The sequence below is a fragment of the Carcharodon carcharias genome, chromosome 20, assembly GCF_017639515.1.
Source record: "Carcharodon carcharias isolate sCarCar2 chromosome 20, sCarCar2.pri, whole genome shotgun sequence".
Classification (NCBI taxonomy): Eukaryota; Metazoa; Chordata; class Chondrichthyes; order Lamniformes; family Lamnidae; genus Carcharodon; species Carcharodon carcharias.
Window position 1 is genome coordinate 478545 of NC_054486.1, and position 144179 is coordinate 622723.

The following is a 144179-nucleotide window of genomic DNA, read 5'->3' on the forward strand; positions in this document are numbered from 1 at the left end:
GCCTCGTTTATTCCACAAGCGTTTTGTTTTTTCTTTTCTCTTTTCTTTCACAAATTTATCGTCAGTGTCTCACTAAGATTTGTAAAACTGCAGAATGGAACATTTTCAGGAAGGCAGTAGGCCTGCGTTCAGCTACTGCTCCTTTACTGCAACATTACATACAACTCTAACAATGTCAATATTGTCTTCACCGACATACAGTGAAATAAATCAGACCATACTATGTTAAACTGAATGCATTTAAGATTCAATATTGAAATGCACAAATTATGAATACGCTTCTCAAATGTATGCTGCAGCTTGAAGAAGGATTTTCTAAATTCAAATTATACCTGCTTCAGTTAAGCCTACGATAAATTTCAGCTGCTACCGACTTTGATATAATTTGCTTTTTTTATCCTTGAAAAATGCCGTGAGAGGATATTAACAAATTGTCGATCATTTAAAAGATGTACGAGTAAAACCAAACAATAAAACGTGCAGAGTACCTCATTGCTAAGCACTTGTATGCGACACACAATTTGCCTGGCTGGGTAGCAAAATATTTCGCCACATAAATGTCTTGAATGCAATCTATCTCGCTCACATTTGTTACAGATAACACTCAGCATGAGTAAGTACTATGGAAAAAGTCTATCAGCATTGTCGCCTTTGTTCTGTCGAGCGGTGCTGAATCAAAAACTTCACTGAGATAAACGCATTCTTCAGGACTTGAATGGAATCTTCTCACCAAATCCGACAGAATTAAGATCCCGAGGCTTACAATTAATCAGGACCCTAACTCGACCACACATGTAAATACTGCTATGTCAAGAGCAGGCTTGGCTTTCTTTGGATAATAACTGATGTGACGTCCCAAAGTCATCACCGACAAGGAGAAAATCAAGTAGAAAACTATCCACTTGCCCGGATGATTGCCGATCTGACAGCATTCAAGGAGTTCGACACCATCCAGCTCAAACAGCCGGCCTGAGCGTCTCCCCATCGACAACCATACCTCCATCACTGGCAGAGCAAAATACATACATGATGTAATGAATTGCGAAGGCTCTTTGAACAACATGATCCAAATTCACGAACTAAAGCAAAGAGAAGGAATCTCAGCAAAAACATGGGAGCACCACCAACATCCAGGTCAAATCCAAGCCACATATAATCCTGACTTGGATGAAAATCTTTATTCCATCATTGTAGCTGAGGGAAAACATGGAGCAAACTTCCCAATTGCATTCGCTCCGGACACTGGGAGGACTACAGCAAAACAACTTCAGGAGACCATCTTCTCAATGGAAATAAGGAAGGGGAAGATTCCTCCTCTTTGCAACGGCACCCAAATTCCACGAATGAATAATAATCAAAAATAAATTCCCACTCACGGGTTGACAATTGTAGTGAAGCTTGCACAAATTAACATCCAACGCCTTGCCTCTGCCTCAGCTAACCTGATTTGTCACAGCCGAGTGTGACACTGAACAACACGCAATCTCTCTCCATTCCCAGATGAATGTAGAGAAATTGAGATTCCACTCCGTTGAGCGTATTACTGAGGCCACATGTAGCATGCACTCGACAGACTTGTGCTCAACTGGTCAATTGCTTCACCTCCCGAGTCTTGAACTGAGGTAATCTGACTAGCACTCAATCTTGAAGCTACATAGCATATGTTTAAGATAAGTGCGATGGCAGGTTTAGAAGAAGAAACATTGGAGGGGATCCGAGTCCAGCATGAAGACTAGCATGGACTTGTTAGGCCTGGAGAGCTCTTTCTGTGCCTTTTACCTAAAGAAATACTATCCAATGTAATCGCTCCTCAGCTTAGTGCTGATTATTTCTGTTCATACCGCACCGAAGGTGGAATTACATCCACTACCAGACACTCATCTCCTCCCCATACAGGCATGCAAGATCCGCAGGCCAGTGGTGCTTTTGTCGGATCCCTCACCACTGACGGTAAAGCCGAGGACCATGGAGACACGCCAGCTCTCGAAACACGTGCTCAACTTTTCAAATCCCTCACGTGCCGACTCTACCACTGAGATGCACAAGCTAACACAGTTCTCTGTCTTGAACCATGGCAACATTAAGCTTTGGAATGGAATAGATGTCACAATGATGCCATGCTGTCAGAATAATAGGGAGGAGGTTCCAAAGGAACATAAACAATAACATGGACTGTTTGGGCCTAATTAAATGTTTCTGTGCCAAATGGGAGCTGCATTTCTGTCTTGAAACCAGTTCTAGCTTCGTGCTTAACTCATCTGATCCCACTCCCACGGGTGGGGTTTTAACCGCCACAAACTCTCACTAAAGCCACCATCTGATTTATATGGTCTGATGCTTTACACCGGACAATGACCCTGAGGCCTATATCCTCACACTGAATTCTGCATCTGCGTTCAGCGAGTCAGTTGTGACAATGGGGACCACACATTCAGGCTCAACCCTCAGTGTAGTGCATATCCCCCTCATGCAATTCGCTGCTCCCGATACCCCAAATGTGCTACTGGCACCAACAACGTTCCATTCAGTGTACAGCTTAGTGCTGGTTAACATTACCCCTCACCCTCTGTTGTGGCACTAAGTCTCAGAAGCTTACACATTTCGTAACCTGTAACTGGTGAGTTTAATCCCTCATCACTGATTGTGTTCCATATACCTGCACGCTAACACTCTGGGTTGAACCCTGACAGTCGTATGGGTGAGAATGGAAATCATAGTCGGGATGGTACATTGTGATGAGGAAAGGGATGAGAGGCTAGGGTCGTCCATGCTTGAGGTGAACGGCCTATCTCTGCCTCATGTGTTCTGAGTCATCATAGGCAATGCAATAAATTGTATCTTGTTTCTGAAATATCATTATCCTCCACCCCCAGCCAATGTAAACTAAGTAAACTAAATTCTGAGCATCGTGTGGAACTGATCTAACATCTCAATTATGAGTGTTGTACTTATTGGAGGTTTTATGAGAATATAACCGACAGGGCGGCTGAAGGGGAAACCGGGGATGCAGCGAATTTCAACTTTGCAATGGTTGCCGATAATTTGCCACAAAATAGTTTGCAGCAAAGAAATACAAGCCTGGTTGTGTGGGTCGAGGTTTATGGGAGGGGGTGGTGTGGGCGGGGATGGTGGGTGGAGGGAGGCGGTGGGGACAGGGTTTGTGGCACGGTAATGTGGCAATGTATATGGAATGTGAAGTCTTATAGAACAATGGTTAAATAATATGAAACAGAAAATTGTGTTGAATGTGTCTTTTTCATGTCAGCAAATTGTAACTAGTGGAATCCCATATGGCCTCAATTATTCATCATCTTTTGTAATGACTTGCAGAATAAACTAATGTTTTGTAGTCAACTGGATTATGATACATAGAGGATCCAGAGTTTGGAAATGAATATGGATACCTCAAACTGAGTAGGAGCATTAGAAGATGTAGTATTATGTAAGCTGTCCACTTTAGTTTGAAGAACAAAAAACAAGCATAATTTAAATGAGGGAGACTGAGGAATGTGACTGTGCAAATGTACAGTAGTGACAGCAGAGTTAGCATGCAGGTGCAGCAATAGCATAAGGAGGAAAACAACATGTTGGTTTTATCGCAACAGTGTTGGAGCATAAATGTAGGGAAGCCCTGCCACAACAAGACAGGCCATTTGTGACACTACTCCTAAATCATTGTGGACTGCTTTGGTCTCCTTACTTACGCAGGGGTACACTTTCTTTGGAGGCAGTTCATAGAAGGCTCATTTGCGCTGAATACAGGGATGAATTGTTTGCCTGATGAGAAAAGATTATGCAGCTTTGGACTATACTCATTAGAGTTTTCAAGAAAGAGAGCGATCTCATTGAAACATATAAGATGCTGCAGTGACAGACAGAGCAGGTGCTGAGAGACTGTTTCTCTTCATGGGGTAATCTGGAACTAACGTACGCAAATTAAAACTGAGGGAGCCCCCATTTGTTATGGAGATGGGGGAGGATTTTCTACTCTCAGAGGGTCATTAATCGTTGAGATTCTCTTCCTCAGAGAGCAGTGGAGACTGGGATATTGAAAATATTTAAGGCTGTGGTAGGCAGATTATTTCGTCGACAAGAGTCAAACGTTACTTGGGACATTCAGGAAAGTGCCGCCAAGGGCTTAGTCAGATCAACCATGATTTCCTTGAATGCCAAAAATGGTTTGAGGGGCCGAATGGTCTTATCGTCGAATAATGGAAAATTATTGACCTTTAGGAATTATCCAAAGTCCTATGATATTAGGAACTCATGTAATGACGTCCACATATGCTCTCTCAATTGTCAGCACGGTAATGATCTGGTTTGGTCCCTCATCCAGCACTGAAGCACTAAAACACATTCCAACCCCAGTCTGATGCTGTATAATTAACGTCCCTTCCCCCCGAGTGTGGGACTGAGACAGATACACTCACGTTCAATTTCACAATAAATGTTGATCTATTTTGAAAACTCAGCCCCGGTTGTGCTGCTAATGTCCACACATTCACACTGAATCCCCAGGACAGTCCTGATTAAGTTTGATAACTGACTGACGAATATGGTCCTGAGGTCCAAACACTCAGACTCACTCCCCTGAATTGCTGTTTTTTTTGCTGGCCCCGCTTTAGATGTGGGATTGAGCACCACGCATGCAAACTGAATCCTGATATTTAGAAGAGTAGAATAATAGAGTTCCTTCTGCTCTCCATCTCTGCATCAGTGCTATTGTCTCCATTGTTCTGGCCTCTCAGCCCCTTATGGATCCGACCAGCCACTAAAGTATGCCTGACTTTCAGAACGTTGAGCAACAGCATTAAAGCAAACGGGATTATTGGAGTTAAAATCTTTTCACATTTTCTAAATCCAATCCATACAGGGTGAGAAAAGCCGCTTCGCTTATTAGAGCAACACCATGGTACATTGTCGATTACTCTTCTCTGTTTAAATCTAAAGTAGAGGGGAACATTTTTTAGACCGAACAAAATGCCGGTTGTTACTAAAACCACAGCCTCAGTTTCCTTGGTGCAATATTCAGTTTTGAATTTCTGGCAACAAATAGCTACAAGTCGATCAAAAGTAAAAGTGACAATGAACCAAACAGAGCAGTCAATGGCTGCACGGAAGAGGGCAAAATGGACGCAGCACACAGGGGTGATGTCCAGAAAGGATCGTCGGAAATAATAACCATTGAGCCGCCTCAGTATGTCCTCAGTGATAATGAGCAGTAGATCCGCCGTTGCCATGGCCAGCAGGTGGAGAGGCCGCACTTTCCACGAGAGAGGATTATAATCGCCAGTGAATTGACTGTAAGAGAGAGAAGGGAAAAGGCATTGGAAATTCGTGATTAAATATTATCTGCGCCTGAGATCAAAATTTAAAAGCTGGGTTTTATCAGTAAACACGAGAGGGTAAGAAACTCAACTGTGGTCTGCCGCAATCTTTACCCTGCCGACTTTCAGGTTTCAGAAAGGAAGGAGAGGGGAAAAGCAGCAGATCACGACCAGAAGGCTCGTTGATTGTTTTAGTATCTTAATGCCGATGGTAACCAATTATATAACATCCATTACAGTTTCTCATGATGTCCAGCTTTCCCCAAATAGCCAAAACCTCGATATAAAGGGGCCCGGGGTCCATGATCGAACCACACCCAGAATCCCAGATTTCCAGAGGATATTGTAATTGCAGATGTGCTGGGCTTGTGGCTTGTACATACAGAGTTTGAGTCACCCCACCGTGTCCAGGATTGGACCACTCCGAAATCTGTATCACTACAGGGTCCGTGACTGGCCCGTCCCAAGCTGCTCTCACAAAGTGGATCAGCAACTAGACGCCACCCGGGAACCAGAATACAATCCGCGATAGGAGGATCTTTGCGACCCGGACCAATCCACAAGATTGAAGATGCAGGCAGAATTGAATTTTTTAGGAAATAAAGGTAAACGCCATAATCGGACCACTTCCCTGGATAAGAGAACTCGCAGGTCTTGCACCAGGCCCCAGAAAAGGAGACACCCGGATCTGGATTACTCTCCGGGTCAGGAGAACCTCCTGGATTCTGAAATCTCATATGGAAAGGAGACAGCCCCTTTTCAGTTAAGGGTGCAGCAGCCAATTATTTCGACTCACTACTCGGTTTGGGTTTCAGACACCCCTAGAGCCGTATGGAGCGTGCCGTCCTCACGGGGTTTTGAGGCGCTATTGCAATCTACATGGTTCCGACACACATTTTCCAGCCCCGACCTCACCGGGAAAGGCCGTAAAATTCCGCACGAGAATGCTCTAGGCTGCCCGGAGGCCATGCTTGATAATCATGCTGACTTCCTGCGGGGGGCCTGTCAGGGTAAAACGAGGAACTACTTGGAGCTAAAAATCCAGAGGATGTGGGTAATTCTACTTCTCGGTTTGCTCCTCAAACCCCTGGCACCTGATTACGTAACACACACCCATTCATATCCACGTCTAAGTATTGGACCAAAAACACAACGCTGAGCCACAATCAAACTATTAAGGACAGAGCACTTTGAAGGTTTTCATCAGGTCAATCAGCATCTGTAAAGATATAAGCAAATTCAACCTTTCCGCTCAAGACCCAATCATTTATCTGTAAACTTATAGTGATAATATGCCATTATGAAGCCTATTTGAATGCAGTAATAATATTGTCCTGCTGCTAGACTTCCAATACATAGCTAACATCAATTTACTTTCAACTGTTCAATGAGCAATATCAATGCATTTCACTTGACCCACTTATTTCAAAAGCTCTTCAGCATCCCTTTCTCATTGATTTCATGTATAAATCATGAAGGCCGAGAGATTGATTAGACTGATAAGATTCCCGAAACAACTATTTCCAACTGGAACGGAATTTCCAACTCCACTTACTGACCCACACTCAGCATACATCTTCAGTAACAGACAATCCCAAAAATACATGTCTCTGTTGCCATACTTACCACACAATATCCACACACTCAGTGTATTTCTGCAGTGACAAGTATTCCCATAGACTCAGTTGCGCCAATAACAATTGTCACCTGCACGCATACAATTCTTCAATGACAGAAAGTCGCAGAATTCCCTTCCCTCAGAAATTTGCTTGCAGCGAGGTCTGAACGAACAGCAAACGCGATTCCACTGTCAGGAATAATTTGTTAATTGAGCGAAATTGCAAGTTATAATACTTAATTTCAGTTGACACAACTGAAGGAAACGGCAGAGTTAATTCAGATCGTGTGAAGTAGTACATTTATATCGTTGATCTGGGGTCTTTACACAAGATCAGGATTTTACATGATTAGTCACAGAGTAAAAACAGGTGGTGCAGTGGCCGACGCTGCTGCTTATTTGGGCCACAGACTGGAGTGCAATCCTTCCTCGTCTGTCCGTCTTTGGATTTATGCACGTTTTTCCCGCGTCTGCGTGGGATTCCTCCCATTGCCCAAACACGTGCTGATTAGGTTCTGTGCTCTGGGTGCACCCCTTAGAAATGGGGGGTGGGGGGGGGGGGGGGTTGCTGATAGTTGCTATCCGGATTTGGGTATGTCAAAGTAATGAAGGGAGCATTATGCAAATGGATACTCTAAAAAGATTAGTGGCACATAATGGTAAGATTATTATGAAAGGTCCACTTAAGAAAAATCAGAGACCATGCATCCAGGGATGACAAATGGTCTCATATTGATCAATCAATATACAGTTTTGTAGGAAAATGTGCACCATTAGTTGCGTTCCATAGCCTTGAACATATCCGTTGTTGCCCTGCCGCAGCAGTGCTCAACCCATACCCAAACACTCTATACGGCTCTGAGGAGCCAGTTGGTGACTGAAGCAATTCAGTGTAATGATGGGATGCGATCAGGTCAGGAAGAAAGCCGAAATATGCTGACCCTGATGAATGACGCTGCCACCATATTCAAAGCATGGTAATCAATGGTTATTTCCATCTACCTAACAACTGTTGATCAGATGACCCGTGCACTGAGCTTTAAGCTTAAAGAGATTTTAGAGAAGAGACAGGGAATTCATAACGCCCAATTAAAAACAGCCCAGGACATGACACAGTTAATCCAAAGCCTAGCTACCATGCTCGAATGTCATGTGGGGAGTATCAAAAAACTGATCGGGATTGGGAAAAATATTTCTGATGAAGTGAGCAGAAATGATGCTTGCAGCATTTATGGACCCTAGGCACTGGAACAAGCCCGAGAGAATTTAAGACAGATTCATGATGGGGTAGTTCCTTTATGGGTACCTAATGAACATTTATTTAATCTTTTATGACACAAGGAACAGGGCTTGACTGGTTGCCACCTCAGAGGTTCAACACGCGTATATAGAATGAATTTTGAATATATAGTAAGGATTAATATGCTAATAGGCATTGTATTAGTAACACCTGTCATACCTATGGCAACAGCCGGCAGGACATTATATAGAACAGAAAATGTTGGTGTTATGCGGGGGGATTACTATATTAAGCAGCACAATATTCCACCATATGCAGTAGACGTAGAAGGAAATATAGTTAGCAAGACATTAGAAAGGTGTCGTGTAGAGACCACCACAGTAATATGTACACATCCAATAGATGAGACGGAAGAAGAGATGTTCGGACTTAAAGTAGCAGCAAAACGTACAATGGAAACTACATGGGCTGCAAAAGAACCTACCCATGTTGCATATGAAGGAAACGGACGACATTGTATCACCACGTAGCAGCAAAAGGCCCAATACAGGAACAACCGGCCATGCCCCATCTATAAACATTCGGTGTGCCAACACCCACAGGTGCCAGCAACGGTGGGGAATGTGGAACTGGTCGAAATATAAAAGTGAGGAACGCCTACTCTTCAAGTCATGGAAAGCCTTAGGGTTAACCTGAAACAGTATTTGAACCAGTTCTCCTATGAAATTCCCTTATTACCCGATCACCTAACAGCGATCCGTACAGGCTCAGCAGATATACAGAACTTACTATACACTGCAGCAACAGGATGGAGCCTTAAAGGTGGATATCAAGCAAATAGATTCTTCCACATGGTGGGAGGAACTGTGGAATTGCTGCTCAAACTTACAGATACACTCCTGGATTCGGATTATCTCTCTGCCTGACATATACTTCAACTGATATTGATTATATTTCTAACATACTTGATTCATCGCGCCCAGAAGGCAGACCAAATGTGGCGCTGGGGGAGTTTTAACAGGTGGGGAAGGAATTTGGCAAGTAAGTGGTTTGAACTAAAGGACCACATGAAACAATTGGTCTGACCAGTATTTTTACGTGCCAAAGATGGATACCTGGCCAGTATCTATGGGTGGAGGTACGTAAAGGTTATAAACAGCACCACTGTCGTTGGCTACCTTGGGCTAGGTCGAGGGCTAAAAGGGGGGACTTTTGAAGGCACATGTAAGGGCACAGTAAGAATTCATTGTAAGGAATGATACTGTTGGAATCTCCAAGCAGCCAGTGCCTGCAAGTGCATAAACAATTAAAAAGCACCATGAACGTTGTACCTGCTCAGTGCCTGTGATCATCAGCAAGGTCCTGGGAACCAGGACCTACACACAATGGAATGCAAGTGCGATAAATTAGATTTCCTAGGAGTCAGACTGAAGACTTGGGTTGACACAACTAATCGGACTGAGCTTTTTTAAGGCCATTAGGGAAATTAAAAGTGATCCTAGTTTAGGTAAGAGGGAAGGTCTCTGCATGGGTGAAAATAGGGCCATACGTTGCATGCACCTGTTAAAAGAGATGTCTGTTCAATGTAAACCTATATGTTTACGAGAACGGAAACTGGAAAATGCTCTTGTGCGTGTATAAATATGCTGAAAACTTGTTTTTTTTTAGCAGATTGCTGTCTTGAGATGGTTCTCTCCTTACGGATGCTTGAACAAGTGATCATGACCTGTACCTGACCCTCCTGTGGCCCTTTTCTCAAAATTACCTCAACAGCCTCCCATGTGGGACCTTGTCAGTTGCACTACCCCCATCTACTCAGTTTGTCATCTCCTCAAAAAAATCATTCAACTATGTTAGGCATGACCTCCCTCAGACAAAGCCATGCTGGCTACCCCTGAACAAACATTGACTGTTCAAATGGAGGTAGGTTCTCTCCTTCAGAATTTTCTCTAATAGTTTCCCTACAACTGACGTGAGGCTCACTGGTCTGTAGTTCCCTGGATTATCTCTATAACCCATCTTGAAAAGCGTTAGCATGTTAGCTGTTCAACAGACATCTGGCACCTCCCCCGTGGCCAGATAGGAATTAAAAATTTGGTCAGAGCCCCTACGATCACTTCCCTTGTCCCCCTCGGCAGTTTGGGACACAAATCATTCGTACCTGGTGATTTGTCCACTTTTATGTCTGCCAACACTTCCAATATCTTGTCTCTCTCCCCGGGTTCCACACCTTCATCTTCATTCTCTTGGGTAAAGATGGATGTGATGTGTTCATTCAACATGCTAGCGATGTCCTCTGACTGCAACCATAGATTGCCTCCTTGATCCCTAATGGGCCCTACACTATCCCTTCCCTATTCCCTTCCCATTGAAATACTTATATATCTTGTGATTTCCCCTCATTTTACCAGCCAGAGCATTCACAAGTCCCCTCTTTACTCTCCTAATTGCTTTCTTCGGCTCCCTCATGCACTTTCTATACTCCACTAATCCCTCCATTGATTTGCTTCCATTGTTCCTGTTAAAAACCTTTATTTTCCTTCTCATCGTATGCTGAATATCTCTGATCAGCCATGGTTCTCTCGGCTTGTTAGTCCATCAGATCACTCTAGAGTGAAAATGTAGCGACTCTCCCTTCCGCATTTGATTTTTTAACGCCCCCACTGGTCTTCTGTAGATTTCCCTTAAATAGTTGTCCCCAGTCTACCTTGGCCTGATCCTGCCTTATTTTACTAAAATCCGCCCTTCCCCAATCCAAAGCATTTTTTTGCAACTTGACTATTTCTTTGTACATAATAAGCTTAGGTTGTAACATGTTTTGGTCGCCATCAATAAAAAGCTCCCCCATCACTGCGTCAGACTCTTGTCTGGATGTATTCCCCAGAATTATGTCTAGCACTGCGCCGTCCCTTTTTGGACCCTCCACATCTTGACCTAAAAAGTTCTCATGTACACATTTCAAGAAATGCACGCCATCGAAGAACGTAACACTATGTCTATCCAAATTAATGTTTGGAAAGTTAAAATCACCTAATATAATTATGCTGTTGTTATTGAATTTATACACCTCCGCAAATTGTTCCTCAATTTCCCGCTGACTCTCTGGGGGTCTATAATAAACACCTAACAATGTGGCTGCCCCTTTTTTTATTCCAAAACTCCACCACAAAGCTTCATTCGATGCCCCCTCCAAGGTATAATCTCTCCTTCCTGCAGTAACTGACTCCTTAACTAATAATCCAAGGCCTCCTCCGCTTTTGTCCCCTCCCCTGGGCCGCTTGAAGATACTATATTCTGGAACGTTGAGCTGCCAATGCTACCCTTCAGAAAGCCATGTCTCTGCGATGGCTACCATATCACAATTCTACGTGTCAGTCCTCTCCCTTAATTCATTCATTTTACCTTTAATACTTCTGGCAATAAAGTAGAGGCCAACCAGCCTTGCCTTACTCCCTTGAAACTTAATGCAGCTGTGCTTCCTCTGAGTTGCTGTTTTTTTCTGTATTATCAAGCTTCCCTATTCTGCTAAAATTCTGTGTCCCCTCCACTGTTGAATTAGTTTCAACTCCTCCCAACAGCACTAGCAAAACCACCCGCGAGGATGTTAGTCCCGATGTGGTTCAGATGTAGCCATCACGCTGGCACAGGTCTCACCTTCCCCAGAAACGATCATAGTGACCCAGGAATCTGAAACCCTCCCTCCTGCACCAACTCTTAAGCCATCTGTGATATTCGCTTCTTTCGGTGCTCACCGGAATGTGACACTGGGTGTAATCCAGAAATTACAACCCAAGAGGTCTTGCTTTTCGGTCCACTGCTTAAGTACCTGAATTAATGATGCAAGACAAAAACAGAATTACCTGGAAAAATTCAGCAGGTCTGGCAGCATCGGCGGAGAAGAAAAGAGTTGATGTTTCGAATCCTCATGACCCTTCGACAGAACTGAGTGAATCCAAGAAAGGTGTGAAATATAAGCTGGTTTAAGGTGTTGGGGGGGGGGAGGGTGTGGGGGGGGGGGGGGGGGGGGGGGGTGGGTTGGGTGGGAGGAGAGAAGTGGAGGGGGTTGGTGTGGTTGTAGGGAAAAACAAGCAGTGATAGAAGTAGATCATCAAAAGATGTCACAGACAACAGAACAAAAGAACACATAGGTGTTAAAGTTGGTGATATTATCTAAACGAATGTGCTAATTAAGAATGGGTGGTAGGGTACTCATGGTATAGCTCTAGTGGGGGTGGGGGGAGCATAACAGATTTAAAAATATTTAAAAATAATGGAAATAGGTGGGAAAAGGAAAATCTATATAATTTATTGGAAAAAAAACAAAAGGAAGGGGGAAGAAACAGAAAGGGGGTGGGGATGGAGGAAGGAGCTGAAGACCTAAAGTTGTTGAATTCAATATGCATTCGAGAAGGCTGTAAAGTGCCAAGTCTGAAGATGAGGTGTTGTTCCTCCAGTTTGCTTTGGGCTTCACTGGAACAAAAAGGCAGGCCAAGGACAGACATGTGGGCATGAGAGCAGGGTGGAGTGTTGAAACGGCAAGCGACAGGGAGGTCTGGTTCATTCTTGCGGACAGACCGCAAGTGTTCTGCAAATCGGTCGCCCAGTTTACGTTTGGTCTCTCCAATGTAGAGGAGACCACATTGGGAGCAACGAATGCAGTAGACTAAGTTGGGGGAAATGCAAGTGAAATGCTGCTTCACTTGAAAGGAATGTTTGGGCCCTTGGACGGTGAGGAGAGAGGAAGTGAAGGGGCTGGTGTTACATCTTTTGCGTGGGCATGGCGTGGTGCCATAGGAGGGGGTTGAGGAGTAGGGGGTGATGGAGGAATGGACCAGGGTGTCCCGGAGGGAACGATCCCTACGGAATGCCGATAGGTGGGAGTGAAGGGAAGATGTGTTTGGTGGTGGCATCATGCTGGAGCTGGCAGAAATGGTGGAGGATGATCCTTTGAATGCGGGGGCTGGTGGGGTGATAAGTGAGGACAAGGGGGACCCTATCATGCTTCTGGGAAGGAGGAGAAGGCATGAGGGTGGACGCGTGGGAGATGGGCTGGACACGATTGACGGCCCTGTCAATGACTGTGGGTGGAAAATCTCGGTTAAGAAAGAAGGAAGACACGTCAGAGGAACTGTTTTTGAAGGTAGCATCATCGGAACAGATGTGACGGAGGCGAAGGAACTGAGAGAATGGGATGGAGTGCTTACAGGAAGTGGGGTGTGAGGAGCTGTAGTCGAGGTAGCTGTTGGAGTCGGTAGGTTTGTAATGGATATTGGTGGACTGTCTTTCACCAGAGATTGAGACAGAGAGGTCAAGGAAGGGAAGGGACGTGTCAGAGATGGACCATGTGAATACGATGGAAGGGTGGAGATTGGAAGCAAAATTAATAAATTTTTCCAAGTCCCGACAAGATCATGAAGCAGCACCGAAGTAATCATCGATGTACTGGGGAAGGAGTTGTGGAAGGGGGCCGGAGTTGGACTGGAACAAGGAATGTTCCACATACCCCATAAAGAGACAGGCATAGCTGGGGCCCATGAGGGTACCCATTGCCATACCTTTTATTTGGAGGAAGTGAGAGGAGTTGAAGGAGAAATTGTTCAGTGTGAGAACAAGTTCAGCCAGACGGAGGAGAGTAGTGGTGGATGGGGATTGTTCGGGCCTCTGTTCGAGAAAGAAGCCCTTAGCCCTCAGACCTTCCTGGTGGGGGATGGAGGTGTAGAGGGATTGGACGTCCATGGTGAAGAGGAAGCAGTGGGGCCAGGGAACTGGAAATTGTTGATGTGACGTAAGGTGTCAGAGGAATCACGGATGTAGGTGGGAAGGGACTGGACAAGGGGAGAGAGAAGGGAGTCAAGATAACGAGAAATGAGTTCTGTGGGGCAGGAGAAAGCTGAGACGATCGGTCTACCGGGACTGTTCTGTTTGTGGATTTTGGATAGGAGGTAGAAGCGGACCATCCGAGGTTGGGCGACTATCAGGTTGGAAGCTGTGGGAGGAAGATCCCCAGAGGAGATGAGGTCAGTGACAGTCCTGGAAACAATGGCTTGAGTTTTTCCAGGTAATTCTGTTTTTGTTTTGGATTTCCAGCATCCGCAGTTTTTTTTGTTTTTAATGATGCAAGATCTCTTCCCTCTTTCTAACTATATCATTGGTACTAATTTGTACCATGACGTCGGCTCTCTTCACCCTCCCCCTTCAGGATGCCCTGCTGCCATTCATTGACATCCCGTACCCTGGCACCAGGGAGGCAACACAACATCCTGGAGTCTCTTTCATGGCCCCGGCAGGGCCTATCTGTCCCCCTGACAGTAGAATCGCTGATTACATTCTCTCTTCCTCTGTTCCTTTCCTCCTGGAGAGACAGGCTGCATGTGGTGCAAGAGGCTTGGTTCTGTCTGCTTACCATGGAGGAACCAGCCTCATCGGCCCCCAAAATAGAATACCGATTTGCGAGCGGGACCACAGGGTAATACTGAACTATCTGCCTGTTGTTCTTGGACTGCCTGGTGGTCACCCATCTCTTCCTTCCACAAGTTCCTTCATCTTCGTTGTGACCTCCTCTCTAAATGTGCTATCCACGATGATCTCGGACTCGTGGATGCTCCACAGGGTCCCCAGCCGTCGTTTCAGACCTAAAACCGAGCTTCCAGGAGCTGCAGCTGGACACATCTCCTGCACACATTCTGGTTCCGGGCACGGAAATGCTCCCAGGTTCCCACATGGAGCACGAGGAACTCACCATGGCTTTGAGCTCTCTGCCATGACTTACTCCTTTAAATTAAATCCTTTAAATCAATTACTCCAGGGCCCTTCTTTCTTGATTCACGTTGCTGCAGAAAATACAAACTGTAAACCACAAAAAGACCTTAAACTATAAGCGATTAAATAAATAATTACCTACCCCACCTTAGCCAATACCGACCAGTCATTTCTTTCCTTTATAGTCTCTATTGCTGCAGCAAGGCAAAGCTACTCTCAGTTCACTTCCCACTGTGCGCCAAACAGTCGGTACCCACACTCACTCTGGCTGTGTCTCTTTCAGGATGAAAGTCTCTCCCCTGCTCGTGTGCAAACATTCGTGCCACAACACTGCCAGGTAGTGACCATCTCCAACAATAGAGAATCTAACCATTGCTGCTTGAGTTCAATGACTTTACCATAGCTACATCTCTCACTCTCAAATTCCTAGGGGGTACCATTGACCTGAAACTGAACTGGAGTAGCCAGTAAATACAATAGCTGAAGAGCAGTCAGAGGTTAGGATTCCTGTGGTGAGAAAGTCATCTCATGACTCCCAAAAGCCTGCCAACAATCTACATGGGACAAGTCAGGAGTGTGATGCAATATTCTCCACCTGCCTGGATGAGTGCAGCAACAACTTTCCAGTTTCATGGCACCATCCAGGGTAAAGTTACCAGCTTAGCTGACACTCCATCCACCCAGCATCCGTCCACCAGCGGCGTAGAGTAGCAGCAGTGTGCATCACCCACAAGATGCACGGCAGGAACTCAACAAGGCTCCTCAGATGGCACCTTCCAAACCTACGAGCGCAACCCTCTAGTAGGACAAGAACAGCAGACGCACAAGAACATCGCTGCTTGTAAATTCCCCTACAAACCCCAAACAATCCTGAATTGGAAATACATCGCTGCTCCTTCACTGTCTCTAGACTAAAACCCTGGAACTTCCACTCCTCTACTCCCACCACTAAAAGCACTGTGGCTGTACCTACACCACTGGGAATGCACGAAGCAGCTCCACATCACATTCTCAAGAGAAATTAGGATGGGCAATAAATGCTGGCCTAGCTATCGATTCCCACATTCTATGCATGAATAAAAAAATCTAAGAATGTTCACTTTTCTTCATAAACTTGTTTTCTTTGAAACTTCCAGCGTTGCTCTCCATTTTTGTTTTTAGTTTGGTTTGATTCATTTCGAGCAAAGAGTGTGTTGAGATTTCAGGCAGAAATGTTGCCAAATGTCTAACGCAAAATAATGCCACAATATTTAAAAAAATTCCATGAGCGTTGAAAATCCAACCTAATTTCTCGAGTCTTCTTTTGTTTCACTATGAGATCATGTGAAACAATATAACAGACTGTACAGACATAAAATTTCTGCTTACATTGTACATTTTCCTGCTTCTGTAACACTGGCAGTAATTGTGAATTTGACCTACTCTGTTACAGTTCCCCTTTCCTGGCAATATATGTCCCCACACGCCGGGCTATAACTGTTTACAGATCAGAGAAGGATACAACACTTATATTGGAGAGGGGAAATTTGGGAATAATGAGAATCAGGCAAGCTTATGTTATATTTTGTTCAATGTTGTTAATATTGTAATATTATTTAAACTCTGCAGCATTTTTCTCACCTATATTTCACTGGTTTTCCACAACATAAATTGACTGATCCATTAGGATTTCGATCCTTGTTGAATTTTAATAGCGGTTCTCTCAGCTATGATAAGCGACTCATATTTAGACTATATTTGTCAATCCCCGGCACTATCAGGGAGAATTCATTCTGCATCTTTCATAGCCTTGTTCTGTATGTGAGCAAGAATCTTTCAATTTCTCCCCACCCCTCTTGCTGTCTGACTCTAATATTTTGGATTGCGGGATTTGCTCTGTTTCTGTCAGTCTCTCGTATTTTGATGACTGTCGAATTTATTGTCTAACTGACAAAAGCCCTAATAAGAATGGAGGAAGGGGGAGAATGGAAAACTACAGGCCTGTGGGTTTGACTTCAGCAGTAGGGAAATGTTACAAAGTATTATTAAGGAAGCTATAACTGGACATTTGGGAAGGAATGGTAAACTTAGACACAGGCAATATGAATTTATGAAAGGGAAAACATGTTTGACAAACCTTTTTGATGATGTTATTTGTAGAATAGGTAAAAGAGATTCAGTGGATGTGGTTTATTTAGATTTTCAGAGACTTTTGATAAGGTTAATAAATAACATTATTAAGCTAAATAATTATGAATAGTAGGTGAATAAATGAAATGACACGCATGGGATTTTTGGGAAATGTACTAGTATGGATTGAGAATTGGATATCAGAGAGAAGACAGAGAGTAGGAATAAACAGATGATTCTCAGGGTGGCAGGGTGTCACTGTCCACAATGATCCGAGGTAGGTCCTCAGCTGTTCACAATCTATACAAATGCTTCGGATGTGGAGATCAATTGTAATATCTCTATATTTGCGAATGACACCAAACTGCTTAGGATTGCGAGTTCTGAGGAGGATGCGATGAGGCTTTAAGTGTACTTCGATATTGTATGTTAATGGGCTAGAACATGGCAGATTGATTATAACGCGACTAAGTGTGAAGTTCTTCACTTTGGTAGGAAAGAGCACAACGGCAGGGTATTTTTTTAAATGGTGAGAGGTTGCGGAGTGCTGTGTCCAAAGGGACCACGGTTTGATTGTTCATTAGTCACTAACGCAAGCATGTAGGTGCAGAAAGCAATTAGGAAGGCAAATAGTCTGTTGACGTTTCTCGCAAGGTAGTTTGAGTGCAGGAATAATGATGTCTTGTTGCAGTTATATAGGCCCTTGTTGAGACCTCAGCCTGAGTGTTCCGTAGAATTTTCGCACCCTTATCTAGGGAAGGCTGTGCTTGCCATAGGGAGAGTGCAACAGAGGTTCACCAGGATGGCGGGATTGTTTTATGAGGAGTGAATGGGGAGGCTGGGTCTTTACTCCATAAAGTTTCAAAGAATGAGGGATGAACTCAGTGAATCTGAAAAAAATTCTTACAGAGCCTGACAGGGTGGATGTAGGTAAAATCATTCCTCGGCTGGTAAGTTTAAAACAAGATGATATAAACTCAGGGTTAGAGGTAGGCCATTTAAGACGGAGACGGACAGCAAGATAATAGTGAACATTTGAAATTCTGAAGTATCAGGAAGAGTTGTGGAAGCGCAATCATTGAGCATGTTCAAGACAGAAATCTTAAAATTTCTGGTGACCAATGACGTCAATGGATATGGAGGTAGTTTGGGCAATTGTTGCACTGAGGTAGATGATCAGTCATGATCAAACTGAATGTCGGAGCAGGATCGACTGGCCGAATTACCTACTCCTGTTCCTATGTTCCTTTGTTCCTATGCCTGTAAGTGTGGACTTGTGGATTTGTCAGTCTTTCGTATGGTGGATGACTGCTGGATTAGTTTTGCACCCAGGCATCTGGTTCTGTGTATGCATCATGTATTCCTTACCTTCCTTCAATTTGTATCTCCATTTGCAAGATGGTATTTCCAAATGTGTCTTTAATGTTGGAATATGCGATTAGATTTTCACCTAGTAAACAAATTGCTAATAGGGATAAACATGAATTCATGAGATGTGTATTTTAATCAGGTGACATCTGAACAAATGGTACATCTACATGGAACAAAAAGAGAAAATGCTAGAAAATCACATCAGAACACGTGCAATCCGTCCGAAAGTAAAGAAAGGGAAATAGGGAAAAAAGAACAAAATTTAAAAAAGCTAGACAAATAGTGGCCGAGATTACAATGGAAGTGACTGTCATGCTAATAGTCACTGTTTACAAGAGGCACTTTTACTGTCAGATTATGAATGAATTATGGCTCCTACCCAATTAATAAACCGAGTTTGGCCGGTTCCTCTCGGTTTTAAATGTTTTGTTTCTGCAAACTGTTCTAGGTTCAAGCTTTCAATTCACTGCCTGAATTAACCCTGACTCTGCCTCTCACTCCGCCCTCTCTTTTCCCTTTGTACTGGAAAACAACGTAAGTAGGGCTTACTGAAGGGCCAAAGCACAATCTTTGCACGTTCATATTAACTAAACTTAATAATGTAAAATCAGATCTATGTTAATCCGACCAGAGCTGTGATTGGTTTCCGCCCCTGAATCTGGGAAACAGACAGTGACAGAATGTTATCAGCTGTATAAACTGTACTTCCGCATCCTAAATATCACTCAGCTCCGATCCTGCCTTAGCTCCTCTGCTGCTGAAACCCTCATCAATACTTTTGTTCACTCTAGACTTGACTGTGTCTGTGTTCCTCTGGCCGGTCAATCATCTTCCACCCAAAATATACGTGTGCTCATCCAAAATTCAGCTGCCTGGAACTTCACCTGAACCAAGTCCAGTTCACCAATCACCCCAGTGTTTGCTGACCGGCACTGGCTCCTATACGTAAATGCCTCAATTTTAAAATCCTCATCCTTACTGTCAAATCCCTCCATGACTTCGCCCCTCCATTTCTCTAGATCTTCCTCCAGGCCAACAAAACTTCTGATCTTCTGCTGTGTTGGACATTCCCGCTTTTCATCTCTATTGCATTGATAACCGTAGGTTCAGCTGACCTGGTCTAAAATTCTGCACTCCCTCCCTAAAATTCGAACTGCCTCTGCTCCTTAAGATGTTCCTTAATATCTACCTATTTGAACGAGATTTTGTTACCTGACAGAATATCTCCTTCTCTGGCTCAGCATTAATTTGCTTTATTTGTAAAGATCACGCTCTTGTTTTGAGGCTTGAGAATCTTTGCCCAGTGCCGACTTCTGCAGTCAGTGATGATGGTATAGCGGTGAGCAAATCTGCCTTCCAAGCTGTTGACCCATGTTAGATTCCCGGCGTTCTCAGTTTGCTGGCTTTTAAACCTCTCAATCAGAAACCCCAGCTCGGCGCTGAATTTGATCCATTTCGGTGAGATCTTCCTCCGAAAGCACACGCGCCACTAATTCTAATAAAATGCTTCCAACCCCTATTTATCTTCCATTTAACATGTATGTCAGGTTTGTTCCTTGTTGCTGAAATTGAAGGTTTTCCCTAAGCTGTAGTGTGCAGCACAATCGAACTACTCGGATTTAGTAAAGTTCACCGATTACCTCAATATTTTTCCTCTGCTACTTCCAATTTCTTACTTGAATGTCGATTCCTGCACAGAGATTGCTTTATTCTTTAAATGCGAGATATTTCTCACGCAGGGAAAATGAAATAATAAAAGAAGGTGCTGGAAACACTCAGCAGGTCTGGCAGAATCTGTGGAGAGAGGAAGGAAGGATTCACATTTCAGCTCGATAGAAGATTTAACGAACTGACCCGCTGTCAAAGCTTCGAAAACGCCAGTTGAACCTCAGTTCTTTCAAGATTTTCCATTAGAATCATAGAATGGTTATCACATAGAAAAGGCGATTCGGCTTGTCTAATATGTGCTGGCCCTCTAAAGGAACAATTCACCCACGGCAATTCCCCATAACGCTGCAATGTTTTTCTATCCATGTTGGTGTGTGTTGATGTTGTAACTATCAGTCTCTAGTACTATCTGTGAGTGTAGGATTGATTCCGTCAATATCGATCTCTGATACTCTCCGTGAGTGTGGAATTGATTCTGTACGTATCAGTTTCTGGTAATCTCCTTGAGTATAGGATTGGTTATGTGCCTGTCAGTCTCTGACTCACGAACAAGCAGCGTTCAGGGTGGGACGAAATACCTCATGCAGGGATTTCTGCAGTGAACCGGCAAATAAAATCAAAGTTTTCTGCAATTCACTTCCATCAGTATCTGAGAAAAATAACTGGAGATGGAGGGAAGGACAGAGAACAATGAAACGTGGGAGCTTGTCCCTTTTAGAAGCTCGATTTGCAATCATACCCTGCAGTGTGTTTGCTGTTCAGAGGTCAAATTCACAAAGCAAACCTGCAGAAACATGGGAAGAGTGAGGGAGTTAGTGAGTTTACTTGGACCGTGCAATACTTAATATCTGACAGGGGGACTCTCAGATTCGTTTAATCAAAGTGAAACCCTCGGTTACTGAGGTCAATAACCGTCTACCCTAAGCTGCAATACCACAGGGATTACAATAGGGAAGAGGGGGTTGAATATGGTATCATTTTCGCTGGAACTGCCACTGAGTGTGAGATTGCATTGTATTTGCCTCTGGTGAGATATCAGTGAGAGATGAGACTGCATTTCTACCTCTTCAGCTGAAGCTTTCTAGGTAAAACTAGACAACAGGGTGTTCGGGAACCGATACTTTATCTGACTGTCTGTGTCTCACTGCTTGAACTCTCCCTGACTCTGTCTCTTACTCCGCCTTCTCTCCCTTTTCTATTTTGTACTGTAAAACAAGGTGGGATACACTGACTGAAGCGCCAGGGCACAAACGCTGTATTTGCATATTAATTAAACATATTAATGCATGCGAATAATTTAATAACGTGAAATTAGATCTGCGTTAATCTAATCAGATCTGATATTGGTTTCCGCTCCCAAATCTGGGGAGCAGACACTCTGAGTAGAGTTGGGAAAGTACAACTAACACCCGAGAATCCACAGCACAGTTCGAGTGGACAGGGAAGCCTATCTCGGGAAATGTCAATCTAGGGACAGTTTCTGCTGTGAAAGTGCAGATGTTAACATTGTGACAGAGAGACAGAGTGTGTGTGAATGGTGCTAGCGGGTGAAATAAAGTCCCGGTGTCTCTGTGTCCGCTCCCATCATCTGATTTATCTGTCCCCCTTCTGTAAACCAAAGTGATTTCCCTGTTACTGGATCAACCTGTTGCCTTACACAGCTCCGAAGTGAGAATGAAATGGAATATTTAGTTGATTTTAAAATTTAAGTAGGAAAGTAGAGAACATGTCAGCGAATGGGTGAGAGCGAACGATCAGTGCCACAACAAAGTACGTTCAAGTCGAAGCTGAAGCTTTTTCAGCGAATGAGGCCTTTTCAAAAGCAACCATTCTGCTCTCAGAGACAGGAACGGCATTTTCTGGCTCTCTAGCTGCCCAATTCTCAATGGTATTTGGGGAGTTTAACAGCAGAAAGAAACACAATGATTCATGCACTAGCACACCCAGATCCCTCCGCATCTCTGAGCTCTGCAGTCTCTCACCATTGACATTGCATGCCTCTTTTTTGTTCTTCCTGCCAAAATGGACAATCTTACATTTTCCTACTTTGTACTCCATTTGCCAGGCCTTTCCCCAATCACATAACCTATCCTTATGTCCTCTTCACAACTTACTTTTGGATCTATATTTGTGTCATACTTACTTTCCTGCCTGCCTTGACGGACGTCCAAGTCTCACTTGTCATTTTTATAAATACTGAACTAAAATGTTGTGAATGGGAAGTTTGCCCGCCCATTGAAGATTGAACGCTATAGCAGAAATAACCACTATACCGGATTTTAAAACATGTAAGTTTTGCTTCGTGCCATTCTCCTGCCTTCTCTCAGTAACCCTGCGCATTGTTTGCTTTCCAATCATCATCTTCTTTCTTCTTTCTCCGTGGCAGGAAATAGGAATACAGACTGTGCCTGGGAAGATGGGTATTAGAGGAGTGACCTCTGCAACTCCCAGGCATACCATATAGAAGGCCGCAGTGAAGTTGAGCCCATTTGACAGGGTGAAACTAAGTTATTGTATAGAACTGGGGAACTGACAAACAAGTTAAGAGTGTAAAACTGGCCAGAAAATTGCTTAAAAACTCACTCTACAAAAGTATTTCTTCAATCCGTTTGCATAGGCATGCGTGTCAAATATCTCAATGTCAACAATTTTATGCTGAACTCAGGTACATGATCTATGTTTGCCAAGCACAAGCAATGATCATTGCACTCTTAAAGAGGCAGATATAAAAGCTGCCATAAGCGTGGTTCAATTAATCCATTCAGTCAGTCCTATTCATTGTGAATTGACTTTTTTCTGAGACATACGAATGTTACATTTGCAGAGTTAAGGAAGGAGCTGAAGATGGCCCAGCAACCTGCTGATCTGCAGCTGAGCACACAAAAGGTGAAGAAAGTGAAAAACAAGGGCCGCTGGACCCGATGGCAATTGGGGTGGCCCTCCCCAGTAAAACGGAAACAATCTAATTAACAGGGGCCTCGTTTGGATATTAGCCGACTGCTGTGTTCAGGCATTATTGCCAAGCTGGAGAATGAGGACTGGGATGAATCATCTACCACCAGGACGGTGTCAGCATCCACCAGTGGCACCGAACAGTCACCATGGGTGAAACTGGACCATCTGTACAGTGACAGGGGAAAGGAGCCGAGTGAGCCAGCCAGAGGGAAGGAGGGCAGGCAGCATAAGGCTGAGGCTCAACGTTTAGCTACCATTCAGAATGAAAACAATCACGTCAGGCCAATCACTCATACAGCCCGTCACCAGCTGCATTCAGAGTCACATCACAATGAGTTTCAAATTGTAACAGTTGAAGCTAGATGGGTGGGAAATGGACAAGGATGGACCATTATCACATCTCCAACATTACTTTACCCATCTCCATATATACCGGGGTCTGCTACTGAGGTTTGGCAGGTGGACAAGCACATTCGGCCATACCCTACACCCTGGGTGAAATGGAAGACCTGGGGCAGAAGAATTGTATCCTGCCTGCAGAGGACGAGAGACTGTGGGCCCAACGTAACAGTTGGGGCAGGAAACGAACATCTCCTCTAAGTGACAAACTGGGTAATGGTTTTCTGTGCCAGGCTGCACTTCACGCTACAGGGGGTGATAGCTCTCTCCCTGCACATTATGATATATTGCTTGAGGCATCTGAAATCAGTGTTGTGTGAGCTTGGAATTGGCCACCCCTAACCCGGGAAGATAGTCTGCAATTGAATGTAATGTAACGTATGATGATCATCACCCTCTCCACCCCACCCACAGTCATCAATCTCGCCACCCCACACCCACCCTGTGCCTGCTGTACCTTTAACCCTTGGATTCCTCTTGGTAGCCAGAAAAAGTAAGCTGTGACTTTCCTCTTTCAATTGAAACTGTAAATCCTGGAAAGCTGCAGTTCATGCGGGATGTTGTTGAGGGCAATGGTGACACTGACAGTAGGCCTGAAGATGAAAAGTGGGTGAGCAGTCATGGAGCCCTCTCTCCATTATGTGAACACAGGTCTCATTGACAGGCCACATCATTTTCGCACCCATGACTTTCCCTTGAACATGTTCACAAGCAGTGGATCAGAGAGACCAGAATTTATGCCAGTTGGATGGCTTCTCTCTCTTGTAATGCTCCTGGCTTAGTAATCTAATCAGTAATTAGTAAATTAGTCATCTAATCCATTCTATCCAGACTGAAATTCTTACAAACAGTTTCTAGCACAAACATTGGACAGGATTGCACCAACAGCTGGCCATACAAATGTGTACTGTACACTCGTGCCGCAGGTGTTGAACACAGAATGAATCGCATCTGGAATACTGTAAGCAATATTCACCTGCATAATTATAATAATTAATAATCGTATTTATATTATATATAGTGTTCACACAAATCTGAGTCACTTAAATGTGAATAATCATCGTTTTGGGAAAAAACAATCAATTATATATAAAACAACAAATCACAATTGTTAAAATATGTGACAGAGAAGGGGAGGGAACATGAGAGATGTGGTGAGAGAGAGATAGAGTCACCCATTGGTGCCAGAGGACTGGAGGATTGAAAATGTTACTTCCATATTCTGAAATGGGGAGAAAGGTCAACATTCCTGTTACGGGCCAGTCAATCTAACATCAGTGGTGGGGAAAATTTCATAAAAACATAATCCCGAAATAAATAAATTGAAACAAATAAATGTCTGGGAGAAGTGCCCTGCAGTCAGTTCTTGTTGAAAAAAATTGACAGTTGTCTGTCAAGTCCATATTGAAATGACTGTAACATTCAACGATTGTATTGACGCACCTGTTGATCCATGTATAAAAGCTGAATATGATTGCACTTTTGGTAATGGCCATTGTGAAATGTTTTGTAATGTTCTTTCAGATAGTTTATGAATAAATGATATCTTCCAAAGGAAAACAAACAAGTGTGACATCACCAGACAGCGCGGGAGAGCGGCGGAGAGATCAGAACCAGCGCGAGTGCGGGAAAGCTACAAAAAGTGACGTCACCACAGAGGTGCGAGCTGATTGGTGAGTAGTGGGTAAGTGTTTAACTCCAGTTTAACATCGATGAACCGAAGGAAACGTAAGGTTTATAGTATTTCTTATTAAAACTACAGAAATAACGTAACTATTTTTTACTGCTTTTAACTTAAAGTAAGGGGCTTTATATTGAACTACAGTTATGGCAGTGCATCTCAGGTCCGTGTTATTTACCACCTGCCTAGACGCTCCTTGCGCTCTGACCAACCCCGTGTGCAGCAAGTTTTACCAGCTGAGAGGTAACTGAGTTTGAGTTTCGGGAAGTACGATGTCATTGCTTTCACAGCGACATGGTAGGCAGAGGGGGCAGGATCGGAAGCTTAATATTACAGGATATAGGGTCCTCAGGCGAGACAGGGAGGGAGGTAGAAGTGGAGGGTGTATTGCAAGGGTCAAGGAATCAATCACAGCAATAAGGCGGGATGACATCTTAGAAGACTCCTTAAATGAAGCCATTTCGGTAGAACTTAAAAATAAAAAAAAATGAACATTCACATTGTTTGGAGTGCAGTGTAGTTCCCCAAAGAGTCAGGGAGAAATAGAACAGAAGATATGCAAATTTCAGTTAGGGGTAAACTAATAGAATAGCAATAGTTGGGATTTGAAATTCCCCAATATTAATTGTGTTATTCATAGTGTGATTGGCTTTAGAGGGAGCGGAATTTTAAAATGTATCCAGGAGAACTTTTTAAAGCCAGTATGTAGAAGATCTTAAAAGAGGTCCTGGACTTAATGTAAGGAAGTGAAGCCGGGCCAGAAGTAGAGGTACCAGTGAGGGCACATTTTGCAGATAGTAATCATAATACCGTTAGATTCAAAGTTATTAGGGAAAAGGACAAGAATGGGCCAGAAATCAGAGTTCTAAATTGGGGGGAAGGCTAATTTTAATAAGACCAGATATGATTTGGCCAGAGTGGACTGGTGGCAGTTACGGTTTGGTGTTCTGCATCAGAGCAGTAGGACTCACTATAGAAGGAAATAAGGAAAGTACTGGAACAGCATATTCCAGTAAAGACAAAGGGTGGGATCAGCAACTCCAGGGTACCCTGGGTGTCGAGGGAAATACTCGATTGGATAAAAAGGAAAAGGGAGGCTTATGGCAGATACCCAGGGCAAAAAAACAGTTGAAGTTCTGGAGGAGAACAGAATGTGTCAGGGGGAACCTAAAAAGGAAATTAGGACACCAGAAAGGGGGGCATGGAAAAACATTGGCAGGTAACATAATGGAAAATCCAAAGTTTTTGTACAGGTACATTAAGAGTAAAAGGATAACAAGGGAAGAAGTGGGGCCCATTAAGGTCCATAGTGGTAAATTGTGTGTGGAGCGGGAAGAGGTGAGTAGGATACTAAATGAATACTTTGTGTCGGTGTTCACAAGTGAGAAGGACAATGTGAGTATGGATATCAGACAGAAGGACTGTGATATCATGAAGGCAATTAGCAAAGAAAGGAACGAAGTTCGAAGTGGTCTGGCAGGCTTAACGGTAGCTAAACCTCTGGGCTAGGATGAATGCATGTCGGCTGTTGAGTGAGGCAAGGGAGGAGGTAGCAGGGGCGCTGGCAATAATTTTCAATACCCCTCTGGCCACAGGAGAGGTGCCAGAGGACTGGAGGACAGCCAATATGGCACGGTTGTTCAAGAAATGAGTAAGGGATAAACTAGGTATCTAGGGGGCAAACAGTCTAACCTCAGTGGTGGGGAAACTATTTAATGCAATTCTGAGGGACAGAATTATTCTACATTTGGAGCAGAAGGGGTTAATTAAGGACAGTAAGCATGGCTTTGTTGAGACCAATTTGATTGAATTTTTCGAAGAGGTGACCAGGTGTGTAGATGAGGGCAATGCATTTGACGTAGCCTACTTGGATGTCAGCAAGGCTTTTGCTAAGATACTGCATGGGAGACTGTTAACAAAGGTAAGAGCCCATGGCATCCAAGGCAATTCAGAACTGACTGAGTTGCAGGAAGCCCGGGGGGTATTTTTGTGAATGGATACCTGTGTCCAGTGGAGTTCCACATGGATCGGTGCTGGGTCCCTTGCTGCTTGTGGTATATATGAATGATTTTGACTTGAATGGAGGAGGGTTGATCAGTAAGACAGCGGATGACATGAAAATTGGTGGGGTGGTAAATAGTGAGGAGGATAGCCTTAGATTACAGGAGGATACAGACGGGCTGGTCAGATGGGCTGATCAGTGGCAAATTGAATTTAATCTCAATAAGTGTGAGGTGATGCACTTTGGAAAGATAAATAGGGCATTAAAAAATACGATGAATGGTAGCACCGTGTGAAGTACCGAGGTACAGAGGGCCCATGGCGTGCATGTCCACTGTTCCGTTAAGGTAGCAGGACAATTAGGTAAGGTGGGTTAGAAGGCATATGTGATACTTGTCTTTATTAACCGAGGCATAGCATATAAGAGGTTGTGCTGAAAATATATAAAAAGCTAGTTAGGCCACAGCTAGAGTATTGCATGCAGTTCTGTAATCCACATTGTAGGAAGGATGTGATGGCACTGGAGAGAGTGCAGAGGAGGTTCCCAAGGATGTTGCCTTGGCTGGAGAGTTTTAGTAATGAGGAGAGTTTGTATAGACCAGGGTCATTTTCCCTGGAGCAGGGGCGATAGAGGGGGAGAAGGTTGAGATGTATAAAATTTTGAGTATCATAGATTGGGTAGACAGGAATGAATTTTTCCCATTGGTGAAGCGATGATTAACCAGGGTGCAAAGATTTATGGTAAGAGGCAGGTGGTTTAGAGAGGATGTCAGGAATGTTTTTTTCACCCAAAGGGTGGTGGGAATCTGAAAGTCACTGCCTGAAAGTATGTTGGAGACAGAAACCCTCATGAGAAGTATTTGGAGGAGTACGTGTGATGCCATGGCATACTAGGCTATGGGCCTAGTGCTGGAAAACGGGATTAGAGTAGTTAGTTACTTGTTTGACCGGCACAGACTCGATAGGCCGAAGGGAATTTTTCTCTTCTAAGGTCCTCAATGAATCTATGGCTCTATAAGAAATCAGAGGTCTGGCAATATTGACAACTTTCCTGAAGTTTAGCATGAGCATTACATGCACAGATCTCACTGTCGGCCACAATTTTTCATTGAGCAATGGAGCCACTATACTTGAAATGAATGCTTCATGATATAACTGAACTGACCATAGGACAATTAAATTTATATTGTTCAACAAATCTTTCAGTTTGTGGCTTATTAATCATCATAATTCCAGATTGGAATTGAGAAACAGTGAGTTCAGGAAGATAAGGTTTCCTGTCCTCCCAGTATCTGAGACCATTGAAGGAAGCCCACAGGCCCTGTGATTCCACATTGGACCAACTTTTCAATTTCATTTGTTAATGCTTGAAATAAAATGTAAGTTTCTCTACTTCAGCTGATCCTTTTGGAGAATTACTTATTAGTATAATGGCTAGTATCCCTGCTTGTCACGTGTGAGACTGTGGCTCAATCCCCTGACAGGCAGGCAATTTGTTACTGTTTAACAAAGAAAGCCCACGATTTTGGGGATAGAATTGGAAATTGGTTGACATAAAGGAGACAGTGAGTGCAGATAAAGGAAAAGCGGTTGCATTCAGGCATCCAGAGATGCGACAGTCCCTTAAGAGGAAGGGACATTTATAGAGCACAGGAACAGGCCTTTCAACACATCGTATCCATGCCAGCCTCAAGCGCCCATCTATTCGAATTCTGTTTTTCAGCACTTGGCCCGCAGCCGTCTAGGCTGTGGCGTTTAAAATGCTCATACAAATACTTCTTAAATGTTGTGCAGGTTCCTGCCTCTACCAGCCCCTCATGCAGATTTCAACCACCATCTGGGTGAAAGCATTTTTCCTGAAATTCCCTCTAAACCTCCTGCCCCTTCCCTTAAATCGATGACCCCTAGTTATTGACACATCCACTAAGGGGGAATATTTCTTCCTATCAACCCCATCCATGTCCCTAATAATATTGTATAACTCGATCATGTCCCCTCTCAGCCTTCTCTCCTCTAAGGAAAATAATTCTAACGTATCCAGTCTCTCTTAATTGCTGAAACACTCCAGCCCAGGTAATGTCCCCCGTTTAATCACTTCTGCACCCTCTCCATTGCGATCACATTCTTCCTATAATGTGGCAATCAGAACTTCATATAGTACACCGGATGTTGCCTGACAAAACAGCTCCAACATTAATCTAAGTGGTACTGTATTCAATGCCTCGGCTAATAAATGCAATTATCCCATATGCCTTCTCAACTACCTTAGCTGTTGCCTTCAAGGATCTATGGGCACGTACTCAAGGTCCCTCTGATCCTCTGTACTTCCTATTGTGCTATTGTTCATTGTCTATTCCCTTGCCGTGTTAGTACTCCCAAAAAGCATCACCTCACAGCTCCCTGACTAGAAGATGCATCAAATTTAATCCATTGGCTCAAAGCTTGTAAACACAAATAATTTATCCAGATCAATTAGACAATATTGATTTGTTAATAACTGAACAAACTGCAAAAACGGGTGATCAACAAACTCAGTCAAATGGGAATTTTAATTTCAAAAAATGATATGTTTTGGAAGAACACCCCATGAGCATTAACGGGGTTTAGCTGAATTGGATGTATCCACGGAAGCCATCACAACAGAACTCGCCTTGTAATCTTCAGATAGCATTACATGACAAACCAATGTCAGGCGCCTTCTGCATTTGGCCATGCGACCACCACATCACTGAGGCAGCAAATGTCAATAACGTTTTTCCGTTACATTCGGTCATCTGAATCAGAAGGTTGACAGCACACATTGCCCCTTGTCCTGATCCACGCCTGGAGCTGAATTCGGGCTGTTTTCTATGAATATTGTTTGTTATTGTGTTGTCTTAACAGGGGACCACGATGTTCACTGGAGGAAAGCAGCGGACACCGCATGGCAGGAAGTGGAGGAAATATTTTCAATTTCACAAGAACAAGGTATTTATGTCGTCTGTCTATATTTATAAGAAATAATCAAGGTGCATGATCCAGAGTCGGAACACACCTGAACATTTCCCAATATACTGTATTATTTACCTGTCTGTCGCTATTACTGACCTCATATCCCTCTTGCTTACCGCGAACCCATTGACAGTCAAGATCCTTGCAGAAGAAATTGAAACATTTCCAAATGTACTTCTGCCTATATGATGTCCATGACAACAGCAGATAACCTGGGCATGTTCTTCAACCAAGTGTTGAAATTAAACAACATGGAACATTGGCTAAATATCAATTAGCTTACTGTTTACAGTGCGTTCTCCAAATTACAAAAAAGATATCTACGTCCTGACGAAGCTGTTGTTATCTTATGAAGAAATGTTGCAGATTGGAGAGAACTGACAATTCGATTTCATCAACAGCAGCTCATTGATATTTTTAATTACTGCCCTTGTACTGAGCTCTGTATTATGAGAAGCAATTGTGCCTACTGCTGAGTTATAGGCATATCTCCTCATAGGGCACATCTGAATGAGCTAGGGACAAAAATTGCGACAGATGATATGTGTAAAAACCTGATGATTAAAAAAGCTTCTAAGTTACAGAAGTGGCCGATGAAGAAAGCTCTGTCGATTATTAATCCTGAGTGATAGCCTGATAAGAAAATTCTGCAATCGTGATCCAGAGACCAATATTATCATGTTCAGGAAACTGAAAAAAATCACAGGTAGAAAGTTTACACCACCTGTACATAGGCTAAGAATAAGTTATTTTACAGATGATTGCAACAATGTAAAAGTGTTGTTTGTTTTTTTTTAATATTCGCACTTAACTGTTTATGCTGGAACAGTTAAATAGAATTCTGAGACTTGTAGAGACATTTCATTTGATGCCCTTATTACCAAACGTCCTCAATCAGCAGTAAAACGTTTTCAGTTTCTCATCCATTACATTGGTAAAACAGGCATTTCACGGACTGGAGAAATCACTTACCAAAAAAGCTAGGTTTCAAAATAAGAGCTCCTTGTTCCATTCCAGTTAGTGACCTACACTCAGTACAATTCCACAATGACAGTCACTCCCTTTAAATACATGGTCGCTGTGGTTACTTATTCCACTCTGATTAGTGAACATCACAGAGTATAACTATGCAAAGGCAGATATCCCCCATAATACACAGTAACTCGCATGAGGTATATCACCCTGGCCACACTGCGTACAGTTTTACTGTGAAAGACAATTCCGGTAAGAGGTTGTCTCAAGAGTCAGGTATTCCACTCTGATTAGGGTAGTTTTACTGTGACTCCCACTAATACATTCCTTCACTTAGGTGTGACTTAACATTACTTGACATTCCACTCAATGCATTAACCTGATAATTCATAGAGCTCATGAGTTACAAACAAATTCTTACTGTCAGTTCAGGAAATAGAATAAAACCGCAAAGATATTTCAAAACATTTGACTTCAGACAATGCACTAACTGATCGGGTGTCTGCATAACGGTGATCCCTGGATCAGTATGTAAAATTATCAATTACACATTAAAATCAGAGAGAAGCACACACAAATACTTACACATCCTCAAATGTTATAGCGACTGACCAGGGACACCAATGACGGCAAGTATCACTTAGAATATTTTAATGATAATTTCAAATATTTCAAACGCTTTCAAGATCGGTCCCTTACCACTGCGGATAATCTCCCTGTACTAAACTCGGAGGTGATACATCCCCACAATCGTTATGTATGTCCTGTGCGAAGACCTCAGAGATATAGAGATTGCAACAGCGTTCAGGTTTGTTCATTAAATGCTTGGAAAAATAACTTCGAGCTAAGTCCCTGTAGCGAGAGAATAGATTTATTTTTACGATTCTGTAATCTAATATCGAATGTTATAGTTTTTTTCTTCAGGGCTGTTCCACTACACTCGTGAATGCATATACGAACACACGGACATACATTTTAGAAGCAGCATGAGTCCACTCGGCCTTTCCAGCTTGCTCCGCCATTAAGTGAGCTAATGGCTGATCTGATTGTTACCTCCCGCCTACTCAATAACTGTTCATCCCCTTGTTTATCAATAATTTACCTAACTCTGCCTTGAAAACATTCAAAGTCTCGCCTTTCACTACGTTTTGTGAAAGGAAATTCAAAAGGCTCACTACACTCTGGTAGAAAAAAAAATCTTCTCACCTCTGCCTTAACACGGCGACATCTTATTTTTAAACAGTGACCCCCGGCTATAGATTATCTCACAAGATGAAACGGCATCTCCATAGCCACCCTCTAAAGATCGTCTGTGATCACGTATGTTTCAATCAAGTCAGCTCTTACTCTTCTAACCCTCAGCTAATATAAGCCTACCCTGTCGAATCTTCCCTCATAAGACAATCTGTCCATTCCTGGCATTAGTTTGGTAAACCTCCTCTGAGTTGCATTTAATGCAATGTCAACCTTCATAAGAATAAGGAGACCAATACCGTACACAGTGCTCCAGATGTTTTCTTACCAATATCCTGTACAACTGAAGCACAATCCCTCTACTTTTGCATTCAATTCCCTTCGATATAACCAACAGCATTCTATCAGCTTTCCTAATTCCCTGCTGTACCTGGCCACTAGCCTTAAATGATTCATACGCTAGGCCAACCAGGTTCTTCTGAATCTCAGAGCTCAGCAATACCTCATCATTTATATCATGTCCTTCGTTTCTAGTTTTTCTGCCAAGATGGACATTTCACATTTACCCACGTTATACTCCATTCACTTGATACATTTATAGCCACCTGTAGCATCATTATGTTCTCTTCACAAAGTAATTTCCAGTATTTTTTTTCTTTCATCGGTAAATTGAGCAACAATGCGTCAAAATCCTTCATCAACGCCAATTATACAAATAGTAAAAAGTTGTGTCCCAGCACTGATCCCTGATCCCAAACAGAAAAAAACATACACATTAATGACCAATCTCAGCTTCCTGTTAGCTAGCAAATCTTCTATCCCCGCCAATATGCTATTCACTTCAAGACAAATTTCTTTTTTTCGACAATAACTTTTGATGTGACACTTAATCAAATGACTTCTGGAAATCTGAGTACAGTACATCAACTGGTTGTCTTTTATCAATAGCACATGCGGTTCCTTCAAAAAGCTCTCATAAATTGGTTAAACATGATTTCACCATCACCAAATCATGTTCACTCTGCCTGATTGCCTTGTTTTTTTCTAAGTGCCCTGGCATGACATCTTCAATAATAGCTTCTAACGTGTTCAGCATGAAATCTGTTAAGTTAATTGGCCTGTATCTCCCTGTTTTCTGTGTTCTTCCATTTTTGAATAAATAAGTTGCTTTGGCTATTTTCCAATGTACTTGCGTTTTCCCCGAATCCAGACAGTTTTGAAAAATAAAATCAACGCACCAAATATCTCATGAGCCAGTTCTTTCAAGAGACCAGGATGAAGATCATCATGACACGGGGAATAATCAGCCCACAGCTCAAACTTGCTTTGTAACAATTCCCAAGTGATTGTCATTCTTATGAGTTCCGCCCTCCCTCCAATTCCTGCCTTACAGCTACTTCTGGGATATTACTTATATCCTATAATGTAAATCGACGCAAAATATCCGCTTAATTCATCTGTCTTCTATTAATTGCCCAGATCCACATCCTGTAGGAGTAAAGCTCGCTTTGTTAAGTATTTACTTATTTAAGTCTCAACAGGAACTCTTATGATGGTTTTTATATCTATAGCCAGCATTCTCCAGTATTCTAATTGTTTTCCTCGTTATTGATAGTTTTCTCATTATTTGCTGATGTTAATGTTCTGTCCAACGTTCTGATCTGTCACCGGTCTTTGCACAATTCTACTATTTTTCCTCACATTTGACGCTGTTTTTATCCTTCTTACTCAATCACGGATGGTGAGTCCTTCCCTTGGATTTTTCCTTTCTTGTTGGAATGTATTCTATGAATTCTGAAATATCCAGTTAAATATCCGGCACTGCATCTCTATCGACTTATCATTTAGCCTCATTTGCTAGTTCGCTTCAACAAGCTCTGCATTCATTGCCATATAATTACCCTTATGTAATTTTTGGACCCATTCCTCCGTCCATACATCTGAATGTAAGACTCAATCATATTATGATCACTTCTACCCAGGGCTGCCTTCACTATGAAGTTATTACAAAATCTTACCTTGTTGCACGATACCAGGTTTAAAATATCCTGCTCTCTGGTCGGCTCCAAGCTCTAAGATGTAGCTGCTGCCTTTAAGTGTGGACATTTAGTTAAGTGATTAAAGTCGAATATGTATGTATACTTGCTGTTGATGACAGCTAATAAAGTGTCTGAAGAGCATGTAAACCCACATGCTGATACAAAAACACGATCCAATACAACACGCAAAACTAATACACTATTGGAAACCAATCTAGGGTAAACACACACTGTACTTGATACCGATCTTTCAACAAGTACGGACCCTCTAACAGATAAAGACTCACCAACTAGCACAACCACACCATTGATACAAACCCACCAACCAATACATGCCCAACAACCAATGCACAACGTGCAACTGATGAAGGCCCTCGATGCCATATCGACCAACCAACTGATGGAGACGCACCAATCAATCCACAGCTCCCTATTCGTTTCAGACACACAAGTTGTTGCAAACAATTCGAATGAAAAAGCATCTCAAATAGACACAACAAGATAAAATCATTGATCACCAGAAACGAACAGTGCCCTCAGGCTAGTCCTGGAATGAATCTAGACTCTGACACTGATAAAGTCACTCAAACTGACCTCCACAGACGGGATGCAGCGTTAAGGTTTCCTTATCAATTCTGAAATGTTGACTCCTCCAGATGAGTTTCTCTATTTCATTCCTTGTTTGATTTGTAAGTCATAGTAGCAGGAGGAAGGCACTCGGCCTCTCGAAACTGTTTAGCAATTAAAGAAGATCAGGACTAGTCCACTATCGGAAAACCATAATCCCGCTCAATACACGTATCCCCCAAATGTCTTTGTGTCCAAACTCTATTGATCTCAATGTGCAACCTGTTCAACGACTGACCATCCACAGCTTTCTAGAATACAAGATCCCAAAAGTTCGTAGCCATCTGAGTGAATGGCCCTCTGTTCTGGATTTTCCAGTCAGGGAGAAACAGCCTCACAACATTTACCCCATCAAACCCTTCAATAATTTGGTATGTTTCAACGAGATCGGCTCTCACAATTCTAACCTCCAACGTACATCGTCACATTTTAATCAATCTCTCCTCATAGGTGAGTATTCCCATTCCCGGGATCAATTCATGGCACCTTTGTTGCACATTGTTTAAGGGATCGATCTCTTTGCTTAGATATGGAGATAGAACGTGTACACAGTTGACCCTGAGATTCTAGGAAATCTGTGCAGAGAGATCTTCATCATGACTGACTCAAACAGGGTCCAGGTCGCAAAACTCAATCCACAGACTTCTTCCAAATGTAAACGCTTCCAACAGAAAGAAAAAAACTGCAAACTCGTCGCCCAACCCTCCGTTTTCCTAATTTGGACGACAGTAACGGGACATCCCTAGTAGGGATGGGCAGCCATGTGATGGGTGAGAGGGGGCAGATGTCTTCACGGGAACTGTCCATGATCTGGAAAGCCTGGAAGCCCGGTAATATCGCCGGCTCTCCCTGCTCCCCTTGGTGAGGCTCTCAGAGACCGTTTGCGATAGGGCGGAAGTCATTGACCTGGAAGGCACCATTACATTTGGAGCACTTGTGCTACCAGACGCCATCCCGGTGTCTTGATACACTCGAAACAGAAGGCATGGAACACCTTGATCAGCAAGGTGTCCTTCTTCCCCATGCTAAAACATAGGAAGGCTTGAGCCAATTTGTGAGAAACATGGGGTGAGATTTATCAGGCAGCTTTTTATCCCCTCGAAACGAAGTCACTCCTGTATAAAATGCCTCTGATGTGCCAGTAAAGGGCCAAACCTTGAAGAATGGATTGAGTCAGACTCATGTAACACTTGTGGAAATGACCTTGTCCCACCATCGAGTTAATCCCAAGAAAATAGACGAGTCAAAACTACCCAACTGAACGCTTTATAATATGGAGTACTTGCTCCCCGTCCTCTGGGAGTGTTTGAAACGACAGTGTAGATGGGGCTTCAGTCTGTAGCTACACCCCTGCTCCACCTGCACTGGAAGTGTTTGTGCCAGCAGTGTGCAGGGAGTTTTCGTTTGACGGGTCTTTGCATGACTCAATGTCGTTTAAAAGAGTGCCTAATTTTGAACTGCTGTATTATTGATTTGTTGTACCAATCGGTGAAGCTGAATGAGATGGGGGTACTTTATTAGTTGAATGCTGCCGTCAATGATCAAAAATGAGCTACTTTCATCTCTTAACTCAATGTCCACATTTAATGAGGGCAGGTACGTCCCAAAATACAGTGGAGCAGCCCTGAGAGAGAAATTCAAACATTGAAATTGAATTAATGAATAGTCACTGTCGAGTGAAGGTTAGCACTGAAACAATATCAGATCTACAGATCGTGCTCATTGTGCTTTGTTGGCCCATCATTCCTGGGGGAACGGTGCTTCTAATTATATTGATCAAATAATGTGATCAGAATTATTCTGGGAATGGACTTTCACTACTGAAATAAATATACTCTTCCACAAACGAGTACCAACCCATGTCGTCATCTGTTTGTTCATTTAATTTAAAATAAATGAAGTATCTTACAACCTCGTTATCTCCATGGTGATTCCACAGGGTATAAAATATAGGCTTCACGAATCTATCATCTCAGAGTGTAATACAAAGAGATTCCTGCAACACGAAGGAAATCACATCGTACTGAAAATGTATGAAGCATCAGCTAATATTGGGAAAAGATTCTACACAATCCTCGCCATCATTGGTGTTCCTGGTAAGTGGCTATGTCCATTGAATTTGTATAAATCTCTATGTGGGATGCTCTCAGGTTATACTCGGACGGATAATGTTACATGCTGATCTAATGTTTACTGTTATACAGACAACTGGTCAGTGATAACATTTGCCGAAGTCAAATGTCGTAAGTTATCTCCGTGGATTGATTTCATTGCCTAAACTGGAAAATTAACATTGTTTGTAATTTAAAATTTTAAATAATTATAAGCTTACTGCTTTATGAGGAATATGTTACACATTTCACGCAGCCCCCAACGCAGGCAATTCACTGCGGGAAGGCAATTCTGGTAGTATATGTCAGTGTGTAATTGTACTGAGTGTAGTTCACGACCCAGAGTGGAATACCTAGCCCCAGTGATCATTTATTACTTGGGCTCTCTGTCGGTTTAGAAATTAGCTGAGTGAGGGTCACTACCTGGAATAAACAACGTTAGATCTATTTTGGAAGCATGCTTTTTTCATGAGTGCTCTCTGGAGCAGCCTTTGTGGTTTACCGATATAACAGTTTGAAAATAGGAAGCGTTTTGCTGTTGGAGGAAGATGTTAATGAGTGCATAAAGGGAAATATCTCAACGTTTTTCTCTTTTCCAGTGAACTGCTCTTCCAGCGACAGATATCAAGTAGTTACTGATATTTAACCAGCCGACAGCACTGTTACAGTATTTCAATCCTCTGTATAAAGACTTATTGTTATTCTGTGTATACTTACTGTAAACACTCTACCTGTTTATGTATGAATTAGTCCCCCTCTCCTGACAGAGTCCGGAGAATCTATAGTTCATGAGTGATGAATTTCTTATACGTTTATGTATTCCTTCTTCAATGGTATGTGGGCATAGCTGCCTCGGCCAGCATTTATTGTCCATCACTAATTCTGCTTCGGATGTTGGAAATGATCTGCCTTCTTGAACAATTGCATTCCATCATGGTGCATGTACACCTACATTAAAGTCAATAAGATATTGCCAGAATTTTAAAGGACAGATAAATAAGGATGATATATTTCCAAGTCAGTTCACTGTTTGGCTTGGAGCAGAACGGTCAAGTAGCTCTGTCCCCATGGATCTGCTGCTCCTTTGCTTCGAGGTGGTAGTCACATGCATTTCAAAGTAACTGTCGATAGAAACTTGGCAGGTTGCTGCAATTCATCTTGTAGTTGGTAAACACTGCTGCAATTGTTTCAGTAATGGAGGGATTGAATCTTGAATATGGCAGATGGAGGGCAATTTAAGGCTAATATTTTTTTCCTGGAAGGTATTAAGATTGTTGAGTGTCATCGGAGCTGCACTCATCCAGGCAAGTGGATGGTGTTTCATCAGACACCTGACTTACAGATGGTACACAGGCTTTTGTGAGTCAGGAGGTAAGTTACTTGCCGCAGAGTACCCAGCCTCCGGTTTGATCTTTCAGAAACCGTTCTAATCTGGCTGGCCCAAATCAGTTTGAGGTCGACGGTAACCCCAGGATGTTGAAATTGGGGGTTTCAGAGGTAGTGATTCTATTGAATTGCAAGGGAATATCGCTGGATTTTCTCCTATTGGAGTTTGTCATTATCTGGCACTTGTGTTGCCTGACAATTGCTTTCTCCGTTTCAACCTATTCAAAAACCTTGTCCAGATCCTGCATGCATATGGACATGGACTTTTTCAGTGTCTGACGAGCTTCTAATGATGATAAGCACTGTGCAATCATTAGCTAACATCCGACTTCTGACCATACAGGTAGGGAAGGCCGTTGACGAAGTAACTGAAAATTGGTTGGGCCTAGGAAACTGAAACAACCGCGACTGATCTTATTCATGAGCAAGCTAGACCTCGGAATAAAGCCTGTCTCGGTGATCATATGATATTTTGTCGTGAAAGCGAGGAAGCACAGTTACTGACCTCAAAATGAAAGAACTCCAGGAACACGATTAAAATCAAAATAAATAAATAAATAAAGTAAAGATAAAACAAAAACATAAGCACATAAGCTAAAAGTTACACAGTTATATCAGCCTTACATAACAACTCTCAGAACATGCTTGGTCAAAAGCACACAAATAAACTGCCTTTTTTGTAACAATCCCTTATAGATTTTGGTCATAACAATTCAGTAAATATTACCCAAAAAATGGAATTGTCATTTAAATAAAGGTACACCTCACGGTTTGGCAATTATTTCCTCTCTGATGCGGATTCCAAGAGGAGGTTCATAAACAAGCTGTTTCCTAAAATTTAGACTCCTTCTTAGCAATTGGTGGCTGTCCTCAATTCAAATCTTTCACAGCTTTTCAGCACTCCAGCACGCAGAAGCTGTCTTCAGTCACGCCCCGCCCCACCCCCACCACCACAAACACACCTCCCCCATAGCATCTCCCAGAGTCAAAATTCCCTTTCATCTGAGAATCCATTGTCCTCCAACCTGTCTGAAACATCCATTCTCCATTAATAAATCTTTCATGTCTTCTGTCTTTCGGGTCAGTAAAATTCAATATGCCTTTCTCTGCTTACTCATGGAACCGCTGTAAAATGCAAATGTTCCTTGTTATCTCTGAACTCCCTTTTGAAATTCAACAGCTGATAAACCAATTTCGCTACTTATCCCAGAATTCAAATATTTGACCCAACCTATTTAGTGGTAATTCAGTTCTACCATAACCTCTCATTACAAACGCACAAGCCTAACACCTTTTACTTTCAATCTCTTAAACCTCACAGACAAACTGCACCAAATAACCTTCCCCCAGTTCAACGACCCCTACACACACACACACACACGCACACACACACTCACACCCACACACACACACACACTCACACCCACACACACACACACTCACACCCACCCACACACACACTCACACCCACACACACACACACACACTCACACCCACACACACAAACAACCTCCTTTACATAACAAGAATATAACCATACTCACAAAGTATTTAACAAATACATGCATCCCCCATGACATACACTCATGTGTTTCATTCAGGGTTAATATTGGGAGGAGTTTCCTTAATCACCCACTGCTGTAAGTCAGTTATTATCAACGTTTCACAGAGTTTATACATACATTTGTTTCAATCTCTGTTGTTAGCTTAGTGGGGTGTCTCACCAGCAGGAGTGATCTCCATAGCTCAGGAACAGACATAGCGAATCTGTGTAATAGAAAGGCCAAGAACACTATATAATAATTTTGTTAAACCGTTAATGATGAAATAAATAGTTCATTTCCCTCATTTTGGGAATCATCCTTGTTAATATAATTTCAGTTCCTCTGGTGTATCAATAGCATCTTTCTAATCTGGAGATGCACTGTAAGGTAGGCATAACCAAGGATCTATTTTGTTCAATTTATTTTCTGTCATTTATTCAAATCCATTCTTCAGGGACTTAATCCCAATACAATGATTCGATTTTTAGGTCTTGCCAATCGGGGCTCCTGCTTTAAATTTGTGAATTTGTTTCCCTGATCCGCCAACTGATAGACCACATTCAGATAATTCATTTTCCAAGGAATAATTGGGAAAGCTATTGTTCCGAGCGAAATGGAGCACCAGGCGGTTAGCTATGTTCAAACTAAATTGCCATTGAAGTGGGAAGAATACAATGTTATTAACTGTTATGCATGTATTCAGATATTCTGTTATATTCTTCCTCTGTATTCACTGTACTCTCAGTTTGGTTTTGTCTGACAATTTTGAAATTATCTATCTCCTTCCTAGCGCTGATCCCTGCGGAAAACCTGTTCCCATGTTCCACCAATCTGGGTATATTCCTTTTTACCCCCTACTTTCTGTTTCATGTTTGTGCAGCCAGCTTGTTCCCCATTGTTCTGCTTTCCCCTAACTCCACTTGCTCTGTGGTGAATAATGATTCTGTTATGCTGCAAATTTCCAAATGCATATAGAAAATCGAAAGGTCTTGCACCTATTGTGCCACTCTAATTTTTAATGCCTGATAGTTCCTCAAATAATTGAATAAAATTGGTCAATATGATCCTACATTCCTAGAATACGTGTTGCCTACACTTTTTTATATTCCAAGCTTCTAGATTTTTTTGATTATAATTTGCATTCAACTCATTGACGGTTTAACTGTTCGATATTGTCTTGGACTTGTGATATCTTCTGTTTTAAATACTGTGCAAAAAATACCTGCCTTTAGTTCCTGTGATAATGTTCTGATGATCATTAATGAACTGATCATAGTCCCCCTGCTCTCTCTCCCTCTCTCTCTCTCCCTATCTTCTTTTACCATGTTTTTGGATCTAACCCATCCAAAACAGATATTGGTGCTCTCTTTTATTACCTTATCCAATATCTGGATCAGTTGTGTTTAACTTTTTGGTTTGATATTATTCACAATTAACTGTAAATTTAGTTCCTGTCTTCAGTGGCCTCTCTCGCTTCTTGTGGCTCTGAATCTTAATCCACTGTTGCATTCCGCCACAACTGTCCTCCAAGGCGCGTGATTTCCTACTTTCTGAGCTCAGAGCTGTGCTCCAGAAGTCTATTTCGATTTCTGTCCATGGCAATAAGTTCGTCTCTGTTCCAATGTCCAGCCAAAGCTATTCCTAAATTCACAGTGGTTGGCATCTTGGCTGCTCGATTCCATGAGGCTGTATCCCGGTCAGCTTCCCTCCACCACGTCCTGCATTGAAATTCGGACTATCCCATTTGGAATTTCTTTTTGTTTCATTCACTAATGATTCACGCTCCAGCATCTGTGTTCCTTATGGGCTCCGGCCTGGGAACCTCACAGTTCCTGGTCATGTTTAATAAACAGGTGGCCCATTATAAAATGTACAAGTAGAGCAGCGGTGTAAACATTGCGATATTCCACATTCCGCTTGCATCACTTTGAGAGCTTTTGTGTGAGCTAGCTATGCTGCCTTTTTGTAGGATACATTAACAATTTTTTGTTCCAAACATGCTCAGGTCTCTGTCATCACATTTTTTCCCAATACTTCGATGACTGCATGTGATGCATTTCCTTCATTTGCTTTGATGTATAATATGTCATCAACTAAGTGATTAATTTCAACTACCCACCCTCTTCGCATGTTCCGCTCCTCACAATTTGCTTTCCTTCCTTGCGTTCTCTAACTGTTTTTCCGAGAACTGATCGTCTAACAATACGTACCATAAACTTAAAAATACCAACAGCTAAGTTGATGATACTTCCTTTTTCCCCTCTTCCTGTAATGACTCTGTTCCAATATCCCACAGTTTCTTCACCTCTGTTCCATCTGTTCTGATGATGCTGCATTCCACACCACTGTTTCTGAAATTTAAACAGTTCAATAACGAAACTGAATATCACATTCTCAATGGCAATTAAGCATAGACAATAAATGTTGGCCTAGCCTGCGACGTCCACATGCTGTGAATGAATAACAATAATATAAAAATCACCATGCCAGATTAACCTCCACTGTGATCAACAGTGCCTTTGACTGCGTCCATCCCATTTTCCATCTTGCACCCTTCATCCATTTCCCTCCCTGCCAGAATGATGATAAGGTTCACTTTGTCCTCACCTTCCAGCCCACGAGCATTAACTTTCAACGCATCATTCACCAGCATATCTGCCACAGCCAGCTATGTTCACCAACAGCGATTGTCCCACCCACAATCCTGCTGCCCCTGTCCACTCCTCAAACACTCCCAATTTCCGTTACTCCTCAAATTACCTGTGCACGTGCAGGAGAGGTGGAGATATAACACTTGGCATTTACCTCGTCAGTTCCATTTTCCAAAGTCCAAAACTCTCCTTCCAAGTGAAACAGTGATTTGTGTGAAATTCTTTCAATTCATTAACTGTATCCACTGCGCTTGGTGGAGAGCCCTGCACATTGGCAGAGGACAAAACGCAGATTGCATAATCAATTTGCTGAACTCCTCCATTCAGTCTGTAATTTTTACCTTGAGCTTTCAATCACTTTTCAGTTTAAATCTACATCAGTCTACCACATTCTGCTCAACCACAATTAGGATCCGCATTAAATTTTTCAATAGAACATGATATTGCCTGACGGGCTCAGCAATGAGGTTATGAAGTTGATTGATAACTACTGCTGCTATTTTCTGGGTTGACCTGTGCTGGGAATGGATGATCGCTGCACCAGGGAGTGGGAGGGTTCTGGGCCAATGTTTGTGGTGGCGGATCCCTCCTTTGTACAGAGCCTTCTTTGCTTTTCCATGACCTCATCTGGAGAGGGTGTCTGATTCTGAAACGAGAAAGGAGAATTCCCCGAATTTTGAGAAAATTCCAGGGCCTAAGATGAAATCAGGATGATGCTTGATCTAAGACCCGATGGGGCAGCGGGTACTTCCTGATCTCAGAGGTGTCAGTACCCGGGAAGGTGGTCAGATCCTGAGTTGGCCTGATACCAAGGAGGGGTGCTGGTTCTGAGACGTATCTATCCTGGAAAAGTGGGCCTGACATTCATGGTTGTTTGAACACGTGGGAAGTCTGATTGGGGGAGGGTTAAATTTCTATTTTGAGGATACAAAAGTTAGAAGTGGTTTGTCCCTGGGAGCGATCTGGTCTATTCGTCAAGCTGAATCATTGGCAATGTCCAATCGTGGCCTGGTTCTGATCCAGCGTGAGGACAGTTGTAGGACGCAAATCAATAGCAGCAAAAGTCAAAAGCTAAGATCTTGGGGCTGGTGATTTTGGGGGAAGGGATGTATGTATCAAAACTTGGGCAAGGTTTGATTCGGGAGAGGGAATAAACCTGAAGAGTTTCTATGACAGGTAAGAGTAGACGACGAGGAGGGTCCAGAAGTTTTATATTTCTTTCCTTATCATTGGGAGGGATCAGGTGGGGATGTGGCCGGCCCATTTAATGTCCAATCTCCGAGAATTTCAAATCCTAGTATTGTCTTATAATTGAGAAGTGGAGGGATGATTGTTCCAATCTCCAAACCCAAATGTTTGGGAGTATGTTTATAATGGGGAGACTCCACTGGTCAGATCTAAACGTGCAAAACAGTAGAAATTAGAAACTTCCAGTTCATTAATTTCTTTAAGCTGGCCTGAGGTCTAGCAACTGATTTTTAAAAAATGTTTAACCTTAAGCAATCTGTTTGGTGCTAAAATGCTGTCCTCACTTCCTGTATAATACAATCAAAATATTTGACCTGTTATTTCCAGTTTCCTTTCCCTTCTGTCTTACAGTTAATTTTTTGGCGATTGTGATCCTAGCCCGGGGGAAGTGTGGTCTCTCCAACTGCACAACCTGCTACCTGGTTTCCACGGCAACAGCGGATATACTGGTCATTATAACTCAGGTCATAATGATTTGGATCAATTATTATTATTTCCCAGTGAATTTCCTGGACATAGCCCCTGTGTGTGGTGTTCGCAATGACCTGATTAGTGCTGCCACAGATTGTTCTGTGTGGTTCACCGTCAGTTTCTCCTTTGATCGATTTGTGGCTATCTGTTGCCAGAAGTTGAAAACAAAATATTGCACCAGAGAAACTGCAGCTGGTGTTCTTGCAACAACCTGCATTCTGCTCTGTTTACAGAACATTCCCTTCTACTTTTCATATGAGCCTGGAGTGATAATCGACCATGTACCGTGGTACTGTGATATCAAGGCAAACTATGTTAGTGAACCCTTTTGTGTGGGATTAGACTGGTTGGATAGTCACAACTCCACTGGTCTCATTCGCTTTAATTTTGATGATCAACGCCCTGACAGTCAGGCATGTTTAAGTGGCTAGTCGAGTCCGTAATGGACTGAGGAATCAGAGCAAGGCAGGGATCACAGTGACCCAGAGATGGAGAGTAGAAAGAGGTCTGTTAATTTACTCTTCACCATATCTGGCAGCTTCATACTCCTGTGGTTGGTGAATGTTATAGAATTCTTCTATTATACAATTACAGGGAAGAATACCCAAGATTACAATGATTCTGAATCCATATTTCAACAAATCGGATTTATGCTGCTAAATTTAAACTGCTGCTCAAACACATTTATTTATGGGGTGACTCCGTCCAAGTTTAGAGAACAGGTAAAGAACGCGGTGAAATATCCGGTTGCATTAATTATTCAGTTAATGAATAAACAAATCAACTGAAAACAGCTTAGCGGCTGCTCCAATATTTGTAGTCCATGGAGAAAATCTTCATCTCGAAACTCTCAATCTACACACAGCAAACAGTAGTGCACCATCGGGGAAGAGGTGACGGCTGGAGAAACGGGCTGGAACCTTTAACTCCCCTTGCTCGATATTCAGCTCATTAGAGAGCCACGACCACTGACTGAAAGTGGCCTAAACCAATTAGGCAATTCCTGGCGGGATAGGAAGAGTGCTCAACCAATCAGGGAACTTCACCCAGTGACTGACATTCGTATCAGCCAAACTAGCTACTCGCACTGTGACTCGCAGCGGGACAACCAATCATGTTGCTCTGACTAACCACTCATAGCGACCTAAGCCAAACAGCGACTGGTGTTCTGTGGATTACAGTGGACTCAGCCACGAAGGCACGACATGACCTTTCATGTTATTTTAATACTGACACTCAATCCAACCAATGGAAACTTCAGAAATTGTGTGATATCTGGTGTATCCGTTTGGAGATTTGCTGTGTCTGGGTGACAGCAGCCTTATCCACTGAGAGACTTCTGACCGCCCTGGAATATTACGAAATCATGTAAAGGACACTACAGTTCAACCACTTGCAGAACGTTTTGCCCATCAGAACGAAGCCCGCAGACATTGTGATTGACATTCCCTTAAGGCAATCGGTGATCGCCCTGAAGTTCATTGGCAATGCTTAATGCGGTCTTTCTTTTCAATTCCTGCACTGTCACTTTCAGTTCAGCGTCATGACGCTCATCCGTGGAAGATTGCCATGCAACAATAATAAAAATGGAGCAGCTCTGGGCATCACGGCTCTACACCTATTTTTCACTGATATCAATTAAAGCAGCAGCTGGACGGCACAAATTCAGAGGGTGGGCGAATTTGAACCCAGGGAACAAAAAGGTGGAATAAAATGACAGAAGCATTGAAATGTCACGGTGCAGATATAGACTGTTCAGCACTCTCCGAATGAATGATGTACTTAGTGCCATTCTCGTGCCAGCTCCTGATAGCCCTGCAAATTATTCCTTTTCAGATAATAGTTTAATTCAATAATTAATGTTTCAACTGACGCTGCCCTCTCCACCCTCTCAGACAGTGCACATCACACTGTAGCCACTGGCTGCGTGAAAAACATTTTTCTTTATTATATCAATTTTGCCTCATTAATTAATTACTTTAAATTTGTGCCCTCTCATACTTAATACTTTCACGAAGGGGCAGAGTTCCTCCCTATCTATTATGTCCAGATCCCTCATGATTTTGAATGCCGCTATAAATTCAACTCCTCACTTCCTTTTCTCCAAAGAAAACAGCCCCAACTTTCCCAAACTATCTTCATAACTGAAGTTCCTCATTTCTGGAAGAATTCACGTGCCTCGTTTCTGCATCCTCTCCAGTGCATGTACAACTTTTCTAAAGTGTGGCTGCCAGAACTGGACACAGTATTTGAGCTGAGGCCGAGCTAGTGTTTTATATAAATTTACCGTAATTTCCCTCTTCGTGCAGTCTACGTCAAAATCAATAAAGCCAAGCATACTGTATGTATTATTTACTGCCCTGTCAACTGGTCCTGCCATCTTCACTAAATGATGCACATATACATCCAGGTCGTTTTGTTCACGTACCTTTTAGGGTTGTAACTTGGTTTACATATTACCTCTCCAAGTTCTTCCTACTAAAATGAATCATCTAAGATTTCTCCACCCTGGACTTCATATGCCACATGTCCTCCCATTCCACCAGCCGGTTTATGATCTTCTGAAGTTCTTCTCCTTAGAGTTCGCAATGCTTCCCTGTTACGTATCATTGATATTTCTTTTAAATGGTGCCCTGCAGACCAAGGATTAAGTCATTAGTAGATATCAGGGAATGTAAGGCCCCAGCATTCCAATTCAAACATTGTTCCATCATGAACAAACAACCATTGCCCCGTGTCACTCAGCCATTTTCAAAACCATACTTGTACTGTCACTTTTATTCCATGACCTCTAACATTGCTCACATGTTTATTGTGCATCAGTGTATAAAATGTCATTTGAATGTTCACGGACAGCACATCATCAGCATTGCAGTCATTAACCATCTCTGTTACCTCTCCGAAAATCTCCAGCAAGTGCTTAACACGATTTCCCCATTTTAAACTCATGATGATTTTCCAAAATTAACTCACGTTTTTCCATGCGACTATTAATTTTCCACAGAACTATTGTTCCTAGAAAGCTTTCCTTCCACCAAAGTTAAGCTTCCTGCCTATAATTTCTGGGTTATCTTTGCACTCTTTTTGAACAATGGTACAATGTTTGGAATGCTCCAGTTGTCTGGGGCCACCCCTTCGCCCAAACAAGGCCAGAAAATTATGGTCAGTGATCAGTAAATCCCACTCTCACTTGCCTCAATGTCATTGGATGCATCTCATTCTGCTCTCATGCTTATTGAACTTTAAGTACAGGCAGCCTCTCCAATACGCCCTGCTATTCAATGTTATAACCTTCTACTGTGTGAATCCCACCCCCTTTAACCCTGTCCAGAGTAGCATCTTCATCCTCGCTGAAGGAAGCTGAAGAGTATTAATTTAAAACTTCAGCACTGCCCTTTGTCTCCGTTTGGAAATGTCCGATTTGTCCCCGAAACAACGTTGCTACTAGCCTTTTACGATGTATAAGCCGATACAGGAGATTGAATTATTTTCTTACGTTGGCTATTCCAGTTTATTTTCACAATCCATCTTTGCATCTCTTCATTGCTTTTCACATCCCGTGTGAAACTTTAGAGAGAAACTTCAGACCTCACATCACAACATATAGTCTTCTTCATATTACTTTTTCTTTCTCCTCTCATCCAGAGAGCTCTGGATTTGTTTGCATTCCTTTCCCTTCCTAACAATTCCTTGACTGTGCTAGTTCACCGTTTCTTTGAAGGTAGCTGTTTGTTCAGCTATCGTTTATCCCAACAATCTTTCATGCCAACCTATTAGCCAAGGCTGGTTCCCACTGAAGTTGGCTTTTCCCCATTGAATTACTATTACTCTGGATTGATCCTTCTCCTTTTCCATATACCTTTCCAAAACCTTAAGTTGTAATTGTCACTGACCCCGAAATGCCCTCAAACTGACACATGGTACACTTGGCCACATCATTCCCATGAATGAAGTCTAGTGGTGCTACCTTTGTCTTCAATCTGAAAACATACTGCTGTAGCAATTTTTAATGAGCACATTCCAGGAACTCTTGATCCTTGCTACATTCTACAGTACTGCCATCTCAATCAATATTCGTGTAATTCATGTCTCACATTATAAGCAATTTATAATTCTTGCGGGTTTCTGCATGTTTTTTGAAAGATTGTCCATCTGCAACTGTCCCATGAGTTTGTCACCTACAGACAACACTGAGTAATATAATCACACTTTTTTTTCTTAACTCGAGGCAAAGAAATTTTGTCATTGACCTCTTTGTGTCATCTTCTTTCTCCAGTACTGCAATGCGCCCCTTTATTAATACACCTCCCAGCCAGCAGCCCTGCCATTATTTATGCCACGTCTCTGTTATAGGCTCAACATCATAACATAAGACAATGTGCTCCTGTAACTCAAAAGTCTTAATGACCACGCTCCTTGCATTCACATACATGCACTGTAACCCTGATTTAGACTTTATTACTTTCTCCCTTACTGTCAACCCATCTACGAACTGACTGTTCCTTATGCTTTTGCTCTCTATCTTTTCCAGTATACTGTGCAACTTGGCATTCCTCTCTGATAATATCTCCAGGCTCCCACACTCCTGTCGAATTCTATTAAACTCTGACAAATAGCAGCAGCAAAACGGCCCACAAGGAGGTCAGTCTGGGCTCTAATCATCCGTAGCCCATCAGATTGGTACAGGTCCGATTTCCACCAGGGCCACTCCCATTGTTCAAATATCTAAAGTCCTCTATTCAGCACTACGTTTCAAGCCAATAATTCATTTGCTCTACCCACCTATTTCTGTTATATCTAACCAGAGGTTACAACATTTGAAATCCTGCATGCTAAGTTCCGCTCTGGTACCCTAAAATTTAAGACAGCACGGCATCCTCTTTCTTCCTATGTGATCTATACAAATTTGAACAAGGAATGCTGGCTGTTCAAATTCCTCCCTCGTGGCAATTTCAGCTGCTCAGTGACATCATTGATCCTGGACCAGGGAGACAACACACCATCCTGGATTCCTCTCTGAGAACGCAGGAAAGCACATCTATTACCCCAATCATAGAATCACCTATCACCATTGCTCTTCCAGTTATCCTTGTACTCCTCTCACCCGTGCTGCATGGACTTGGCTTTGGCTGCGCTCCCCAGATGACCTATCAACGTCAGCAGTAATCATAGCTGAATACTTGTTGGGGAGTGGAATGATCTGAGCGTGCTCCTGTATCACTTGCCAGTTCCTTTTTGGGAGCCTCGTAGTCACCCGTTCTCACTCTCCCTGTAATCTCTTAAACTGCATCATAACCACATTTATAAAGTCCACGAATCTCTGAACCTCACAGATGCACGGCAGTGGCGCCAACTGTCGCTCAAGTTCCGAAAACGGAGCTCAATCTATTTCATCTGATGATACTTTTGACACAAATACTTCTGCAGGACAAGACAAGCGCCTTGGAGATCCCAAATAGCGCAGGATGTAAACTTTCCAGCCCGGAAATTACTCTACTTATTAGGTAAGATTGCTACTGTGAATACGCTTTAGAAAAAATAATCCACCTGATTAATGCAAATAAGCACTGTAGAATTTGTTAAGCCATGTTATTTATTAATAATCCTTCATATTACTGATAACTCCTATCAATGTTAAAAAGACACTGCCCGTAGCAAAAAAAAGTAAAATATAAGACTTGCCGACTAATCGCTAATTATTAAAAATACATGTTTTTTAATCATCTTAATGTTCCAGTTACATAGATTCAGCCAATACGTTGCAATACACAGCAGCCAATCAAGATACGATTCCCCTCTTGAGCCCTGCTGGGTTTTCGTTTCAGATAGCGGCTCTGAACGCACCGATTGTGAAAAGAAGGCAGCCTCAAACTCACGCTCCGTCTCTAAAACATGCTTACACACCGCCACACCGCTTTTGTAGACCCCAACTCTGGCTGGCCCTGACTGCTTTTAATGGCCCCGAACTCTGAGTGCATGTGTATCGGAGGTGCGTTGGGTGTGTGTGTGTGTGTGTGTGTGTGTGTGTGGGGGGGGGGGGGGGGGGTGGTTGGAGGAGGGGGGGGGGGGGGGGGGGGGGGGGAGAGAATTGGGGGTGGTGGTGGGGAAGGGGGAGCCCGGGGGCGGGTTGTGAATATGTGTTGGAAGTGAAACAAATGCCATTTTATTTCAGCAGAAAATCGCGTTTGCCAGATTATGATAGTCATTGCTGAACTTTAAGTAAACCAGAGCTAATTAATAATAGGCTTTTAAAACAATATCTGTTAATTAGCTATATTCTGCTTTGTGAACAGAGGAATGCTAGTTCAATGGCATTATCCTTGTTGAAGCCCCACTATCAACATCCTTGTGGTTACCATTGACAAGAAACTGAAGTGGACAAACCATATAAACACAGTGGCTATAAAAGCAGGTCAGAGGCGAAGACTCCTGCGCGGTCAATTAACCACCCGACTCCAAAGCCTGTCCACACTTTGCAAGGCATAAGTCTGGAGTGTGCTGAAATAATGTCCACTTGTCGGGGTGAGTGCAACTCCAACAACACTCAAGAAGCTTGACAGCATTCAGGACAAAGCAGGCTGCTTGACTGCCCCCTCCCCCATTCACTCCATACACCACCGACGCAGTGGCAGCAAAGAGGACTATCTGCAATATGTCCTGTAGGAAGTCACCATGGCTCATTCGAAAGCACCTTCGAAACTTGCGACCACTACCAAATAGCAGGAGAATGACAGCTGACACATGCGAACATCACCATCTGATGTTCTTTCACTGTCACTGGGTCAAAATCCTGGAAGTCCTTCTCTAACAGCAATGTGGATGTACCAATACCAGAAGGGCTGCAGGAGGTCAAGAAGGCAACTCAGAACCAACTTCTGAAGGTCAATTAGTGATCGGAAATAAATGCTGGCTTAGCCAGCGATGCCCACACCTCATGAACGAATAATAATAAAAAAATACACCTTTGAGTCAGGGGGAGAGGGTGAACACAGGATAACGTACTTGTGCAATTGAGTGTGGGGGAGAGGGTTGAGTGCGGGAAAATGTACCTATGCAAGTGAGTGAGGGGTTTAGCGGAATAACAGGGTAAGGTAACCGTATAGGTGAGTGACGGGACTGAGTGTGTAGAGGAGACTATAACGTTATAAGCAATTGACGGTGAAACATAAGTGGGACGGGGAAAGCAGTATTTGATAATTTACCTGTACAGGTGAGTTAGTGGGAAAGGAGGAGTACAGGGTAATTTGCATGTATAGATAAGTGGCCTCAGTGCAGCAGCAGTGCTTGTGTTTTTACTCAACATTTGTGCAGTTTCCCTCGCTACATCATCTGCTCTATCATTGAATGTTTCTTTTGATTCAAACAAAACCCAGGGAATGTTTTATATGAATTGAGAACTGTAAATCAAACAAAACTGTCAATGTAATGACCTACATCAGAGAGTCACATGTTGCATGAAAAGAGATATCACCCAGAGGGGGAGAAACATTTCACCAGAATGATTGAAACTGTTGCCAGTCGTTAACTGGGACCAGTTAACTACAGCTCTTCTGGACAATTTTTTTCTTCAGTTGTTAGCAGCTATCACTGATTGCTGAAAGTTCAAAGACACAATCACCATTTGTTGTTTTTTTCCTCTCTCGTTTTAGAGAAATATAAATGAAGTCACGGTTGACCTCATGCATCAGCATGAGAATTTGTTATTTTTTTTACAATCTAGTCACCAAACTGCAAACTGCATTAACTCTGTCTGCGTGACTCAAACATTCATTGAAAAATATAACTAAGCTTTAGAAAATAGTTAAATAAACGGTTAATTTTCAACATTTACATACACATAATTCATATCAAGGAAGAGTTATTTTTTGGTTAACATGTATTTTTTCAGTGATGTTGCTCTTTATCTTCTCATCCTCTTCTCTCACATGATCCTCACTGAACGCCTGGGTCTGGCGGTCATGGATGAAAAATGCAGATGGATAGTGAATAAAACACGATTATGCAGGGATTTATTTAAGCCTTTAGTGACAGCACAAAATGGGCACCCAATAAGAGGCAAAAGGGTGAGATGATGAACGTGTATCAGAGACAGGGCACAAAGAATGTAACAAAAATATACGTCAAGATCAGCATTTGACAACTTCAAACATTATTGGTGAAAGCGCAGGCTTTACAGCACCAAGGTGTTCGTGAACCATAGGCCTGCTTTGCCAAAAATCAATCTCTCTCAAAGCACTGCGTGCTAACAGCCAGAATACAATTAATTAAGAATTCATATTCTGTCCAAGGCGGGAAGAATTCCAGAGTCATCCCAGGATCACAATACCACAAAACGATTCCACCTGCAAATAAAACCTGAGCAGATCAGTCTCCCATATTTAAAGTAGTTACATATCACATATGACAATCAGTGAGTTGTTAAGGTTCAGTACCAATGAATTTGCATGAGATAAGTTTAACACTGCAGTCATTGCTGTAATATTGTTCTACTTGTACAAACAGCTTTCCCTATTATTTAAGTGCTGTGAAAATAATTTTAGACTGCCATCAATTGAGGTGTACATGTCACCGGATCTCTCTCCAAAGTTGGGAAGCATTTGGGGGCGACTCTGAAACTTTGAAACCAGTTGTGTCGAAGGGTCATGAGGACTCGAAACATCAACTCCTTTCTTCTCCGCCGATGCTGCCAGACCTGCTGAGTTTTTCCAGATTATTCTTTTTTTGTTCTCCTGCTAATACTGTCCACTGGGGAGGAGCCGAGTCTGTATAGGGTGAATTTCTAGGGAGAGTGAGTAATAGGGAGGGTGCAAACCTGTAGAGGGTCCATTCCTGGAATTAATTTTCCTCAGGGAGGAGCAGAGCCTGGATAGGATGAATCATTGGGAATAGTGTGCCCTAGAGAGGGCCCAGACCTGCAGATGGTTCTGATACTATTGTAACCTGGGGATTGGAAGTACCTGGGGAAGATCCATTCCATGGTATACTGTGCCCTGGTGAAGGCCAAAGCTGTTTTTATTTTCCTAACCTGGGGAAGGATCTGATCCTTGAATTGCCATCCAGATCCTGTTCAATTCCAATTATTGTGGAGTTGAGACGAACCTCATCAAGAATTCAATCCTGGAAGGAGTCCAATCAGATTGGCGTCTGATATTTGGGTTGGGGAATTATGAAGGTTTCGATGCAAATCCTTGGTGTCTTTCTTTAGGATGTGGGATCTGATAGGAAATGAAGGCCAGTAGGAGTTAAACCTGCACCTCAAATCGAATCAGCGGCTTCCAGCCTCATGAACATCTTTAAATTACCAGCACAACTCTGTAAACGGTAGTCAGTCCGAACCCTGTACCAATTCCGTTCAACATGGAAGTGGGCGAGTTGGAGGAGGGTTTGGATCCTGCTTGAGATTAAAAGAAAACCTCTGACCCACAACCAATAAACTAGTTTATGGTAGTAAAATTCTGTCCTAGCTGACATGAACAACCACAGGCAGTGTTTGAAGAGTGTTCAGTCTCTTCTTCAGTATCTCTCTTACACTTCATTAGCTGGTAATTCTGACCCTGTCTGGTGGACGGTGCGGCCTCTTCACCTGCACCACTTACTACCTGGTGGCCATGGTAACGGCGGAGCTACTGGTCATTGTTATTGTGATCATAATGAACGATATCATGTATTATTATTTCCCATGGTCTTTCCTGAATATCAGTCCTGTATGTAGGGTTGGCATTGTCCTGTGTCATGCAACCATAGAGTGTTTTGTCTGGTTCACTGTCACTTTCTCCTTTGATCAATTTTTGACCATTTGTTGTGACAAGGTGAAAAGAAATTATTGCACCTGGAAAACAGCAGCTGCCGTTCTAGCAACAACCAGCATTCTGGTTTGTTTGAGAAACATCCCCATCTATTTTATATATGAACCTAAACCGATAATCGAGAATGTACCATGGGACTGTGCTGAAAAGTCAAGCACTGTTGCTGATCCCGGATGGGTTGGATATGCTGGTTTAAACATGTTTGAACCTCATTGATCCCATTCTATTATCCAGTCGAGTCCATTAGTGACTAAGGGCTCAGAATAAGGGAGCAAATTGCAGTGACTCAGGGATGGAGAGCAGAAGGAAGTCTTTGATTTTACTCTTCACCTTATCAGGCAGTTTCTTACTCTTGTGGTTGATGAATGTTATGATATTCTTATATTATCACATTAGAGGAGAAACTTCCCTCTCCCATTCTGAATTAACATTTCAAAAATTCGCATATATGTTGGTAATTTTGAATTGCTGCACAAACAGATTTATTTATGGGCTGACTCAGTCCAAGTTCAGAGAACAGGTCAAGAAGGCATTGAATTAACCAGTTACACGAATTGTTAAATTAATGTATAAACAAAATAACTGAGAGGAGCCCAGAAGCGACTCCTAGTGTTTCCAGCTGATGAAAGGAATATTGGCCATAAACTCTGAATAGATGCAAGAAACAGGTCGTGAACGATCGGGGAAGAGGTGACGGCTGAAGTGGTGAGATTTCAAGTTATACCATCACCAGATCCATTTTCAGGCAGCCATGGAGGTCCATGTGTTTACTGACACAGATCTGACCCGACCTGGGAGCACCATCCGTTGACTGACAGCCTCCTGTGCCAATCATGGAGCTCTGGCCAGAGACTGAAAAGAAGTATCCTCAAGCCGCCTCCCCACAATACCCTTTCTCCCCGTCCAAACAGGAAGCAGCATGCAGTGACTCGCTGCTGCCTCAGCCATTCACAAAATTTCACGTGATGTCTCACAGCCATTTGAGTGAGTCATGAGCTCTATTGATTACTGACAGATGCTTTGGCCAATATGAGGGCACATTCTCTTGACTGACAGCTGCTTCAAGTCTTTACCAAGTGAGTCATGGAGGCCTCAGACAATCAGTGTGCTACCTCCGGGATTGACAGCCATTTGATTCAATTTGGTAGCTGCACCCTTTGAATGAGGACCTCATTAGCCAATCCAACAATTGCTGGACACCCACCTCAGCGAATTAGTGACAATCTACCGGTGACTCACAATCGCCTCTGCCAATCAGGGTGTCATGCCCTTTAAAAAAAGACTCATCAGACAATCAGTTAACTTTTGCCTGAGAGTAGCGGCAGCCAATCAATCCTAGGGAGCCGACTCCTGGCCGCTTTGCACGCTGTGTCGACCAATCAACAGAATCTCGCCTTGACCAACAGCTGATGAAGCCAATGGAGAGTGTTTAAAGTGTGAGTGGCAACCTCACTACCTCCTTCAATTTTGTCCAATGCATTAGCTGCTTCCATTGTGGCCTCATCTACATTGCAGAGGCCAAAAGCAGACAGAGTGACCACTTTGCGGAATACCTTCACTCTGTCCGCATACATGACACAGACCTTCCTGTCCCTTGCCATTTCAAAACACCATCCTGCTCTAATGCCCACATGCCAGTCATTGATGTGCTGCTTTGTTGCAGTGATACCCAACTCAAACTGGAGGAACAAAATCTCATCTTCCGATTAGGTATCTTACAATCTTCCAGATTAAATATTGAGTTCAACAACTTCAAATTACGAACTCTATCCTCTATCTTCACCCTTGTTATCAACTTTTTATTTTATTTTTCCAATGTTATGTTTAATTTTTTATTTACCTATTTTATTTTTATTCATTTGTTCATTTAATCCCTGTTTATCTCATTTTCTGCAACCAATTTCTCAGCCCCAACCACAAACCGTCTCATCACCCCACAGTGTCATCTTTCGCTTGTTTCTATGTTGTTCTTTCACAGAGTGCTGACCCTTGCTCTTATCTTTATGCCACTATCAACGCCTTGTTCAATCTTAAGTCTTCACCAATGCCATTGAGGCTCCATTTGTCTTGTGTCCATGACATATTTGTAAATCTGTCCTTATATATCAACATATCACTGATCTTCTATCCTGCTTCACCTAACCCACCACCGCCACCACAAACAGCCCTCCCACCCCCCGCCCACACTCCCCTCCCCCCTCCATCGCCAGCCATACAGTATAAATTGCAACGCATTTCTACTTCTCTTCAGCTCTAAACAAGAGCAATACGGAGTCGCAACGTTAACTGTTTCTCTCCAGGGATGCTGTTAGATCTGTTGAGATTTAACAGCAGTTTCTGTTTTTTTATTCGAAACTGTCCATATGGACCTTGCTGTTTCTGAATGTCAGCTCCCTCATCAGGTCCGCGCTGTGATGGATACTGCTTTAAGCCATTGCAGCTTATTGACCAAACACATTGCAGCCACGTTGATCGATTCCTCCAGCACCACTGAGAACAAGAGGGATGGGGGCAGAGGGTTTGCGCTGGGAGTGGGGACGTTGAGGATGAGTGAGAGAGAGAGAGAGAGTGAGACTTGGGGAAAGAGAGAGAGACTGGGAGAAAGCGAGAGAGACGTGGGTATGGGCGGAGAGAGAGACACTAGAGAGGAGGAGAGAAAAACTGGGTGACACATAGGCTGGGGAATAAAGTGTGTGTAAGAGAGAGAGAGATACTGAGGGGAGACAATGATAGAGAGAAAGAGACAGGGTAGAGAGAGGGACTGAAGAGTCAGAGGGAAATGTAGAGAAAGTGGGGGATAGAGAGTCTGTGGGCCAGACGGTTGTTGATTGCGATTGTGGAGGGGGCGTGGTAGGCATAGTCTGAAGCCATGGGAAGGAGAAAGAGAGACTGGGAGAGGGAGAGAGAAAGAGACAGAGAGAGAGTGAGACGGAGAGAGAGTGGAGGCTGGAATGGGGGACAGTGAAAAAAATAGAGTGAGAAAGAGAGAGAAAGGCTGTTCTATAATGTGGTGGGAGAGGGAGACAGAGAATCTTGAGAGTGAGTGGCTCAGGCACAGAGAGATGGAGAGGTACCGGGAGAGGGTGAGACGTGGGGAGAGAGAGAGAGGGAGACACAGAGAACTAGGGACTGAGGGTTGTGTTGGGGGAGGGGGGATCACGGGGGATTGGTATGATATAGAGCCAGGAAGAGGCATGAGGAGAGAAAGACGTGGAGAAAAAGATTGGGGGAAGGGTTTAACTACATGCAGAGGATGGGAAACTGGGGAGAGAGTTTGTTCAGGAGCTCAAATACATGAACGTATATATCCCATTTCTGTGGTGATTTATGTAAGAATTGCGTAATCCCCCCAGTAATAGCCCGTCGTGGCACAGTGGTAATGTCACTGCACTGATAATCCAGAGACCCAAGGTAATGCTTTGGGAACCCAGGTTCGACAGTTGGTGGAATGTGAATTGAACAGTGTGTATTCATACTGGAAGTGGAGACCTATCCCCCACATAAAGCATTATGTAGTAGACCCGTGAGTAATTTTCAAACTGAGGTGGCGATATTATTGTTGGCCAAGGGTGTCAATACATATGAAGCCAAGGCGGATGGATGATGTTCACTCCTAGCTCAGTCAATATCTGAGTGAATTGCTGGAACAAGCTGGAGGAGCTAAATGGCTCCTGTTCCTGCTGCCAGTGCTCACTTTCCGTAGGCGGCATCGTTCAGACTCCCGGGAGGACGGGAGGACAATAGCGGGGATTTGGCTACTGGTCCCATTCCAACCGCACAAGAAGTAAACTTCCTTCCAGTGTTGGTGTTTGGAGCTGGTGTAGCCATTCTTCTGGCTTTATATGGAACAGTCAGGATTTCAGATACTCTGTCCCTTGTCGAATTCCGGATGCCTTTTGATGCAGATTTTTTTTTTAAATTTGGGCTCACAAACAATGCTCATGTTTGGAGAGACTCGGCCCGGGACCACTTTACTGACTCAGTAATGTTGATGTGTTCATCTCACTCGCCACCGCCGCAGTCCCACGTCCAACTTGCACAGTAACGGGGCCCCAGAGTTTGGCAGCCTCCACAGTCACAACCTCTTTGCTCGTTCAACACTGGGAACAAGACGACACTCAGGGCTACACGGATGATCAACAGGGAAGACGACTCGAGACGAAAAGACTTAGGCTGATGGGTGATAGCGATCTTTCCATCAATAGGATTTAACACAGGACATCGGGTGCCCTCAAACCGCTCTCTGAATTGGTAAACTGAACCGGAATTAAAATATCTTTATAACTATGCGGACGCTCCATGAAGGCGTTCTGTCACTTCCAAACAACCACCCACCCATCACCATAACCCCCAAACTTAAAAAATCAAACCCCTGACTGACTGATCTCTACCCCAACACTGTAATATTCACAAAGTGTAAAGGTGCCATTCATCAATTGATGATTAGCTGGTGCTTGGATGCATATTTAAAATCATTTTGAATTCCCCGGGTTTGTATTGGTCAGATGACTGGCCAGTTTCCAAGTCCCTGCTTCTAACTGGAAAGAGCTAAGCGGCTCTGAATTTAAAATCCTGGGAATTGGTTTGCATTGTTGTTTCTGGGGAGAAGCCGAGCAGTGTCGGCGTCAGTGACTGTCAATTAGAATTAGGGGAATTCAAGGGAAGGCAAAACCTCCACACCTACAAAACAAAAATAAAAATACCTGGAAAACCTCAGCAGGTCTGACAGCATCTGCGGAGAGGAACACAGTTAGTGTTTCAAATGCGTCTGACTCTTCACCAGAACTAAGTAAAAATAAAAGAGAGGTGAAATATAAGCTGGTTTAAGTGGGGTGGGTGGGACAGGTAGAGCTGGATAAAGGGCCAGTGATAAGTGGAGAGAGCCAAAAGATGTCATAGACAAAAGGACAAGGAGGTGTTGAAGGTGGTGATGTTATCTAAGGATTGTGCTAATAGATGACGTTAAAGGTAGAAAGCAGGACGAGCAAGGTAGAGATAGTCCAAGTGGGGGTGGCGTTGTGGAAATGGATCGAAATAGGCTAAAAGGTACAGATGAAACAATGGATGGAAATAAATTTAAAAATAATGGAAATAGGTGGGAAAAGAAAACTCTATATAAATTATTGGAAAAAGGGGGGAGTGGAAATAGGGTGGGGATGGAGGAGGGAGTTCATGATCTAAAATTGTTGAGTTTTTCCAGTTATTTTTATTATTGTTCTGGTTTTCCAGCATCTGCAGTTTTTTGCTTTTATCTCCACACGTACAACATGTTTAAGGGAATTGCAGTCTTTTATGAATCGATTTGACACGGTATTGGAAAGGGTTAACTTGTTCATTATGTTCTACTTTACGTGTTAATATTGGATGATGTGTTTGTTGATGAATGGCTGCCTGGTATAATTATAACACCTGCCTGCTGCCAGTTCCTGCCTTAGGTACCGTTCCCCGTCTGATAACAGTTAAAACAAAATTAAGCTGTTGCATAGAAATAAAAGGAACTCATTACCTGTTCCCCCGGAACGTGACTGGCAGTGGGATTGCAAGACCTGCCTTCCACGGGATCCTGCAAGAATGTAGACTAAGGCTTTCTGCAAACCACACAATTAAGTGGAACATCAATGAGTGGCTGTAAAGGCATTCACAGTAAATAAATCAAGTTATCTGTCAACTGAAGTTCAAAGTTCATTGTATGTGTACGGTTTTGCAATATCTTTCTTGAACACTGAGGTGATGTGCCATAAGTTTATGAAGGATGCAACATTAAGCAAGCTCGAGGCTAAAATAATAATCACGCCTAACTATTGTTGATGGGAGTTCCAAACATTTCACGGAGTTCAGCTCAGTGTCTGAGGTCGAATGGTCAGTAAAACGTTCAGTCAGTACACAGTTTTACCCCTCCACTAGATAATCCGCCCAATATGCATTGCATCATTGTATTAAAGCTAAATAAATCTATGTAGAAGAAAAGCATTTGGCATACTTTATTGATAGTTTTATTCTTAATCAATATTCATAAATGAAACCTATAACAGCAACGTTGTTCTTTTTTATCTATCACATTAATTGAAAGACATGCATTTTGAGATGTTTCCTTTTCAGGGCAACACGGCACGTCTTAAAACATGGTTATCAGGTACTTAAGCGCCCTTAAAATAGTGAAATAGTAAGCAATGGATGGATCAAATAAAATCCCATATTTTTACACTCTGTAACTGACTGTTGCTCTAGGATAGGCTTGGGCCAGTCTAATAGTACTTTCCACAGGTTGTGCTTCTCTGATTAACAGGCAATACAATATGAAGATAGATATTAATACAATAGAAAGGAAAAACAATACACAATATCATGAACACATTTTCGGATCATCTGATCAATCCTTTTTTACAGTGCCCTGTTATTGAGATTAGAGTATTTCAGGTCAAAAGCTAAACCAAATCTCCTCAATATCATACAACTATCATGCCCTATTTCACGACTGCGAACTCCATCCGCTCTTTTTATGCATTACACTTTCCGGAACCAGCTTAATTATTTCATTCAGTAGTTTTGGCCTTGCCTTGGAATCATTCCTCCGAGAATCTTAATCACGCAAACCACATGCTTATTGCTTCGTGATCAATATTATAATTTTACCGACACAGAGATGCCCCAAGTTAATACAATAAAATCATTCAATTAATAAAAACCTCCTCTCCTAGCTAGCTATGAACATATAGACTTCTCTGGAGTCGTTTGCATTTTCTCCCTCTATTATCCTGATGTTAGTTTCCTTTATTCATTCATGGGATGTGGGATTGGCTGGCCGAGCTAACATTTATTGCCCATCCCTCGCTGAATTTGAGAAGGTGATTGTGAACTGCTTCCTTGAATCACTGAAGTACATGGGCTGTAGACGCACCCACATTGTTGTTAGGGAGGTGGTTGAAGGATTATGACCCATTGGCAGTGAAGGGACAGCGATATATTTCCAAGTCAGGATGGTGAGTGACTTGGAGGAGAATTTCCAGGTGATGGTGCTCCCGTCTATCTGTCACACTTGTCTTTTTAGTCAGGTGTGGTCGTGTGTTTGAAAGGTGATGTCTCAGGCACCTTAGTGAATTCAAATGATCAAAGGCAATATTCAGTATAAGCAACTAAACAACCACCTACAAGACAAAACTGTCAATGAACTGTTTTATCTCCACTTCCCTGACTTGCAGTAGCTTGGTTATTGATATCATGTTGACTTTATTTGTGAAAAAGTGCCCACCTGATTTACATTAAGGGCAACTGGATAGATAGGTGCAGAAAGCTTCCAATAGATGCCACAGATAACATATTAAATGTCAGAATGATTTAGAGTTAATTTTGAAGGATATTCTTTACTTGGAGAACTGGGTAATGCTGAAGCTCCCAGAGACTGAAATCATCCAAACATAAAAAGGAGAATAAATATCTGTATGAATGAAAATAGACCGCTGATGTTGATACAAGGCGGGTATAATTAATGGACTATTTACTTGGGTGAAGGGTAAAGGTCCACAAGATTTGGGTGGTTTGAATGACCTGATGCTGTTATTAAAATATCGAATTCTCGCGGCCAATTGAGTGTTTGTTAATTTCTGCAACAACGAAAAATGCAACCTCACATTGATGAGCCAAATTCCAGCTGCCTCCAGCATTAGATGCTGATCAAGAGACAGGACCCTCTTTTATTACCGCTGGAAACAATGAGGAGCAGAATTTGATGGGGAACCAGGGTTGGTTAGATTCACAACAAGATTACAGATAAACGAAAACAACCGCGATTTTAACGCCTGCTTCCTTGTTTCTGTTCTCAAGGAATCTATCAATTCGTTCAATGTATTATTCCAGCCGCTGACTTGTAAGGCAGGAAAGACTGATTTATACAATTCCATGGTTTAACCTCAGGTCTGACTGTTCCCCTTGAATCTCGGATGTGAAGTACAAGGTGTTAGCAGGAAATGGCTATTTTCAGTTTCGTAAAGTAATAGACATAAACCACATGGAATTAAATTAAGGAGATGCTTTGTATTTTTTCAAAACATCGAACCCCTTTGGTCCTAATGGAAAGGCTGTCATTCTAACATGGGATATCAGGGGGTTTGCGGGCTGTCTTGTTGTTCTAACTAGGGCAGGGAGTTTCGGTTCGATTTTTCATTTGTTTTTGTTAATGACAAAATAAATATCCAAGGAGATTTCAGGAACTTTACTAGCTCTTCCCTGAACTTCGCTTGTGTTGTTGCATAAATGCATGTATTTATACAAGACTTCAACTGGGTGAGCATATATCCGGTTTGAGCTGCAATATATGCAGCAGATGTGTCGTCAGATCGGCTATGTATGACCAGGCCGCTAGTCCAATGACACACCACTGACGTCAGACTCAACAACATAAAATTGGCTGTCACAGCGAAAAGTAAAATAATGGATTTCCTTCGGCTCTCCACATCTGGATCGCGTTGATTCCCAATCCTGGGATCCCGGAGTCTCCTGCAGGCAATATTGGTTGCTACAATGCGCTGGACTGTTAAACAATTAAACAGTAATAGCAAAACAAATGGAACCAATGGGAATAAAATACTTTGTAATTTGAAGTAGGCTGCACCTGCTGACGATCTGATGAAAGCCTCACTGGGGCGGAATCCCCAATAAATATTGTTAATTATTTGTTGATGTTGAAATGCAAACCAAAGAGGGATAGTCTCCAAATATATTAGGACAGAAACAATTATTATAATGAAGGACGCAGTCTCACTGTGCAATACTTTGTTTTTAGTTCCTGACAGCAAATAGCTACAAACCGGTCAAATGTAAACCCAACTGTATACCACACCGACAAAGCCACGTTGGTGCTAGTCAAATACATCATAAGCTTGCAAACGACAGTGTATGAAAACAATGAAAAGGGAAAGTGTTCCCTCAAAATTTGAAACACAATTCGTTGTTGAAATGTGGCCAGTAGATCTATCGCTGCCATAGCTACCATATAGATAGAGATACATTTGGACAGGCCGCAGTTTCCTCTGCAGAGGGTTCCTATTGTCAATAGGTTCACTGTAAAAAAGAGGGAGAAGGGTTATGTAAACGGGACATTGAGAAACACCTCCCCTCATATTGTAGGGAAATGTACAGTTGTGTTCCTACTTACAATTGGGAGCAAGGCTTTCTTTCAGAACATTATGCGACCATACATGACATTGTTTTCGAAGCAAATAAATCATTGAACACTGAATATCGTTCATACATGTTGCATTTAGAAGGTGCCAGTAACCATTTGTTTCAGGATGGCGATTGGTAAAAGGGAACGACCCACACCACCTAGACCCAGACACTGTCGGTTTGTGTGCATGTTTGTGTGTGTGCGTGTGTGTATTGGCGGGGATGGTGTTGGCATACATCGTGACTTTGATCGATAATGTCAAAATGGATTGATCAGACTGGCTACCAACCATTCTTTTCTATCCATTTATTTTCCAAATCTAACAACTTTAAAATGGAAACACGTCTGCATTTATTGCATACCTATCTGGTTCAGGAAAGCTGGAGTGTAATCAGCAACAAATACACCTTATATGTATATAGCACCCTCAAATTAATGATACACCCTAGGGGCTTCATAAAATTGTTACACAACAATACTGGACATTGAGTCACGAAGGAGAGATTAGGAAGGTGCCAAAAACTTCGTGAAAGAGGTAAGCTTTCAGTATAATTTTTAAGGAGGAAAGAGAGATGGAGAGGCGGAGGGGTTTCTGACGGGAATTTCAGAGAGCAGGTCCTGAGCAGCAAGGATACAGGCACGAATCTGCCCACCAGCAGAGCTTCTCGGCGGCTGGGAGTACTTCTAACTCCTCTTGTATACAAAAAGTTGTCCAGCTAGATAGACGACTTGGCAGGGAGTAGGCTCTAATTCGTTACAGTGAGATATTCAACAGCTTTCGGACAGCAGGATATACTGACTTACCTGGAGTACCAATGGCTACGAGCACGGGATAGTAAATATCCTTGATCTGTAGTATTATTGGCCGTTCCATTCTTTTGCAGAATCTTCGCCTCCTGCCCTGTTTTTCAGTTCCCAATGGAATGTACATGAGCTTCTGAAGTGTTTCCCTTTATAGAGCAATCCGTGCCTATCTAAAAAAAAAAACAGCTTGCGTAATACTTAGCGTTAGTTAGTTAGTGTCACTTAACAAACAAAGAGCTGTTTCCACTTCAATGCATCCAGAACGGCAATAGATACATTGAGCAGGTCAGTCCCACAAACTCCTATCACTAAAACTAAGCAACAGAAATAAACCCCAGAGGGAAAGTGCCTCATTTATACCGGTCACGGAATATATGGAAGATAATTTTGTGGGTCAGTATGGCGATGAACCAGCAAGGGAACAATCTAATTATGACCCAATAAAGTGCAATGCGAATGATTTAATTAATAATCTTATTGAAAACAGATTCCTAGGGATGAGTGAAAATACAATGGTAGAAACTTACAATGAGTTGCTAAGTGAATTCATTAACTCTGAATCTAGGATGATAAAGCTCAACATATCAAACCACGTTGCTTTGAGGTGTGAGCTGTCAAATGGATATCGGGGCACCACCTCAAAGGGAATGACTATAGAAAGCAATGTTTACCATTAAAAGCAACAGTACAAAATTTTAAATACACATGCATTCATTCAAGACACACAGCCCCATTGAAAAAAGTAGCACAACGTGACTAACAAGAACTGTTAGAAATATGATAATAGCGCCAAACTGAAGCGTAACCCTCAGGAATGATAGATTTTAGATTCAGCAAAAGAGAGCCTGCAATTGCCAGGGGTAGGAAAAAGAGATATTACACATGCCAGTGACATAAAACAGCCTTTCAAAAAGCTCTGTAAAAAAAAACAATCGTAAGAGTAATCTTTGGCCCATTGGACACGGGGAAAAGTGAAATCACAGTAGGGAATGAGGAAATGGCTCGAAAACAAACTGGACGAAACGTGAAATCAAACGTAAAGCTAATATAAGGAAGTTGCAGAAATCAATGTCAGCAAATCAGTAACAGTGTTGGAGACTTTCATGGGACTAAGAGGAATGAATCCTCCGGGCCTGCCGATTTGCTCCGTCGGGATTTTTTTAAAAAGTAGCTGCAAAAGTAATGGGTGAATTGGATTTGATCTTGCAGAAATAATTATGTTCCAGAACCGTTCCCAAGCACCGTAACAAACATAGTCCCGTTTTGAAAGAAGGACGCAGGGGAGAAAACGGAGGACAGTAGATCAGTTAGCTTAACATCAGTGCACGTCAAAATGATGCGATCGATTATTAGGGATGTGGTAATCCGACAAATCATAACATAATTCATAGATACTTCTCTCTTGAAATGTTCACGTATGTCTCTGGAACTTTACCTTTCCAGTAATTTAATCCATTTCATTGTGCTAATATTATCAGTAACCTTTAGAAAGTTTAAACACGCTGCTTTGTCCAACTTCACTGACCACTGTAACAACCTACCATTTCCCTGAAATTCAAACTACCTTGATTTATCTAAAACTACAACTTTTCCATATGTCACATTCCAAGTCTTCAACCGCGTTTATTTATTTAGCGTTTCAAACCTGGTTTCTTTTGATGAGGGAAAGCTGCCGGCCAGCTGTCTCCAATTCAATTAAATCCCACACACACACAGAGAAACTGCCCAAACCCCACTGTTAACCCGGGTTTACAATAGACCACAATAATGTTATGAGAATTATTATACTTTCCTGACATCTGGAATTGCCTCCCTTAATCTCTCTGCCCTATTCCCTCTTTTTTTTTTCAAACCTACCTATTTGACGAGGCAGTTGGGTATTTTGCCAAATACCTGATTCAGAAACTTCGTTTCAAACGTCGACAAATAGCAAACTTTTTAAGCGCCTTGGGGGAGGTGGAGGGTGTGTGTGCTCGGGGTGGTTAATTTGTCAAATGAGTAGGTTAATATAAGTTTCTGTTGTGTTTTTCAGTTGAACTGACTTCAAAGTTAAATTGTTAGGATCCTTCAAAAGCAAAAATATCACTCCGCTCAGATCTCGGAGTGTGGACTATTGGTGATGGCCATTGCTGAACCTCGGTTAACGGGTATTATCTATCATTGCTCCCATTTATTGCGGCTAACGCCACAGGCCATTCACGTTCATGATGACGGACCTCCATCATCGATTGATAATTTGGTAATTTCCAGGAGGTGATCAGATCTGCATACAATACTCAATCTGTAGCCTCAATAATGATTTACACAGTTCCAGAATACACTCCCTGCTAGTATATTCTCTGCTTCGGCTAATAAATGAAACGATTCCAAGTGAATTCTTAACCATCTTTTCTATCTGTGCTGCTACCTTTGGGTATCTGTACACATTCAATCTAAGGTCTCTCACTTCCTCTACACCTCTCAATAGCCTATTATTAATTCTGTATTCTCTTCGACTTGGTTCAACTCCCCCGCTGCGTTACACCACTCTTCTCCGGGTTGAATTCAATTTGGCAATTTTCCGCCCATCTAACCAGGCAATTGATACCTTCCTGCAGTCTACAGTTATCCTCCTTAGTATAACACACAGCCAATTTTCACGTTGCCTCAAAACCTCCTGATGATTCCCTCTATATGAATGTCCAAATATCCAATATGTACAAGGAAAAGCACAGCTAATCAGGCTTGTGGTTTGTTTTTTAGAAGAGAAATGCGATTGGTCCAAATCCATCTCCCCAAAACCGTTAACGGTGATGTTTAAAGGATTTCCATCGGTGCTCTGGAGCTATTTTAAATGTAAGTTCTCCATTCGCTCTGCCATGCAGCCTGATAAACAATGAGCAATGATGTTTGCAGCAAAGCAGTACAATGTAATTGAAAAATTTGCATTAAAACTATTGATTGAAGACACATAATCACCTTGACTCAGAAGCCAATGCCTCCCCCTTCTAATTCCAAACAATCTCGGGCATTTATTTACGAAGACACCCATCAGAGAGTAAACGCTCGGCAAAAAAAGTGAGCTGCCCCCACAATGTTGCCCTGCGGCCTGTGAAGTGGCGCTGCTGTATGCCTGTTACTCAGATCAATGCACCAATCACAACTGCAGTTAGCCTGTTAGTTGCTGCTTTCCCAAGATGCTCTAAACGCCTAATGCAATAATTCAGGTGCAAATATATTTCAGTGTGCCGACCTTGCAACTCTCCCGAATTATAGCACCAAATTTAAATTTCAACAGGCACTCGATAATTCCTCGTTGAAGCCCCCATCGTGAGTTTGCACGACCTTCCTTCTAATTCGCCATGAAAATCCATATGTTTCAATTGCAGCATCCTTGAGATACGGCAACATTTCGACATTGTTTTTACTTCAATTTTGAAATGCTTATACTCTTTGGATTTTGCATCCTTCAGAAAGCAATTGTGAATCAGCAACTTACGCTGCTCATGCGCAACATGCCCAAAATCCATAAAAGAAATAGAAAAGAAGAGATTGCCTGAGATGTCAGTCTTCTGATGGCGAGAACTTGTGCAGCTTGAGGTTTCCTTTGGACATTTTCAACTTTGAGAAGAAGGAGAACGTATCTGTTGCTGATCAGCTTCGTGAAGTTCGGATCATTAAGCAGCTCTGCGACAAACACATCCTTAGGTCTCTTTGGTAACCTGAAGCTTTGACTCGGCAAACACGAGAATTCCAGCCTCTGCGATCAGGCAGGAAGGAAGAATGCTGAATTCTCCACTCACTGTCAGATGAATTTGAAAACTACCTGATCATACTCAGGGAGCAAGCCCCTGTGGTCGGTTAGCTTAGATGGTTAGAGTGTGCTACTAGTTGATGCTAAGATCGTGGGTTCGATCCCCATACTGACCCATCCGGTTCACCTTCTCTTGAACAGATATTACCATTTCTCCATCTGTTATAATTCTAAAGCTGTCACAATCGAAGAGCATCTCTAATGCAATGGCATTATTTTGTAGCGTCGCCTGTTGTGCTTTGTTTTCTTTCATACTTCTTGCGTCTGGAAAATCCCTCCCTCTTCCTCTGACAAATTCGTTATTCTTTTAACATTTCTGTTCCACAGGGCAGTTGCTAACATGACAACAAACCTTTCCTACTTCACAGAGGACAATCGTGTCTGCACTAGCTCTCCAAAAGAGACATCCGCTGTCTTCTCCCCCTAGCCCTTTACATTATTCCTTTTCAGATAATAGGCTAACCCATTTTTTAATCTTTCAATTGAACCTGCCTCCACCAATCTCAGGCAGTGCATCCCAGGCCGTAACTACTTTCATCGAGAAAAAAAAAATGTTTTCCCTCATGTCATTTTAGCTTCTTTTACCAATTAGTTTCAAGCTGTGCCCTTTTGATCTCGATCTTTTCACGGCTGGGAACACGTTCTCCTTATGCACATGGCCCAAAACCCTCATGATTTTCAATACCTCTGTCAAATCAGCTGCCAACCATATCTTCTCCAAGGAAAACAGCGCTAACTTATCCAATCTATCTTCATAACTGAAGTTGCTCATTCCAGAAACCATTCTTATGAACCTTCTCCGCCCTCTTTGCAACATCCTTAACATCTTCACATCCTTCCTCAAGTGCAGCGCCCAGAACAAGACTGGATCCACCAGCTGCGGCTGAAATAGTGCCTTATACAAATCTCATTTTCCTTATCTCCATTACAACACTTTTTGTTTCATGAAAAATGTTGTCTCCTGCCCTCACAAGCAATCGCTTTCGAAGCGACCCCACAATCAATGAATCAGGTCTGAACTCTGAAGTCTTGCCACATCGATTCATGAATGGTGGTGAGTAATTAAACAACTAATTGGAAGGGGAAGCTGCGCGAATAAATAAAGGCCTGTTCACACAGAATCCTAAATGCTTGCTTGACCATGTCTTGCTTGGTTTGGGTGCATCAACAGTCGGTGTTGCACTTGGAACCGTTCAGCTTTCTTGACAAGTGAAGATCATTTCACGCTTATGTCCATCCTTGAGTATCACTTTCTTGCTATTTGTTTTGGGCATGTCTAGCCGATCTTTCTGGGATGTGTCTATGTGATTAACAACTGAACAATTCTGTCGGCTATTTCTGCATTTGAAATATCATACGATGGACCCCTTCCTCTGCATTTGTTGATAAGGTTGTCCATCGGTTCTCAAAGTTGGTCAAAATTGTCCCTATATTTGCGGATCTTTTAGCTCTTCTGCTGTTAATCCTAACATGCTCAGCCTGCATAGACCTTCATGCACAATTGCTAGGCGAATTTTAATGGCTTGCTTGTCTGGCTCAGAGACAGGTGTATCAAGAAACCGTAGCTCTGTTTACGCTTGTGGAATTCAGGTGGTAGGTCAGCTGCATCCGAATTCAAACTGGGGAATTTTGTGGACATTTTGACAAATTCCCTTTGACCTTCCATCTTCTTTGGTACCTGGACTGACTGTCACTGTGGCTGCTTTTGCTGACTTCCCAATTTGTGACAATATAATCGCAGCCTTCTCTGGCCTGATTTTTATGCAGTTTGCTTTATTTTTTTCTTTCTTTGACTCTCCCTCGCCCACTATCTGTCCGGTCCACGCCCTGGTCAGTCGCCTTTCTTGACTGACCTAATCTGGTGCTGGTCCTTTTGACACCCTCTCCCGCTCACTGAACTGACAGGCCATGCACTGCAATCTAACCATGAGGGATCCATCTGCATCCCAGTGCTTCATTTGAACACTATCTGACTCTGCCTTACAGCCTTTTCTTGACAGTCAGCACGCTGCCTTCTCAAAACTCTCCGATCTGGGACTCTCTTTAGGTCTGACCAAAACCTCAAGAGTCACCTCATGCAAAGTAGTATAACTTGATGCAGTTCACCAATCGTATCTGTAGTTCATCTTTCTGCCAGGCTATCCGACTACCGTTGAGCACCATTTTGTGTTTTTGTAATGATTGATGATCACCATTAAGATGTTGGGTAAATGCTTTCAGACATTTTGTCGCATTCAATGTATGTTATCAGCGATGGTGGTATGATGGTGAGCATAGCTGCTTTCCAAGCAGTTGATCTGGGTTCTTTTCTCAGCAATCACTATTTGTTCATTTTAGATTTCTGAGTTCAGGAGCCCCAAGCAGGAGTTGTTCCTGATTAGATGAGATTTTGTTCCGAAAATACACGCAGCTGTAATTCAAGTGAAGCAATTTCTAATCTCCACTTATATAAGGGAGGAACGAAGTCATGGAGGGATTTCAAAGTGAGGATGAGGATTTTATTATTTGAGGGATTGCGGGGTCAGGAGTTAGTTTTCTAGGTCAGAAAACACGATGGTGATTGCTGTGGTTTAATATATTTAGATTAGGGACATAGAAATATTTGTCCTGATATAGAAAGCTCGAACGCATCACAGCTGTGCTTTGTTCTGCTCACAGGCAGCAGTGAAATTAAGACTGGATTGCACAGTCCCTTCTAGTGAGTCATGCTGCTATCCCTTAAAGGCAGGTTACAAAACCCGTGCACATTTTTTCCTAGAATAAGCAGGAGTTCAGTTTGATTTCTCAGGATATCATCCACTTTACTTTACATAAAGCATAAATACGCAAGGAATTGAAGACAGCATTGAAAGTTTCACAGGAAACACTGAGATAGGAAAGAGATGAAATACTGGAATAATTAATCTCAAAAAAGGAAAAAATGCGGGAAAACCCGGCAGCTCTGACAGTTTCGGTTAGCGGGTCTATTATGTAAACCTTCTATAAAACCAAATTGTTTACTAACCTTCCTCTGTGGGAGCTGATTGCAGCACCTTCTGTTCTTATTTCAGATTCCCAGCGTGAGCCGTCTGTCCCTTTCTGAACAATAAAACAATCTGTGCGGGAATCGACATTCAAATAAAGAATTAGGAAGCAGCAGAGGGAAACCGTTCAGAGAATTAGTGAATTTTACTGAATCCTATCCCGGCTTCACACTGAAGTTCAGGGAAAACATTCATTATCAGCAATGAGGAACAAGCCTGAGTTACATTTTAAATGGGAGATAAGTGGAGATTGTAAATCATTTTATTTGAATTACATCCGCGTGTGTTTTCCGTGCAAGTTCTCACCGAAACGGATCAAATAAAGCTCCCAGTGTGGGGTTTCTGATTTGAGAATAATAAATCAACAAAGTGTGATGTGGGGAAATTGAGCCAGAGTTAGCTGCTGGGAAAGCAAGGTCGCTCACCACTAACCCGCCATCGCTGAATTCGGAACGTTCACACCAACAAACTGTCCCAAGACACTTAAGATGAAAGTTATCAGAAACAGTAAAGCTGCTGTTCAGCCACGGAAGAAGAATTTGCGTCAAGTGACAAAAGCTTTCAGAAAGAGATAGATTTTAAGGAGCTTCCTAAGAACTAGAGAAGAGGTGGGGTTTAGGGAGGGAGTCCAGAATTTTAGACCAGGACAACTGAGTGCACGTTGTCAACGCTGTAGAGATTAAAACCCGCAATGTACAAGATGGCAGAAGAGCAGAAATTGGAAGTTTTCGTGGTCTGGAGGAGATTACAGAGAAAGGGAGGGGTGAAGTCATTGAGAGATTTTAAAGTAAGGATGAAGGTTTTAAAACTGAGGCATTGCCGGGCCAGGAGCGAGTGTCGGTCAACAATCACGGTGATGATTGGTGAACTGGACTTAATTCAGGTGATGTTCCAGGCAGCAGAATTTTGGATGAGCATAGGTATGTGTGGGGTGGAAGATGGGAGGCCGGCCAGGGGAACACTGGAATAGTCAAGTCTAGAGTGAACAAAGACATGAATGAGAGTTTCAGCAGCAGATTGGCTGAGGCAGGGTCAGAGTTGGCCGATATTTAGGATGTGCAAGTACAGTGTATTCATCTGACAATATTCTCTCAGACTTTCTAATATCATGCAGTTTTATCAGGGATATTGGGGGTAAAATGGATTCAGCATCAGGGATTATTGTTCAATATTAAGGTTGTAACTGTATCTATCCCTGGATAATTATGACAGTGCGGGAGCTTTCGCATTTCACTGCAATCAGAAGTTGAACAAAATGTGCCAGACTGGGAGAAATGACGGAGAGCACTTCGAGCTGACATTTGCCCCTTTAAGTCGCTCAACTGGGATCATACCCTGCAAGACATTTGCTGTCCATGAATCATTAATATCAATATTTCCTGGCACTGGGTTCACTGGGAGGGATGAAGAGTCAATGAACAGAGTGGAGTGTCACAGTTGTTCTGTTCCTGACCCTCCCCCTCCCGGTAGATTAGTGAGGACTCGATCTCCCAGGGAATGTGTTGTCCCCAATTCCGCCAGATTCACACCTTTTAACACTGAGTAAACTGACAGCTATCAGTAACTCCAGTATCGGAATCCTGGTGAATTCATTGTGGTTCCCTGTTTAATCAACACAATAACAAACAAGGTTCATAAAAAATATCATAACTCAGATTCAGGAGTGGATCCGGACACGGGGGCAATGTGTGCTGTCTACCTTCTGATTCAGGTTCCTGAACGATATGGAAAAATACATGATATTTGTTACATTGTTGTTGTTTAGTCGTGTGGCCCAATAGATGAAGCGTTGTATTTCCATGTGTCATGCAAGCTTATCAGAAGGTTATATGTTGGAATCCTGTAATTTGTTTTATGATCGCTTCACACAGATAAATTGCTGCGTACAGATTTTCTAGCACACTTTGTGTGTAGAATTCTTTTTCTAATTCCCGCTGTAAAAACTCTTCCTTTAATTATTTGACGGTGGCACAGTGTCCTAGGTTCCCAGTTAGCGGGAATAGGTTTGGGCTGATTGTACCTGTTGAAGGTTACAACAAATGTAACTAATCCCTCCGTCAATGATGAGGAAGGACCTCGAGAAAGGGAAAGTCAGTTGGTTAAGTGTAGGGACTGAGTTGAGGTTTGGTTTCGGGAAGTGAAGAGGGTGAGGAAGGAGTTTAAGAGACAAACAGATTTACAGAGGAAGAAAACTGAAAGATTGGCGAGAAAGAAGAGAGAGGAATATGAATGGCCTTCACCATCTTTCAAATTTTGTTCAATGAATGATCAAAATAGAAAATAACCTCTGTGCCAAGGAGCTGCTGATAGTGCAGAGAGCAGAAAATAGATCTGGAATTAGGACAATCATCGTGTTCACTGAGGGAGAGGCAATGGGATAAGCAAAGAAAAATTGTGAGGGGGCCGGAGATGAAAGGCAGGATCCTGCATAGCTGCCGTGAAAAAGCAATGGAAATAAAGGGAAAATACGTTTAATAAATTAATAAAATGGTGGGAGAGGTTATAATGTATGTTACTCTGTCATGTTACAGTCACTGTTTACAAGATGCGCGTTTACTCTCAGATTATTACTGAATTCTGCCTCGTTAGTCATTACTAAATCGAGTGTGGCCGGTTCCTCGAGGTTTAAAATACCTTTTATCAGCAAACTCTCCTGGTTTCAAGCTACCAAATCACTGATTTCACTGAAATTCCGATTCAGTTTAAGTGAAGGAGCCAGCATCGGTGCTGGGACACATAAGGAACTGTTGGCTGACTATTGGTGTGAAGGGCCGTTCCTCTCAAGGAATACTAATATTCCGGGATCTCTAAGAATAACCGCTGTTCCTGAATCCCCGTGCCTCTGAGAGCAAATCTTTATCCGCACTCTCTCCAGCATATCAACCAATGTCTAATGTTAAAGTGCATTCCGAAATTCGTGCGTTTTCCTTTTTAAAGAACCCCGGTCTCCCCGGCGACAGGCGGAGATACTAACCACTATACTAACGAAGAGATGCTGAATATTGCCACATGTTAACTTCACTCATTAACAAATGAAAATGCCGAAGTGTTACAATGTGGGACTGGAGGGATTGCGGCTTCCTTCAGTTTTCTCAGAGACTGGAAGGATGACCCGGTACCTTATCTGATTGAACTCGCTGTTCTTCAGTTGCAATCAGGAATTAATGATGCTTAATAACCCACAAATTGACAGGTTTGTTGAATGAAAGAAATTGAATTGTCCTCCGATCAGCACATTCATATCGTGAAGGATTCCTCGTTATTGTAGTGATTCGATTGACGAATGAGAAAATCTGATCGCCAGTGAGATCTGCAGATTTAACACTCACACCTATCTTCCAGGGAAGTTGCCAATATGGGGAATTGTCAGTGAATAAGCGGCACACGCCCATTCACAATCATGCGCACGACGGACCAAAAACTGTAAATTCTGTAGCTGCAGTGAAAGTGTAGCAGAGTTCGGAGATAGTGAAAATTTCATCTATTCAGATTATCTGTTTTGTGGCAAATCCTGGCAAAAAAGCACTTCTTCTGACCTCAATTTGGGACTTTTAACACGGCTAGGGATTTATTTTTCCTGTTGAATCATTTCCCGATCAGGAACCCAATGAGGGGGAAAAAAAAACAAATGTAAAAATGATAGGTGAATATATTAATGTTCACCCTGCAGTGACGGGGGAAACACCCCCACCCCACGCTCCCCCCACCCCACCTCGGCCCCCCGTCGTTATTGTGTCCAGCCTCCTGCTGGGCCGCTGTCTTGCATTTATGCAGCAGCTGTTTATTACTCGGTTCAGCTCTGTCTCTCCCGTCACTGGCTCTCCATCCTGTCGATGGTGCTGTCTCATGAACGCCAAGAAGGTAACGCATTCGCTTATTAAGATCACAAGACAGAGACTGTTTGAGTGAAACATTTGGTCCCAGACCGAGTGATTAGTTCACTTCCCAGCAGCTCCTGGAACTTACATGCAACACATTTACTTGCTTTATAAATGCCTTGTTACTGGTTGATTTATGCACTCACCATTGACTGTCTCAATGACCTTCAAGGGTAAAGGCTTCCTGCCGTCTGCTGTAGAAGTTGTGCCCCTGGAGCTTGAGTTCAGAAGGACATCACTAGTTAAGAGTGCATGCACCAAGCGGCTTATAACCAAGTTCTCTTTTCTAAATTTTTCAGTCTCGAATTTTTCCTGCGCTACAAAAAACATTTGGCGATGTTGCAGTTCCACCTTCTCGTGACCACGGTTCTGAATGTTATGGAATTAATTTGAGACCCTGATAGTCCGATGGCTGCGAATGTGTGTTGTTGCTAAAACACGATGGGATGTGAAAACTAGACAATGTGCTTTCATTCCCTGAGTGAATTGTACTTGCCTCAAATCTCCTTTCCCACTCCCATTCTTCAATCCTGCGTCCAGGATGAATCCTTTGTGTGAAAATGAATTCTCGAGGGCCCTGCAACTATGTAATTTCAGCATGCATGAGTGGTTGATTAGCAGTTACCCCCGGAGGTCTGCATAATACTTGGAATAACTGCTGGTCTATTTGCAAAAGGTTTTTAAAAATGTTTCAACGATGGACATTGAATCATCATAAAGAGCGCGTCAAAGCGTGATCGCTGGGGTTTCTCATTTAAATCTCCAACCTGGTGACAAGAATCACTCAAAGCTTCGAGGCTGAACTAGGCAGGCCACTATATGCCTTACAGAGCGGTAGAGCAAGGTCGTTCCTCATTCTCTCCAATTTAATCTCCCTGAAAAGTCCGGCTTCCCCTTCCCTTGAGAATGGTTAAGAGTCAACCACATTTCTGCAGGCCAGACTGGGTAAGGACAGCAGATTTCCATTCCTAAAGGACATTTATGAACCTGATTTTTGTTTTACAACAGTTGATAATATTCTAATATGGGTCAGCATTATTTAAATTAGTTTTATATCCCAGAATTTCTCAACTGATTTGAACATGTGTCCCCTGAGCATTAGCTTCTCTGTATTAATAATCCAGTGAGATGACCAGAGAAAAATGCCAGTCAATTCTCTCTGATTCAATTCTTGTGAGCATATTCTCGGGAAAGTCGGGGGTGAGCACATAATGTGACCTATCAGTTTGACTTAAGTTCACATATTGTTGGGATGGTTCCAAAAGCACTCACTTTTCATCTTCACGCCTGCTGTCAATTGCCCTTGTCCATGCCTTCCAAAGGACCAAAAAAAGTATGAGCTTTCTAGGATTAGTAGCTTCAATGGAAAGAGGAAACGCGGAGAATCCTTTAACTTGCTCCCCAGAGGAGCCCAAGGGCTATAAATTCAGAAGCCGTGGAGGGGGCAGAGGAGCAGGGGGCCACGAGCGGATAATCTACTTGAATTTCACTACATTCAATTGCAGAATCTCTACTCACACAACTGTTTTCAGGTGTCTCAAACAATTCATCATAACATGCAGGGACCCGGCATATCAAACAACATCAAAGTCATTTCCAATTTAGTGTGTTTCCTCTTTTGAAGATAATAGAACTACCCCTACTCACAGTCAGGGAATTGAACCACAGTCTCCCAAGAGAGAGGCAAGGATACTAACCACTACACTAATGAGGAATTACGGAACTTGGCCCTAGAGAAAACTGTGGCTAACTTTACTCAGTAACAAATGAAAATGTGTCACAATGTGGGACTGCAGGGGTTGCGGCTTCCTTCAGTTTTCTCAGAGACTGGAAGGATGACCGGGTACCTTTTCTGAGTGAACTCGCAGTTCTTCAATTGCAATCAGGAAATTATGATGCTTAATAACCGACAAATTAATAGATTTGTTAAATGAAAGAAATTGAAATGTCCTCCAATCAGCACATTCATAACGTGAAGCATTCCTCTTTTGTGTAGTGTCTCGGTTTATCAATGGGAAAATCTGACCACCAGTGAGATCTGAGGATGTCATATTCACACCAAACTTCCAGGGAAGTTGCCAATATGGGGATTTGACAGTGAATGCACGGCACACGCCTATTCACAATCATGCGCACGACTGAGGAGAAAATGTCAATCCTGCACCTGCAGTGAAAGTCTAGGAGAATTCGGAGACAATGAAAATGTCTTCAATTCAGGTTATCTGTTTTATTGCAAATCCTGCAAATAACACTTCTTCTGACCCCAATTTGGGACTTTTAATAATGATAGGTTTTTATTTTTCCTCTTGAATCATTTCCCGACCATGAACCCAAGCAGAAAAAAAAAACAAATATTAAAATGAAACATGAATATATTTATGTTCACCCTGCAGTGCCGGGGAGATCCCCACGCTCATTAATGTGTCCACCCTCCTGCTGGGCCGCCGTCTTGCATTTGTGTAGCAGCTGTTTATTATTCGGTTCAGCTCTGTCTCTCCCGTCACTGACTCTCCATCCTATCGATGATGCTGTCTCATGAACTCTGAGAAGGTAACACATTCGCTTGTTAAAATCACAAGACAGAGACTCTTTTTCTGAAACCTTTGGTCCCAGACCAAATGTTTAGTTCATCACCCAGAAGCTCCTGGGAATTACTTGCAACACATTTACTTGCTTTATAAATGCATGGTTACTGGTTGATATATGCACCCACCCTTGTTAGTATCAATCGCCTTCAAAGGTAAAGGCCCCCTCCCGTCTGCTGTAGAAGCTTGACTCCTGCAGTTTGAGTTCGGTAGTGCATCCCTAGTGAAGAGTGGATGTGCCAGGCGGCTTACAACCAGAATTCTCTGCTCCAAATTTTTCATGGTCTTCAATTGTTCAGTTGCTACCAAAAACAATTGGCGGTGTTGCAGTTCCATCTTCTCTTGGCGACGGTTCTGAAAGTTAGGTAATTAATTTGAGCCCCTGATAGTCCGATGACTGCAAACGTGTGTTGCTACTAATGGGATGTGAAAACTGGACATTGCACTTTCATTTTCTGAGTGAATAGTACTTGTGTCATATCTCCGCTCCCATTCCCGTTCTTGAATCCTGCCTCCAGGAGGTATCCTTTGTGTGAAAATGGTTTCTTGTGGGCATGCATGAGTGGTTGATTGGCAGTTGCCCCTTGAGGTCTGCCATAATACTGGGAATGGCTGCTGGCCTTTTTGCAAAATTTAACAAGAAATGTTTCAATGATGGGGATAAAATCATCATAAATAGCGAATCAAAGCTTGATCGTTGAGATTTGTCATTTAAATATCCAATGTGGTGACAAGAATCACTGATTGGCATCTCTAAACATCAAAGTTTCTAGGCTGAGCTAAGCGGGCCACTATATGCCTTACAGAGTGGTGGAACAAAGTATTTTTACATTATCTCAAATATGACATCCCTGACAAGGTCAGCATCTCCATCCCTTGAGAATGGTTAAGAGTCAACCACATGTCTGCAGTCCAGACTGGGAAAGTACAACAGATTTCCATCCTGAAAGAGCAGTTGTGAAACTATTTTTTACAACAATCGATGATAGCCTAATGTGGCTCAGCATTATTTAGATTAGATTTACATCACAGAATTTCTCAACCCATTTTAAATTCGATCAGCTGCCAGAGCTGAGCATTAACCTCTCTGGGTTACTAATCCAGGACCATGACCAGAGCATATGTTAATGACTCTGATTCAGGCATAGAAAGTACTATAGCCAAATTTTCAGATTACACCAAAATAGGTGGGAAAGGAAGTTGCAATGAATAAATAAGAAATTTACAAAAATATATGGACATGTTTGGTGAACCGGCCAAAATTTGGCAGATGGAGTTTAACGTTGATAAGTGTGAGGCTGTCCATTTTGGCTGGAAGAATGACAAGGCGACTTATTATTTAAATGGAGAGAAGCTTCAGAATGCGCCTGTTCAGAGGGATCTGGATATCCAAATGCATGAAACGCTGAAAGGTACAGCAGGTAATAAGGGAGCCAAAGGGATTTTTGTCATTTATTGATAAAGGAGTAGAGAATAAAAATATGGAAGTGTGGTTGCAACTATACAAGGCATTCGTGAGAACACACCTGGAGTACTGTGCACAGTTTTGATCCCCTTATTTGAGGAATGATGTAATCACATTGGATGCGGTTCAGAAGAGATTCACTAGCTGGATTTCAGAGTTGCGGGGCTTTTCTACTGAGGATAGATTGAGAAGCCTACGCCGATATCCGCTAGGGGTTAGAAGGATGATGGAGATCCAATTGAGATATAAAAGATGCTAAATGGGACATACAAAGTAGACGTGGAGCAGATGTTTCCCCTTGTGGTGCATTCCAAAACAAGAGGTCATATTTTCAGGCTAAGGGGTGGTAGATTTAAATTAGATATGAGGAGGAATTACTTTTCTCAAAGGATAGTGAAGCTGTGGAAGTCACAATCTCAGAGTGCAGTGTGTGCATTGTGCTTAATACGTTAGAGGAGGTTTTAGATAGGCTTTTATTTAGTAACGGGTTCAAAGGTTATGGAGTGTGTGGGAAACTGGAGTTGAGGCCAAAATTAGATCTGCTACGATCGTATTGAATGGCGGGGCAAACTCGAGTGGTTGAATTTCCTTCTCCTGCTCCTAGTTCTTAAGTCCTTATGTTCTTACATTCTTATTTTCTTCTATTTCCACTATTCTGCTGGTACATTTTCTCCAGCACAAACAGATGCATTTGGCGGATGATCCAAGTCTCACAGCCATCTCGAAGTGTGATTGCAACAACAGCGTTGTTGGTATTGCTCAAACTCTCAGACCTTCCTGCAAAAATCTGGGAAGCTGAGGTCCTTCCTAATACATAATGATAATGGCAGAGTAGGGGATATGCCGGGCCATGAACTTACAGATTGTGGTTGAAAACAAATCTGCTGTTGCTGTTGGCCCACAGTGCCGTATAAATGCCCTTGATTTGAACTGTTAGATGTGTTAGAAATCTATCCCATTTAGAAAGGTGTTAGTGTCACACAGCACGATAGGTGGTATCCTCAGGTTGAAGTGAAAAAAGTTGGTTTGTGAAGGATGACACTGATGTCAATATTTGTTCAATCATTAAGTCTGTTTGTGAAGGTTGACATTTAAGTCAACCTTTGCTCTATCTTAAACCTATTCACAGAATTAATTATTATGATCATCTGATTGTCGCCATCATCCCCTTTGTCATCTTCAGTTCCTCGAAACGAGGATGCCATCGGACAGGCTTCATGATTTGTGCGTGCACTGGTGTCTAAGCAGCTCAACACTGAGGCCAAAGTTCGTCATTTAGTGTGGTTAGCAATTTCTTTGAGGAAGGGGATATTGTTCTGTTCTATCTTCTTCCGTGTTTATTGCTTCTCCACAGCAGAGCTCATGTTGTCAGTCTCTGACTGAGCTGCAGATTATTGGATCAGACACTGCCATATGGCATGATTATCGGCAGCCTCCTCGCATACAATTCGATGTCTGTTTTTCCCTTTTTTGAACGTGGCCGTCATGGTGCCCTTAAAAATATTTTATCTGCCCTCCTTGAGTCTTGTTGACTTCGTCAAACTTTGAAAGGAGATTCTGTTTCAGAGGCTGTTAAATTGACATGTGAATTGATTCCCCAGACCAGTAGAGCTGATATCACATGGCCAGATTTGTGATACTGGAGGAATTGTTCTCATGGGGGACACCGCATATTTTCACATTTCTCACCAAGTGGCATTAAGCATCCTATGGAGACACTGCTGGTGGAATTTCTCCAGCATCAGAAGTTATCTTTGGCAGGTGACTCAAGTCTCACAGCCATCCTGAAGGTAGCTGGCAACAACAGCGTTGTTGGTCTGGTTCAAAATCTCAGACCTTCCGACAAAAATCTGGGAAGCAGAGATCCTATAGGCAAACTTCAGAAATTTCATCATTACTCCACTGTTTAAGATGAGTGATAAATCAATCACTGTGAATCATCTGGACATGTCCCTTCAGTCCACTCTGAGGAAGATCCTCACGTGAATCCTCCTCAATCACCTTCTGCCCGTCTGTGAATTCATCCTTCTGGAAATCCAATTTGGATTCTGGCCATCAATAGGAAACACAGACATGATATTTGTCTCTTGGCAAATCCAAGACAAGTGTTCAGAGCAACACAGGGCCTTTTATGATCTGTCAAAAGTCTTTGAACCAAAAAAGCGGGGAGCCCATTGGAAATTCTCCCGGAGACTTGGAAGTATATTGAAAATATTTTGAATTGTAGTCAGTGTTGTAACGTTGGAGGAGAGACAGCTATTCTACACACAACAAGATCCAACGAACAGATAATCTGTTTTTTCTGTAAAGTTGATTGTGGGCAGTTGTAGGGGGAGGGGAACAAATAAGGACCAGAATTCTGGGGCGAGCTCCCATGCTCGTCTTTTCGATTGGGCCATGGTGTATTTTACAACAACCCAAGCAGGCAGCTGAGACTTCACTTACCCTCAAAGCAACATACTTCCCTGTCAGTGGACACTAGTTGAGGTCTTTGACCTGAGGGAACATCATTCTCCACTAAACACATTGCTAAAACAACTTGCCTCACCAGCCCCTTGTGTTTGCTGATCTGCTTCACCTTTATCAGAGAAAAATTAACGCTTAGTCTCTGACTCAAAAACTGCTGAACATCTATGGTACAGATGAGATTCGGACTTAATGCGTTCTGAAATCGCAGAATTGGAGAAATAATCAGAATGAATGGAATCCCTTTAGTTCATGGTTCCTGTGGTGTCTTTGAAAGACATGTCATCCCTTTGTTTGCACTTTACCTGTACGTCTCATAACCCCCACCTCCACACCCGCCAGTAATCCTCCAGTTTCCTTTTGAAACGTACTATTGAATCAGCTTCCACCATGTCTTCAGGCAGTGTATTCCAGATTCTAATGACTCTATATAAAAATATGATTTTTTTCTGTCACCTCGAATTCTTTTACCAATTGTTGTAAACATTGTTACTGTTCCTTGTTCCAGTGAAAACAGTTTCTCCTTACTCTCTCTAAGCTGCACGTAAATTTCATACCTCTATTCAATTCCACTGGTCTAAGTAGAACAAGTCCAGCTTTTCCAGTCGCCCCATGGAGCTGAATTATTTTTACCTCTGTCACCATTCCAGTGAATCTCCTCTGAATTTCTCCTAGACCCTGACATCCTTCCTAATATGTAGTGAGTAGATTTAGGCACAAATCCTGAGCTTATGAATATCCAGTGATGTATGAAACTTCAACATAGATTCTTGCTCTTGTGCTCTCTGCCTTTATGTACAAACTAATACATCCTCAATGCATTGTTAACAATCTTATCAACTTGTTCTCACAGTGACAAAGAAATGCACACAAGTGTCCTTTCTGTTCCAGCACACTTTTTAAAATTGTACATTTTAGTTTAAAATATCTCTCCTCATTCCTCCTCCCAAATGTATCCTTCACAAACTCCTGAATTAAATTTCCATTCCCTGTGTCTCTCCATTTCGCCAATCTCTGTATAGCTCCTGAAGTTTGTGACTATGCTCCTCACTCTTTACATTTCTGGATCCCTGTAATCTGCAATTATGGACATACGAAATACTAGGCCATATGTCTCCTCTAGCCTGCTCCACCATTCAATAAGACCATGGCTCGTCTGTTTCCTTCTCGAATTCTACATTCCCATCCAACTGCGATAAAATCTGAATCACTTGCCTAAGCAAATCTGCCTGAAAATGATTCAGCATCCCCGTCTCCATTGCCATCGGCCTTCTGAGGCAAAGATCCAAAGTCGCCGAACACTGAGAGAAACCAAGTCCTCCTTATCAATGTCAGAAATGGGAGCCATCTAATTTTAGAACAGTGTCCCCTGGTGCTTGAAATGATGTCTTTCATAAAGAATCTGATGATATTTATGTCTACCATAAAGAGCGGTGATCATCTTACCGACCCCTATCACACCACTGTACATTCCTCTCCAGTCTAAATAACTTTTCCCGCTGATAATTCTCTCTTCGCCAATTGTGTATCCAATCTGTCACTGTCCCTTTAACCCAAGAAATTCAGTTTTCATAGCAACGCCCTTAAATGGCACGTGGTCACATTTTGTTCATATAGATATCATTATGTTAACTTCCCTGATCAACCCTCTCGTTACTGAGGGAAAGAATTCCATTATGTTTATCAAATACGACTTATCATTAACATGCTCGTGTTTCTGGTCATTTATGAACCTATTTATCTGAAAAAGAAACTAATATTTCTGCCAGGATTATGGTCTGCTGAAGTTACTCCACCGCCGCCATTATTATGGCTGCACTGTTGTCCCAGGGTTAATCCCTACTTCCTTTAATATATAGCATGGGACATTTTCAAACATCAAGGCCTCTGGCACCAATCCCAGGATTGAAAGGTTATGGTCGGTGCCTCTGCTACTTCCATCATTCCTTCCCTCAATTGCCCTCATACATCCCACATAGACCGGGTAAATATTCTACTTTATTGTAGTATAAAAAAGTGCTGGATTGAAATGAGTTAACATAACCTGTTTGTTCAGTGATTGTGAGTAATATCAGTCTACATGGGTCTTAATTGTGTCACTGGGGTGTTTCCCCCTTCTATTAATAAGGGACATATTTCAATGCATTATCCCATAGCGTCAGCGGAAGAATCACCTCCGACACCAACAGTGATCAGCATCATCAGTGAGAGGGAGAGGGGAGATCAGAAACTGAGAAGAACAGGTTTGAATGTTCTACCAATGGATCAGAATCTGACAGCAACAGATTGGAATGTTACAAGAATGTGCAGAAGTTTATCCTGGGCACATTATTCGCTTTCTACATTTTATGATCGTTTGTCATTAGCTGATCACACCTATTACTTTTTTCAGGTTGTTCAAGGAGGTTATTATCCCATTCTGGCTCTTGTTGGTGTACCTAGTAAGTGTCTCTGCCCAATTATTTATTCTATAAACCACATTTAACTTGATTGTTGTACTTGATTTGTGAATTTTGGAAAGATTGTCTTCAATTTCAGTCAGAAATGTCGCTCCCTATACACTGAAGCTGAGACTGAACCAGCTTGTCGAGAACGTGTTGGATCCCTTTCACCCTGAGGTGATTAGCAGCCCCATATTCCCTCCACTCCCAATCCTTCCCACTGCCTTCTCCATAATATCATCCATCACCATCTCCGCCTCAGCCCAGCTACTGAATAAACCCTCACCTGTGTCTGAAGCCAGAATCGACTATCCCAGTGTTTTCCTGGTCGTCCTCCCACTAACAACCCTTCATAAGACCCAACAAATCCCAAACTACTTTTTGCATATCCTAACTCACACCAAATCCGTTTCACCCAGCACCTCTGTTCTCACTGACCTATTTTGCTTCCTGTTCTCGTATCACCTCACTTATAATAATCTCATTCTTACGATATGATCCCTCCATGCCTAACTCCTGTGACTAAATCAAATCGCTCTGTTAGTTTTGCATATTCTTGCAAATTGCTCAGCTGAAGTTTTAGTCAATATAATTACAACATGAATATAAGTCACACTATATCTCCCCATGGCCATGATTCTGGTCTTTGTAGATGGTCACAGTCACTGGTGCCAGATTTCTGAAGCTGGAACAATTAAATGCTGTGGGAGGCACTATCATTGACTTCCCAGCGTCTCCCAACTGGTACTCCATGTTGGACAGACGGTTTCAGCAGCTTTGATACATGAAACTCGGATTGTTCCTGGCCATTGAACATCTGCTTTACTCACTCTCAGCTGAACATTTTTCCCACAACACAGCGAACCACCGCTAGTGATATCTTAAAGGACTAGGCACAAAACCTACAGCTGTGGGGAGTTTGACCGATTTTTTTAATGGAAAAGTTCGTGGAAGTGTTATTGATAGTTTTCTCCAGCTCACTTTGTAGTGAGCTGCTGCTTACTTGCTGGAAGGACAGTGTGTTTGGTAACCGAACTTTGGAAGTACTAAGGGGATAGTAGTTACAGTTCACCTGAGTCTGTAACATGACCAACAAATGGAGAGGGGAAGCTCTGTAAAGAAAGGAGGAGGGGGCAGCTGTGCCCTATCCAGCCCCAGTTTTCCAAGAATATTTTACCAACCTCCACCTAACCCAGGAGCAGAGCCTGAGGCAAACCTGACTCAACAAGGGAGTGGTGAAGGAGCTTTTCCATCCACTGAAATACAACCGCCAAACGCATACCAGGGTGAGGAAGATGCTGTCAAATGCCGTTAATGTCACAGCTTCATTGAACTTGGATAGATTGCGAACTTTCCTGAAAGGATGATCTGAATCAATCTGTCCAGCAGGTGATGGAGAGCATCCATGCCGGGTGAGGTGAATATGTTGTTTTTTTACCCTCAGCAGGGAGAAGCAGGATTATAATTTCCATGACAAAAACAGAATTACCTGGAAAAATTCAGCAGGTCTGGCAGCATCGGCGGAGAAGAAAAGAGTTGACGTTTCGAGTCCTCATGACCCTTCGACAGAACTTGAGTTTGAGTCCAAGAAAGAGTTGAAATATAAGCTGGTTTAAGGTGTGTGTGTGTGGGGGGGGGCGGGGGGCGGGGGGGGGGCGGTGGAGAGATAGAGAGAGAGAGAGGTGGGGGTGTGGTTGTAGGGACAAACAAGCAGTGATAGAAGCAGATCATCAAAAGATGTCAACGACAATAGTACAACAGAACACATAGGTTTTAAAGTTAAAGTTGGTGATATTATCTAAACAAATGTGCTAATTAAGAATGGATGGTAGGGCACTCAAGGTATAGCTCTAGTGGGGTTTTTTTTATATAATGAAAATAGGTGGGAAAAGGAAAATCTTTATAATTTATTGGAAAAAAAAGGAAGAGGGAAACAGAAAGGGGGTGGGGATGGGGGAGGGAGCTCATGACCTAAAGTTGTTGAATTCAATATTCAGTCCGGAAGGCTGTAAAGTGCCTAGTCGGAAGATGAGGTGCTGTTCCTCCAGTTTACGTTATAATTTCCATGGTTTTCCCAGCGTAGAAGGATCCTGAAACTGAATATTGCACTGCAGAGTCCCCTTGCTAACGTGGAGATGTACAGGAACAGCAAAATCTTTTATACCATTAACGTACAATTTCTGTGTGCCCATGCACAGTACATGTTGGTGCATGTTCGCTATCCCAACAATAGCCACAAAAGCCCCATTCTGAAGCAGTCGGCCATTCCCTCCGTCTTCTCATCTTTTTTCATAACTGAAGCATGGCTTCTCAGAGATGAATTCTGCCGCCTCGGTATGTGATTCAAAACACCCACACCCTCATCAACCCCCATCGCCAAGCAACAATCTGAAAATAACACATGTCTAGAGATAGCAACTATCAGTGTGACGAATCAATGTTTCTGATTCCTGAACCTTGTGTCACCACCCCGACCCCTCCCCCCCAACCCTTGCCCCATCCCCCACACCCCCCCCCCCCCCCCCCCCCCCCCACCACCCGCTGCCCACCCCAGTGCACGCTGGAGCATATGGTGAAGTTCATGGAGTTCTGCTGCTCTCTTTCTATCATCTCCATTATGAGGAAAAAGGCGTTGTCACCAGAAATGCGGAGGGTACTTCATGGGGAGGAGCAGGAAGCTGATGAGATATTTTCTCGACGCTTCAACCCGGGCAGGCTGTTGGAGAGTGCTTGCTAAGACTTCGGTTCCCATTGGACAACTTCCCTTTTCCATCATGATTCCCCCATTCTCCACTGTTAAATCCATCTGATACGCCAGTCACAGCTTCCCCTCGGCCACCATCCTGTTAGAAAAAGCAGCAACAAAAGCAATTTCATTCGCATCTTTATCCATCAACAAATCCAATTATCCAAACAAAACTGAAATATTTACCCTTGTGTGTTCCTTCAATGTTTGTCTTGTGGTACCCCCCCGGCTTGCCTAGTGCTCCTACACAGTGCTTACCCAGTGAACTACAAACATACGAACAAGGAGCAGGAGTTTGACGTCCGGCCGCTCGGGCCTGGCCGTCATTTAACAAGATCATGGCTGATTAAAAGAAATCCTATCCTCGATGACCTAATAAGAATCTGCCTTAAAAATATTCAAAGGCTTTGTTCCCACCCCCGTTTCAGATGGGGGGTTGAAAAGCCTCACGCTTCCCTGCGAGAAAACAAATGGCCTCATCTCTGTTATAAATATGCGACCCCTTTTTTTTAAACAGTGAAGCCAAGTTCTAGTTTCTCACACAAGAGCAAACATCTCCTCCAAGTTCACTCTGTAGACTTCCCTCAGGATATTATATGTTTCAATCGAGTCGCCTCATACTCTTCTAAACTCAAGCGGGTACATTCCCAAGTTGTATTTATAAGATAACCTGACCATTCCAGTTCTTACTCTGGGAAACATTCTCTGAATTGCGTCCAACACATTTACATCCCCCCTTAACTAACATGACCAAAATTGTACCCAATACTCCAGATATTTTTTCAGTCGTGTTCTGCGCAGCCGAAACATAGCCTATCAACTTTCTTATTCAATCCCCTCGCAATAAATAACAACATTCTAGTAGCTTTCTTAATTAATTGCTGTAGCTGCATACTAGCATCTTGCTATTGATGCACTAAGAGCCGCGAATCCTTTTGCATCTCAGAGCTCTGAAAAATCTAACAATTTAGATAAAATGTCTCATCTCTATTCTTCCTGCCAAAATGGGGAATTTCAAACTTTGCCACGTTATACTCCATTTTCCAGATATTTTACAGATCTCAGATTTACTTGCAAAAACTGTTTTTTTGTTTTGGTAAATTCTTCATGTTCTCTCTACAAATTAATTTCATCGATATCTTTGTGCCAACAGAAAATTAGCCAAGTATATATCCATAATGGGGATGTGGTGCACCTCAGATGCATCACCCTGAAAGGTGCAGCCCCATTTAAGACTTTCCCTCACCTCTCAAAGCTGCATCCCTCCCATGGGTCAGCTTGCTATGTCTGACAGCTAGGCCTTTTCATCTCCCTGCACAAAACATCAGTCCGGCTTCCCTTAGCTCCTCCTTTTTCTGGACTGTCCTTTGTCAGTGACCCACTGGTTGGGGGAGGTGGTGATCTAGTGCTAATGTCGCTGCTCTCGTAACTCAGAGCTAATGCTCTGGTGACACAGCTTCAAATCCAGTGAAGCAATTGCTAATTGCCGTAAAATCCATCTCGTTCATCAATGTCCTTTAGTGAATGAAATATCCCCCACCCCTTATTTGGCCTGGCCTACTTGGACTCCAGACTCAGAGCAATGTGATTTAATCTTGAATACTTTCTGAAATTACACTAATATGGAAATTATGAATGTGCATTAAATGCCTGGCCAGTGGCACACACATCGCATGAATGCAGAAATAAATGCTGTTCCAGAGCATGTACAACAGCCTTAAATGTGGAAAATTGCCCAGCTATGTTCTGTACAAAAATAAACAGGAGGAATACAGGCCGGAAAATTACCGGGTCATCAATAGTCAATCACGCGGCACATGCTTAGTTAGAAACTGCTCAATGATGCTTTGTTTAGTTTCAGCCAGGGACACTCGTTTGACTTCAGTTCAGTCTTGGTTGAAACATGGACAAAAAAATCTTGACTGCCGACATGATTTAAGGCTGATGACGATTGACAGCAAGGCCACATTTGACAGAGTGTGGCATCAAGGAGCGCTAGCAAAACTTGGGTCATTGTGGGTGGGTTGGCATGGGGGTGGGATGGGCAGTATATCCACTAGTTGGTGTCATACCTAGCACAAAGTAAAATGGTTTTGGTTGTTGGAGGTCACTCATCTCAACTCCAAGTCATAACTGAAGTTCTTCCTCAGAGAAGTGACCTTGGCCCAACCATCTTCAACTTATTAATGAAATGTCTTCCTTCCATCACATGATCAGAAGTGGGAATGTTTGCTGTTGATTTCACAATGTCCAGCACAATTCACGTCTCCGCGGATACTGTAGTATTCCATGTCGAAATGCAAAAAGAGCTGGACAATATCCAGTCTCGGGCTGAAAAGTGGCAAGTAACATTTGTCGCACACAAGCAACCGGCAATGAACATCACCCTCAAAAGTGAACTTAAAACTCGCTCGTTCACTTTTAATGGCACTGCTTGCACTGGATGCAACATTATGAATATCTTGGATCCCATTGACTTGAAACTGAAATGGACGAGTGAAATAAATACTTTGTCTGCAAGAGCAGGTCAGAGGCTAGAAATCCTGCGGTGAGTAACTCAATTCCTGACTCTCCAAAGCCTGTCCACCATCTACAAAGTGCAAGTCAGGAGTGTGATGGAATACTCCCCACTTGCCTGGATGAGTGCAGTTCCCACAACACTCAAGAAGCTTGACCACAATTCAGGGCAAAGCAGACTAGTTGATTGGCACCACACACAAAAGCGTTCACCCCCTCCACCAGCGATGCACAGTATTAGCAATTGTATCATTTCCAAGATAGAAACCAAGCATTCACCAATGCTATTTCGACAGCACCTTGTAAACCAACGATGAGTGCAATCGAGAAAGACAAGGAGAGCAGTTTGTTACGAACAATACCTCCTGGATGTACTTCTCCAAATCACTAACGACCCTTACTTCAAAATCTATTGCTGTTCCTCCATGTCGCTGGGTCTAAATCCTGGAATTCCCTTCCTAACAACACTCTAGGTGCATCTACACCACATGGAACTCAGTGGTTCAAGAAGGCAGTTGAATACCGTCTTTTTAATGGGAACAAGGTATGGGCAATGAATACTAGCCCAGCCAGTGAAGCCCGCATAGTGTGAATGAGTAACAGAAAATAATTTCACTAGGCAGCATTACCAGAAGGACAGACGTGTTCTCTGTAACAACCAGGTGTTGGGTCAATAGTGAAACTACAGAAGTGATCACTCCAGAGATTCATTCAAGAATGCGGAATGTTTAATTTGTAAGATAAATAGAATAACATCTATTGAATATATTCAGAATTTATGCCCATACTTAATTTATTTATTCTGTCGAGACTGATGAACTTATTTAGCTTCGAACTTCAAAATTAAATCATGTCTAATTTTAACATTGCACTCAAGACAGGTCTGTATGGCTAATTTTAGGTAAGTACACCTTATTTCTTTTCGCTTTTTCGAAATGTGCTTCAATTAAATTTCACCAATGAATCCCCAGGGTCCACCTGTTAGGGTTAAAGCATAAACAAATAACCTATTGAACCTGTCATTGGTTCAAAATGTGGTTCAGATACTTCAACATCTCAGGGAGGTCTCTACAACCCATAGCTTCCAGGGTATGGCATATGATTGTACATTGCTGCATGCTCCGTAACTGGACATTGTGGAGGAGTCTGCCGCTGGAGCTGGAGGAGGGCGAGCAAAGGATCCTTACCTCGAATGAGGATGAGGAGGTAAATTGGAAGGAACATGAGGAGGATAATGAAGATGTGGATAGTAAAGCAGAAAGGCCACGGGAGAGTCCCTGGCGATAAGGAGCATGGCGTGACCAGAGATTGGCTCAGGAGCCCATGAAAGTCTTCATCATGACCAGAGAATGTTTAATCCAGCATCGCTTCACGTGACAAAAACAGACTTACCTAGAAAAACTCAGCAGGTCTGGCAGCATCGGTGGAGAAGAAAAGAGTTGACGTTTCGAGTCCTCATGGCACGGGTTATGAGGACTCGAAGTGTCAACTCTTTTCTTTCCGCCGATTATGCCAGACAGGCTGAGTTTTTTGAGGTAATTGTTTTTGTTTTGGATTTCCAGCATCCGCAGTTTGTTTTTATCGCTTCACATGATGGCTGCCATGGAAGAGGATGAACCAAGGCATGGAAGAGAGGGGAGTATTTTCAAAACGTCAAAGAAAGTGCATTGTATCCATGCTGTCACACATGAGGGAATTTCTCTGGATATCACACACAAGCTGTTGGAGACAGAATGGTAACCCCTGAACACATCTTGACTTCAACATCTGGTTTGAATATTTTGAATTATTCATGTAAAGTATATTTTTTATTATTCATGGGATATGAGTATGTCACTTGCAAGACCAGAATTCATTGACAATCTGTAATCTTCCTTTAATGGTTTCCCTTGCTGAGCCATTTCAGAAGGCAATTAAGAGTCCACCACATTGCTGAAGTCCTAGAGTCAGTCCGGGGAAGGATGGCAAATTTCCTTCCCTAAATGACATTGGGGAAACAGATTGTTTTTAAATAAAAAGATCGATGAGGTTTCACGGCCACCATTACTGAAACCATACTTATATTGCACATGTAATAATAGCGTTTAAATTCCACCAGGGAAAAATTGAACCCATGGCCAAGAACATCGAAGTGGATGCCTGGATTACTTGTTCAGTGACAATATCCCCAAGGCTTCACTAGATAGATGTTACATGTATTTCTGAAAATCCATAGTTTACCTAAACGCCACTGTGACCAAATTAGTTCTCTAACTATCTCTGTTGTCAGCACTAATGGATATTCCTAATGTTGTATTCAACTTTTTCCCTTGGAGGAATTGCAAACAGGCTGCTCACCTCTGTGCTATATGATTGTGAGAATCATGGTGGTCTGCGTCGTCGTTCAAGAAACCGTTGGGACTCTCCCTGTGATTGCACTACCTGCATTGCTGCAGGAACAGCTCACGCAATTGGACCCGGGTGTCAGATGTTGCTTCAATCTGAGGGATAAAGGAATCAGAAGAGACTGACATTCCCTCAAATTTCACCTGCCCCTCACCCACTTTTTCCGATCGCACAGCCTTGAGGATGGTGCCCCATTGGTTGGATTGAGTGGGCAGCTGTTGTACTGCTGGGATTCCCTCGAGGTACTGATCTTCCACCAATGAGGTATTCCTGTTCAGGGCCCTGAGCTCAACCCCCACTACTGCAATGGAGCTGGTGCCACAGTGCAGCATATCTTACACCTGCTGCATGGACTCACCACGAGGTTGGCCAATGTCTCATCATTTCTCGTCATAGGCTCCCCATACCAGAGTCAAGATCTAAGTCATGATCACAATGAGCTCCGCAATTCAGAGCAAATGAGGCCTCAATGCTTCAGGCAACTGTGTCGATGGCATCATATCTGCTGCTCTGTTTACAAATAATGAATCCCAAACTGAGACTCCAGAGGAGTTCTCTCACTGTCCCGAGGGGCGCCCCGGTATCGGTCCAACCTGCTCCGCTGGGAACAATGAACAGAAATCTCTGAATATGATACCTCCTCCTATGGCTGATGCTGTGCTCATCAGCCTGTGGTCCCCACCTTATGCCTTATGTTGGCAGTTGCACCCAGTGCCACATCAATCTCTAGGCTGTTGCATGTTAAATGCAATGGCGGTGATGGTGCTTCCTCTGGCAAGCCTACCTCCTCCTCGTGGAGGGGAGGAATGGGGGAGTGTGCAGTGGGTCTGGAGCTCTGGGATTTGTGAGAGACACACAAGGCAGATTATCCTCTTTCCAAATGACTTTCTTCCAGATCTCTCTTGGCATTTAGTTTATGCCAATCACTGTCTTCCTGGCTAAAGAAAATCATACCTTTTTACACGTTACCAATCCGGCCCGAGTTTCCATTCCAAAGCCCAGTTCCTTCCCCACCTCCCCACCCCCCCACATCCCAACACCCCACCCCCCCCCGCCCGACCTCACTCCCAAACCCGGAGGGAACTTGGGTCCTTCATGGAACAGTTTGTGCCTGTGTCAGTCTACCCCTGTCAGGAGGACGTCCAGGCCGTGCTCCATGAATCAGAGTGCAGCTGCCTCCTGAGACTCTGAAGGTAGCCTGGAACATTCAGGGAACATGATCTCCTGCTATGTTTCTACCTCTGTCATCTGGATATCCAGGCCATGCTCCGTGAAGCAGGTTGCTGCTTCTCCCCGGAACTCCTGGCATCTTCATCGGTCTGCCATCCAGGTATAAGGGTAGAGTCTTTATAGGATCAACATGTGTGGTATTTATACTGTTCCTATCATGAATCGCGTGGGATGTATTGTAGGTGAGAAGGGAGGTGCTTCATTTTGTTCCGTATGAGAAAATGTTTGGTGGGACACAGGCCGGGGGCCTCACTATTGCCTCAGAAATGACCAGGTGGCAATTCATGTCCCACGTCAGCAATCAGATAACTCATGAAAGTATTTTCTTGATAATGTTCTGCTTTTTATCGAAAATTAGGTTTACGGAGTTGGTGTATTTTCTGTCTCTGTGTTTGAATTAACTACATTTTGTAATCAAGTAGACATGCAATTCGAAGTTAGAAACAGATGTATGGTGTAGACTTGTCTTTAACATGCTAAGAAGTAAACATGTTTGGGGGCACAGCACAGAAGGGGTAAAGTAAGTTTGCAGTGATATATAGTTGCTGTTGGGATTTAGTTTATCAAAGGGATCTCAGTCTGTATACAAATAGCCATTCAAGATAGCAAAGGTGCATGTTTATTTGTCTCAAGGGTTATTGACCCCACATAGTCAACTTGAAAATATATTCATTAGGAGCGTTAGGAGAAAATAAAGTTACAAAGACACATGCACACAGTTGAGTTTACAAGTTTGAATAGGAGGTCAATGGCGAAAGGAGAATGAAGCTCTGCGTCAGGAAGAATACATTGTAGGACTGAACAGAGGCACGAGAAGCCTACAGCATTTGTACATAAACGTGCAGTCTACAGAAACGGAAGCTGGAAAGAGACATTTTGAATTCCACTCTCTGGGATATTAGGTTAACTTAAAAACAAAAAAACTGCAGATGCTGGAAATCCAAAACAAAAACAGAATTACCTGGAAAAACTCAGCAGGTCTGGCAGCATCAGCGGAGAAGAAAAGAGTTGATGTTTCGAGTCCTCATGACCCTTCGACAGAACTTGCGTTCGAGTCCAAGAAAGAGTTGAAATATAAGCTGGTTTAAGGTGTGTGTGTGGGGGGCGGAGAGATAGAGAGACAAAAAGGTGGGGGGGGGGGTGGTGTGGGGGGGTGTGGTTGTAGGGACAAACAAGCAGTGATAGAAGCAGATCTTCAAAAGATGTCAACGACAATAGTACAATAGAACACATAGGTGTTAAAATTAAAGTTGGTGATATTATCTAAACGAATGTGCTTATTATGAATGGATGGTAGGGCACTCAAGTTATAGCTCTAGTGGGTTTTTTTTTATATAATGGAACTAGGTGGGAAAAGGAAAATCTTTATAATTTATTGGAAAAAAAAGGGAAGGGGGAAACAGAAAGGGGGTGGGGATGGGGGAGGGAGCTTAAGACCTAAAGTTGTTGAATTCAATATTCAGTCCAGAAGGCTGTAAAGTCCCTAGTCGGAAGATGAGGTGTTGTTCCTCCAGTTTGCGTTGGGCTTCACTGGAACAATGCAGCAAGCCAAGGACAGACATGTGGGCAAGAGAGCAGGGTGGAGTGTTGAAATGGCAAGCGACAGGGAGGTTTGGGTCATTCTTGCGGACAGACCGCAGGTGTTCTGCAAAGCGGTCGCCCAGTTTACGTTTGGTCTCTCCAATGTAGAGGAGACCACATTGGGAGCAACGGATGCAGTAGACTAAGTTGGGGGAAATGCAAGTGAAATGCTGCTTCACTTGAAAGGAGTGTTTGCGTCCTTGGACGGTGAGGAGAGAGGAAGTGAAGGGGCAGGTGTTGCATTTTTTGCGTGGGCATGGGGTGGTGCCATAGGAGGGGGTTGAGGAGTAGGGGGTGATGGAGGAGTGGACCAGGGTGTCCCGGAGGGAGCGATCCCTACGGAATGCCGATAAGGGGGGTGAAGGGAAGATGTGTTTGGTGGTGGCATCATGCTGGAGTTGGCGGAAATGGCGGAGGATGAACCTTTGAATGCGGAGGCTGGTGGGGTGATAAGTGAGGACAAGGGGGACCCTATCATGTTTCTGGGAGGGAGGAGAAGGCGTGAGGGCAGATGCGCGGGAGATGGGCCGGACACGGTTGAGGGCCCTGTCAACGACCGTGGGTGGAAAACCTCGGTTAAGGAAGAAGGAGGACATGTCAGAGGAACTGTTTTTGAAGGTAGCATCATCGGAACAGATGCGACGGAGGCGAAGGAACTGAGATAATGGGATGGAGTCCTTACAGGAAGCAGGGTGTGAGGAGCTGTAGTCCTGATGTTAAAGCTGGCATAAAACTCACCTTCTTCCAACACAAATAGCAGTTTTTAGTAGATTACTAAATTTTAAAAAACAGGTTAGGCTTTAGACAGAAATTAAGCCTGAAATTCCCTCGGTCAACAAAGTCCAACTTAAATGCCCTACTGCAGCCCAAAGCAGCACTTCAGTGCAGACCAATATTACAAGGGATTGTGTGTGTCTGTATGTGTGTGTGTTTATGTATGACATTTTGCTTGTCAGTGTTTTTATGTTTGCCTCTTCATCAGTGTGATAGTGTTTGCATGTTAGTGTGTCTCTGTGTTGGAGTCTGAGTGCGTGCGATATATTCAGTGTGAATGGGTGTTTGTGTGTGTGTATTTGTGATAGTGTGTGCATGTGCTTGTGTATGTTTCTGTATGTGTATGCACGTGTCTGTGTGTGTGTGCTTGTACGTGTGTGTTTGTGTGTACATGTGCATGTTTGTGTGTATGTATGTGTTTGTGTGTGTGTATTTGGGTGAATGGATGCGTGTGTCTGTTTCTGCGTATTTTTATTCACAGTACATGCTCTTCAATTCACTAAAATGCTCATTCCTATTTGCATTTGAAGTAGTGCTGGTGAACCGCATTCTTGAAGCTCTGCATTCCATTTGGTGTAGGTGCACCGCACTGTACTATTATGGAAGGCAGTTCCATGATTTTCATGCAGTGACAGTGAAGGAACAGTAATATAGTTGTAACGAGAATGGTTGGGTGCATTGGAGGGGAACTTCCATGTGGTGATGTTACAAGCGATCTGCACCTTTTCTGTGTGTGTGCGTGTCTGAGAGTGAGTGTGATCTTGTTTGATTGTGAGTGTGTGTGTGTGTTTGTGTGTGTATATGAGCATAAAACTGCGTGAGTGTGTGTGAGACTGCAAGGGATTGTGTCTGTGTATATACGTCAGTGAGTGGGTGTGTTCCGTTGTGTCCATGTGGGAGAGTGCATTTGCGTGTATGAGTATTTATATCTGTGCACCTGTGTCTGATGCATGAGTGTGTTTGTGTCTGTGTTTGTGTGTGTGTGTGTGTATGTGTGCGCGCGCATGCGTGTGAGTGTGTATGTTGTCCCCGTGTCTGTTTTTCTATCTGTGTTTTAGTGTGTGTTTGTGTGTTTGCTTGTGTGTATGCTAGGGTTTGTGTGTTAATGTGTATGTGTGTACTTCTCTTCGTGTTTATGTATATATTTCTTTTTCTGTGTGTGACTGTGTGTTTCTCTGTATCTATCTGTATATTTGTCTGTATGTGCATCCACAATTTTCCATCAGTTTGTAAGTCCCTGTGTGTGTGTTTTCTTGTGTTTTTGATTGAGGTTTCCTATGTTTGTGTTTTTTTTGTGTGTGTTTGTGTTGGTGCATTTATGTCTTTCTTTTTGTATAAGAGTGTGCGTGTCTTTGTGTGCCTCTGTGCATTTATACCTGTTTTTCTGTGTGTGTGTGCACGTGTGTGCGTATGTGTGCCTGTCGATATATGTGACTGTATGTCCCTTTGTCTTGTGTTGCACTGTTCCTAAAAATTACAGCATTGTATTGGTTAAACACACCTTGTCATAAAAACTCCTTGTTGCAGTCCGCAGTGAAGTGGGAAAAATGGGGAATTATCCAGATTCCCAGAATACTCTCCTGTCCTTAATAGACCCATCACCTCTGTCTCCACTCCCCCCCCCCCCCCCCCCCGTCCCCCCCCCCCCCCCCCCCCCCCACCCCGACCCCCAGTTACCCTTGGCTCCCACTTACTTATGAATTCTCCCATCATCCCTGGGTCCTCTGGTTATCCCCTCGCTCCCAATTCACCTTTGGGTCTCAACTTATGTCTGGCTTCCCAGTCGCTGATGCCTCCTTTCTCTCTTTACTTCGGTTTTTATTTTGTTATTGTATCTCCTTGCTTCCAATGTATGAAATAACTTATCTTGGGTTCCTTCAATTCCATTTGCTTCAATGCAACACCGGATAGATTCACACGTTTGAAAACATAAATAACTCTTCAATCAAGCTGTCAGTTCCATCCCCAGCCTGATTTATAATTTCATTGTTGTTTTTCCCCATTCCTTACAGTGAACTTAATCACAGTTGTGGTCCTGAAATGTAAAAACTGCGGCCTGGCCAAATATGTCACTTGTTACCTGGTGACCATGGCATCGGCTGATCTGCTGGTTGTTATATTAGATGTGATATGGAGACAGATTCCCATACTTTTTAGGCAAACCTTTGATTTCCTGCGCTTCATCCGTGTGTGCAATATACATGTCGTCCTGCTTTATGCAGCCACTGACTGTTCTGTCTGGTTCACCATCACATTCACCTTTGATCGATTTGTGGCCATTTGTTGCTCGAAGCTGAAAAGCAAATTCTGCAGCAAGAAAACGGAGGCTATGGTTATGGGAACAGTGACTGTGCTGAGCGGTTTAAAGAATGTTTTCTGGTATTTTATGCTAAGAGATCGGTATTGGCTGAGGAACCTCCCCTGGTTTTGTTGGGTCACAGCTGAGGTTCAGTTTTCTCTGTTCTGGGCAATAATCGAGTTCCTCCACCACATTCTAACCCCGGGTGTCCCATTTGTCCTGATTCTGCTGCTCAATGTTCTCACCGTCAGACACATTTTAATGAGCAGCAGAGTCCGCAGGAGACTCCGGACTCACAGCAGTGGGGAGAGTCCCAGAGACCCAGAGATGGAGAGTCGAAGGAAATCCATCACTTTGCTGTTTGTAATTTCGGCCAATTTCATCTTGCTATGGTCAACGTTAATGGTTTATTCCTTATGGAGGCGAATGTTGGATTTGGGATTTATGTTGGTCTGGTTGGATAGTTTTATTCAGGAATTGGGCATGATGCTGCAGCTCCTGAGCTGCTGCACTAACACTGTGATTTATACTGTGACACAGACTCCATTCAGACAGCAGTTGAAGAATGTGCTGAAGTATCCCTTTACTCTAATTCTTCAATTCTTTCAATAATGAAAATAACTCATTCACTGAAGGCTTCCACTGCACCGGCTGCTTGTCTACCATGGACACGCATCATTGATTGGCATCTCTGCTTTCCCATTGGCCAGTATGCCTGTCCATCATGAATAACCCTCACTTATTGGAAGAATAAAAACATCTCCGAACATCTCTGCATCACCTACCCCCCTCCCCCCACCACCCGCACCCCACACTCCACCTAGCCCCCTCCCTGGCATTGGCCAGGCCCCTCCGTCAGCATGGGTACCTCTCATGTATTGGGCAGAGCAACCCACCTCCATGGTGAATACATGCCCTCCTATTGGCATAGCTGTCAATCAATCATTGAACCGGCTCCCTGACTGGACAAAAAAAATCCCATTGGCAGGGGTGCCTGTTCATCATGGCTTTCCTTACTGATTGGACAGGGAAAAGGAAAAACACTTTCTAACATAACGACTCTCGTGCCCACATGTCCATCGTTGTCCTGCTAAAGTGCTAATTTGAAGGCCAGTGAAACTGGAGGAAGAACACCTCATCTTCCAAATGGGCACTTCACAGCCTTCCGGCTTTAAAATTTAGTTCAACAGTTTAAGGGCACGATCTGGCTGCTGTACATTCACACCCCGTTTTTAATCCCATTTTTTAGCTTGCGTTTTTATTTTTCACCATTTATTTTCATTTTTACTTTCAAACATGCATTCATTCCTTTTATTCCCTTTTCTTGTCCCTTTTTCTAACCTTTCACCCCAACCACCACCAGCTTCCCACCCCACCACCCACCACCCCCGTAACATAACTGCCAACTGCGAGTTGCTCTATGTTGTTCTTTCACAGAGAGCTTACCCTTGTTATGTTATTCACAAATTCTGCTTTCCTACCTTTATGCAATTATGGACATCTTATTTAGCCCTTACCATTACCATTAACACCCCATTCGTCTTTTTTCCATGACATCTTTGTCAATGTTTCCTTTGTCTCGACATATTGTTAACCTTCAATCCAGCTTCACCTGCTCCGCCCCCTTAAACTGTACAAATTCCATGACATTTCTACTTCTCTTTAGCTCTGAAGGAGAGTCATTTGGACTCAAAAAGGTAAATCTGTTACTTTCTCCATATACGCTGTCAGGCCTGCTAATCTTTTCCAGATTTACCTGTTTTAATGTATAACACTTCAATTGTCTGGGCTGCCTGTCCATCATGGCTACTCGTCCCTGGTTGAATAGAAGAACATATCTTTAAAAATACCTACCCTCTTTGTGGCTGATCTGTCAACAACTGCTATCATTCACCACTGGGACAGGAATTATTCTGTTGGAAACAGAGAAGACAATCCACACAGAGAATGGGGTGTGTGTGTGGCGGGGGTGGGTGGGGGACGTTCAGACAAAGTGATGTCATGAAAAGAGGTGAGGTAAGAAAATAATTAAGAAAGTGGGATTACCATTGGGGTTTAAAGGAGAATTGGAAAGACAGAGAGAGAAAGAGGGAGATGGTGAACGTGAGGGAGATAGAGTGAGGTAGAGAGAGAGAGAGCCACAGGCAGAGACAGAGTGCGAGACAGAGAGAGAAAGAGAGAGAGAGAGAGAGAGACAGAGACTGTGAGAGAGAGAGAGAGAGGCAGAGTGAGTTGGAGGAAGAAGGGGAGAGCTACAGAATGGGCAGGGGTGGAATAGAGAGTACAGTAGAGAGTGAGAGGGAGTGACAGAATGAGAGATGCAGAGCGAGTGTTAGAAAGTGCTATTACACATTAGCTGGTAAAGGCTGAGTTGGTTAAATTCCAGTGGGAATCTTGAACAACGATCATAACCTATATTTTCAATTCATATGTTGCGATGCAGCTCTCAATTCAGAAATAACACCAACAACCCACTGGAATTTTTAGGTATCAAACTAAATTAAATAAGTATTAATTTAACAAAAAGTATAACACGGCACATGCCTACAAATTTCTACCAAAGCAACTTATACACAAAACGCAAATGTATCACTTCCAGGTAAATCTTCACCAAGGCAAGAATATTCAGTAGGCGTTAAACAAACACAAGGCCAAGCAGATTTGACAATGCAAATTCCAAATGAGGTTCCATTCAATTTGTTTCCTTCACAAGCACAGACCTAGGCTTACAGTGTGGTTAGATCTTAAATGCCTATAACACACACCACACACCCAACTCATCTCGGTTTTAATTCAGATTTCCCTTTGGATGTGAATTTTCGATTGCATTGGAAGGTTTTCAATGTTACTTCTCCTAACAATAATCCTTACATGAAACCAATGTAGTTCGTGCTTTACCACATTTCTTGTTCTCTCCTAGCTACTTGCAGGATTTTACTCATTATTTTGTCTGGTTCATTCAACAAATGCAATTGTACTATTTGCCTTCTACCTTTATGTTTATCTAATTAACATCACAAACTACTACACATGAAAACATCCAGACTGGTTGAATTTAATCCAATTTAGTCAAAACAGACGCACACAGGCACACACTTTAATGCCGTTCATGGTACAATTCCATTTTTAAAATAATTTGCAATAACTTTATACACATAATATCCATTCATAACATCCCCCTCCCAATCGAGAAATGGAATGTCATAATTTTAAAAGGCAGACTCATTTTTTAATAAACCATCTCACTCCATCTCCTATACTTATTATGGTTTACGCTACATGCATGTATTAACATAACAGTATATGCAAGTCCTTGGTATCAACATAAAACATTCCAGTTTAGTGTCCATGTTTTAAAATGTCCTATTGTCTTTTCTAAGCTTCAAACTCAAGATAAAAGCTCTTTGAGCAGGCTTTCTCTACTGGCAACATGTGCAGTCCCAATGTAATTGGGCGGAATAGTAGGCTTCACCTGAAAAGATTTGCAATTTTCTTTTGACGTTTGGCCAAAATGTTCAAAGATTTCTGGCCTATGAAAAGAATTGTTTCTGATGAATTGTTTCCAACATAAATTTCGAAACGCTGCAACGTGAACACCATACCCAATGTCTCTTTTTCCATCGTTGAATATCTTCTGAGGTGTATATTCAGCTTCTGTTTAAAAAAAAATCCCTATCGGTTTTTGAATTCCAGTCTCACCTTCTTGTAACAGTAAGGCCACAATGCCTTGTGTCGACAGCTGCCTTAAATTACTTAGCATAATTGGGGCACTGCCAAAACTTGTGTAGTTGTTAATGCAGTATACAAACTACCAAATGCCTTCTGTCACTCGAATGACTTCATGATCTGAAGAGTTACGAAAGTTATGAAGAGAGGTTTGACAGACTTGTGTTGTTTTCGTTGGAGCAGAGAACACTGAGGGACGACCTGATCGAGGTGTACAAGATTATGAGGGGCATGGACAGGGTGGATAGTGAACAGCTGATCCTCTTAGTTGAAAGGCCAGTCGCAAGGAGACATAAGTTGAAGTTGAGGGGCGGGAGATTTAGGGGCGATGTGAGGAAAAAGCTATTTACCCAGAGGATGGTGATGGTCTGGAAGGGTGATGGATGCGGGTTGCCTCACATCCTTCAAAAAGTAAATGGATGAGCACTTGGCAAGTCGAAGCATTCAAGGCTATGGGCCAATTGCTGGTAAATGGGATTAAGTAGTTAGGTCAAGTGCTTCTCACAGTTTGGTGGAGACTCGATGGGCCTAAGGGCTCTTCTGCACTGTGAAATTGTGTGATTCTGTGAAAAAGTTAATTGCTGGGACTTACGTTTGTTAGATTTTTGTAATTATTTGAATGCATATTATTTGGAAATAGCAAGTGATTATTGACCTGAATGATTCGTTATTTAGGCTTAAGATAAAAATAATTATGAATTTTCATTATTCATCTGAACAACAATTATATGTTAACTCTGTTTACTTTATTAAGCAATACATTCATATTCGTTGTGTCTACTGGAAAATCCGTCATATTATGTGTAATTTTCATTGGATTGAAGACTGATTTAATATTTCCTGGGCTTAACCCAAGACACTACTTACCAGTTACTGATATTATTGGACTCTGATAATTTGATTATCATTAGCCGCTTATTTCCTAAGACATTTGACCTAAGCTAGTTAGGGAAGAAGTTGAATATTGCTACTAAAAAAATGTCCAAGCTTTTCATCTTGTACTCATCAGGACATTTGCAAGAATGCAAGGTGAACGCAAGAATTTCGATTGTATGATAAGAGATTGCTGATAGGTTTGCAAATAGTGTTGTCATGGCAAATGTATCACTGATGGTAACTGACAGTTAAGTGCCGGGCATTGTCTGAAATTTAGATAAGGCAGCTTGACCTTGATTGACCAAGGTATTGCCCTGACGACAGACTAAGCGAATGGCTGTGACTAATTTTACTTTGCTGAAACAAGCAGCACATTTTCATGTTCTACCCGCTTGCAAAGGATGGGGTTCTGTCTTTTCATATACATAGCTTCCAATGCCCGCACATGTGCCACATCACTAGCCTAACTGGCAATCTCAATTTGTTTTTTCAGGGTAATCATTGGCATATTTAAGGTTAATTGCAAAATGTTGTTGAATCGCAGAATCATAATCTTGAGCTTCACAAGATGGGCTGAGTAGGTAGGATCTGTATGCTCCCAATTGCAAACAGCAGCCGGGAGTTGCTGTTTGATGCGATCCCCCACTCCTTGGAACCTACTGCCGACATAGCTCGCATTGCACAGTCACTCACATTTACGTACCACCTTACTCGTTTGTGTGATTGGCGGAATGTATTTTTTGGCTTGTTAGCAGATCCTGTTATTTGCAGACAGGAATAACATGGATGTGCACTGCATCTGTTTGAGATAAAGAAAACGACATTCTTTGACTCATGCTTTAGGGAAGGGTTTTGACCAATCGGGGTTATGCTGCCTTGTTTAAACTTCAAACAAATTTTTGCCATTAATCTTAATTCACCATCAGTGGATACCCTGCAGAGATACTTGGCAAGCAAAAAACACTCTCTTCTCATACAGTATTAATTGTAGTTTCTCCCAATTTATTGGTATTCTTGCGTGTGTCCAGATGAATGCCAGACGAAAGGCTTGTCTCTTTTCCGAGCTATAATTGCATTCATCACTGAGAAAAAGCTTGGAGTCTATTATAAAGGACGTAATAGCAGAGCTTCTATAAATGCATAATATAATTAAACTGAGTCAGCATGAATTCATGAAGTGGAAATCACACCTGCCAAATTTAGTCCAGTTCCTTGAGAAGGTAAAAAGCAGGGTAGACAATGGGGAACCAGTAGTTGCAATGTACTTGGATTTGCACAAGGCATTTGATAGGGCCCTGCACCTAAGGCTACTTAATAGTATAAGACTTTTGAAAGAGCAGGCAAGGAGGAAAGAGTGGTGCTAATACCCCCATGGCGTTGGGGGCAGTATACTACGTGGATAACGGGTTGGCTGACTAATTGAAGACAGAAATTTGGGAAATTGGGGCAATTTCAGGATGGAAACCTGTGACTGGTAGAGTGCCAGAGGGATCAGTGCTGGGGCTACTTTAATTTACAGTATGCATTAATGACTTAGATGAGGAAAGTGAGTGCACTATCACCAAGTTTGTGAATGACACATAAATAGTTTGGAAGACAACTGATGAGGGTGACACAAAGGGTTATAGACAGTTTTGTGTGTGAGCAAAAAAATGGCAGGTGGCATATAACGTGCAAACATGTGATGTTATGCATCTTGGCAGGAAGAGAAAAGGTTTGAATATTAATAAAATGGAGAAAGGCTGCAGAGCTGCAGAACAGAGGGATTTGGGCGTCCTCATTCATGAATCACAAAAAAGTTAGCATACAAGTTAAACAGGTAATAAGGGAGGTAAATGGGATGTTGGCCTTCATTTCAAATGGAATGTGGTATAAAATATGGAAGTCTTGCTGAAACTATAAAAGGCACGAGCTAGACCACACCTAAAATTTTGTGCAAAGTTTTGCTTCCCTTATCTAAGAAATACTTATTGACAATGGGGGCAGTCCAGGGAAATTTCACCAGTTTGACTCAGGTTAGGCAGGAATTTTCTCATGAGGTTCTGTAGGTTGGATCTGTACTCATTGGACTTTCGAAAAATCAGAGGTGACCTTCCTGAAACATAAAAGATTATTTGGGTGCTTGGCAGGGTAGATGCTGAGAGGTTGTTTCACGTTGTGACGGAGTCTAGGACCAGAGGGCATAATCTTAGAATGCGGGGTCGCCCATTAGGAGATAGATTAGGAGTATTTTTTTATCCTCTCACAGGGTAGTTAATCTGTGCAATTATGTACCACAGAGGGCTGTAGATACTGGGTGGTTAAATGCATTCAAGGTTGAGATGGACAGATTTTTAACCAGTAAAGAATACAAAGGTTATGTGGAAAAAGGCAGGGAAGTGGCGTTGATGATCATCAGGTCAGCCATGATCTCACTGTATGATGAGCAGACTTGATGGGCCGAATGTCCGACTTCTGCTTCTACGCCTTATGGCATTTCTATTATTATGGCAATTGCAAATCGTTAGGTGTTTTCTCCACTTATTGGACAAAGCAAGAACTATACGTTCGCTGTTATTATTCTACTTTTAATAATCAAATATTTAAAATTACTGTTACAGCATACCATAATGATGTACGTACTTCTAGAATTGCCCTAAAGAATACATAACCATGTAAGGCAATCATTGATAATTTTAAAAATGCATATGTACTAATACAATTGGCAGCTCGATGTGTGCAAAAGGTGTGTCCTGAGCAATATTTTTTTATGCATTTGTGCGGGCTAACCAATAAGTTAATTTTGATTGTAACTTTTTATGTTGATTTGATTATCACTCTCAACATGGGTCAAAACCCTATTAATCTTTAAGGTGAATAAGGAACTGAACGATGATTACTCAATTAACATGATTATTCAATAAGTAATTAGTAATTAATGCAACTAACAGTGCTTCGATATTTACTGTAAATATTTGAATTGAGATTAATTGGAAAAAAATATTGGACTGAGCAATGATTTTAAACTTAACCTCAAAACAGGGATAACGATGAAAAATGCTCTGTGATTAATCACATGATGATATCTTGAAATGTATCTTGAAAATTGCATTGAAACAATAATTTGATGTTTGCAATGCATATCGGACTGAAATTAATTTGAAGATTCCATTGTTTCTCCTCCTGTTCACAAAACCGAGAGCGTGTGCATCTCTGAACTTAAAATGGGCTGGCTGGTTTAACACTCACCTCAATAATGATGTGTAAATTTCCCAGCACTGCAATGGTAAACATATATATCAGATATATGTAGGATGACAGGTACCAGCTCCTGACGTACATCATCATATCAAAGTTTGTTTCCCTTACTAACAATAATCCATTTGCTGGACCGGGTTCCAGTTTGGGTCAGGGCTGCACAGTTTATCTGGCCGATCATGTTGCCTTCTGTCCCTTCCTGAATACCAGTGAGTTCAGTGTTCCAATGCATTTCGAGATCCAGGTGTTGGGGCCCAAGTTTCAACCTGCAATGATATACTTTGTTTCTGAAGTTCCCAATCTCCCTTCTGTGAAACAAACAATTCAATTATTAAACAAAAACAAAAATACCTGGAAAAACTCAGCTGGTCTGGCAGTATCTGCGGAGAGGAAGACAGGTAACGTTTCGAGTCAGAATCAATCTTCAAAAGAACTATGTAAAAATATTAAAGAGGTGAAATATAAGATGGTTTAAGGAGGGTGGGGGGGGGGGGGGTGGTGGGTGCAGGTAGAGCTTGCGTAGGTTGCAGGTAGCCAAAAGATATCATAGACAAACAGTCAAAGAGGTGCTAAAGGTGGCGATAGTATCTAAGGGATGTGCTTATGAAGGGAAGAAAGCAGGACTAGCAAGGTATTGATAGCCCTGGTGGAGTGCGGTGGGGGGAAGGGAAGTGATCGAAATAGGCCAAAAGGTAGAGATAAAGCAAAGGATGGAAATACATTTAAAAATAATGGAAATAGGTGGGAAAAAAATCTACATAAATTATTGGGATAAAAGGGGGATATTGGAAAGGGGATGGGGATGGAGGAGAGAGTTCATGATGTAAAATTGTTGTACTAAATATTCGGTCCGGAATGCTGTAAAGTGCCTAGTCGGAGGATGATTTGCTGTTCCTGTAGTGTGTGTTGAACTTTGCTGGATCATTGCAGCAGGCCAAGGACGGACATGTGGGCATGAGAGCAGGGTTAGTGTTGAAATGGCAAGTGACAGGGAGGTCTGGGTCATGCTTGCAGACAGGCTGAAGGTGTTCCACAAAGCGGTCAGCTGTGTTTAGTCTCTCCAATGTAGAGGAGACGGCATTGGGAGCAGCAAATGCAGTAGACTAAATTGAGGGACGTGCAAATGAAATGCTGCTTCACTTGAAATGAGTATTTGGGCCCTTGGACGGTGAGGAGGATCAATTAAAGGGGCAGGTGTTGCATCTTCTGCTGTTGCATGGGAAGGTGCCGTGGGAGGGGGTGGAGGCATAGGGGGTGATGGAGGATTTGAAGCAAGGTGTCATTGAGGGAACTGTCCCTGTAGAATGCTGACAGGGAAGCGAAGTGAATATGTCTTTGGTGGTGGCATCTTCGTGGAGTTGGCGGAAACGGCGGAGGATGATCCTTTGAATGTGGCAGCTCGTGGGGTGATAACTGAGGACAAGAGGATCTCGATCATGGTTTTGGGAAGGAAAGGTAGGTGTGAGTGCGGATGAGCAGGAGATGGGCCGGACATGGTTGAGGGCCCTGTGAAGCACTGTGGGAGGAAAACCGTGGTTAAGGAAGAAAGATTATCGGTCAGAAGGACTGTTTTGGAAAGTGGCATCATCAGAACAAGTGCGCAGGAGGTGAATGAACTGAGAGAATGGGATGGAGTCTTTTAAGGCAGCATTGTGTCTGGAGCTGTAGTTGAGGTAGCTGGGGGACTCAGTAGGTTTGTAATGAATATTGCTGCACTGTCTATCACCAAATATTGGGAAAGAGAGGTCAAGGAAGGGAACTGCATTGTCAGTGAAGGACCATGTGAAAATGATGGAGGGGTGGAAATTGGTAGCAAAATTAATAATTTTATCCCGGTCCAGATGAGAGCATGAAGCGGCACCAAAGCAGTCATCAATGTACCAGAGAAAGAGTTGTCTTAGGGGGCCTGAGTCGAACTGGAACATGGAATGTTACACACACCCCAAACGAGACAGGCATAACCGGGGTTCATGCCAGTATCTATAGCTACACATTTTATTTGAAGGAAGTGAGACGAGTTTTAAAGAGAAATTGTTCAGTGAGAGAACAAGTTCATCTAGACAGAGGAGAATGGTCGTGAATCGAGATTGTTCGGGCCTCTGTTCGAGGAAGATGTGGTTGGCCCTCAGGCAATCCCGGTGGTGGATGGAGGTGCCGAGGGTTTGGACATACATGTTGAAGAGGAGGCGAATGGGGCCAGGGAACTGGAAATTGTTGACATGATGTAGGGCATCAGAAGAATCGAATATGTAGGTGGGAAGAGACTGGCCAAGGGGAGAGCAAATGGAGACAAGATTTCCAGAAATGCGTTCCGTGGGGCAGTTACAGGCTTACATGATCGGTCTGCCGGGACATTCCTGTTTGTGAATTTTGGGTAGGAGTTAGACGCGGGCCGTACGAGTTTGGAAGACGATGAGGTTGGGAGCTGTGGAAGGAAGGTCTCCAGAGGAGATGAGGTCAGTGACAGTCCTGGAAACAATGTATTGATGTTCAGTGGTGGGGCAATGGTCCGGCGGAGGCCGGGGGAAATTTCTGTGAGCTGGCGTTCAGCCTCTGCGATGCAGAGGTCAGTATGCCAGAAACCAGCAGCACCTTTGTCAGCAGGCTTGATGACAAAGTCAGGGTTGTGCCTGAGAGAACGGAGGGCAGAAAGAGAAAGGTTAGGGCGTGTGAGAGGAGCAGAGAAATTGCAGCAAGAAAATGGCAACTGCGTTTCGAGGAACTGCGAGTTTTGTCAGCTGCGTGAAGTCCATTCACTGGTTATTCACCTTTGTTGTTTTAATAATTATCGATAATGTACCATAGTTTTGTATTGAAACACAAGAGTAATACCTCATCCTTTTAGCTAGCGTGTGAGAGGATTAAGAGCACACGACCACCGTTGCTTTCATTTATCCTGATTTTGGTGTTTAACTCTCTGACTGCCAGGAACATTATAATTGTCAATCGGATCTAGCGGGTCCTTCGAGGCCAACGCAAATGAGGGACTCATAGTAAACCAGAAATGGAGAACCGAAGGAAACCCTTCAGTTTACTCTTGCTTTGTCTGCCAATTGTGTGTATGTGAGAATGCCATTTCTTTTTTGAAGAAACCACAGGTGAAAAACGAGCTAGATGTCCAGAAGGGACACGTGGTGAAGGAAGCGCCCCTGTGTTTAGCAGAGTTAAAGAAGAACGATGATTGCCAGGATAGAGACTCTTGCTGATTCATTGGAAAAACCTGGCATGGAAGAAGTATGAACAATTTATTATATTTGATCTCGGAGTCAGTCTGTGTGTTGTGCCTTGAGAGCAGGTTGCAAAGGGAGTCTGTCTCCCTCCACCCACCCCCCACCCCACTTCCTCTACGCAGAATTACCTGCAGTGCAGAGTCAGTTAACCTTCAACCTGAAAATTCTCATCAGAAAACTCATCTTTTGATTGTCTACCATGTTGTGACAGGCGAGAGATATCAAAGACACTGTTTCAACAAAGATCGGTCTGAAAGGACTTCCACATTTATTGGGACCAGAATTCTGTTAGATCAACTTTTCAAACTTTATGCTTTAAAATAAAGTTCTCACATACGTGAGCCCCTGCAGAGATTGTGTTTGTTTTGTGTTTGTGTGTGAATGCACGGGTGTTGTGATATCTGTTTTTTTTAAAGGAGGCGGGGGGAAACCATTAAACTTCCAAAGTACAAATTGTTTGTTTAACAGTTCTGTAAATTGTTCTCAAAAAAAGTTTCTTTTCCAATTAAGCGATTATTTTGTGTTTGTTGAAAGAAGCCTGTTTAAAGATTCTTTATGCTTGGACATAGCAGTAGCAAAGGCAAAATGGTGACTATTTGATGAGTTAATAAACTTTCAGAGTATTCTAGCGGGTGTGGAGAATTGTGCTAGAATTAACTCCACATACTTACCATCACGGTCCATAACACCATGGTAAATTTTCCATTCTCATCCGGTACAACGCTGTCGGTTTGCAGCACATTAAGATAACACCTATCTGAAATGTCTCTCTTCCATTCACTAGATCAGTAATACTACACTCGCAGGCCTCATTCTTACAAATTAATTTATTGAAAACGCATGTACACGAATACCTGTGATGCATGTTATACTGCTCAGGAGGAATAGAGCAGGTAGAGCAAGATAAAAGGCCAGGGAAAAGTGAAAGAGAAGCAGAGGTTGATAAAAAAAACTATCGGGGAAGCCATTGGTTTCTCAGCGACCCGGGTTATGTGCCGCTTACAAACAACTCAACAACGTTGTGCAGATTTTTTTTAAAAAACCTCTCGAAGCAGCAAATATTTTTTGGCCGAGCCAGCAATTAACAGCATTTGAAGGAATTTGCTTACGAATAGGCTTTGCTGAAAGAGGCAGCATTTGTGTGAAGTTGTTGGGAAGCGAGTTATTAATTGGTGTAGAGTGCTGTTGATAGGCTTGAATGCAATCACTTTAAGAAAGGATAGTATAAATGGTTGCACTGCCGATTGCAAATTGTCTTGATTGAATTTGCCAGCAACATTGCAGCGAATGTCAGGCATGGGCACTGCTCACAGCGATGTCACTGCTCATCTGTAAGTGTTCCGCTGTAAAGTTTCTAACGTTTAATCGTATGTTACCGACATTTTAGTGGCACAGAGGTGTTAAAAAGGTATACCTGTCACATCAAAAGGCTGATATTTTCAAGATGGAAGAAAAGCTGCACTGCTACAAGAGCAAGTGCCACTCTCCGGATTTGGTTTGCAATATGAGGGCAAACATATATGTGTTGTGACGCTTGCTTCAATACAGCATTCTCCAATACTAGTATGGAACCCGCGATTTTGGTGTTATTAATAACAAACTCTAAGCTCCTGAGCTAAACAGCGATTGCTTCCAAGCTTCCCGAGTGTCATCAATTGCTGTTCAAATTCAGACCAGCAGCAGAGGGGGGAATGCAGCATTTTCCCTTGCTGACTGGCCGTGCACTAACTAGCACGTTGGAAATATCGCGTTTGGTACTTAATATCGTGACGTGATAGTGATTGTCCTTGATATCAAGGCAGCGTTTGAACATGTGTGGCATCAAGGAACACTGGCAAAACTGAAATCAATGGGAATAAGGGGAAAACTCTCCCCGATTTTGGTGTCATACCTAGCATGAAGGAAAATGGTTGTGGTTGTGGGAGGTCAGTCATCACTGCACCCGGACGTCACTGCAGGAGTTCCTCAGGGTAGTGTGTTCCACGCAACCACCTTCAGCTGCTTCATCAATGACCTGCTTTTCATTATATGGTCAGAAATGAGGATGTTTACTGATGATTGTACAATGTTCAGCACCATTCGCAACTCCTCAGGTACTGAAGCAGTCCATGTCCAAATGCAGTAAGACCTGGACAATATTCTGATTTGGGCTGACAAGTGGCAAGTAACTTTCATGCCACACAAGTGCCAAGCAAAGTCTATCTCCAGTAAGATAGAATACAGCCATCACCGCTTGTTATGCAATGGCACTACAATCACTGAATACACAGTTGTCAATACTTTAGCGGTTGCCATTGACCAAAAACTGAACGGGACTAGCCATATAAATACTGTGGCTACGAGAGCAGGTCAGGGGGTGGGAATCGTGCGCATTTTTCCGAAGGAAACTCACTTCCTGGCTCCCCAAAACCTGTCCACCATTTAGAAGGCACAGGTATGGAGTGTGATGGAATACTCTCCACTTGCCTGGATGAGAGCAGTTCCCGAAACACTCACGAATTTGACAACGTCAAGGACAAAGAAGCCTGCTTGAGTGATTCCGCATCCAAAAGCATTCACTCCCTCCACCATGAACTAACAGTAGCAGCAGCATGTATCAATTATAAGGTGCACTGAAGGGAATCACCAAGGTCCCTTTAGACGCACCTTCCAAGCCCACGACTGCTACAATATAGAAGTGCGAGGGCAGCAGGGGTTGGGAACACCGCCACCTGGAAGCTCCCTCCAAGCCATGCACCAGCCTGATTTGCAAATAAACTGCCGTCCTTTCACTGTCGCTGGAACTCCCCCCTACATCACCATGGGCAAACACACACCACATGAACTCCAGTGGTTAAATAAGGCAGCTCACCACCAACACTTCAAGTGAAACTAGTGATGGGCCATAAATGCTGGCCGAACCAGCGAAGCCAACATCGCATGAAAGATTAAAAAATATCGCAAATTGAAAGCTTCAGGTTAGCAGCGAGCAGGAAGGAAACATTTTTCCCCAGTGCTGTCTGATTGCTCCGATCTTCACGAAGCTGCTCAGCAACATCAGCGTCCTCCATTTTCTCAATGTTGCAAATATTCTGCCGCATTTTGCCATCAATAAGCTGATATCTCAAGCAAAGGTCAAACTGAAAAAAATTCTCGCCATGAAACATAATGCCATCTCTCTTTTTTATTTCTTTCATAGGATGTGGGCATGTGTCACAATGAGCAGCGTAAGTTGCTCATCCATAAAATAGCCTTGAAATGTTGCCGTATCGCAGGTTTGTTGCAAATTAACCTTTTGAACTTAATTTTGAATGAGAATTAAGGCAGTTACTAAATACAAATTCATGACTGGGGCTTCAGCGCGAAATGACCAATTGCCTGTTGAATTTAAATTTGGTATTTTAATGCGTGGGAGTTGCAAGGACAGAGAATTTACAAAAATTTCCGCTTGGCTCTCAAAAACAACTTTGGGCATTAAGAGCAAGTTGGGAAACTAGTAAATGACAGAACAATTCACAGGCAAACTGCCCTTGTGATGTATGTATCTACCTCGGTAACAGTAATACAGCAGCGACATTTCACTGTCGGCGGAGCTCACTATTTTTTTCTCTTGCGTTTATCCTCTGCTGGGTGTCTTCCTAAAGGGACGATGTGAGATAGATTGGAATTGGAAAACGTTATGCGTGAAAGCATTGGCTTCTCAACCACGTAGATAATGAGCCCCATAAATATACCTCAACACTGAAGTACACGTTGAGCCGTTAGGTACATTGCTTCCTTCTGGTATTGTTTGAAAGCAATTAGCAACACATTAGGAGTCTGTTGTGTAGCTTTATAAATAAGGTATATAGAAGCAACAAATGTGTTTTGGCCAATCCAGTAGCTTAATGTTGAGAAATGCGCATATGTATAGGCTTTCCAGAAAGAGGGTGGATTTACATGCATTGCTTGCAAGCGAGTTTTTAGTCCGTGTAGAGTTACTGATGATGGCTTAAAATCACTTGAAGACAGGCTAGCGTTATTTGTTGCACTAGCGATTGCATGTTGCTTCGTGTGAACGACAGGAATGGGCACAGTTGACAGCGATGTCACTGCTCAATGCAGTGCAAGTGTTCGGCTGGAGAGTAGACAATGTTTGGTCAAATGTTACTGACAGATTGGTGGCACAGAATTGTTTAAAAAAGCCAGGATTTGTGAGAACAAAAACCGCAAATTTTCCAAGAAGCAGGAAAGAAATGAAAACTGCAATCCGACTGGAGTAATTGCCCCAGTTGAAACAGTCCTGCAGCATGTCAGTTACTACTTCAGGGCTGTAACTGAACATTGCAGTCAACATGAGGTTTACAACGGAGAAGCTTCACTGACCAGTATGGGGAACAAACCTGTGATTTGTGCGTCATATGCACCATGTTCTGAACACATGAGCTAACTATTCATAGCCTTCCAATTTCCCCAGTGAAATCCAGTAACATTCAAATTCATTCTATCAGTCAGTGAACAATCCAATGTTCTCGAAGGGTCATGAGGACTCGAAACGTCAACTCTTTTCTTCTCTGCCGATGCTGCCGGACCTGCTGAATTTATCCTGGTAATTCTGTTTTTGTTTTGGAAATCCAATATTCTTCCTCGTGCACCAGCTGGAACATCAGAACTCTCATTTTTGCAAACTCAAATCTTCAAGTCACCAGTGAGCTGGAAGGACAAATTTATTCCAAGAGCTGTCTGAAAGATCCGAAGTTCACAAAGCTGCACAGCAAAAGCTGCTTTCCTGTTTTTTTTTGTGTTAAAACCATTCTGCCGAATGCAAACCTCAAGGAGCAAAATTTTGCCTCATCGATAACCTAATATATTGTGTTATCTGTTGCATTCAGGCTATCAACTATACCCAACACGAAACAATAACTCCCTTCCCAAAAAACAAACTCTGCCTCGTTCTGCAAAGCCTATTCGTAAGCAAAGTTTTGAATATGCCTTAAGCTGCTGGCGAGGCAAATAAATCACTTGTTGCTTCAATATGTCTTCTAGAAATGCTGCACAACGGACTGCCATAGACAAATACACGTTTACAGCACAGGGGGAGGCCACTCTGCCCATCGTATCAACAAAAATCTGACTACAGTAACCCCATTTTTCAGCGCTTGGCCCATAGCCGTGGAGACAATGGCAACATAACTGAATATCTATATGCTTCTTAAATGTTGCGAGAATTTCTGACACAACCACCTTATCCGACAGTGAGTTCCAGACTTCCACCACTCTCTTGGTGAAATAACTTCTCCTCAGATCAGCTCTTAGCCTTCTACTTCTTACCTAAAATCAATGTTCCGAGCTAATGACCCTCTACTAATGGGAATAGTGCATTCCTAACCATCATAACTATCATAACTTCGTTCCTGCAAAGAAAACAACCCCAGCCTATCCAATCTTTCATCTTAAGTCCGTCTCTCCATCCCAAGCAGCATCCTGATAGATCTCCTCTGTACCTTCTCTAGTGCAATAACATCATTCCCATAATGTGGTGACCAGAACTGCACACAGTACTCCAGATGTGGCCTGACAATTGTTTAAAACAGTTGCAGCATAACCTCCCCACTCGGCTAATAAAGGAAAGTATCCCAAATGCCTGCTGAACCACCTTGGCTACCTGCCCTGCTACCCTCAGGCATTTGTGGATAAGCACAAGATTCCTCTGATCTTCACTGCTTTCCGAGCACGACCATTCATAGTGTTAAATCTTGCCATGTTAGACATCCGCTAGTGCATTACCTCGCATTTTCCCTTGGCTGAATTCCATTTGCTACTGCTCTGCCCACCTGACAAGATTATTGACATCATCCTGCAGTTTTCGGCTGCTCTCCTCACTATTTACCACCCTACCACCCTAACCTCTTAATGTTTTGCAAATTAGCTTGAAGTTCGAGGGTGGGGGGTTGGGGGTGGGTGGGTGGTGCGGGAAACAAAATGCCAAACGCACAGTAAGTACTTCATTGCTGAATTATGAATTACCTGGAAATGACATATGCTCTGCATGGCTGCGATGGCAATGATCTCTCACAAAACGTATTCTCCTTCCAATCCCTCTCAGGCAAATGTTTTATGAAGAATTCCAGCAGAGGTTAAGCTCAAATAAAACATTCAACAAACACTCTGTAATTTCGCATCTCTTTAGTTGTTAACTGATGCTCTCTGAACTGTCCATTATTCCAAGCATTTCTTCTGTAATTTTATTTTAGTTTACATTGTCGCTTACCACTTACATCTCCATGGATGTTTTTCAGTGCAGTAGCACCTTTTCACTCAAGGCTACAAGTGCGTCCTTATAAGATAGTTTTGTCAACATCTGCCATTGATTCTAAGAGGATTTGACATTCTTAACAGCATATAATGAGCAATAATTTGCATTTGTATCTCACTATTTTTATTCACTCTCAAGTAATTATGAAAGTACATTGCCATTAACTTCCTTGCAAGTTTCTTTCCATATTACCTTCTTTAATACTAATATCTTTTTAGATATTATCTCATCTTTTGTTCTTCCTTGTTTCTTTCCTATTCAAGGGAACATCGGGTCCTTTCTACATTTATTTTTATTTCACCTTATTTTATGTCTCTCTTAGGTCTATAGCGTCCTCCTTATCAAATAGCTTTTGCAACATCTTCCATTGATTCCAAAATGATCTGGCATTCTTTAAGGGACCCCAGTGAAAGAAAACACCCCATCTATCACACCCAATCAAAAACGGGAATGTCCCACTTGGCGCTGAAAAAAGTGTGAATCAGGGACAGCTGGCAGCAATCCTGGGCCCATTCAAACAGACGCGGGCCTATCATTGCTGCATCCATCCTCTGCTGCACTCGCCTTCAAGGCGTGATCACGTTGAGAGAATGAAACAACTTATAGTAAATTTCCTGATCTATCTAAAATTCATTTTCATAATTTGATGGTGAAAGTGGACATTGTTGAAGACTGAAAACAAGTGGATTGCTATATTATTCCTGTAACACACTCCTGCCAATATTCTGTTCCATTGTTTGTAATATGAACTGATATTAGGCGCATGGCTTGACTGGCAGCAATTGTGAATCTAAATGCTTTGTACCCTCTTCAAATTACCCTCACGATCCACTTTGTTAAGTTGCATAATGATTCTCATTGACCATCTCACTCTTGATTTCAGCTCAATGTTCTGAATGACCTTCAGTGACATTGCTCATTGTACTCATGATCTAGTGTGAACTTGGGTTGTACAATATGATGAGTCTGATGGTGGAGAGCAAATGATGGGCAAGACTTGAACGGTGCACAAAGGGGGTTGGCAGAGAAAATAATGCACTGAATTTGGGTGGGGGGAGAGGCGTTTGCGAGGAGTCGAGAGCAGGCTGGGAGACTGTTGAAGTCAATAAGCAGGATCAGGAGAAATAAATGAAGGGGAGGAGAGGTCAATCAGTGGCAAAAATAGGAAATGACCAACTGAAAAACTATTATATTAATCATCGATAACAAAGTTATCACCAGTTAAAATGACATTGACATAATTTTTCAGAAATCATCCATATTATTACAGAATGCATCACTTCTTTAACAACGTTGAGAAACAGATTTATGCTCCCATATGGAGTACTTCCGTTACGACACATACTACGGTGAAATTGACAAAAAGAAACATTATTTTACTAAATGTTGATCTCTTTCAGTTGTGTATTTATCTCGACTTTATTTAGGCAATATTGTGTGCCTCCTGTCCCTTCTTAATTACACCAGAATATAACGACCCAGTTACAATCATTTATTGTGGTACAAGCAGCGTCAGCAGCACCTACATAACTTTCTCCCCGGCTGTACAAAGTTTTCCAGTTCTATCATTGTTTTCGAAATTTAGACGGATAATGGAGAATTTAGCGTGAGCGATACCCAATTTATTCGAATCTAAGTCATGATTTATATTTAATAAGTTGGAAGCTTACGAGTACATTTAAATACACCACTGAAGCTAAAAATGTATTAAAAGCGATTCAGAGGAAAACAGGTGTGCCCGCAAGTGTAAATATAGCTACTACCCAACTGACAGCTCTTCAACGTTCACAGCGCGGCAACAGTAGAGATAAGCAAGGTGTGTGGTTCAGGTCGATGACTTTTCAACACAATTGACGAAAAATATAAATATAAGTTTGTAAACGAGTAGATTGATGGAGGCGGTAGAATGTAGAAAAGCGAACACCTGAAAGGGTGGATTGCAAGAGAGTAAGAGTTTCATGATGGAAATGCTGAAGAGAGTTGTAATGGTAATGGCAAATTGACAAGCACTGTATCCAAATTAGGTTGTGGATGTCTGCATAGCAACTGACTGAATATAACCTGAAGGGATAAAGAAAGAAAGGTGAAGAAAGCTACCAAACACTGCGAAAACCAGCAGGAAACAACATTGAAGCGGATTTTATGACATTTAATTCAACCGAACATAGTCCGAATAAATCATTTGGATTTACGTGCCGAAAAAAAGAACCCCGGCTGTATCAATCTTACCTCTGCAGGTTAATGCTTAAGGAAGTACTTTGACTTATTACACACAATAGCTGGGAGGAGATTCATTATGAATGTTATGCAGGGGCGAGAGGTAAATGCTGGAGATTTTTAATGAAGAATTTTCCGACTGACTTATTTACATATCTACATTTTGTGATTCACACAATTGTTACAAGAAATGAACTTTCTTGCTTTCAAAGGGATGATATCACACTTTCCCACAGCAAATGAAATCGTTTACGCACTCGCCGAATCTACCCCATCCTTATGTGTATTCTCATTGGAATTTCTGCAGCATAATATCTCGCCGAGATAAATGCAATCTCCAAACCTTTAGAGGCGTTTGCAGCAACATACTGGGCTACGAATCAAAATGTTGCATTACAACGCTATGCCGCATGATGGCGCCATGTCTCATAGATGGGAGACCCTTTTTCCCCGCTACCTGTAAGGACACCATTCCATTCTCTCAGTTCCTTCGCTTCCGTCACATCTGTTCTGATGATGCCACTTTCAAAAACAGTTCCTCTGACATGTCTTCCTTCTTCCTTAACCGAGGTTTTCCACCCACGGTGGTTGACAGGGCCCTCAACCGTGTCCGGCCCATCTCCCGTGCATCCGCCCTCACACCTTCCTCTCTCTCCCAGAACCATGATAGGGTCCCTGTTGTCCTCACTTATCACCCCACCAGTGTCCGTATTCAAAGGATCATCCTCCACCATTTCTGCCAACTCCAGCATGATGCCACCACCAAACACATCTTCACTTCACCCCCACTGGCGGCATTCCGCAGGGATCATTCTTTCCGGGACACCCTGGTCCACTCCTCCATCACCCCGACACCTCAACCCCATTCCACATCACCTTCCAATGCAACCCCAGAAGGTGCAACGTCTGCCCCTTTACCTGCCCTCTCCTCACCGTCCAATGGCCCAAACAATCCTTCCAAGTGAAGGACCATTTCACTTGCACTTCATTCAATTTAGTCTACAGCATTTGTTGCTCCCAAAGCGGTTTCATCTACATTAGTGAGACCAAACGCAGACTGGCTGACCGCTTTGTGGAACACCTTCAGTCTGTCAAGAAGCATGGCTCAGACGTCCTTTTCGCTTGCCATTTCAACACTCCACCTTGCTCTCATGCCCTTGTCTGTCCTTGGCCTGCTGCATTGTTCCAGTGAAGCTCAACAGAAACTGGAGGACCAGCACCTCATCTTCCGACTAGGCACTTTACTGCCTTCCGGACTGAATACTGAGTTCAACAATTTTAGATCATGTACTTTCTCCTCCATCCCCAATCCCTTTCCGAAAGACACCCTTCTTTCCCCAATAATTTATAAAGACTTTTTTCCCACTTACTTCCATTAGTTTTAAATGTATTTCCATCCATTGTTTTATCTCTACCTTTTAGCCTATTTCGATCCCTTCCCTTCACCCCACCCCACCCCGACTAGGGCTCTCAGTAAGTTGCTTGGTCTGCTTTCTACCCTTAATTAGCATAAATCCTTAAATAATATCACCAGCTTCAACACCTCTTCGTCCATTTGTCTATGACATATTTTCGCTATCTCTACCTATCACTGGCCCTCTATACAGATCTATTTATTCCACCTCATCCCCCCACAGCCCCCGCGGCCCCCCCCCCCCCCACCCCCACCCCCACCACCCCCTTAAACCAGCTTATATTTCAGCACTTTTCTATTTTTACTTAGTTTTGTTGAAAAACGTTATGGACTCGAAACATTAACTCTGTCCCTCTCCTCAGATGCTGCCAGACCTGTTGAATTTTTCCAGGTATTTTTATTTTTTTGTTTTGGGAGTGCCTGAGTTCATTTGTCAGCAGTGCCTCTATTCGTTTGTTTCAGTGCATGTTTAAACTGAACCAACAAAGGTCAAAACAAGCATTGGAAATTATGTGTTAATATAAAGAAGACGGATAGTATCTTATTTACTCTTCGATGTTTTGGAGGCCTGGGATAGATACCTGGGTAACAACAGTTATCACATCAGGTGCCACTGGTAATGAAAGAGCAGTTTGTACCAATTAGATGGTTTGTGAAATGAAGCCAAATATAGGCTACCCGTTTACCTGCCCCTCAGGGAAATGCGTTGTGGCGGGTGAGTTAAGAAGGGAATGTGCACAATGAATGGTATGATGCCTCTTGTCAGACTGTGAAGGGAACTACGGAGCTTGAGCGAGCCCGCTTAGCTCATTTGGTAAAGCTTCAAATGTTTAATCTAAGAGTCTAGCGTTCCAGTCCACGTCTGGTAGCAAGCTGTTCATTTCCCATGAAACGGCAGAAAAGCGAAAATGTCCGCTGATTTTTTCAAGGACAGACAAAGAGACTAAGACGGTTCTTCTGTTTGCATAAAAAATCATCGTCTGGAAATTATGATGGGCTCGGAAATTTTTAAAAACATCTTTCTAGATTTCCAGCTACCCTAAGTGTGAAAATGAGTGAAAAGTGCTTCCTGACTTTTCGCTTGGTATGGGATCAGTGTCAAAAACATATGAAAATTCAACCCTATTCTTACCGCCGGGAAACAATTCTCATTATTTATTCTAGCAATTTCTTTTAACTGGAGAGAAACCTCGATCAGCTCACGGTTCATTCTTCTATATTCAAGGGAGGAGAAGGATAAAGTAACCCTGAAAAGAATAACGTGCAGGATGCCTAGGGGAAGGCTGGGCAGTGACAGTGGTGAATTGTTCCTTCAAGTGTCAGCACAGATCCTCTGGACCAAATTACATCCTTATGTGCTGTAACCATTTTATTATACAGTGAGTTTGAAACTTGTACTCCGAGAATACCAACAAAGCTTTGGAATCCGACTGGTGAATCTGAACTCCTTCCACACCAAGGTCTGTATAATCCTATTTGTTCCTCTCGGTCGTGTCCGTAAGAACATAGGAAATAGCAGCAGTAGCATCATGTACTCGTCTTGACGGCTTCTCAAACTTCTTGGCTGATCTTCCTCAATTATACTTACCTGGACTATCCCATTATGCCAATGATTCCCAGAAAAACCCTGGAGATATCGATTTCAGTCTTGAAATTCCTCAATCCTCCCGTGTTTGGAATTCAGAAGATGCCAAACCGTTTGAATGATGAGATTTTTCCTCACCTCGCGGATAATGGCTGACAACCTCTTCTGAGGCTCTGGCCTATAGTGCTAGAATCACGAACCTTAGGAGAAATATTTCCAACATCTACACTGTTAAGACCCATGACACGATGTATCCTTCGATCAAATCACATCTGATTCTTCGAAATTTGGTGCGAATCCATTTGCCTCATGCATCAAGTACTGATTGTGTCAGGAGTCCAGCGCTCTTTCAAAGTAAAGTTCTCCATTCGTACCTTGATGCAGCCCAAAACCAAATCTACAATGCCGTGTGCAGTAAATTTGTGGGATGCAATTCAAAACTCCTCAATAGAAGCCTCGGATGCAAGCTGGCTCCGTGCCTCACTTGTTTAAAACGCCTATTCAGTAAAAAGCAATTGCTGAAATCCAACTCCTGCAATGATTCTATTTATGCATTACTTTAAATCAGTTCAAATAAGTTCAGAAGGATCCTTGATTTTTACTTGGGGATATGCGGAATGAGCATTTTGATTCATTGCCGGCAATAGCTGAGGGCAATGGAAGGAATTGACTGATTTTGTTACTGCACGTTATGCAGGAAGGAGTTGGGAGGGATAAGAGCTGGAGCTTTTTAATGAAGACCTTGGGTTGACAGATCTATTTACACCCGATTCTGTGTGATTCACATTATTTAGCTGTTCTGAGTGAGCTTTCTAGCTTTCACTGGATGTCATCACACAGTCCCAGAGCAAAGAGCATATGAACACCTTTACTCATTCGCGAAGTCGCTTCCCTTTCCAAGTTCCACAACGTCAAATCTTGCTGAAATGAATGCAACATTCTGACGGTGTTACGTCTCTTTCCCATGGCTGCTCTGGGAAAACTGGCGGCCAGGCCCTCGAAAGCTAGTTTGCAGAACATAAAAAATGCACCCTGAGGTGCAGGACTCCAGAATCTATTTATGCACTTCATTTTGGTTCATGATGTCCACACCCAATGACAATACAAAAAAAAAAACGAGCAATATACGATGCATTCTTCAAGGAGATCGAAAGATACGGAGACATTTCATTAATATGCAAAGAAAAAGAAAACAATCATCTCGAAATCGTGGTAGCTTTTATGAATTGTTTCTAGATTTATATCCACCCTAAGTGTGAAAAATGCTTCCTGACTATTCTCTTGCTTCGACTGGACTTTATCTCCAAGGATCAGTGACATTAAAATGTTAAAATTCAACCCCATTCTACCGGTTTGGAGACAGTTTCTCCGTATTGAACCTAATAATTCATTTTACCCGGGTATAAACCTCGATCGGATCACCATTCATTCAGGTGCACTTAAGAAAACATAAAAGTGAGAAGCCCTGAAATGGAAAAAAAAATATGTGGAGTCCAGGGAGAAGCCTAGGGATTGACGTAAGGAAAATTTCTTGCTCAGAGTAGTAGCAGAGAGCGGAAAGGCCAAATAGCCCCTTTCAGTGTTCTAGCAATTCTAATACTACACCACTCTCCGATTGTCAAACCTGAACTCCTGCGCTAACCTTCCAAACTCCGGAACCCCACTGGTGAGTCAGCACTGATCCCACTCCAAGGTCAATATCTTCCTTGTGTTTCCTCTGAGTAGTGTCTGTGAGAGCAGGAGAAATATGAGCAGGTATTGCATGAATTCCACGGCTCCCCAAAGATTCAAGAGCTTCCAGGCAAAAGCTGCTCGCATAACCTGCGCTTCCTGTAAATTCTCATTTCGAACATTGATTGTCTGTGAAGACAGGAGTCAGAACTTTTGCATGGCACAAAAACCAAAGCGTGTTGTACTGGAAATAAAACATACAGATTTGTAGAAAGCACTAGTTCAGCCTTAGCTGGTGCATCCCGTCTAGTTCTGGGCCGTGCACTTTGTGGAGTTTGTGAAGATGTGAAGGATGTTGGAAAAAGTGAAGAATGTTTCCTGGGATCCACCGGTCAAAATTACTTTGTTTTACCCTTTTTCAACTCGATATAAATTTGCTCAGTCTGTTTTCTTATATTCCTAAATTTCTTCCCCTATGCACGAACACATATGCACTCAAAATAGCCTTTTTTACAACATCATAATTCACCGACATTTCTTCTGACAGCAAAGCATGAGCCTCAGGTGCTCTACCCACCAAGCTTGATGGCAACAACAATGTCCAGTTTTCCTGTGGCCATTTCATCTGTTCAGCCATCTTCTCAAATGAAATAAAGAATGCTTCAACATATTTTTCCTCAAACTTTAGAAGAGCTTGTATAAATTTAAACTTCTTCACATTGGATTTTAATTTAAAAGTTTTTTTTTCATCATCAGCATTTTCCACAGAATCTGAGGTCTCTTTTTTTATCTACAAGCCTCTCAAACTGATATTCCCTGGGTCCTTCCTTTATTGTGTCTCCCATTTTCAATGTTTCCCTCTGGAGATCAAGTTTTTGGATTTCCGTTTCTTTATGAAATGATCCCTCTTTTCACCTTTCTTTTTCTGCTCCCTCTAGTAACAGTTTATACATTTCCAATTATTTTCCTTTTCGTTTGCCTCCAGTCCAAGTCTTCACAGTCGCTTTGATTGTTTCAAATTCAAGCCTCTTTATTTTAAACTGACGTTTCAGTACTTCCAGCTGTTACTTCTAGTGTTACTTCGAATTTTTAATTCTGTGCTATACCTCCACTCATATCTGCTTTCTTACCCCCTGCAGGTAACCCCAATTGTAATTTATCTGCCAATTCCAATGACTTAACTTTATTTACCTTTTGTAAACCAGCCAAAGTCTTAACTTCAACTCCCAAACAAGTCTCAGCAACTGCCAAAGCCATATTGCAGTCTCACAACTACAAACTTCTTCACCCCAACTCCTGAATTCAAAATGCTTCTCGTACTCGTAATATTAAGATTCACCCACTGCAGAAAAAATCAAGAAGTTCAAATATATCCCACAAAGAACTTCCAGCTATGTTGTTGCAGAGCCGATGATGAATGCTGAGTTAGTTACTCAGCAGGTCTGGCAGCATCGGTGGAGAAGAAAATAGTTGACGTTTCTAGTCCCCATCACCCTTCAACAGAACTGATTTTTCTTTAAAGTGAGAGGGCTGAAATATAAGCTGGTTTAAGGTGGGTGGAGGGGTGGGGGGGAGAGGTCGAGGGGGGTGTTGTTGTAGGGACAAGCAAGACCCTGCAACAACAGCCCCCCACCCTCCATTTCTCTCCAACCACCCCCCCCCCACCCACCTTAAACCAGCTTATATTTCACCCCTCTCATTGTAAAGAAAAATCAGTTCTGTTGAAGGGTCATGAGGACTCGAAACGTCAACTGTTTTCTTCTCCGCCGATGCTGCCAGACCTGCTGAGTTTTTTCCAGGTAATTCTGTTTTTGTTTTCGATTTCCAGCATCCGCAGTTTTTTGTTTTTATCTTTATGAATGCTGAGTTGTTGAATGCCAAATGAGAAATTTGAAAAAACTGCCACAACTTGTACTGCAATTTGTATAAATTTTCAGATGCGCGACCTGAATTCTGTTGTAATAAGACTGCAGGTCTTTATGAAGCTTGATTAAACATCTATTAATGGAGGAAATGATTTTATATACATGCATAGATCTACAAATTGTATTATGATATCTTCTAAACCACCTACTCAATCTAACTCCCAGTTACACTTTCACTAAGGACGCAGTAAGACAGATAGATTTTAAAATATCAAGGAAAAGGAAGACGTCGTCTTCCAATTTAATTTCCTTAGTTTCAGTCCTTTGAAGGCAGCAGCTTGAAGCATAGATACTGACTGCTTTTTCACACACTTGTAAGATCGTGAAAATACCTTCCATTACACACAGATCTAATACCTTATTTAAGCGTATCTTTGTCTTGAAATGCAAATACCCAATGCTTCTCTATGTTTGGGCTTTATCTCCCTGATAATTAAACACTTCTCATAACATTAAGTTTTACAAGTAATAATTGGGATAAAATAATCACTGTTTCTAATCTTCACCTCGATATGTGACTCATTTCACCACCACCATCCCACCCCCCACCCCCCTCACCCCGCTTTGAAAACAATCTGACATGTTTATTTCAAAATGGAAATGTCCCGTTGACACTTATGTTTCTAAACTTCCCCATGTTTATCTAATTTACATTTCAAACTTAACCTCTCTTCTCTGATCAAAACACCCAGGCTAGCTGCCTCTAATTCAATTAAATCACACACACACACACACACACACACACACACATACACACACACACACACACATGTAGACACAGATACATCCGACTGTTTCTGTATTTTACAGTAAATTCATGTGACATTAGGAGAAGTAGTATATATTCTTGACACTGGGCACAATACTGCAGCTGAAGTCCAAAAAGTGTTTTACACAGGTGCATCATAATTTCCTTACTTTTGAACGTTTTGCCCCTGGAATGTACGCCATGTGAAAAGGTGCTATACCATAGAACATGAAACAGTGAACAGAGAGATCCATACAGAATGGCTTTCTTCTGCTCCCTAATATGCCTTTCATTCTTGGGCTGTCAGCATAAAAGTTACAGAATGGGACATGTGTTATTCACCAGTGAGTGGGGAAGTAAAGTAATTAGTCCTGAATCCTGTGCAGTGCAATTCCAATTACGATTTAACTCGGCTTTATGGCTGATGTGAACTTCAAGAAAGTCCATCTAAATCTCATCCAACGTAATAGGTATCAGCTATTCTCTTTTTGGGTGTTGTGTAGATTACAAATTTGTTGCCAATGGTTGAACAAAACGGAATCCAATTGCGAAAGGTTCAGCACTAAAATCCAGATTAGTTCTCTGTGTCCAAGCCCACAGTCAGCGATGGTGGTGTAGCGGTGACCATGGCTACTTCCCAAGTAGTTGACCTGGGTACGATTTCCGGCCATCACAATCTTTCGCCTTCAAACCAATCAATCGCAAGCTGCCGTTTTACAATTATACAGCGCAGAAGCGGGCAATTCTTGTTTTTGCAGGCCATTTAGCACCTGTTTATTCTAATCCCATTTTCCAACACTTAACCCGTAGAACTACCCCTCTATTCTCTCGCGTTTCAAGTGCTCAGCTCAATATATCTTTACTTTCAAATGTACCCGCGTGTAATTCAAATTAAAGTACGTTCCATTTTAATATTTTACTCACATTTGATCCTTTTTGTTAATAACTATGATTTTCCATAAAGTACAGTGTGAAATCGGAAAGGAACAGCGTTAAACTTTCGAGCCGAATGAGTCTCTACTTCGGAACCATGGAGAGTTAGAAATGTGACAGCTTTTATGCTGTTGACTGAAGTGCGGAGGAGCTGGTGGAGCAGAATAGAACTGGTTTCTTTTGATCTCAGAAAGCTGTGAATGAAAGCGACTTTACACCGCCTAGCTAAATATTTCTCGTGATTATTATGTTAAATACAAAATAAAATCAAATTTTCTTCAAATGAAACAGTTGGATCATGCAGCTTTGTAAATTGTCGAGTGAAAGGTCAGCCAATGGCGGCCTATAGTTTCCCCTGTTGCATTTCATAGCCGGAGTTTGGTTTATACCTGCCTGGTTCTCGCCAATTCCTGTTCGGGTTGGTCTCTGACAGACGTTAAAAAGGCGGGTGTGCAGCAGACTATGTATTAACAGTTCTTGCGTTACAGACTGCGCTGACAACTCTTCAAAATGTACCTTTATAACTCAAATATCATTGCATTCCCTGACTGTCTGTATTGACCGTGTTGAAATCATTGTAATATTCATTGATTATATTGAAGCTCCTCGTGATCTGTCTGTAAAAGTGGAATCTGATTGCACTTTTGTGATGGCGATTTGGAAATGTTTTGTAATGTTCTTTCAGATAATTTATGAATAAATTATATTTTTCAACAAAAAACTATTCTCACCGAGGGACTGAGAAAAGTATAGGCCCCTCGGTCTATATGGCTCACAATCAATGCATGCATCGAGTACTAATTGTATTCTAATTGTATTGAAGCTCCTCAGAGTGCAGCATGATGTATGTTGATTACTCCAATATCATTGCAATGCCTGATTGTCTGTAATGACCATATTGAAATGAGTGTAATATTCATTGATTGTATTGAAGAACCTCGTGCTCCCTGTGTAAAAGTTGAATGTGACTGTACTTTTTGTGATGCCGATTTACAGTTTTTTTTTAAATTTTCTTTCAGATATTTTATGAATCAAGTATATTTTTCAATTAAAGAAAAAACTCTTCAGAAAATGACCAGGACCAAGCAGACAAATCGTCCGGAGGGAAACTCCTCGCAGACAGCGGACTCCCAAAGCTCCCCTGCTGGGAGAGCGCTCAAGCCACCGACCGAGTGAAGAAGCCTCATCCCGACAGAGCCGGTACTGTGGGTCTGAGCGGGATCCGCCGCTTCCAGAAATCCATCGAGCTGCTCATCCGCAAACTGCCCTTCCAGCGCCTGGTGGGGGAGATCGCTTAGGACTTCAATGCAGACCTGCGCTTCCAGAGCTCGGCCGTCATGGACCTGCAGTAGGGCAGCAAGGCTGACCTGGGGCGGGGCTCATTCAGGACATCAGCTTGTGCACCATGCAAGCGAGTCCCCATCATGCCCAAAGACACGCAGCTGACCCGCCGCATCCTCGGGGAGCGAGTCTAAACCCTGGCTTCAACACCAAGTGTAACAATGGCTCCTTTTAGAGCCATCAAATTGACAAAGGGCAGAACTGTGACCGGCCACTGCTGAGACCAACGTTTCCTCACACCCTAAGTGGACATTACAACTGAGTGATTTTAATAACACCCAGTGCTTTGCGAGGCCATTTCAGGGGGCATTTCAGAGCCCTGTGTCTGGAATCACACATTGACCAATCCATGGTGAGGATGATAGATCTGTAACCAGTGATCAGTGTTTGATTCCGGCAATGCGGCAGCTCCATAATTAATGGAGTGTAAGTCTGATATCTGACCTAGAATTCAGAAACAGCATCTCCGGCACCGGCCAGGCCCCAGATCACAGGTTTCCTTACATTAACGTATACTGTTGCTGATGTATATAGAGTTGTTATTTTAAAACACTTTTTAGGAGGGGATACACGTGAGCAGCAGGTGTAAGGAAACAATTACAGGTAAATGGATCTCTCAGCGCTGGCATCAATAAATGAGTGAATCTTTTCGGACAGTAACCAACCCTTTCACACAGAATGTGGGTGGCGCTGAAAGGAGCCTTTGGGCTTTTTCAGGTGAAAGTTTCTCTACTTCACTTGTTCTTGCAGCTCACAGCGCTGCTTTTCCTGGGTAGCTGTCCGGCCTGGATATTAGGCAGCGCCCCCGCCCTGAGCGATGGTGACACCTCCCAGCAGCTTATTGAGTTCCTGATGGTTGCGGACGGGCAGCTGCAGTTCTCCGGGGATGATGCGGTTATTCTTGTTGTCCGGGGGCCGGGTTACCGGCCAGCCCGAAGGTTTCAGCGGTCAGACACTCGAGCTCATCAGCCAGATTGCCGGGGCTCAGGTACCCACACGCTCAGCATAGTTCCCATTTCACAGGAGCCTGTGAACACGGCTCATAGGGAACTGCAGTCCAGCCCGGGATGAGTGGACTTGGCCTTGGCTCGAGCTTTCCGCTATTAGTTCCTGTTCCGAAAATATCCAGTGCCAGACTTTTACAGGGAATGAACAGTTTATTCAGCATTAAGTTTTCTTATCAACCGAGAACTGCTCTGAATGGTCACTCTTTATTACACCTGATTTGCCTTTTTTCCCTCGATCTGATAACTGGGAAACAGAAGAGGTTTATGAAAGGAGAGGTTTACATTAGGAGAGCTTTAAAATCATCAATGTTCTGAAGAAAAGTCATTCGTACTCGAATCGTTAAATCTACCTTTCGCTCCACAGTTGCTGTCAGACCTGCTGAGTTTTTTTCCAGCATTTTTTTCTGGTTCAAACAAAGGTCAGAGATTTAAAACCCGTACTGTTTATCTTATTTTATTCATCTCCTTTTGTCTCAAAACACAAGCGCTGTTTTAATTTCCTATATACATTGCCGTTCATTTTGCTCTCGCTTTGAAATGTTACCCGGCGGGAATAACTCCACATTCACATCATTCCCTCAACTGAAACCTCTTATTTCACTCTTTCTACAAGAGACAAATGAGACATGAACAGACGCCACTATTCACTGACACTCCTGCGGGGTTTCAGGTAGAGCCGAGCCCTGGGCCGAGCTGTCAAACTGTTCCTATTCCGCTCTGTAATAATCCCGCTCCGGACTGGATCACTGTTGACAATTGCTGAAAATTAGGGGGTCAGTCAGTGAACATTTCTCGGACAAAATTCAGAGAAAGAAGGAGCTGAGTTTTTCCAGCATGCTTTGCTTTTGTTTCACATCTTCAAAATCCGCAGTATTTTGTCTTCAACATCATGAAAAGAAAATACTGCGGATACTGGAAACCTAAAATAAAAATAAAAATAGCTGGACAAACTCAGCAGGTCTGACAGCATCTGCCGAGAGGAACACAGGTAACGTTTCGAATCCATATGATTCTTCATCAGAACTAATGAAAAGCGGAAATGAGGTGAAATGTAGGCTGTTTGAGGGGGTGGGACAAGTGGAGCTGGAGAGACGGTCAGTGATAGGTGGAGGTAAAGAGGAGATTGCCAAAGGTGTCATGGACAAAAGGAAAAAGGGGAGCGGACGTTGGTGATGTTAGCTAAGGAATGTGGAAATGATGACATTAAGCGTAGAAAGCAGGATGAGCAATTGACAGATGGCCGAAGTGGGGATGCGGTGGGGGGAAGGGATTGCCTTCAGCCTGGACTTTACAATGCTAAAACACCCATCAATTGAAAGGACTGTTTAATGATACAAATTGAATTGCCCCGTGGTCAGTACAGCGATGTCGTGAAAAATTCGTTGTGGGTATCATGGCTCCATTTCTCAAAGAGAAAATTCGGCCGACAGTGAGATCTGCTCATGTAATAATCACACCGATTTTCCAAGAAAGTTGCCAAATTCGGCGATCGGCAGACCCCCGATTTATCTATTTATTTCAATCGATTTATTTCAAGATTTTTATTTGTTGAAGGTTCCCACCACTGACGTTAATCTGACTGGCCTGCAATATGCTGGTTGATCTTTCTCCCCTTTTTTGAAGATGGATGTAACATTTTCAATCCGCCATTCTTCTGGCACCAATGGAGGACTCTCTCTCTCACCACCTCTCTATCGTTACCTCCCCTTCTCTCTCATATTTTCACAACTACAGCTTATGGTTTTATATGTATTTGATTGTTCTTAACAGGACAATAATTCTTCTCGTTTGGGTGCGTCAGATTTCTGAGCATACTACATACAATATAAACAGGATTAATAATTATTTATTATTATGTAGATGAATATTGTTTACAGCATTTCAAATGCGATTAATTCTGAGTTCAGTATTTGTGCCATGAGTGTACAGAACACATTTGTATAGCGGGCTGTTAGTAAGCCCCTATCCAATGTTTGTTGTAAAATCTGTTTGTTGGAATGTCAGTCTGGCTTCAATTGATCTGATGACACGTTTACTAATGACTGATTAGATTACGAATTCAGTGGCATTACAAGAGACAGTGAGGCCATCCGACTGGCATAAGCCCTGCTTTCCCTGATCCACTGCTTATGAGCACATACATGGGAAAGTCTTTTGACCTCACAGTGAGACCTGAGTTCACATAATGGAGAGAGAGTTCCACAAGTACTCACCCGCTTTCCATCTCCAGGCCTGATTTCAGTGCCACCATTGCCCTCCAAGAGAGCAACAATGTCCCACGTGAACTGCAGCTTTCCAGGAATCAGCATCAATGCAGAGAGGAAAGTCACATGTTGCTTTATCTGACTACACAGAAGAATCCAAGGGCTATAAATTCTAGCACGCAAGTGGTTGGTTTGCGTGGGGAGAGGCGGGAATGATCCACATACATTGAAAGACATTCAATTGCTGAACCTCAACCATGTTTAGGGGTGGCCAAATCCAAGTTCACTCAACACCATTTTCCGGTACCTCAAAAAAGACATCATAATGTGCGGGGACACAGCAATCACACAATGTAGTGTCGTGTCCTTGCCCAAATGTTCCATTGAACCCTCAGTCTCTTGTTCTCTGCACGCAGGGTACCATTCCCATTCCTCAGGGCTTGCAGTTCTTCCAGAAACTATCTTTGTCCCGACTGCGTTTGTACACCTGCCCAACTCAGAAGCTGCCCCCTCGTATCTATGGACATGAATAAAGAGGTGTTGGAGCTTTAATGCTGGCCCGTATTTACCCATTTCCCACCCATGTAGGTTCAGCTGTTACCAATTGGATCTCAGCCGAATGTGCCTGCGAATGCAGCTGGGGAGGTGACCTGAGTCTCATTGGCCGAATGTGGCTGTTTTCATTCTGACTGGGGGCTAACCGTTGAGCCTCAGCCTCATGTTCCCTTGCCCCCATATGTCTGGATGGCTCACTCGGCTCCTTTCTGCTGTCACTGTATGGAATGTCCGTTTTCAGTAATGCTGACCGCTGCTCGGTTGCACTGGTGGAGGTTAAGTCCGCCCTAATGGGAATTTGCTCCACCTCCTCACCCTCCAACCTGCCCAGTACCCATACACACAGAGCAGTCTCCAAGCTAGGCCAGGGTGAATCACACTGTTTGCCCTTTTTCTATACTATTGGGGAACCACCCCAATTTCCATAGAATCCAGTGGCAGGGGGCTGTACACTGCCCTTGGTCTTCACCTTCTTCACCTTCTGTGCGCTCGCTTCTGCAGCACGGTCAGCAGCAGCTTCCAACTGCAGACCAAAAGCGGGATGGGCGATCTTCAGCTTCTTCCCTAACATTGCAAAAGTTATATTGGAATGCCTCAGGAATCACACAAATCACAATCAATAGGATGGACTGGAAGCATTCTTTGTATATCGCTCATCGCAGTGTTAACATCTATCTCTGTAACTGAGCAATGAGCATTGCTTCTGCTGCAGGGCGCAGACAAGAACATCAATCATGTATCTGAGTTCAGAATTACAGGTGGTCAAGTTGATCTTGTGAGCGGAGATAGTTTGTACCACATCGGCCGCCAGTAAACCCACCGGCCGCAAAGGGCCCAGGAACCAGCTGGCCACCAATGCCGCCCGGAAGAACGCCCCCTCCAGTGGCGGAGTGAAGAAGATTCATTTCTACTGGCCGGTACAGGAGCGCCCCGCCAAATCCGTCCATACCAAAAGTCCACAGAGTTGCTTTTCCATAAACTGCCCTACCAGCGTCTGGTGAGGCAATTTGTCCAGGACTTCATAACTGGCCTGAGGTTTCAGGTTGTTGCAACTGGAGCTTTGCAGGAAACCAGGGAGGCCATTTCGGTTGGCCAGTTTGTGGGGGGGTGGCACTAATCTGTGTGCCATTAAGGCCAAAAGCCTGACCATTATGGCCAAAGGCGTTCAGCTGGCAGGACGATCCGGGGGCAGAGTACTTAAACTCTTTTGCTTCATTACATTTACTCCAGTCTATGTTGAAGTGGCATTTAAACAATTTCTAAATCATTAGTAGACAGTAACATTGGCTTTTTGTAGAGGCTGGGCCTTTATTTTATATTTTTGTTAGTATTGAGTATTTATCGTCACTTAGTGTGGAATTATCGAAAGATTTTGTGAACATTCCTTCAAACTCTTGGCTCAGGTTGCAAAATAAATTATTTGTATCTTTAAAAAATAAAAATAAAATGGTCGACTTTGACTGATACACGTATGTCTAAATGGAAGTATTGAAGAAAATATTGTGCAGAGTGATTTTTTTAAGCAGTTTTCTGGCCAGTTAAACACTCTACATTGCTTGCGATGCACCCAGGTCTATTCAATAATCTAGCTTTTCCCTGTCAAAGGCGCTCAACGCCACTGCAGCCGTCTCTATGTTACAGTGGGAGAACGTAAAGAACAAACCTTACTGCTTATTCTCAAAATTTTCCCGAAGACCTTTCCTCGGCCCTTCTATCTGACAGGCCGCATCCCCCATTCATCGTGATCCTTCTTGGCGCTCACGGCAGTCAGCAGTTCAATCCTGGTCAGCAGCTCTGCGATCCACAAAAGGACACAAGTTTTGTGTTGCTGAGACTCGCTCTGCTGGAGGTGCCGAGTGCTCGGCAGCAGTAAGGTCACTGATGTCCAGATGGCAGAAAGGGTGGTAATAATAGTGGACAAAGCCTGATAAGTACCTGCTGAGGGAGTGAGAATGGTCAATGGTCAGAATGTCAGCAATGGTCAGAAAAGACTGAAAATTAGTGGCGGGAAACAAAAAGATCTGGTAACATATGACACGGATTCGTGTGACTAAAGCATTTTGTGCGATCTCTATTGCAGAAATTTCTAGACCATTTTCGGCTTCAAGAGGTTGGAAACACACTGTCCAGTCCAAACTAAGTTGAAGAAAACATCTCTCTGTATCGGGGGATGGTACTGAGAAAGGCTGAAAGCTGAAATAATGCTTGAATAAAGCACTTGCAGTGGACGAAGAGGATTTAACAGTTGAGTTGAAACATGCAGCGAGGAGCATCTCCCGAATGTGCTGGAGGATTGTCGGACCCCTTCAGGTGAGGGCTGGCCTGTGACATTTTTTACCTGTTCTCCATCCAGAAAGCAGGGGCGGGGGGGGGGGGTTGGTGGGGGGGGAGTGAGGTGGGGGGATCCAATTTCTAGCCGAGGATGCACCATGCACACTGACTCAGCACAGGGCCGACTGCTGCATTACGAACCGTCTCATCAAGTCAAGGTTTCCAACTGCAGCAGGAATGTGACCCGCTCCCTAAAGTTCACATTCGGAGGAAGAAGAAGAGAATTCTCAATGTCACGGCCCTTACTCGTTGAAATAATAGGTGAACGGGGCGTTTATTTCAGAGAATACCCGAGAAAATCATGATCCTTGTTTCCAGCCAGTTCTTCTCCCCTCCCTCCCCCTCTCAGCCCTTAGCCACATTCCTCCCTCCCTCAAACTCTCCACTGCCCCACCCCCCCAACCACACCCCCCCCCCCCACACCCCCCGCAACCCCCCACCCCCAGCCCCCGCTCTCCACTAAAAAACAACTCCATGCTGGCCTTGTTTCCCAGCTCCCACCCTTCCCCAATGTCACAATAATTGCAATCTCGGTTTCTCCCTCTGTTGGGACCCACATGGTTCGGGTCTCGCACTTCACTCGCGCCCGATTGCAAAAGTTTAGGCCTCTTGCGTCTCAGGCCAGAGGCTCCAATCTCTTGCAATCTCGGTCCCGCTCACTCCTGATCTACATGGGGCTGCTTCGCGTACCGATCACAAGCAGATTTAGAGCACAGGCCACCACCAGGAAGTGGAAATGCCCCAGGGAGCAGCAGGGAACAGGGCGTGACCTTTGGACAACACAAAGGATTTTTAACATGACCACCTTTGTGTTGTCTTGGAGGAGCAGTGGTCAATCCCCGAACAACCACCGTCTCACATACAGGCTGCATTCCCACTAATTGTCCAGGAGCAGAAGGGGATTTGATGATGACTGGAAAGCGAACAATGTGCAGAGTTACGGGGAGAAGGGAGGAGAATGGCACCAGGTGCAATGTTCATGTTTCAACATCCTGTATAAATTGTAGTTCGTTCTGATACCACTTTCGGGAATAACTCCCCATTCACAACGTTCTAAACGTGGCAAATGAGACTTGAACATCCGTCAAGGTAGGCAGGAAAGTAAGTATGACAGAAATGTAGGTAGGAAAGTAAGCTGTGAAAAATACGTAAGGATATGTAAAGTATGTAAAGATAGGTCACGTGATTAGACAAATAACTGGCAAATCGAGTATAAACGAGTAAATCGTAACATTGTCTATTTTGACAGGACGAACAAAAAGAGGGGCATATAATCTAAACGATGAGAGGTTGCAAAACTCGGAGATGCAGATGAACCTGGATGTCCTAGTGCCTGAATAATTTTGTTTCTCTCTGCTGTTACACTCTCCTGTCTCATTGAAAATCGGATATTCCAGAGCCCCAGGCTAGATCCTTCCTTTCTCTGAGACTTTTAGGAATGTCTGATTCGCTGAAAAATACTCAGTTTCGACTTAAACCTCTTTTATTGCTGCAGCGACCGCGCTCTCTCACCCATTCGCTGACATGCTCCCTGCTTTTCTGCTGAAACCTTAAAATCAACGAAATCTTTCTGCTTAATTCTCACTTCCCAGCTGAGTAACGCAGCAGGATGATCTAATGACAGATAAATTGTTTTGTTTTACGCAAGCGGGTCTCAGAAATCAGAGGATGAGAGCGGACACAGAAACACAGGGAGTTCACTCTAACCCGCCAGCACCTTTCACATTCTTTCTCGTACAAAATGTTGACGTCTGCACATTCACAGGACAAACTGTCACCAGATTGACAGGTCCCAGCCTAGGCTTCCCTCTCCATTCGGCCTGTTCTGTGGATTCACGGGGGCTAGTTATAGTTTCCCAGCTCTGCTCACAGTTCCTGTTCCCCAAATTCAGGGCTGAAAACATTCACAGCTCTGGTTGGATTACACAGATCTAATTTTACTTTATTAAATTGTTCATAGGCAGTAATATGTTTGATTAAGATGAAAATACAAATGCTGTGTTCTGGCCCTTCATTGAGCGTATCCCACTTTATTTTACAGGACAAGACAGAAAAGAGAGAGAGTGGAGTGAGAGACAGTAAGGGTGAATTCAGGCAGTAAGACACAGGCGGTCAGACAAAGTATCATTTCCAGAAAACCTTGTAAAGTCTAGTTTAACCTAAGAAGCTTCAATTGGAGAGGTGGCAGATGCTGTCTGATCTCCCACTGATCTTTCACCAGAGGCAAAGGCAGCATTAATCACACATTCAGGGGCAGTTCCAGTGCCAGTGAGTGATCCAAAGTGTCATATTTAATCCACTCCTCCCTGTCCTTTTATCTGCATTTTTGCAGCTCGGGTTAGCTGAATATTACTCTCACTGAGGGTTTCACTCCGATGACATGAATCTGGGGCTGTTCCTTTCATACATGAAGTATTGCACGGTCCCAGCAAACTTAATTCGCTCATTCCTCTGATGTTTCTGCAGCAGTGTTTTGTGAAGATGGGCTCGTGAAGAGCAAGTCCCCTGCAGGGAATGGTCCCAAATTGATACTCTAAAAGGAACAAGCCCCCACTTTTCATTGTTCTCTGACATTTTCCCAATCTCCAGTTCTTTTGTACAGATACTGACCAAAGTGAATTGCAGAGAATTTTGAATTTATTTGCTGATTTACTGAAAAAATCCACGCATGAGGAATTTCTCCCAACCATGAAGTCTGCTTGTTTGTGAGTCAGAGACTGACAGATACAGAATCAATCCCACACTCACAGGTATTAACAGGGACTGATATTTATAGAATCAATCCCACACTCACAGATGGTGCCAGAGACTGACATTCATATAATCAATCCCACAATCATAGATAGCACCAGAAACTGATATTTACAGAATCAATTTCAAAACCACAGGTAGTAACAGAGACTCTTATGTATAGAATTAGTCTGCATTCACATGAGTCGTTAAACATTGCAGGGTTACAGGAAGTGCCAGTGGGTGAATTGTTCCTTTAGAGGGCCAGCACAGATTGGACAGCCCGAATAGCCTATTTCTGTTTTGTAACCATGCCATGTTTCTAATGGAAAATGCTGGAAGAACTGAGCATCTCTGGCATTCTCGAAGTTTCTATAGCAGCTATATTCGTTAAACCTTCTATCAAACTGAAATGTGAAACCTCCCTTCCTGTTTCCACAGATACTGCCAGACCTGCTGAGTGACTCCAGCGCCTTATGTTATTTTTCCAGATCCCAAGTTTGAGCAGAATCTCGCTTTATTGAACAATAAAATAATCCCTGTGTATGAATCGATATTCAAGTGAGAAATCAGAAACAGCAGAGGGGAAAGATAATTGGTAAATTTTACTAAACCCGAGTAATTTTATTCCGGCTCCAGACCACAGTTTAGGGAAAACCATCTTTATAAACAAGAAGGAACAAACATGAGTTACATTTTAAATAGAAATTAACGTTTGAACATTTTTATTTGCTTATTTGTATCAAACCCAAAATCTTACAGATCAAATTCAGCTCCGAGGTTGTGGTTTGAGAGATTTAAAAACCAACGAACTGCGATGGCTGGTAATCAAACGCGGGTTAACTTCTGGAAGGCAGCTATGTTCACCGCTATACAGCCATTGCTGATGGCATTTGCTGTAACAAAGCAAAAAGTCCCAAGGCTCTTAGCAAGAGCGTTATCATTATAAATAAAGCAAAGTTGATGCTAGCCACTGGAGGAGATCTTTTGTCAGATGACAAAAGCCTGGTCAAAATGTGGATTTTAAATATCTTCTTAAAGAATTAGGGAGCTAGAGAAGTGGAGAGGCTTAGGGAGGAAGTACAGCATTATAGAAAAGGTCAGCTGTTGCCACTGCTGTAGAGATTAAAAACCCACCACTAGTTGCATTTGAGAAGGTGGTGGTGAACTGCCTTGTTCAATCCACGTGGTACACCCAAAGCATTCTAAGCGGGGGTGTGGGGAAGAAGATTTCCAGGGTGATTATCCAGAAGCATTGAAGGAACGGAGGTGTATTTCCAAGTCAGGATGGTTGGAGGGGAACTTCCAAGTATCAATGTTCCCGAGCATCTGCTGTTCCTGTCCCACTAGATGGTTGCTACCGTGGGTTAGGAATTTGCTGTACAAGGAGCATTAGTGAGTTCCCACAGTGCATGCTTTGCATGATGCACACTACTGTCACTGTATGCCGGTTGAGGAGGGATTTTGAGTGGATGGGGTGCCAGTCAAGCAGGTTACTTTGCCCTGGATGTTATCAAGCTTCTGAAAGATTGTTGCTGCCCTCATCGAGGCCAGTGGAGATTGTTCCAGCATACTCTTGACTTGCACCATGTCGATGATGGACTGGCCTTGGGGAGTTAGGATGTGAATCATTCGTCGCAGGGTTCCTAGTGTCAGGCCTGCTCTTGCAGCCACAACATTTGTATGGCTAGTCCAGTTCAGTTTCTGGTCAATGGTATCCCAGGATTTTGAAAGTGAGAGATTCAGCAATGGTAAATTACATTGGACTCAGGGAGTCATGGCTAGTTTCTCACTTGTTGTAGATGGTCATTGCTTGGCGCTTGTGTGGCGTGACTGTTATTGGCCATTTGTCAACCCAAGCCTGGATATTTTCCAGGTCTTGCTGCATTTGGACATGGACTATTTCAGTTTGTGTGGAGTCGCAAATGGCGCTGAACATTGTGCAACCATCAGTGAACACCCACACTCCTGATATTATGATGAAGCGAAGGTAATTGATGAAGCAGCTAAAGATGTTTGGGCTGAGGGCATTACCCTGAGGAACTCCTGCAATGATGCCTTGGAAATGAGATGACTGACCTCCAAGAGCAACCTACCATTGTACTAGGTATCACTCCAACCAGCAGAGAGTTTTCTCCCTGCTTCCCAATGACTCCTGTTTTGCGAGGAATCCTTGACATTACAATCGGTCAAAAACTGCCTTGATGTCAAGGACAGTCGCTCTCATCTTACCTATGAAGACAGAGATAAAAAAAATGAAATAAAAATGAAATGGAAAATGTTATACAGACTGAACAGGCCCTGCAGCATCCGCGGAGAAGGCAAGCTTGGCTTTATGGTTCGGAGCCCTAAAACATCTCTATCCCTGAAAAGCTAACATTCGCTAGCTCTGCACAGGTGTGTTGCAATGTTATCGCTATATTTGTGTTTTTAAATATATATTTTGAATTCACAGCTTCACATTTTGTATTGAAATGCTTATGTGAAATCCCTCTGTTTAGTGAGTGCTCACCGCAGCTCCTTTCATTGTCAGCTCCCTCTCTCTTTCTCTATCTCTCACATGAAGCTGGAGCGACACACCCCTTTACGTGGTGACATCACTGCGTCCAGCTGCCGCCGGAGTGAATCCGCGCATGCGCGGCGCGGTCACTGAACCGCGTTCCCGTGGCAACGGGGCACGGCCCCTGTGATGACGACGGCGGCTTCGGGTCAGAGAACGGGCTCTGGGCCCCGGGGGGCCTGGGACTGGCGCTGTGAGGGCGACCCCCGAGTGGCAGCTTCCTCCGGCTCCAGGTCGGGTGGTGAGTGAGGGAGGTGAAGAATCCCGGACACCAGAGCCCCAGAAATAAGAAACCAAACCAGTTCCCAGGCTTTTACATTCCGAGCCGCGCGGCTCCTCCCCGATTAGAAACAGGGGCTTTGGAAACGGGGCCGCTCATGTGGGTCCCACAAACCCCGGGAATTGTAAATGTTTTTAAATATCGATCCATACACCGACTGATCATCAATAAATGAATATCCCCATTCCAGGTGTGAAGGTTAGAGTGTTGTGGGGGAGAGATCAGTCAGGCAGGGTGGGGTGGGGGAATTTCCTAGCTTTGGGGTTTATAAATGTCCCCCTTTCCAGATTGTGAAGGTTAAATTGTTGGGGGAGAGATCAGTCAGGCAGGGCGGAAGTTCCTAGCTCTGAGGTTTATAAGTGTGCCCTTTCCAGTATGTGAAGGTTAGAGTGTTGGGGGAGAGATCAGTCAGGCAGGGTGGGGTGGGGGAATTTCCTAGCTTTGGGGTTTATAAATGTCCCCCTTTCCAGATTGTGAAGGTTAAATTGTTGGGGGAGAGATCAGTCAGGCAGGGCGGAAGTTCCTAGCTCTGAGGTTTATAAGTGTGCCCTTTCCAGTATGTGAAGGTTAGAGTGTTGGGGGAGAGATCAGTCAGGCAGGGTGGGGTGGGGGAATTTCCTAGCTTTGGGGTTTATAAATGTCCCCCTTTCCAGATTGTGAAGGTTAAATTGTTGGGGGAGAGATCAGTCAGGCGGGCGAGATTTTCTAGCTCTGAGGTTTATAAATGCCCCCTTTCCTGTTTGTGAAGGTTGGAGTGTTGGGGTTCAGATCAGTCAGACAATGGGGGGCTTTCTAGCTTAGGGGTTTAGACATTCCCCTTACCAGTTTGTGAAGGTTACAGTGTTGGGGGAGATATCAGTGAGGGGCGGGTGGGTGATTTTGTAGCTTTGGGGTTTATAAAGGTCCCCCTTTCCACTTTATGAACGTTAAAGTGTTGGGGGGAGAGATCTGTCAGGCGGGGAGGATTTTCTAGCTTTGGGGTTTATAAATGTCCCTTTTCCAGTTTGTGAAGGGCAGACTGTTGTGGTTGGGATCAGTCAGGCAAAGGGGGAATTTCCAGCTTTGGGTAATATACATATTCCCTTACCAGTTTGTAAAGGTTACAGTGTTGGGGGGGAGCGATCAATCAGGCGGGGAGGGGAGGGATTGCCTAGCTTTGGGGTTTATAAATGTCCCCTTTCCTGTTTGTGAAGGTTAGAGTGTTGGGGTTCAGATCAGACAATGGGAGACTTTCTAGCTTCGGGGTTTAGACATTCCTCTTACCAGTTTGTGAAGGTTACAGTGTTGGGGGGGAGCGATCAATCAGGCGGGGAGCGGAGGGATTGCCTAGCTTTGGGGTTTATAAATGTCCCCTTTCCTGTTTGTGAAGGTTAGAGTGTTGGGGTTCAGATCAGTCAGACAATGGGAGACTTTCTAGCTTCGGGGTTTAGACATTCCCCTTACCATGTTGTGAAGGTCACAGGGTTGGGGGAAGAGATCAGTCAGGCGGTGGGAGGGTGGGGTAGGGGGGGGCGTGGTGGTGGTTTCTAGCCTTGGTATTTATAAGGGTCCCCTTTCCTGTTTCTGAATTTTAGAGTGTTGGGGTTGAGATCAAACAGGCAGGCGGGGATTTTCTAGCTTTGGGTTTTGTAAGCGTCCCCCTTCCAGATTGTGAAGGTTACAGTGTTGCGGGAGAGGGGGGTGGGGGCGGGAGCGCGGTGGGCGGATGGAAGAGATCAGTAAGGCGGGGAGGATTTTCTAGCTTTGGGGTTTATAAATGTCCCCATTCCAGTTTGTGAAGGTTACAGTGTTGGGGGGGAGAGATCAATCAGGCGGGTGTGGGTGGTGGGGGGGGGGGAGATTTTCTAGCTTTGTGGTTTATAAATGTCCCCTTTCCAGTTCGTGAAGGTTAGAGTGTTGAGGTTGAGATCAGTCAGACAAGCGGGGAATTTCTAGCTTGGGGCTTTATACATGCCAACTTTCCAGTTTGCAAAGGTTACAGTGTTGGGGGGGAGAGATCAATCAGGCGGGGGGGGGGGGATTTTCTAGATTTGGGGTTTATAAATGTCCCCTTTCCAGTTGTGAAGGTTAGAGTGTTGGGGTTGAGATCAGTCAGACAAGGGGGGAGTTTCTAGCTTTGGGTAATATACATGTCCTCTTACCAGTTTGTGAAGATTACCATGTTGGGAGAAGAGATCGGTCAGGCGGTGGGGGGAGGGGGTGGGGGAGCGGAATTTCTAGCTTTGGCTTTTATAAATGTCCCCTTTCCAGTTTGTGAAGGTTACAGTGTTGGGGGGAGCGATCAATCAGGTGGGGTGTGCGTGATTTTGTAGCTTTGGTGTTTATAAATATCCCCCTTCCTGTTTGTGAAGGTTACAGTGTTGGGGGAGATATCAGTTAGGGGCGGGTGGGTGATTTTGTAGCTTTGAGGTTTATAAATGACCTCTTTCCAGTTTATGAATGTTAAAGTGTTGGGGGGAGAGATCTGTCAGGAAGGGTGGATTTTCTAGCTTTGGGGTTTATAAATGTCCCCTTTCCAGTTTGTGAAGGTTACAGTGTTGGGGGGAGAGATCAATCAGGTAGGGTGTGCGTGATTTTGTAGCTTTGGTGTTTATAAATATCCCCCTTCCTGTTTGTGAAGTTTACAGTGTTGGGGGTGATATCAGTTAGGGGCGGGTGGGTGTTTTTCTAGCTTTGCGGTTTATAAATGACCCCTTTCCAGTTTATGAATGTTCAAGTGTTGGGGGGAGAGATCAATCAGGCGGGGGGGGGGGTGGATTTTCTAGATTTGGGGTTTATAAATGTCCCCTTTCCAGTTGTGAAGGTTAGAGTGTTGGGGTTGAGATCAGTCAGACAAGGGGGGAGTTTCTAGCTTTGGGTATTATACATGTCCTCTTACCAGTTTGTGAAGATTACCATGTTGGGAGAAGAGATCGGTCAGGCGGTGGGGGGAGGGGGTGGGGGAGCGGAATTTCTAGCTTTGGCGTTTATAAATGTCCCCTTTGCAGTTTGTGAAGGTTACAGTGTTGGGGGGAGCGATCAATCAGGTGTGGTGTGCGTGATTTTGTAGCTTTGGTGTTTATAAATATCCCCCTTCCTGTTTGTGAAGGTTACAGTGTTGGGGGAGATATCAGTTAGGGGCGGGTGGGTGATTTTGTAGCTTTGAGGTTTATAAATGACCCCTTTCCAGTTTATGAACGTTAAAGTGTTGGGGGGAGAGATCTGTCAGGCGGGGTGGATTTTCTAGCTTTGGGGTTTATAAATGTCCCCTTTCCAGTTTGTGAAGGTTACAGTGTTGGGGGGAGAGATCAGTCAGGTAGGGTGTGCGTGATTTTGTAGCTTTGGTGTTTATAAATATCCCCCTTCCAGTTTGTGTAGTTTACGGTGTTGGGGGTGATATCAGTTAGGGGCGGGTGGGTGTTTTTCTAGCTTTGGGGTTTATAAATGACGTCTTTCCAGTTTATGAACGTTAAAGTGTTGCGGGGAGAGATGAGATCTGTCAGGCGGGGAGGATTTTCTAGCTTTGGGGTTTATAAATGTCCCTTTTCCAGTTTGTGAAGGTCAGACTGTTGTGGTTCGGATCAGTCAGGCAAATGGGAATTTCTAGCTTACCAGTTTGTGAAGGTTACAGTGTTGGGGGAAGAGATCAGTCAGGTGGTGGTGGGGGCGGGGTGGGGGGGGGGTGCGGACGTGGGGGCTGGTGGGTGGGGGGGATTTTCTTGCTTTGGGGTTTATAAATGTCCCATTTCCAGTTTGTGAAGGTTAAGGTATTGGGAGGAGAGATCAATCAGGCGGGGGGTGGGTGATTTTCTAGCCTTGGGTTTTATAAATTTCCCCTTTCCAGTTCATGAAGGTTACAGTGTTGGGGGTAGAGATCAGTCTGGTGAGGGGAGGGGGGAATTTCCGATTTGGGGTTTTCAATATCCCCTTTCCAGTTTATCAAGCTTACAGCGTGGGGCTGAGAGATCAGTCAGGCGGGGGCTGGGTGATTTTCGACCTTTGGGGTTTTTAAATATCCCCTTTCCAGTTTTTGAAGGTTACAGTGTTGGTAGGAGAGATCTGTCAGGCGGGGAGAAGTTGTGGGGGGGGGGGGTATTTTCTCACTTTGGGGTTTATAAATGTCCCCTTTCCAGATTTTGAAGGTTACAGTGTTAGGGGCGGGGGGGCGAGAGATCAGTCAGGCAGGGGGCTACATTTTGTTGCTTTGGGTTTTATAAGTGGCCCCTTTCCAGATTGTGAAGGCGACAGTGTTGCGGGAGGGAAGGGGGGTGGGTGGGGAAATCAGTCAGGCGGTGAGGATTACCTAGCTTTGGGGTTAAGAAATGTCCTCATTCCAGTTTGTGAAGGTTAGTGTGTTGGGGTTGAGATCAGTCAGACAAGAGGGGAATTTCTGGCTTTAGAATTTATACATGTCCCCTTTCCAGTTTGTGAAGGTTACAGTATTGGGTGGAGAGATGAATCAGGCGGGGGTGAGTGATTTTCTAGCTTTGGAGTTTATAAATGACCCCTTTCCAGTTTATGAAGTTTACAGTGCTGTAAGGAGAGATCAGTAAGGCGGGAAGAGGCGTGGGGGGAGGGGGGGGGGGCGGTGGTGGGGTGATCTTCTCGCTTTGGGGTTTATAAGTGTCCCCTTTCCAGAATTTGAAGGTTACAGTGTTGGCGTGGGGGTAGATCAGTCAGGCAACGGGTTGTATTTTGTAGCTTTGGATTTTATAAGTGGCCCCTTTCCAGATTGTGAAGGTTACAGTGTTGCGGGAGGGGAGGGGAGGGGTAGATCTTTCGGGCGGTGAGGATTTTCTAGCTTTGGGGTTGTTAAATGTCCCTTTTCCAGTTTGTGAAGGTTAGAGTGTTGGGAAAGAGATCAGTCAGGCGGTGGGGGGGTGGGTGGGATTTTCTAGATTTGGGGTTTATAAATGTCCCCTTTCCTGTTTGTGAAAGTTAAGGTATTGGTGGAGAGATCAGTCAGGTGGTGGGGGGTGCGTGGGATTTTCTAGATTTGGGTTTATAAATATCCTCTTTCCAGCTTGTGAAGGTTACAGTTTTGGGGGGAGAGATCAGTCAGGCCGGGGGCTGCATTTTGTAGCTTTGGGTTTTATAAGTGGCCCCTTTCCACATTGTGAAGGCGACAGTGTTGTGGGGGTGGGGGGCAGTTGTGGAGATCAGTCAGGCGGTGAGGATTACCTAGTTTTGTAAATGTACCCATTCCAGTTTGTGAAGGTTAGAGTGTTGGGGTTGAGATCAGTCAGACAAGGGGGGAATTTTTAGCTTCAGGGTTTATACATGTCCCCTTTCCAGTTTGTGAAGGTTACAGTTTTGGGGGAGAGATGAATCAGGCGGGGGGTAGGTGATTTTCTAGCTTTGGCGTTCATAAATGTCCCCTTTCCAGTTTGTGAAGTTTACAGTGTTGAGGGTGAGATCAGTCAGGTGGGGGATGGGTGATTTTCTAGCTTTGGGGTATATGGATTTCTCCTTTCCAGTTCATGAAGCTTACAGTGTGGTGGATGGAGATCAGTCTGGCGGGGGGAGGGTTTTATTTCCAGATTTGGGGTTTTTAATATCCCCTTTCCAGTTTATGAAGGTTAAAGTGCTGTTGGAGAGATCAGTCAGGGGCTGGTGGGTGATCTTCTAGCTTTGGGGTTTATAATTGACCCTTTTCCAATTTATGAAGGTTAAAGTGTTGGGGGGAGAGATTTGTCAGGTGGTGAGAGGGGTGGGGGTTGGGATTCTCTCGCTTTGGGTTTTATAATGTCTCCTTTCCAGATGGTGAAAGTTACAGTGTTGGGGGGTGGGGGAGAGATCAGTCAGGTGGGGAGGATTTTCTAGCTTTGTGGTTTATAAATGTTACCTTTCCAGTTTGTGAAGGTTAGAGTTTTGGGGTTAAGATCAGTCAGACAAGCGGGGAATTTCTAGTTTTGGGGATTATACATGTCCCCTTTCTAGTTTGCAAAGTTTACAGTGTTGGGGGGGTGGGGGGGTGGGGGGAGAGATCAATCAGGCCGGGGGGATTTTCTAGCTTTGGGGTTTATAAATGTCCCCTT